Genomic DNA, 144,179 nt, shown 5'->3' on the forward strand with positions numbered 1-144,179 from the left:
ACACGTGCTGTTTTTAAATGCAAGCACGGACGCAATAAGAACCTAACTGGTTTTTCGGAGCGACAATTACTGAGAAGTCTGACACTATCAGACACTGCTGACTGACGTGTATTATACACTAGACTTGTGCGTTATATAATAGTTTGTGCAAAACGCGCACCTGTACCCTGCCACCGACTGCCACACACGTGCTGTTTTTAAATGCAAGCACGGACGCAATAAGAACATAACTGGTTTTTCGGAGCGACAATTACTGAGAAGTCTGACACTATCAGACACTGCTGACTGACGTGTATTATACACTAGACTTGTGCGTTATATAATAGTTTGTGCAAAACGCGCACCTGTACCCTGCCACCGACTGCCACACACGTGCTGTTTTTAAATGCAAGCACGGACGCAATAAGAACCTAACTGGTTTTTAGGAGCGACAATTACTGAGAAGTCTGACACTATCAGACACTGCTGACTGACGTGTATTATACACTAGACTTGTGCGTTATATAATAGTTTGTGCAAAACGCGCACCTGTACCCTGCCACCGACTGCCACACACGTGCTGTTTTTAAATGCAAGCACGGACGCAATAAGAACCTAACTGGTTTTTAGGAGCGACAATTACTGAGAAGTCTGACACTATCAGACACTGCTGACTGACGTGTATTATACACTAGACTTGTGCGTTATATAATAGTTTGTGCAAAACGCGCACCTGTACGCTGCCACTGACTGCCACACACGTGCTGTTTTTAAATGCAAGCACGGACGCAATAAGAACCTAACTGGTTTTTAGGAGCGACAATTACTGAGAAGTCTGACACTATCAGACACTGCTGACTGACGTGTATTATACACTAGACTTGTGCGTTATATAATAGTTTGTGCAAAACGCGCACCTGTACCCTGCCACCGACTGCAACACACGTGCTGTTTTTAAATGCAAGCACGGACGCAATAAGAACCTAACTGGTTTTTAGGAGCGACAATTACTGAGAAGTCTGACACTATCAGACACTGCTGACTGACGTGTATTATACACTAGACTTGTGCGTTATATAATAGTTTGTGCAAAACGCGCACCTGTACCCTGCCACCGACTGCCACACACGTGCTGTTTTTAAATGCAAGCACGGACGCAATAAGAACCTAACTGGTTTTTAGGAGCGACAATTACTGAGAAGTCTGACACTATCAGACACTGCTGACTGACGTGTATTATACACTAGACTTGTGCGTTATATAATAGTTTGTGCAAAACGCGCACCTGTACCCTGCCACCGACTGCCACACACGTGCTGTTTTTAAATGCAAGCACGGACGCAATAAGAACCTAACTGGTTTTTCGGAGCGACAATTACTGAGAAGTCTGACACTATCAGACACTGCTGACTGACGTGTATTATACACTAGACTTGTGCGTTATATAATAGTTTGTGCAAAACGCGCACCTGTACCCTGCCACCGACTGCCACACACGTGCTGTTTTTAAATGCAAGCACGGACGCAATAAGAACCTAACTGGTTTTTAGGAGCGACAATTACTGAGAAGTCTGACACTATCAGACACTGCTGACTGACGTGTATTATACACTAGACTTGTGCGTTATATAATAGTTTGTGCAAAACGCGCACCTGTACCCTGACACCGACTGCCACACACGTGCTGTTTTTAAATGCAAGCACGGACGCAATAAGAACCTAACTGGTTTTTAGGAGCGACAATTACTGAGAAGTCTGACACTATCAGACACTGCTGACTGACGTGTATTATACACTAGACTTGTGCGTTATATAATAGTTTGTGCAAAACGCGCACCTGTACCCTGCCACCGACTGCCACACACGTGCTGTTTTTAAATGCAAGCACGGACGCAATAAGAACCTAACTGGTTTTTAGGAGCGACAATTACTGAGAAGTCTGACACTATCAGACACTGCTGACTGACGTGTATTATACACTAGACTTGTGCATTATATAATAGTTTGTGCAAAACGCGCACCTGTACCCTGCCACCGACTGCCACTCACGTGCTGTTTTTAAATGCAAGCACGGACGCAATAAGAACCTAACTGGTTTTTAGGAGCGACAATTACTGAGAAGTCTGACACTATCAGACACTGCTGACTGACGTGTATTATACACTAGACTTGTGCGTTATATAATAGTTTGTGTAAAACGCGCACCTGTACCCTGCCACCGACTGCCACACACGTGCTGTTTTTAAATGCAAGCACGGACGCAATAAGAACCTAACTGGTTTTTCGGAGCGACAATTACTGAGAAGTCTGACACTATCAGACACTGCTGACTGACGTGTATTATACACTAGACTTGTGCGTTATATAATAGTTTGTGCAAAACGCGCACCTGTACCCTGCCACCGACTGCCACACACGTGCTGTTTTTAAATGCAAGCACGGACGCAATAAGAACCTAACTGGTTTTTCGGAGCGACAATTACTGAGAAGTCTGACACTATCAGACACTGCTGACTGACGTGTATTATACACTAGACTTGTGCGTTATATAATAGTTTGTGCAAAACGCGCACCTGTACCCTGCCACCGACTGCCACACACGTGCTGTTTTTAAATGCAAGCACGGACGCAATAAGAATCTAACTGGTTTTTAGGAGCGACAATTACTGAGAAGTCTGACACTATCAGACACTGCTGACTGACGTGTATTATACACTAGACTTGTGCGTTATATAATAGTTTGTGCAAAACGCGCACCTGTACCCTGCCACCGACTGCCACACACGTGCTGTTTTTAAATGCAAGCACGGATGCAATAAGAACCTAACTGGTTTTTAGGAGCGACAATTACTGAGAAGTCTGACACTATCAGACACTGCTGACTGACGTGTATTATACACTAGACTTGTGCGTTATATAATAGTTTGTGCAAAACGCGCACCTGTACCCTGCCACCGACTGCCACACACGTGCTGTTTTTAAATGCAAGCACGGACGCAATAAGAACCTAACTGGTTTTTAGGAGCGACAATTACTGAGAAGTCTGACACTATCAGACACTGCTGACTGACGTGTATTATACACTAGACTTGTGCGTTATATAATAGTTTGTGCAAAACGCGCACCTGTACCCTGCCACCAACTGCCACACACGTGCTGTTTTTAAATGCAAGCACGGACGCAATAAGAACCTAACTGGTTTTTAGGAGCGACAATTACTGAGAAGTCTGACACTATCAGACACTGCTGACTGACGTGTATTATACACTAGACTTGTGCGTTATATAATAGTTTGTGCAAAACGCGCACCTGTACGCTGCCACTGACTGCCACACACGTGCTGTTTTTAAATGCAAGCACGGACGCAATAAGAACCTAACTGGTTTTTAGGAGCGACAATTACTGAGAAGTCTGACACTATCTGGACTGTTTTACACTGTGTACACCAGCCCCAGATATGATGAAGGCTGGTATACGGTCACCACTACCCTGCCTGCCTGCCTGTATACTGCTACAATAGTCCTGACAAGGACTCTTCTGGTCACTAGCCTGTGTTTTGACCTGGCTATACCCTGCCTGTATATAGCAACAATAGTCCTGAGAAGGACTCTGCTACTGTACTCCGACCTGGCTATACCCTGCCTGCCTGTATACAACTAGAATAGTCTTGAGAAGGACTTCTGGTCACACTGTTTGCAGCCCTGCTCCGGAACTAACTATAAAGGGCCGCAAAGCTTTCCCTGAATCAGCGACACTCTCCCTGCACTGACTGTCTGGATAGTTGTGAGCAGAGCACAGCGCGCCCGCCGGTATAAAGGCTCGGTCACGCTGTGCAGGCCGGCCAATCACTGCAATTCCACAACTAACAGGGCTGTGGCATTGCAGTGGTCTGCCAGCCAATCCCTGCATGAGGGCTGGCTCTCAAAAGAGCGCCAACATGCAGAAATGAAGACCACGAGTACAGCACGAGTATCGCGAGATTACTCGGTCCCCGCCGAGCAGCCCGAGTACAGCGATACTCGTGCGAGTACCGAGTAGTGACAAGCATGCTCGCTCATCACTACTGATGATCAGTTTATAATCTTGATGGTTCAGTCACATCTACATATAAAATGTGCAAGTGCAATGCAAGAAAAAAATCGCATTGCACTTGCACCAATGTTAACCAATAGAGCAGAGCATATCTGCTAGTTTTATCTCTGAAACCTTCGGTGTGCAGGGCAAATTGCAGCATGCTATGAGTGGCTCCATATCTCGGCAATACAAGTCAATGGGTGCAAGAAAAATGCATGGCACACGGACCGCACATGGACAGCACACGGACATGTATTTTTAACATGGAGTTTTACATACTGTCATAAGCTTGAAAGATAGCTAGCTGGATAGATAGATAGATAGATAGATAGATGTGAAAAACATATATAATGTCCCATCCCTATACATATTGTAAGTTTGCACCCTTTAGCGCCTCTAGTACCTTTCATGTAGCACTAAAGGATGTTTAGCCTTGTATTTAGCCCCATATTCAAAATTAAAAAAAAAACAAACAACATTGGGTACCCCTTATTTTTGTTAGCCAGCAAAGGTGAAACAGACAGCTACAGCCTGCAAATAAAAGCTGGCAGCTTGACCTTAGCTGTTAATCCAAAGCAAAGGGCACTCCATGCTTACTTTAAATTATTCATTTAAAAATAAGTAAATAGATTAAAACCAAAAATATGAGTTCGTCATCAGATTGGATCACCAGCCAAGGTAAAGCGGACAGCTGTGGTCTGGTATTCTCAGGCTAGGGAGACAAACGCTCATTGAGGTGCAGAGCAGTGAGGTCTTCTCTCTAACCTTGGCAACCACTGGAGGGTAGTCTGAAATTGTCCGATCATGGTCTAAACAGGATGCTTATGGTCTTTTTCATATGTATTCTTCCTATGTGGTATCTCCCTGCATGAATTATACAAATGTAGCCCTTTACTTAGCTAATCATTTCTAATTATTTTGATATTATTGGATAATGGAAGTTTGAGATACTCTGAAGTATTTACATGTAATGTTACTTCTGGGACATATTTTTTATCCTGTTAAAATTTGTGGATATCTTTCATGTTATTTATGTAAATTATCATGACTATGCCTTGCTTTTTCTTCATGGTTTTATGGTTTTGCACTGTGTTTATAGTTGCACAATAAAATTGTTATTTGGCTGATAATATCCCATTTTAGTATTGAATCTTTGTTATCATGCAGTTCTACAGGTCACTTATAGGTTTAAATATTTAATTGGGACTTGATTAGTACTGTATATTCATATTTGAGTAAAATTAATATGGACCTTTGTATTCAAGTGTAGTTTTAGCTCAGTTCATTGCCTGTGGCAATGAACTCAGCGTAACTTATGATGTCATTGTCACTGACTTCCATGACCGCGGCTGTTTTCATACCAAGTATCGTGAGAGCCTGTGGATGGAACATGCGATAATATTGAGGGCTCTCGCAATACTGCTCCATAGACCTACATCTGACATGTAACTTACATGTATGTGACACTTTTTAAGGGGTTAATCTTACTGTATGAAAGAGGATGCTTCTTTTTTTAAGAATTAAACCATGAATAAGTGTACTACAGGTAGAAACAGACAAAGTATTTCATTCATGGCAAAGCCCTTTAAGAAAATCAATATTACTGCGGACCGAAAATGTACTTGTGTTAAACTATCCTGAGAGTGAGACAGAAATAGAGAAAGTAAAAGGGAGCAGCAAAAAAAATGGAGATCAAATGAAGGGATTCACCATGGAGTTTGCATGAAAATGTTGTTTGTATTTTTTCTGCATTTTGTTTGGTACACTCTGGCCTCTCGGGGGACAGGGACTAATATGAATTTCTTCACTGCACTGTTTTATTGTAGATTTTATTTAATTAGATGTCACTTGTAAAGGGAACATGCAGTGCTCCCTTCTACGTGTGTGTAGAATTTTCTACACTAGATTGGTTAATAATTAATTCTACTTGTATTGACCTACTATGAAGATAAAAATAATATTTACTGAAATCATTATCTCAGTTTCCGGCCCCTGAGGGAAAATCCTCAGGTTGCTGACTACTCATTTATAATTTCTCTATCCAGGTCAATGAGCATATTTTGCAAATGTCTTATTTATTCATCCTAGATTTTACAGTAATATGTAAACTACATATCTTAGGTATATAGTGGGCTAGGTTTATACTTGTGGTTTTGTTCTATTTTTTTTTTTACTTTAAAAACTAATCTACATTGACAGATGAAGCAGATCAGCTATCCTAATTCTGAAATTCTAATAGCACTGTTCAGTAGCGTAACCAGAGTTTGATGGGCCCCGGTGCAAAGTTTGGACCTGGGCTCCATCCCCTCTATGTACACTGACAATCGGGGTATGGGTTAATAATGCTGACACTTAGTTCTTTCCCTCAGCACACAGGTTTCCCATGATCTGAAATCCCTTTTTCTATCAGCACCCAGCTTTCCTATGTTCCGATATTCATCTTGTCTTCGGCACCCAGCTTCCCCATGCTTTGCTACACATCTTTCCTTCAGCACCCAGCTTTTCCATATTAGAGCAAAGGAAAGCTGGGTGCTGAAGGAAAGAACCTTTTTCCCTCAGCATAAAATATTCCCATCCCATGCTTGTATCTTTGTCCCCCCTTGCATATACAGTTAGGTCCAGAAATATTTGGACAGTGACACAATTTTCGCGAGTTGGGCTCTGCATGCCACCACATTGGATTTGAAATGAAACCTCTACAACAGAATTCAAGTGCAGATTGTAACGTTTAATTTGAAGGTTTGAACAAAAATATCTGATAGAAATTGTAGGAATTGTACACATTTCTTTACAAACACTCCACATTTTAGGAGGTCAAAAGTAATTGGACAAATAAACCAAACCCAAACAAAATATTTTTATTTTCAATATTTTGTTGCGAATCCTTTGGAGGCAATCACTGCCTTAAGTTTGGAACCCATGGACATCACCAAACACTGGGTTTCCTCCTTCTTAATGCTTTGCCAGGCCTTTACAGCCGCAGCCTTCAGGTCTTGCTTGTTTGTTGGTCTTTCCGTCTTAAGTCTGGATTTGAGCAAGTGAAATGCATGCTCAATTGGGTTAAGATCTGGTGATTGATTTGGCCATTGCAGAATGTTCCACTTTTTTGCACTCATGAACTCCTGGGTAGCTTTGGCTGTATGCTTGGGGTCATTGTCCATCTGTACTATGAAGCGCCGTCCGATCAACTTTGCGGCATTTGGCTGAATCTGGGCTGAAAGTATATCCCGGTACACTTCAGAATTCATCCGGCTACTCTTGTCTGCTGTTATGTCATCAATAAACACAAGTGACCCAGTGCCATTGAAAGCCATGCATGCCCATGCCATCACGTTGCCTCCACCATGTTCTACAGAGGATGTGGTGTGCCTTGGATCATGTGCCGTTGCCTTTCTTCTCCAAACTTTTTTCTTCCCATCATTATGGTACAGGTTGATCTTTGTCTCATCTGTCCAGAGAATACTTTTCCAGAACTGAGCTGGCTTCATGAGGTGTTTTTCAGCAAATTTAACTCTGGCCTGTCTATTTTTGGAATTGATGAATGGTTTGCATCTAGATGTGAACCCTTTGTATTTACTTTCATGGAGTCTTCTCTTTACTGTTGACTTAGAGACAGATACACCTACTTCACTGAGAGTGTTCTGGACTTCAGTTGATGTTGTGAACGGGTTCTTCTTCACCAAAGAAAGTATGCGGCGATCATCCACCACTGTTGTCATCCGTGGACGCCCAGGCCTTTTTGAGTTCCCAAGCTCACCAGTCAATTCCTTTTTTCTCAGAATGTACCCGACTGTTGATTTTGCTACTCCAAGCATGTCTGCTATCTCTCTGATGGATTTTTTCTTTTTTTTCAGCCTCAGGATGTTCTGCTTCACCTCAATTGAGAGTTCCTTAGACCGCATGTTGTCTGGTCACAGCAACAGCTTCCAAATGCAAAACCACACACCTGTAATCAACCCCAGACCTTTTAACTACTTCATTAATTACAGGTTAACGAGGGAGACGCCTTCAGAGTTAATTGCAGCCCTTAGAGTCCCTTGTCCAATTACTTTTGGTCCCTTGAAAAAGAGGAGGTTATGCATTACAGAGCTATGATTCCTAAACCCTTTCTCCGATTTGGATGTGAAAACTCTCATATTGCAGCTGGGAGTGTGCACTTTCAGCCCATATTATATATATAATTGTATTTCTGAACATGTTTTTGTAAACAGCTAAAATAACAAAACTTGTGTCACTGTCCAAATATTTCTGGACCTAACTGTAGTTCTCCAAATACAATAATGAAGGGTCCCACATAATCCTTCATATATTAGAATGCACCCCCATAGTCCTCTATGTATTATAATTCATTTCCCATAGTCCTCCATGTATAAAGTAGCCTTCATAGCCCTCCAAATATTATACTGCAACTCCCCTAGACCTCCATGTATTATAATTCACCCCATAGTTCTCTATATATTATAATGCACCCCATAGTACTCCATATATTATACTGTACCACATATTCCTCCATATATTATACTGCACCACATAGTCCTTCATATATTATAATGCACCCCCATAGTCCTATATGTATTATAATGCAGCCCCATAGACTGCCTTCATATTGTATTATGCAGCCCAATAGTCCTCCATGTATAATGCACCCCTGCAGTCCATGTATAAAGTGTCCTTCCTATTGCATTATGCAGCCCCGGGATGTATGGGGTGTTCAGGGAGGGGTAGTACCTCTGGTGTAAGGCATGACGTGTCCTTTTGTAGCTACCCATTTCAAGACAGCTTTTAGGGCAGCTCCTTCACCTTTGGTCCTCACCTGTCACTCAGCTCTCACCTGTGGCTCCTAGTAGCTGTAGCTTGCACAGTGGCCACACATAGGCAACAGCTTCAACAGGCTGGCCAAACCAGGTTGAGAGTAGCCATCGGGTCATTGACTTTTGGTGAGATAGGGACCTGTGTATCCTGAGCATGTGTAGACAGACTTCGGCAGACTGAGCAGATGAAACCTACTATATTAAGACAACGGTTATGAAAGTGGTCTCTGCAAGCAATGTGGTACTCTAAGAGCATGGCAGGACACAAAAGCTTCCGTGGTCAACCACTGCGCCAGCCCATCTCCAACTGTCTCGACTCTTGGCCTGCTATTGGTGTAAGGCCTATTTCACATGTTCGTGAAAATAACACAAGTTTTTCACGGACGTGTTAAAGGTGCGTATGGACCTCCATTTGCCATGTTTATGGCACATATGTGTTCTCCGTGTGCTATCCGTGATAACACACGGAAAACAGCAACTTATGCTCACCCGTCCCGGTCGCTGCTGTGCATGGTGCTGATCTACGGTCTCCGGCCCTGTCGACTCCCCGCTGCTACTGCTTCCGGCCCACAGTGCAGCGAATATGTAATGAGCATAATGAGAATGGGCCAGAAGCAAGTGATAGCAGCGACAGAAACAGCAGAGCTGGAGAAGGTGATTACAGAAATTCCTTTTAATTCAGACACGTGTGTTTTCTCCAGTTCATGTCACATGGATCACATCCGTGTGGTCCGTGTGACACCCGTGATGCCGGAGAAAAACGGACATATCTATGTGTGGAGCACACGGGCACACGTATGCTCAACATGGTCCATGGCAAAACACGCACGTGAGTGCAGACCCATTGATTTTAATGGGTCTACGTGTGCCCATGTCTCTGGCATGTGAGGAAATGGATGAAACACATACTGGAGAAACGGACGTCTGAAACCAGCCTAAGATGGCATCTGGGAAAAGAAGGTGATGTTGACCTCCCTCACTTTAATCGAATTGACGCGCAAGTCTTGACACCCCCCCTTAAGGGACAGTCCTGTGGAGATGGGCGAGCAATGAAGCAGTAGGTGTGGATACACTGGGAGCTATTGCCACAGACCTGCACATAGGCGACTCGGGTCCATTGGTCGTCTTCATGCTGATAAGTAACAGCTGAATTTGGTGTTTACCTGAGTGACTGAGAAGCCCTCTTTAGGACCACACTGCTCACCTCCATTGTAAGAGGAAGGGGCTAGAAAAGGTGCCCTAAACATTGTTGCTTTATAGAACCCTGTCCAGCTTGCCGTGGTTGGAGAGGATTCCATTTATGTGGCCAACTAACAAAATTTTAAAGAAAAGTAAGATAACACCACTCACCATTGGCACATGGAACATACGTACACTTCAAGACCCCCTTAGCAAATTGACCAGACAGAAGAACAGCCTTGCTCTCTCAAGAGCTGGCAAGATTTATATCAATATTGCAGTTCTGTGTCAAACTCGTTTAGCCAACGAAGTCCAGCTCACAGAAACTGGAGGTGGATATACAGTTAGGTCCAGAAATATTTGGACAGTGACACAAGTTTTGTTATTTTAGCTGTTTACAAAAACATGTTCAGAAATACAATTATATATATAATATGGGCTGAAAGTGCACACTCACAGCTGCAATATGAGAGTTTTCACATCCAAATCGGAGAAAGGGTTTAGGAATCATAGCTCTGTAATGCATAGCCTCCTCTTTTTCAAGGGACCAAAAGTAATTGGACAAGGGACTCTAAGGGCTGCAATTAACTCTGAAGGCGTCTCCCTCGTTAACCTGTAATCAATGAAGTAGTTAAAAGGTCTGGGGTTGATTACATGTGTGTGGTTTTGCATTTGGAAGCTGTTGCTGTGAACAGACAACATGCGGTCTAAGGAACTCTCAATTGAGGTGAAGCAGAACATCCTGAGGCTGAAAAAAAAGAAAAAATCCATCAGAGAGATAGCAGACATGCTTGGAGTAGCAAAATCAACAGTCGGGTACATTCTGAGAAAAAAGGAATTGACTGGTGAGCTTGGGAACTCAAAAAGACCTGGGCGTCCACGGATGACAACAGTGGTGGATGATCGCCGCAAACTTTCTTTGGTGAAGAAGAACTCGTTCACAACATCAACTGAAGTCCAGAACACTCTCAGTGAAGTAGGTGTATCTGTCTCTAAGTCAACAGTAAAGAGAAGACTCCATGAAAGTAAATACAAAGGGTTCACATCTAGATGCAAACCATTCATCAATTCCAAAAATAGACAGGCCAGAGTTAAATTTGCTGAAAAACACCTCATGAAGCCAGCTCAGTTCTGGAAAAGTATTCTATGGACAGATGAGACAAAGATCAACCTGTACCAGAATGATGGGAAGAAAAAAGTTTGGAGAAGAAAGGGAACGGCACATGATCCAAGACACACCACATCCTCTGTAAAACATGGTGGAGGCAACGTGATGGCATGGGCATGCATGGCTTTCAATGGCACTGGGTCACTTGTGTTTATTGATGACATAACAGCAGACAAGAGCAGCCGGATGAATTCTGAAGTGTACCGGGATATACTTTCAGCTCAGATTCAGCCAAGTGCCGCAAAGTTGATCGGACGGCGCTTCATAGTACAGATGGACAATGACCCCAAGCATACAGCCAAAGCTACCCAGGAGTTCATGAGTGCAAAGAAGTGGAACATTCTGCAATGGCCAAGTCAATCACCAGATCTTAACCCAATTGAGCATGCATTTCACTTGCTCAAATCCAGACTTAAGACGGAAAGACCCACAAACAAGCAAGACCTGAAGGCTGCGGCTGTAAAGGCCTGGAAAAGCATTAAGAAGGAGGAAACCCAGCGTTTGGTTATGTCCATGGGTTCCAGACTTAAGGCAGTGATTGCCTCCAAAGGATTCGCAACAAAATATTGAAAATAAAAATATTTTGTTTGGGTTTGGTTTATTTGTCCAATTACTTTTGACCTCCTAAAATGGGGAGTGTTTGTAAAGAAATGTGTACAATTCCTACAATTTCTATCAGATATTTTTGTTCAAACCTTTAAATTATACGTTACAATCTGCACTTGAATTCTGTTGTAGAGGTTTCATTTCAAATCCAATGTGGTGGCATGCAGAGCCCAACTCGCGAAAATTGTGTCACTGTCCAAATATTTCTGGACCTAACTGTATATTCTTTTGGTGTGGACGCAGCAATAATGAACGCCGTGAATCTGGAGTTGGCCTTGCAGTTTGAAACCATCTTGTCTGCAAACTCGACAGTTTTTCCAAGGGAGTGAATGACCAACTCATGACACTGCATCTCCAACTACCGAGAGTAAATCAATCCACACTGATTAGTGCCTATGCACTCACAATGACGAATCTGAATTTCCTCTTTGAAGTACACCAACAAGCGAATCCTACTCGGCGATTTTAAAGTGAGAGTAGGATCCAATCACTCTGCTTGGGATGGCGTCATTGGAAAAAAATGGAATTGGCAAATGTAACAGCAATGGACTATTTTTACTAAAGACATATGTGGCTCACGATCTGATCATCACCAATACCATCTTTTGCCTTTCCACTCATAAAAAGACATCCTGGATGCACCTACACTCCAAGCACTGGCATCCTATTTATTATGCCATTGTGCGGAGGAAAGACAGACAGGATCTAAGGGTGATGAAGGCCATGCCAAGTGCTGATTGCTGGACTTACCATGGACTCATTATCTCCAAATTAAGCCTTCACATCAAGCCAAAGAGACGTCCACAGGGTAACAAAAGTGCGATGAAATTGAACAATGTCAGTAAACGGAGGAATCCCAACACAGCAGCTTCAATAGCAAATGATCTTGACAACCAAATCTTGGAGCTGCAATTAGAGGACAATGCTTAGAAGGACTGGCAATGCTTTCGGGACACTGTGCATGCTTCTGCACTTAAGGTTCTAGGACCCTCACACAGAAAATACTGGTTTGATGAAAATCATGAAGAGATCAAGGCCCTACTTGTTGCAAAGCACCGCCTTCATTGTGTTTATCAGAACGACCCGTCATCAATAGCAAAGAAAAGTACCTTCAACAATACTCGCAGGATTGTGCAGAGCAAGCTTCGTTAAATGCAAGAATACTTGTTGGGTACCAAAGCAGACGAAATTTAGACGTTTGCTGATAGAAACGATGTTAAACGATTCTATGAAACCCTCAGATCTGCCCTCAGGGAGCTTGCCTTTACTGGACACAGCTGGTTTAACTCTCATCACTGAGAAGATGCTGATTTTACAGTGTTTGGCCGAGTACGTCCAATCTGTATTGAACCGTCCTTCTTCCATCAACAATGAGGCAATAGACAGAATGCCCCAGATGGATATCAACCACAGCTTGGACTCTTAACCATCAAAGACTGAAACCCTACAGGCCATCAACCAGCTGTCCAGTGGCAAGGCCCCAGGATCTTATGCAATACCAGCAGAAATCTATAAGGATGATGGGGCAGAGCTTGTCAACAGACTCACTCAGCTATTCCAGTCTTTCTGGAATCAAGGACCATTCCACAGGAACTGAAAGATGCATCCATCATGCACCTCTACAAGAGGAAAGGGAATCGACAAGTCTGTAATAATCATAGAGGAACATCACTGCTTTCCATTGCAGGCAAGATCCTTACACGAGTGTTGCTGAACCACCTGACTGACCACCTGAAACAGGATCTTTTACCTGAAGCACAGTGTGGTTTCCACAAAATGCGTTGCACTGTGGACATGATCTTTGCAGCTCAAAAAGAGAAGTGTTAAGAGCAGAATTGTGAATTGTACACCACTTTCATGAATCTCACTAAGGCATTTGACACTGTCAGTCGTGAAGGCCTGTGGCGCATCATGTCGAAATTTGATAAATTCATCCTGATGATACGTCAATTTCATGATGGTATGATGGCCCGTGGGCTGGACAATGGAGAAGTTTCAGAGGCTTTTTTCGTCACAAATGTCGTTAAACAAGAGTGCGTGTTGGCACCAACCTTGTTCAGCATAATGTTCTCTGCCATGCTGTGAAATAATTTCCAGAACAGTTCCTTGGGACTTATCCTGACATACAGGACTAATGGGAAACTGTTCAACCTGCAAAGACTCCAAGCTGTGACCAAGATAAGGGAAATTGTGCTACGTGACCTCCTCTTTGCTGATGACTGTGCCCTGAATGCTGGATCAGAGCAGGAAAAGCAAACCAGTGTGGATAATTTTGCAGCGGGTTGTGATAACTTTGGTCTCCCTATCAACATAATGAAAACCAAAGTGATGCACCAGTCAGCTCTGAAAGCTAAATATCAATAACCCACCATCACAGTCTAGGGACAAAAGCCACAAGCAGTGAACAGATTTACATATCATGGCAGCACCCTCTCCCGTGCAGTGACAATTGACATCGAGGTCAACTGCAAAATTGCCAAGGCAAGCTCTGCATTTGGAAGACTAATTATCAACTTGTGGAACTGATGTGGAATAGACCTTGCTACAAAGCTCAAAGTCTACTGAGTAATAGTGCTAACTACCCTGTTGTATGCCTGTGAGACTTGGACTGTATACAGGAGACATGCTAGGCAACTGAACCACTTCCACATGACCTGCCTCTGTAGAATTCTGAGGATCCAGTGAGAGGATAAGGTGCCTGACACTGAAGTCCTCTCCAGAGCATCCCTGTCTTCAATTCCCACCTTGCTGATGGCAGCCCAGACATGCTGGGCAGGCCATGTTGTTAGGATGCCAGACCATTGCGTACCTAAACATCTCCTCTATGGTGAGTTGTCTAAAAGAAAGCGATCACATGGGGGACAAATGAAATTATACAATTACACGCTGAAAGCCTCCTTTAAGTTCCTCAGTGTCGACACAACCTCCTGAGAACCAATGGCACAAGATCGACCAACATGGCGCATGCTGATCCACCAAGGCTGCCAGACATATGAGGCCAGAAGAACATTCAGAGCAGTAAAGAAGCAATCACTCCAAAAAGCCAGGGCTGCAAATTCTGCAACCATGGTGCCCCAATATGGCTGCCCAACATGTGGCAGAACATTTAGTGCCCTCATAAGCTTCATCAGCCACTTGCGAACACATCGTCTACTGCCCACAATCCTTTAGAGGTCAAGGTCTTCTTTGAATACGATGGACGAACATCATAATCCAGACCCATACTCCTCCGTGTATAATGCATCCATCTAGTCAATTTATAAGGTATCATTTATAATATTGTATTATGCAGCCCTATAGTCCTCTATGTATAATGCACCCCTATAGTCCATGTATAAGTTGTCCTTCATATTGAATTATAGAGCCCCATAGACCTCAATGTATAATGGACCCCTATAGTCCATTTATAATGCACCCCTCTAGTCATGTATAAGGTGCCCTTCATATTGCATTATGCAGCCCCATACTCCTCCTTGCATAATGCACCCCAATAGTCCATATAAAAGGTGTCCTTCATGTTGTATTATGCAGCCCCATAGACCTCCATGTGTAATGCAGCCCTTCAGATCTCCATGAATAATGCAGCCCCATAGACCTCCATGTATAATGCAGCCCCATAGACCTCTTTGCATAATGTAGCCCCTAGACCTTCATGTATAATGCAACCCCCAGACCTCCATGTATAATACAGTCCCATAGACCTCCATATACTGTATATATAATGCAGCCCCATAGACCTTCATGTATAATGCAGCCCCATAAACCTCCATGTATAATGCAGCACCATAGACCTCCATGTATAATGCAGCCCTATAGGCCTCTGGCCACAGTGAAATCACTGATTAAAAAAACAAACAACAAGTCCTCACCTCTCCTTGTTCCCCTGCTGCTCTGGTCAGAGCATCTTCCCGTCCTGCCCTCTACAGTGTCGGTTAGCATAGCAGGCGCACAAGAGTGACGTCACTGTGCTTGGTGGAGACGTTGAGCACAGGCACAGGGGGGGATTAATGATGACTCATGGATCGGTGCACGCCTCTTGATGCTTCATCAGTGCTGTGTGAAATGACCGCCCAGTAGGGCCCAGTGCCGCCACCACTGACATTGGGCCCTCCTGAGTCACGGGCCATATTGCGGCTGCGTTGTCTGCCACTGTACAGCGCAGATCCTCTCTCACAGACAGGAGCTGGATGCTGATCTGCAGGGGGCGCCGGGCCCTTAGCCTGCCGGGCTTAGTCGCAACGGCAACCTCTGCCACCGTGGTTGTTACGCCATTGGCACTGTTCTTCAAATTTTAAAAAGTTTCAAGATCCAGTTATGAAATGAGCCATTTTTCTACCTCCTGAATTCAAATCTCACAATGAAAGTTTGTAGTTGGTTGTTGTTTCTTTGATATCAAATAGTTTTCCTTTTACTGCTATATATAATTAATGCATAAAAGTTTCAGTACTTTGAAACATTATTATTTTTCCAAATATAAAGATGCTGAATATCTTATTATGCCAATAATCTCATATTTATTTAGCGGAAACTTTGCAACAATTCAAACAGCTAACATGCCTAAACACTATTGCGAATTATACACAGAGAAATTGCACTCCAAAATTTGGTTCTCCTTTAGTGACAACTCTTTTTGCTTGTCTCTTGTACTCCTGAATCATATCATTTTATGATCCAGTTGAATGCTCCTAAATCACCTGGCCCAAATATCAAGACCTGTGCAGATGTACAGACATAGTAAGTGTTCCAACTTCTGCTATAAGCAGGACAATAGGAAAATAGAACAGGTCCAGCACTTGAAAAAAATCATTCTTTATTCCAACTCAAGGAAAAAACTTCACACATGGAGAAGACAGACGTACAAAAAAACAGGTCTAGTTGGTCTAGTTTACGCGTTTTAAGGAAAACCAGGTTATGACTAAGGTTTTCCTCGAAACACGTAAATTGGACCAACTAAACCTGTTTTTTTTTGTACTCCTGTCTTCTCCATATGTGTAGCTTTTACCCTGAATTGGAATAAAGAATAAGGCTTTTTCAAGTGCTGGACCTGTTCTTCTATTTTCCTGTTCCGCTGAGGGTGTTTGCGGTTTGTGCACTGTGGCAGGTGAGCTGTTTGTTTCCTTATTTATAAGCAGGAAAATGCAGTATCTCGGAGAAGTGACCACTGAAGACCAGCTGTGAAGCATTAGAATGCATTTACACTATAAATAGTGCAGTATTAAGCCAGTTTGTGGTCTTTTAATAGCCTGTATTCTGTCTCTTCCTGTAGCAATGAATCCAACCGCTCTAATTATCAGTTCCTTAGATAACTGTATGGTTTACTCACTCTAGGCTTCCACAGATAGCTCAACTCAGCACAACGATGACTTGTAGAAAGACAAGGAGAAACGCTGTAGTTTTCTTCTAGAATCTTGTATTAAGTACAAAGTAAATGCAGGTGAAAAGGAATAATCTGTACAGGGTTGCAGACATGTCTCATCAGCAATGGTTTCTCTAGACTAACTGAAGGAGAAGGGAGGAGCATTCTATACAGAAGCCAACTAAGGGAGGTACATAGGGACAAACTTCATACAGTCTAATCTACCTAGCAACAATAAAGGAATTTCCTGATAGGAGGAAAAATATGCAATGCAAGAATTATATACAACAGGTTGTTCCCATTCATGGGACACAACACTCCCCGTCTGAAATCATATGATTTCACAAGTCCTTTTACGACGTAAGGAGTCGATCCTGTCCCTCGATGTCACGAAACCTGTAACGAGATAAGAGACAACACAAAAAAATGCAATGTAATGCACTGAATTCAAGTCCATGCTTTGTTGATGACGCATTGTCCTTGCGTAAAAAATGAAAAAGTAGAAAAATGTTAAACATGAATTCAAGTTCAACAAACCCATCTTCAGATTGGGGAAGCCGCAAACATGCCAACTCTTCCTCCAACCCAATAATCCAACGGAAAAGTTTTAATCCAAAGGAAAAGTTCAAGGTTCAATTGGACACGGACAGTTGTGTCTCCGTACAGCAGGGGTAAGGAAAAGTGCGCTCCCCGCCGTGGCAGTGTCCAACGACAAAGTTCATGTAACGTCCTCCTTTGGTAAAAGTAGCACGAGTTCGGTGACTGGACGAATCACACACATGTGCCAGCCGTGGCACGTTGAAGACTTGTAGTTGTTGAAACAGTGAGCGACGTGAATAAGACGAGCTACGGCTCGTACCGCAGATGACCAACTTGTGAAGCGCTTGAAGCGATGAGGTCTCAACTTCTGTTTTGATGGTACTGAAGTGTAGCGAGCGGAGACGACCGGTCTCATTTCCTTGTCAGATTCTGGTTCCACCAGCTCGTACATGTTGCCGGCGTAGTTATCGCAGGTCTCCTCGTATAAGATACTTGGAGGCGTCAGCCACATGTTGTCGCCGAGTTTGGACGCAGCAGTGAGTCTCGTTCCTCGGTCAGCTGGATTTTGTTCGGTGGGAATGTGGTGCCGCTGTTTAGCATGATCTCTGTCGAGGATATTTTGCGTAATCTCGACAAAGCATTTCTCCATCTCTGGTTGTCTTTCCAAAGTGCGTTTTAGAGAGGAGGACCTTGCGGTTGCTTGCTGGGAGTTGTTTGGCAACCTTGACCTTGGAGACCGAAAGGGTAATGGGGCTACCCAACTGTTATAGTCATTTTGAGAGAACTCTTTATCCATAATCTTTATGAATTCCTTGTCTTCTCTCGTCGGTGCCAATTTGTTGTCTTCATTTGTAGACTCAAACACTGTTGACCCGAAGTCGTCATCCCAGAGATAGTATGCGTCCGCGCAGTCGGGAGGCTGCTGTCGCCACCTAGTGTCGCTCAGCCTCTCTTTCACCCCGTAGTGATGCGGACATGATTGAAAGTGAGTGCCGCGACCGTTTGGGAGGATGTGCGTCTTGTAGGAGGAGATCGCGTCGGGACTCTTCACTTTGCCTACGCAGACGTTTCCTATGATGACCCAGCCTAGGTCGTAGCGCTGAGCGAATGGCGCATCGTGTGGCCCGTTGATGTGTTGGCGTACTTTGTGTAGCCGGAGGATGTCCCTTCCAATCAGAATCAGGATTTTTGCACTATGATCAAGAGATGGGATCTTGCTGGCGATAGTTCTCAGGTGAGGGTGGTGAAGAGCTGCCTCTGGTGTTGGAATCTCTTCCCGGTTAGCCGGTATCTGGTTGCACTCGACGAGTGTCGGTAGAGGTATCTCTACGGTATTTTCAAGAGATGTTACCACGAGACCACTGGCTCTTCTTCCGCAGGCTTCTGAGATGCCACTGCAAGTACCTAGTGTATAAGGGTAGGCATTTCCTTTTAAGCCGAACAAGTCGAAGAGTTCAGACCTGGCAAGTGACCTGTTACTCTGGTCGTCCAGGATGCTGTACACCTTCACGGCCCTTTCTGGGTGACCTTTGGGATATACCCTTACTAAGCATATTTTCGCACAAGACTTGTCCCAGAGATCTTCTCCGCAGACTGCGGTGCACGAGGAGGATACTGTGAGGTGGTTCGCAGCTTGGCCTGTACTCTCCCCGCCATGACTTGTGGTAGGAGAAGGTGTAGGTGCAGGATCAGGCTGAGATGGGTGCAGCGCTTGTACGTGATCTGTGCTGTCACACTCCATACACTTAATAGTAACATTACAGTCCTTGGCAAGGTGTTCTGTAGAGGCACAACACCTGAAACATACCCCAAACCCTTTCAAGAGTTCCTTTCGTTCTTGAAGGGGTTTCTTCCTGAAGCCAATGCACTTCTTCAGGGGGTGTGGCAGTTTGTGAATAGGACATTGGCGGTTCGGATTTTCCGCCTTCCCGCCTTCACTGCCATTGTCTGGTGCTGATGGTGTAGGTGGTAGAACGTCGGTCTTCTTGACTGATACTGGGCCCCTACGTTTTCTGTCATTTTGATGAGGGCTCTCATATCCGGGAGCTGGTGAAGTGGCGTCGGTTGGTTCTCCACAGGTGAAGCTGGGGTCTGCCTTACGTTCCGCGATGCCGTTGATGAACTCGCAGAAGTAGGAGAATGGAGGGAAGGAGACTTGGTGCTCTTTTTTATAGTTTGTTCCTACCGTAGTCCACCTTTCCTGCACGTTGTAAGGTAACTTGGCGACTATGGGTTTCACCCCACGAGCGGTGTCCAGGTAGCTGAGGCCAGGTAGGTGTGTGTCTGTTTTGGCCAGCTGGAGCTCGGACAGCAGGTCGCTGAGTTCCTGGTACTTTGAAGCATCCTTGCTAGATATTTTGGGAAGATCGTATAGTTGTTTCAGCAATGCGTCTTCAATTGCTTCAGGACTGCCGAAGCCTTTCTCTAGCCTGTCCCATGCGGTTGCGAGACCAGTTGTTGGGTCGCTGATGTAGACGGATCTGAGTCTCTTGATTCTCTCAGTAGACCGTGGCCCTAGCCACCTGATTAGCAAGTCCAGCTCTTCAGCAGCCGTAATGCCAAGGTCACGCGTTGCGGTTTTGAAGGCACACTTCCACCCTCTGTAGTTTTCAGGCTGGTCGTCATACTTTGTGAGACCGGTGTTGGTGAGTTCTCGGCGGATCATGTACCTCGCAAAGTCGGACATGTCTGATCTTTCCGATAGTTGGGGCACATTTGCTGACTGCGGGATGCTGGTTGCGTGGTTCGTAGCTTCGTTGTTCGGGAACATGGGAAAGTACGGAGTGGCGTAGGCGTTTAGACCAGTGACTGCCGGTTTGGTGTGTACAGTCTCTGTTGTATGCGGGTCTGGAACTACACAGTTGTTGGGAGTGTAGCGCCTTGCCGGCATGTTAGGTTGCATGTAGACATGGGCATACGGAGGTTGCTGATGCGCAGGGTGTGGCTGTGCATTGGAATATGAAGCTGGTTCAGGCTTAAAAGTCTGAGGTGCATTGGACTGACCTGGAAGGCTGGAAGCTGTAGGTGGATCAGTGTCTTGAGGCTCTGGAGTGTTAGCACTGACGGGAATGTTGATGGTAGTTGGCGGTTCGTCGGCTTGGCTCAGCACATAATCTCTTGTACGCTTAAGTGAGTCTTCTGTGTCGAGATCACACAAACTGGCGCTGCCTTCCTGGCTCCCACCCAGAGCTTGCTCGAAGACTTTTAGCCTTGCCATGGCCGCCACATGTTCACATTCCTTCTGAAGGGCTTCAATTTCTGCTTCCCTGCGTGCAGATTCTGCTTTCATCTCTGCTTCTCTGCGTGCAGATTCTGCTTTAATCTCTGCTTCCTTGCGTGCAGATTCTGCTTCCTTGCGTGCAGATTCTGCTTTAATCTCTGCTTCCTTGCGTGCAGATTCTGCTTTAATCTCTGCTTCCTTGCGTGCAGATTCTGTTTTCATCTCTGCTTCTCTCTGGGCGAAGATGGCGTGTACTTTTGTCGTTTCTGCTTCAGCGCGCGCTTTTATGAGCTGCTCGCTGAGGGTTGAGTACCTTGATGAGCCTGATTTGAGTGAGTGCCTTGAGCTCTTAATGGACCTGGATTTGTAAGATGCCGCTCCTGACATTTGCGCAATTTTTGCTTCAGTCTTGCTCACAATGTCGCGCACGGTGCGGTCTCGTTCAGCATTAAGCTGTTGGAAGTCCTGTAGTTCTTTTTCAGACTCAGACGTGTTTGCTCTCAGCAGGGTAGAGGAATATTTTTTACAAATCTCTTTGTAGGACTGGTATGCTGAGTACAGTTGTTCCAGGGCTCCCTCTGATGGTAGCTCATGAGCACCGGGCGCAGATAAAACAGTCACTTGTTTTTGCACTCTTTGCCACAATAATGTTGTGTGGGTAAACAGTTCACTTCTGGCTGTTTCTAGGTTCTCTTTAACCTTCCATGTTGGTTTGGTCAACCGCTTAGATCTTTCACTGTAATGTAAGTGTGAGTCCATGTCTTCCTCTTGTTGCTTTAAAGCAGGTAGTGAGAGGGCTCTCTTTGACTCCATCAGGAATGGTGAATGCTGCCTGCACTGGTTGTCATGGAGATCATACAATGTTGCAATCTCTCTGCAGTCTGTTTTGCAGGATGTATTTACTGAGTCTCTGGCTGCAATTTACAATTAGCTTATGGGGGATTCTTGGTTATAGCTGCACACAGTTCTGATAACAGGTAAATACTTTACAGGGCACTTTCTCTGAAGCTGCTATAAAGTTTTATGCTGTGGCTTGTTATCAGCCCCTTGGGGTAATCCTTTCTCTGGATTGTATGCAGTATAGCACTCCTGGAAACAGGTTATTTACTGATATATGTATACTAATCCCGGTCACAGCTAATCCTTTTCACTATTCTGTCTCTTCCTGTAGCAATGAATCCAACCGCTCTAATTATCAGTTCCTTAGATAACTGTATGGTTTACTCACTCTAGGCTTCCACAGATAGCTCAACTCAGCACAACGATGACTTGTAGAAAGACAAGGAGAAACGCTGTAGTTTTCTTCTAGAATCTTGTATTAAGTACAAAGTAAATGCAGGTGAAAAGGAATAATCTGTACAGGGTTGCAGACATGTCTCATCAGCAATGGTTTCTCTAGACTAACTGAAGGAGAAGGGAGGAGCATTCTATACAGAAGCCAACTAAGGGAGGTACATAGGGACAAACTTCATACAGTCTAATCTACCTAGCAACAATAAAGGAATTTCCTGATAGGAGGAAAAATATGCAATGCAAGAATTATATACAACAGGTTGTTCCCATTCATGGGACACAACAGCCTGTAATACCTGCTTCAGATGTGCACTGAGTAATGTGTAATAGATTGTTTAGTGTGCATAGACTGCCAATGTTCTCAACAGCACAAGTCCTGTTTGACACAGAATAATGTATGAAAATGATGATCTTTAGTGCAGCCCAAATGATTATTTCACTTGACGAATGAGCTACCTCATTTCTCTAGAATACCAGGTATGCAAGCTTTAACCCCTTTACTGATTTAGATAACCAGAAAGGAAGAGAATAATCTTTACTTTGATAGATCGTCATGCTATATGCCTGGGTTATGTGTGGGTCAGTACGCTGATGGACTTAGACAGAATAGAACCCCTGTGCAAGAAAAATATATGGGCCCTTTGCAGCCCAAGAGCTCATCAATATGCATAATTCCACTTACTGTGGAGGTATAAATGGGCCCCTTACCTCATGAACCTCTTTGCAACTGTACAGGCTGAACCAATGATATGTCCTCCAATGCGTCGATACATCTGGATGCCAAAGTATTAAAATTATTAATATACTATACATTGATGCAGTTTGATATTTCCCATCTACAAAGACTTGAGAGGTACAAGGACTCTTTCAGACCTTCATGATCATCAGTGAAATCTTGGATCCCAATACATTGACTGGCCATGCGTCTCCTAACCCAAGTGCATATATAATTATGGGGCTGTCGAGCTTAGTTCAGAAGATGCACAGTAAAGGCCCCGTCACACTAAGCAACATCGCTAGCAACATCGCTGCTAACGAACAACTTTTGTGACGTTGCTAGCGATGTTGCTGTGTGTGACATCCAGCAACAACCTGGCCCCTGCTGTGAGGTCGTTGGTTGTTGCTGAATGTCCTGGGCCATTTTTTAGTTGTTGCTGTCCCGCTGTGAAGCACAGATCGCTGTGTATGACAGCGAGACAGCAACAACTAAATGTGCAGGCAGCAGGAGCCGGCTTCTGCGGAGGCTGGTAACCAATGTAAACATCGGGTAACCAAGAAGCCCTGTCCTTGGTTACCCGATATTTACCTTTGTTACCAGCCTCCGCCGCTCTCACTGTCAGTGCCGGTTCCTGCTCTGTGCACATGTAGCTGCAGGACACATCGGGTTAATTAACCCGATGTGTGCTGTAGCTAGGAGAGCAGGGAGCCAGCGCTAAGCATTGTGCGCTGCTCCCTGCTCTGTGCACATTTAGCTGCAGTACACATCGGGTAATTAACCCGATGTGTGCTGTAACTAGGAGAGCAAGGAGCCAGCGCTAAGCGGTGTGCGCTGCTCCCTGCTCTGTGCACATGTAGCTGCAGCACGCATCGGGTAATTAACCCGATGTGTGCTGTAACTAGGAGAGCAGGGAGCCAGCGCTCAGTGTGCGCTGCTCCTTGCTCTCTGCACGTGTAGCTCCGTGCGCTGGTAACCAAGGTAAATATCGGGTTGGTTACCCGATATTTACCTTAGTTACCAAGCGCAGCATCTTCCACGCGGCGCTGGGGGCTGGTCACTGGTTGCTGGTGAGCTCACCAGCAACTCGTGTAGCGACGCTCCAGCGATCCCTGCCAGGTCAGGTTGCTGGAGGGATCGCTGGAGCGTCGCAGTGTGACATCTCACCAGCAACCTCCTAGCAACTTACCAACGATCCCTATCGTTGTTGGGATCGCTGGTAAGTTGCTTAGTGTGACTGGACCTTTAGTCCAAACATTGTGATTCGAGAACGGACTGATGATCATGGACATCTAAAAGAGTGCTAGTATTCTCTTTACATGGACAAGTGGAATTAAATGACTAATCTGTGAATATTTACCATTCAGTGATCATTTAAAAGCCTGTTTATATAGGTTGGCCATGTTAATAAGCTAATGGATTATTCAGTGTGCATAGGCTGACATGGTTCTCAGCACCATGAGTCCTTTTTAATCAGGATGAAATCAGTTCACCCAATGAGTGTTTTGCTGATTCATCGATTAACTAGCAGCCTGTTTACATTTCAATGTTATTGTGGAACGAGCATTCCCAGGAGCGATAATCTTTCAGTGTATATAAATGTACCTTAAGGATTTTTTTGCATGTTTTTTTTTTTGCATGTCCTTCTTATTCAGGATTAATCTGACTAGTATACAGTTAGCATATGGTTCACAAACCTGTAAAGACAATAATTAGGTAACCTTTATGATTAATGTGTGCTGTTATATGATTAGACTGGCTTTCCAAGTAGTGATTGTCAGTTTAGTCTCACCAAGATTCTACAGTTGATAATAGTAAATCCTAGAGACTAAAGCCCCCGTTACATTTAACGACTTACCAGCGATCCCGAAAATGAGGGGACCTGATATGGATTGCTGGTAAGTCGTTGTGAGGTCACTGGTGAGATGTCACACAGTCAGACCTTACCAACGATGCAGTAACGATGAGCGACCTGTATAGGAGGTCATTGTTAGGTGTCAAACACAGCGATGTGTCCTGCCCAGCAGGACATCACCTTTGAAGAAAATGGTCAGGACCCTTCGGCAACAACTAGCGATCTCACAGCATTGGCCTGATCGCTGGTAGGTGTCACACATAACGAGATCGCTGTTAAGATCATTACTGCGTCACAGAAACGGTGACACAGCAACAATCTCGTTAGCGATCTCGTTGTGTGTGACGGAACCTTAATACCGAACATTAACCGAATTGTAGAATATTTCTGACAATCCGCCACATTATTGTTATGAAAATGTCTGTTCTTATCCTACAACCACCTATAAATCAATCTGTCTATCCAATCAAACACATGGTCCTTGTCTTTTCGTGAGTGTGTGACAACCCGAGATAGTAGTATTCATAAGAACAGACAAGGCTCCTATAGATGAAGGGGAATATTTAATATGGTACAGTGCGCCCAGCATGCCTTAATATAAGGAATTCCGCAGGCAATAGCTAACACATCATATAAGGCATTGTTCAGTTTCAATTTTCCTTTACTGTATTCATGCTACTTGAATTTTTATCCCTTTGCTACTAAAGAGATGAATTCTCTGTAGCTTTCATGATTTTATTCTTCCTCTGGCTCTGCTAGGTACAGTTGTCATATAAGTAGCCATGAATCCAAATACAGTGCTTCATTTTAGTAATAACTCTTTTATTAACTTTCATAGACATTTTCATTTTTTTTTAGAGACAAACCTGCAAAAATTCTTACCATTTAAATTTCATAATGAATACTTTCCATCCTTGTTCTTTCCAGGGAATTGCTTTCACTTGGACCCTGGATTATGGGAAAAGGATAGCTCAAAAATGGCTAACTAAGTCTTGGAGGAACTCATTTTTTTGCTTTCAGTGTTTGCTGCTATTCCAGCTAAAACTAAATAAAAAAATTAAAGTGTTTGGGAGAGATTAAATGATATAATAAATGTTTGTGTATTATATTTTCATATTAATATAAGAGACATCAAAATAGTTATACTTTTTACCTTGCTAAATAATACCTCCTATGCAATTCTGAAATCTGCCATGGTTTGTACTTACAGTGCCTTGAAAAAGTATTCATACCCCTTGACTGTTTAGAATTTTTTTTCACATGAAGCCCAAAAAATTGTGTAAAGGAAACAATGCATGGCTTTCTAAATATTTAAAAAATATAAATCTGAAAATTGAGATGTGCCTTTTTATTCAGTCCCCTGGAGTCTGAATCCCATAAATAAAATCTACAGTGACCAGAGGCCTTCAGAAGTCACCCACATAATGGGTATTCATCAGCATTCGCTGATGGGCCCCACACACACCCACCCCTTCAGTGGCAGCACTTGTGCCCCAGTTGTACACTTCACAGGTAGATTTGCATCAAGCACATTCAAAAATACACCATCCTTAACCGTCCCCAGGATGACACCAGGGTAGGTAGCTAAGTCTTTGCTGAACCATGACTTGTTCATCTTGGCTTCTTTTAAAAAACACAGCAAGCAAGGGTTACTCCGAGCGGAGTCTCCCTTTTTTCCAAAAATTGGGTCCACACACACCCACCCCTTCAGTGGGAGCATTTGTGCCCCAGTTGTACACTTCACAGGTAGATTTGCATCAAGCACATTCAAAAATACGCCATCCTTAACCGTCCCCAGGATGACACCGGGGTAGGTAGCTAAGTCTTTCCTGATCCCAGCTCTGTTCATCTTGGATCATTTTTAAAATCACTGTAAGCAAGGGTTACTCCAAGCGGAGTCTCCCTTTTTTCCAAAAATTGGGCCCCACACACACACCCCTTCAGTGGCAGCACTTTTGCCCCACTTGTACACTTCAGAGGTAGATTTGTATCAAGCACATTCAAAATCCACAAGCATTTACTCTCCCCAGGATGACACAGGGGTAGTAAATTCCTTGTGGATCCATGACTTGTTCATTTTGATGAACGTTAGTCTGTCCACATTGTCACTGGACAGACGCGTGTGCTTATCTGTCAGCACACATCCAGCAGCACTGAAGACACGTTCAGAGACAACGCTGGCAGCTGGACACGACAAAATCTCCAAGGCGAAAGTGGAGAGCTCTGGCCATTTTTTAAGATTTGAAGCCCAAAATGAGCAAGGCTCCATTTGCAAAGTCATGGCATCGATGTTCATTTGGAGATACTCCTGTATCATCCTATCCAGCCGTTGACTATGTGTCAGACTTGATGTCTCTGGTGGCCTTGCAAAGGATGGTCTAAATAAATTGGTGATGTTGTTGTGTCTTGCGCATATGAATCCTCCTGTAGTTCCCCCCCTTCCTGTTGTCCCACCCCCTGACTCCGAATAGTGTTTAGCGTGTGCTCCAGCATGTAAATGACTGGAATGTCATGCTGATAATGGCATTGTCAGCGCTAAACATATTCGTCGCCATGTCGAAACTGTGCAGAAGGGTGCATAGGCCCTTGATCTGAGACCACTCCATCAGGGTGATCTGCCCCACCTCTGCATCTCGTTGGCCCAGGCTATACATCATGACGTATTGCACCAGGGCTCGACAGTGCTGCCACAGTCGCTGTAACATGTGGAGAGTCGAATTCCAGCGTGTCGGCACATCGCATTACAGGCGATGAACCGGCAGGCCGAAAGACTTCTGGAGCGATGCAAGTCGCTCAGCAGCGGTGGTTGAACGGCGGAAGTGAGCACACAGTTTTTGTGCCCTGTTCAGAAGGCCATTTTGGCGGGGATAGTGGGCTAAAAATTGCTGGACAACAAGGTTCAACACCTGAGCCATACAAGGCACGTGTGTCACCTTGCCCAGGCGAAGGGCCGCACCCAGGTTTGCAGCATTGTCGCACACGGCCTTACCAGGCTGCAGGTTGAGTGGAAACAACCATTTATTAAACTCTGTCTCCAGAGCTGCCCACAACTCAGCCGCTGTGTGACTCTTATTTTCAAGACATTTCAAGCTAAAGACCGCCTGATGACGTTGCACTATGCTGCCAGCATAGTAATGAGGGGTGCGTGATTCCTTCTGCGCAGTTAGAATGCTTGTGACCTGTCCAGGCAGGCTTGGGGCGGAGGTGGAGGACCCAGATGAGGTGGAGGAGGCAGAAGCAGTGGCGGAACTTGGACAGACAGAGGATTGACACACAAGTCGTTGGGGACGGCAAGACTTGTGCAGCAGACCCTTCACCATCTATCACCATAGTTACCCAGTGCCCAGTCAGCGACATGTAACGTCCCTGTCCATGCTTACTGGTCCAAGTATCGGTGATAAAATGCACCCGTTCACACACAGAGCTTCTCAAGGAAGCGGTGATGTTGTGTGCGACATGCTGGTGTAGCGCAGGCACACCTTTCTTAGAGAAGTAGTGGCAACTGGGCATCTGGTACTGGGGCACAGCGACAGACATAAGTTCTCTAAAATCCTGTGTTTCCACCAGGTGGAAAGGCAGCATTTCGGTAGCCAAGAGCTTACAGAGGGATAAAGTCAATCTCTTAGCTTTGTCATGGGTCGCAGGAAATGGCCTTTTATTTGTCCACATCTGAGGGACAGAGATCTGGCTGCTATGTTTAGATGGTGGTGAGTAGGGTGTCCCTGTAAAAATGCAGGTTTGTGAGGAAAGTGCAGGCGTAGACATGATGTTGCCTTCATCCAACGTTGGTGCTATCGATGTCTGAGAGAGCTGTACACTCGCACTTGTTTCCCCTTCCAAACCAACTGACGACCTACCAAGAAAACTGCCTGTTGCGTTTACAGTGGTGGAAGTTGTGCGTCGAAAACCAGGTGTGACAGCTGTCCCCACAGTCCTAGAAGATGAAGAGCGCGCGGATGCACTGGAAGGGGCAGCCGGTGGATGGTTCGCTCCGCTAGGCCGCATTGCAGCACGGTGAGCTTCCCAATGGGACGTATGATATTTATTCATGTGACGATTCATGGAAGAAGTTGTCAAACTGCTGAGGTTTTGCCCTCTACTAACAGAATCATGACATATTTTACAGATCACATAATTTGGGCGATCTTTTGCTATGTCAAAAAAGGACCAGGCTAGGCAAGGCTTTGAGGGCATGTGACCTGCTGATCCACCCCGACTAGTGCTCAGAGGCACAGTGGTGGCTGAGGATGCAGTTGTAGACGTGCTACAAGTACTACTCCTCTGTCCAGGAAGACAAAAGGTAACTTCGTCGTCAGTTGCATCCTCCTCCACCGCCTCTGTTGACCTCCTCGAGTGCCTGACTGTGGGTTGACAGTAGGTGGGATCTAGAACTTCCTCATCAATTGTTGTGTTTGCACTCCCCTCACCCTCAGACCGAGCCTCTTCTTGCCCTGAACGAATATTTAAGTTGTCATCCCAATCTGGTATCTGCGTCTCATCATCATCAGTATGTTACTCATTGTCTATTACAACAGATGTTTCAGTTTGTAAAAAAGGGTCAACATTATGCTCAGAAACTTGTTCATCACGGCCTGAATCTGAGTCACAAACGTTCTGGGCATCACTGCAGACCATGTCCTGGTCTGTACTCACTGTAGCTTGGGAGCAGACCTCTGATTCCAGGCTACAGTGTGACTGAACATATCTGCAGACTCAGCCATCTCAGTTCCACCATACTGTGCAGGGTGGATGGAGACTTCAGAGCTGGGAGAAAGCAAGTGTGATTGGGATGACAACTCAGAGGACTGGTGTTTTTTGGATGCGGTAGTTGAGGTGGCGGAGAGGGCACTTGTTGGACCACTTGAGATCCATTCAAGCATTTTCTTTTTTTGGCCATCATCTACCTTTGTTCCAGTTGTTCGTGTCCGTAAAAAAGGGAGCACAATGGATTCTCCACGGTAAGTAGTAGACATCTTACTTTTGCTGGAAGAAGGTCTATCTTCAGCAGATGTTAATGGAGCTTTGCCACCTTCCCCATGGACAAATCCTTTTTTTCCTTTTCCAACACGCCTCTTCCCCTTTCCACCAGCATCTGTCATTTTGCCACTCATTTTGATTGCGACAAGATTGTGCACTTAAAATGTGGTAGTAAAAGTTGAGAGGTGGTGTAGATTGCAGCGGTGGTCTATCTGTTAGGGCCAGATGGACGGGTAGACCCTGGAGGTGGATCCACTGGGCCGAACTCCCGGATGAGGGAAAGGAGTCCGGTAGCCGGAGCACTTTAGGTAGCAGGGCAGTCCGTGCACTGGGAGAAAATGCAGAAGTCCCTGGGACCACGAGGTCACTGATGGTGGTCCGGGTGACGGAGCTCAGGTTCGGAAGCCGTGATGGTGTCAGGCAGGGTCCGGAACCGTTGGAGCGAGATGACGGGTCACCGCAGGGATCCGAGATGGTACGGACTATCAGGATGGCAGATGGGCAGCGTTCGGGGTTCGAGGTACCGCAGGACCGGATGGCGATGCAGGATCGGCTCTAGAAGACAGAGAGGTAAGTATCTCACAGAGTACAAGGAGACCTGACTCCTAGCTTGGGAAAACACGAAGAACAGGCCCCGCTCCCTTGGACATTAACCCCCTATATACCCTGTACCTGTGTGCATCATTTCCTGTTAGTGGACACTGGCCCTTTAAGAAAGGGTCAGTGACCGCGCGCGCGCCCTAATGCGCATGCGCGCGGCCCGGGTGCCAGAAGCCAGGGAAGGAAGCTGAGAGGAGGACGCAGGGGAGCCGGCCAGGACCTGGGAAGCCGTCGGGCGCCGGGAGCGGAGACCAGGGGGCCTGGGAAGGACAAGCACCGGAGGCTGGAGAGCGGGGAGCGTGGCAGGTGAGCCGGGGAGCGGAGCTGAGGACCCGGGGAGCGGAGAAGAGGACCCGGGGAGGGGAGGCGAGGACCCGGGGAGCGTGACACTATCTTTATTAACAGCAGAATTGTCAGGTTTCCAGGTTTTCCAGTTCTCTTTTGAATGAGCTTGCCCTCGGTTAACATGGAGTTTACTGTTCTGTTGCCCTACTTCCTGTCCAGCTGCTTAAAAGGCCGCCTCTAAGCCTAGTCCAGTGCCTGAGTATACTGCTTGCTGTGTGCTCCTGCTTTGCTGCTGCTAATCCTGATTGCCTTTGGATCCTCCTAAAGACTACCGACCGACCGACTCTGGACCTTACCCGGTTTCTCTAAGCTGTGCCTGGATTCCGTCTGCCATCTTCGGTCAGCACTCTGCCCGGTTCTCTCTGGTTCGTAACCACTCTGGACAATCATTCCGTACGGACACTCCTGGACTTTTACCGCTTGCCCCTTGTGTCCCGGCTGCGGCGCATTTAGGCCTTCCGGGGTGATTGCCGGACAGTCCCTGTATAGGGGTTCGCTCTGGTGGTCTCCCTGGGGGAGTCCGGTGCGTGGCCCCGGGAATTCCCTTCGCTCCGTTTCGGAAAGGTATTTTGTGCATTTGTACTGCTGTGTTTTCCGTTGTGTATCTACCGTGGTTACATATTATAAAACATCTTGTACCAGGAACTCGTCTCTGGTTGTCATTGCCCTAACGCTATCGAAATCCTCAGAACATATATAAGTATTACACTATACTCAGGCCATAGGAGGATTTCGCTGGGGCAATGACTGAGACACGAGTAGATCAGCTCTTCTCCATGATTAACTCCCTGCAGCAGGAGATGGAGGCGGTGCAGAATAAACTTAGAGATGTGGAGGCACAGCTGGGCCATGATCACCAGGTACTGGGGCCGGCTATACAGGATTTGCAAGTCAGAGTGGAGGCTCAGGAAGCCGTCCCCACTACGTACGTATCAGCTGCCGGTATGCCTAGGTTACCCCCATTCCGTTTCAATGGTGATCGTAGTCAGTTCCGTGGATTTGTTAACCAATGTATACTGTTTTTCGATGTACATTCTGATTATTACCGTTCTGATCGGTCAAAGGTGTTATGTATCATCATGTTATTAACCTCACGAGCACTGGCTTGGGCTAATCCCATGATAGAGAATCGGGACATCCGTTTGAACCACCTGGATGACTTTCTGACCGCAATGGCGCAAATGTTTGATGATCCGAATCGCCGTGCTACCGCTGAATCGGCTCTCCTTTCCTTGCGTCAGGGAAAGCGTTCTGTCGTTGAATACGCCACTGAGTTCAAGAGGTTAGTGGTAGACACCGACTGGGGAAACAATGCATTATTATCTGTTTTCAGAAAAGGTTTGTCCAGTACCATCAAGGACGAGTTAGCCCGTTCCGAATCTCCAGGGGATTTTGAACTGTTTCTCCAGCACTGTGTGCGCATTGATACTCGTTTGACGGAACGTAGACAGGAAAAATGGGCAGCTGTAAACCGTGTAAACAATATTGCGTTTCCTTCCAGAGAACCCGCTCTCAGGACGCCACGGGAGGCCGAGGACGTACCTATGCAAGTGGACTCTTTGCAAAAACGAGAGACCAACGAACGTCGTGAACACCGGCTCCGTGAGCGTTTGTGTTTCTATTGCGGTCAATCGGACCATTTCTTGATCGACTGCCCGAAACGTCCAAATCGCCCAAATATTGTATTGGCAGCCATGGCAGAGTGTGACAACACGGATGCAGAGTCCGATATCTCTGAGGCAAGTGGACACTTGGATGCGGTATTTCCCTTGACTGTAATGTCTACCTCACCGAAGGACTCAGAGGGGAAATATACCCATTGCTTACTCCCCATTCAGATCCGTTGGGAGGGACAGCTAATTCCTACCTCTGCAATGATAGACTCCGGGGCAGGGGGAAATTTCATGGACTCTTCCTTTGCCAGGAAACACGGTATCCGGACTCAGCAAAGATCCTCACCGGTTACCATGGAGACGGTAGACGGATCTCCGTTAATCTCTGGACCAGTGGATCGGGAAACAGTACCGCTCGAATGCGTGATGAAGCCAGGTCAGCAGGGGACCCTTGTTTTCATGATAATTTCTTCTCCTCATTTTCCGATTATTTTAGGTATTCCGTGGCTACGGTCTACAAATCCGGTCATCGATTGGGAGACTAAGGAAATATCCTTCCCACCGCAGAGTGGTCCGACCATTTGTCCAGCCGTTCCGGTTCCAGTAACACCAAATACGGAGGGCACTGTACAGGTACCTGTTTTACCCCCGGTTTACCGTGACTTCGCTGATATATGCGACAAAAGAAAAGCCGATCAGCTTCCCCCGCATAGACCGTATGATTGCCCCATAGACTTACTCCCAGGGGCGGAGATTCCGTTTGGTCATGTCTACCCGTTGGCGGCACCTGAGCTAGAAGCACTAAAAGAGTATATTGATGAAAGCCTAGCCAAGGGATTTATTCGTCCGTCTACCTCACCCGCAAGGGCACCCATCTTTTTCGTGAAAAAGAAGGAGGGGACTCTAAGACCCTGTATTGACTACCGGGAACTGAATAAGATAACCATCCGGAACCGGTATCCGTTACCGTTGATTCCTGAGCTATTGGAGAGGGTCCAACAGGCAAAAATATTCACCAAATTAGACCTCCGTGGGGCATATAATCTGCTTCGTATACGTCCCGGAGACGAGTGGAAGACCGCGTTCCGATGTCGGTACGGACATTTTGAGTACCTAGTGATGCCTTTTGGACTTTGTAACGCTCCCGCGGCATTTCAACATCTAGTTAACGATATTTTTAGGGATATCATGGACCAATTCATGGTGATCTATCTGGACGATATCCTAATCTTTTCTGATTCTCTACAGGACCACCAGGAGCACGTCAAGACCGTACTTACCCGTCTGAGGGAAAACCGCCTATACGTTAAACTGGAGAAATGCGAGTTCCACTGCTCACAAATACAATTCTTAGGTTATGTCATCTCTCCTCAGGGACTGAACATGGAATCTAGCAAGATACAAGCCATTCTAGACTGGCCGGAACCGGGAAACATCAAAGAGGTACAACGCTTTGTCGGTTTTGCCAACTTTTACCGACGCTTTATCCGTAACTTTTCGGAGATTGTTCGTCCCATCACTCTGTTGACCAAGAAAGGACAGAAGTTTGTGTGGTCCGCCCAGGCCCAGTAAGCATTCCATCGTCTCAAGGTATGTTTTACCTCAGCGCCAATATTAGTACATCCGAATCCCGCACTTCCCTTTATCGTGGAGGTCGACGCTTCCGACTATGCATTAGGGGCCATTCTTTCTCAAAGGACCGGGGACAAGAGTCTCTTGCATCCGTGTGCCTTCTTTTCCCGCCGGTTGTCCCCTGCAGAAAGGAACTATGACATTGCGGACAAGGAATTATTGGCGATTATTTCCGCTTTCAAGGAATGGAGACACCACTTACAGGGAGCCGCGCAGCAAGTGATAGTACTCACAGATCATCGTAATCTGGAATTTCTTAAGTCTGCCAGGTGCCTGTCTCCACGGCAAGCCCGTTGGAGCCTATTTCTTAACCAATTCAATTTTATCGTTACATACCGTCCAGGTTCACGTAATGGGAAAGCCGATGCCTTGTCCCGAATCCACGCCGTGGACTCCGTACCTGGAACCCCGTCTCAGACCGTGTTATCGGATGCCAATTTCGTTGGAGTAATCCAGGACCAGGACTTGTGGAAGGACATCAAGCTGGCCTATGATGGTGACGTATTTCTTGCTGCCCCCCCGAATGATGTAACACTTGTTCTTCGGAATGGTGTGTGGTTGAGAGAGCGACGCATTTATGTCCCGGAGGCCGTAAGACTTCGGGTTCTCAAGTTGGTCCATGACTCCGTGTTGGCTGGTCATAGGGGGGTACAGAAGACGCAGGAATTTCTGAGCCGTTTCTTCTGGTGGCCTACCTGTTTAAAAGATGTGAAGGACTATGTCCACTCATGTGTGGTTTGTGCCCGGTGCAAGGTCCCTCGTGTGGCTCCTACGGGACTCCTCCAACCGTTACCCGTGCCATCTCGCCCTTGGGGGTCTATCTCCATGGATTTCATTGTGGAGTTGCCAGTCTCAGGCGGGCACAATACCATTTTAGTGGTGGTGGATCGATTGACTAAAGCGGCTCACTTCATTCCGTGTACCGGTCTTCCCTCAGTCGCAGAGACAGCGGATTTGGTTATCCAGAACGTATTCCGATTGCATGGGGTACCAGACGAGATCATCTCTGACCGGGGCGTGCAGTTCACGTCTAGATTCTGGAAGGGGTTTTGTACGGCACTCCAGATTGATGTCTGTTTGTCTTCTGCATACCATCCTCAGACAAATGGGCAAACCGAACGGACGAATCAAACCCTGGAACAATACCTTCGATGTTATGTCAGCCATCTCCAAGATGATTGGTTGAAGATGCTTCCGTTGGCGGAGTTCTCATATAACAACACTCAGAGCAGCTCCACTAAGGTAACGCCCTTTTTCGCTAACCTGGGTTACCATCCGACTGTTTTGCCTAGGTCACCGGTTGCGGTTTCGGTGCCAGCGGTGGAGGACAGATTGACAGAACTACGACACAATCTGGAGGTTCTAAAGGACACTGTGGCTATGGCCCAGGAGCGTTACAAGAGGTCGGCAGACACTCACCGGAAACCGGCACCCATGTACAAGGTAGGGGACTCTGTATGGTTATCCACCAAAAACCTGAGATTGGGTGTTCCTTCGCAGAAGCTGGGTCAAAAATTCATCGGTCCGTTCAAGATCACCGGGATCGTGAGCCCTGTGGCCTGTCGGCTACGGTTACCGCACCATCTAAAGGTACACCCGGTCTTTCATGTGTCTCTCCTCAAACCCGTTTCCCCTAATACGTTTCATGGTCGTGTTGTGCCCCCTCCTCCGCCTGTGATGGTCGACGGCGAGGAGCAGTTCGTGGTTGAGGACATTATTGACTCCCGGCTCCATCGTCGTCGGCTCCAGTATCTGGTACGTTGGCAGGGGTACGCCCCCGAGGACGATTCCTGGGAACCGGTGGGTAACATTCGGGCACCCCGGAAGATTGCCCAGTTTCATCGACGTTTCCCGGACAAGCCAGGCCCTGATCCGTCCTGAGGCCATCTCTGGGGGGGGGGAGTAATGTCAGGTTTCCAGGTTTTCCAGTTCTCTTTTGAATGAGCTTGCCCTCGGTTAACATGGAGTTTACTGTTCTGTTGCCCTACTTCCTGTCCAGCTGCTTAAAAGGCCGCCTCTAAGCCTAGTCCAGTGCCTGAGTATACTGCTTGCTGTGTGCTCCTGCTTTGCTGCTGCTAATCCTGATTGCCTTTGGATCCTCCTAAAGACTACCGACCGACCAACTCTGGACCTTACCCGGTTTCTCTAAGCTGTGCCTGGATTCCGTCTGCCATCTTCGGTCAGCACTCTGCCCGGTTCTCTCTGGTTCGTAACCACTCTGGACAATCATTCCGTACGGACACTCCTGGACTTTTACCGCTTGCCCCTTGTGTCCCGGCTGCGGCGCATTTAGGCCTTCCGGGGTGATTGCCGGACAGTCCCTGTATAGGGGTTCGCTCTGGTGGTCTCCCTGGGGGAGTCCGGTGCGTGGCCCCGGGAATTCCCTTCGCTCCGTTTCGGAAAGGTATTTTGTGTATTTGTACTGCTGTGTTTTCCGTTGTGTATCTACCGTGGTTACATATTATAAAACATCTTGTACCAGGAACTCGTCTCTGGTTGTCATTGCCCTAACGCTATCGAAATCCTCAGAACATATATAAGTATTACAAGAATAAACAACAATAACTATACCTGACAATGCAACTACGGACATTAAACTGGCAGCATAGTTTGCTAGTATAATGGCTTAGTAACAATGAGTTTGAGTGTGCAATGCAGTGGTGCTGCAAATAGCTTTGCACCAGTGGGACACTAATGGAAGTCCAACAGCCACTTTTAGGATGACACTAAGTTTACTCAGTGTTTGCTAGTATAATGGCTTAGTAACAATGAGTTTGAGTGTGCAATGCAGAGGAGCTGCAAATAGATTTGTACTAGTGGGACACTAATGGAAGTCCAACAGCCACTTTTAGGATGCCACTAAGTTTACTCAGTATTTGCTAGTATAATGGCTTAGTAAAAATGAGTTTGAGTGTGCAATGCAGAGGTGCTGCAAATAGATTTGCACTAGTGGGACACTAATGGAAGTCCAACAGCCACTTTTAGGATGCCACTAAGTTTACTCAGTGTTTGCTAGTATAATGGCTTAGTAACAATGAGTTTGAGTGTGCAATGCAGTGGTGCTGCAAAAAGCTTTGCCCAGTGGGACACTAATGGAAGTCCAATAGCTTAGGATGCCACTAAGTTTACTCAGTGTTTGCTAGTATAATGGCTTATTAACAATGAGTTTGAGTGTGCAATGCAGAGGTGCTGCAAATACATTTGCACTAGTAGGACACTAATGGAAGTCTAACAGCCACTTTTAGGATGCCACTAAGTTTACTCAGTGTTTGCTAGTATAATGGCTTAGTAACAATGAGTTTGAGTGTGCAATGCAGAGGTGCTGCTAATAGATTTGCACTAGTGGGACACTAATGGAAGTCCAACAGCCACTTGTAGGATGCAACTACGTTTACTCAGTGTTTGCTAGTATAATGGCTTAGTAACAATGAGTTTGAGTGTGCAATGCAGAGGTGCTGCAAAAAGATTTGCACTACTGGGACACTAATGGAAGTCCAACAGCCACTTTTAGGATGCCACTAAGTTTACTCAGTGTTTGCTAGTATAATGGCTTAGTAACAATGAGTTTGAGTGTGCAATGCAGTGGTGCTGCAAATAGCTTTGCACCAGTAGGACACTAATGGAAGTCCAACAGCCACTTTTAGGATGCCACTAAGTTTACTCAGTATTTTCTAGTATAATGGCTTAGTAACAATGAGTTTGAGAGTGCAATGCAGAGGTGCTGCGAATAGATTTGCACTAGTGGGACACTAATGGAAGTCCAACAGCCACTTTTAGGATGCCACTAAGTTTACTCAGTATTTGCTTCTATAATGGCTTAGTAACAATGAGTTTGAGTGTGCAATGCAGTGGTGTTGCAAATAGCTTTGCACCAGTGTGACACTAATGGAAGTCCAATAGCCACTTTTAGGATGCCACTAAGTTTACTCAGTGTTTGCTAGTATAATGGCTTAGTAACAATGAGTTTGAGTGTTCAATGCAGAGGTGCTGCAAATAGATTTTCACTAGTGGGACACTAATGGAAGTCCAACAGCCACTTTTAGGATGCCACTAAGTTTACTCAGTGTTTGCTAGTATAATGGCTTAGTAACAATGAGTTTGAGTGTGCAATGCAGAGGTGCTGCAAAAAGATTTGCACTAGTGGGACGCTAATGGAAGTCCAACAGCCACTTTTAGGATGCCACTAAGTTAACTCAGTGTTTGCTAGTATAATGGCTTAATAACAATGAGTTTGAGTGTTCAATGCAGAGGTGCTGCAAATACATTTGCACTAGTAGGACAATAATGGAAGTCCAACAGCCACTTTTAGGATCCCACTAAGTTTACTCAGTGTTTGCTAGTATAATGGCTTAGTAACAATGAGTTTGAGTGTGCAATGCAGAGGTGGTGCAAATAGATGTGCACCAGTGGGACACTAATGGAAGTCCAACAGCCACTTTTAGGATGCCACTAAGTTTACTCAGTGTTTGCTAGTATAATGGCTTAGTAACAATGAATTTGAGTGTGCAATGCAGTGGTGCTGCAAATAGCTTTGCAGCAGTGGGACACTAATGGAAGTCCAACAGCCACTTTTAGGATGCCACTAAGTTAACTCAGTGTTTGCTAGTATAATGGCTTAGTAACAATGAGTTTGAGTGTACAATGCAGAGGTGCTGCAAATAGATTTGCACTAGTAGGACACTAATGGTAGTCCAACAGCCACTTTTAGGATGCCGCTAAGTTTACTCAGTGTTTGCTAGTATAATGGCTTAGTAACAATGAGTTTGAGTGTGCAATGCAGAGGTGCTTCAAATAGCTTTGCAGCAGTGGGACACTAATGGAAGTCCAACAGCCACTTTTAGGATGCCACTAAGTTTACTCAGTGTTTGCTAGTATAATGGCTTAGTAACAATGAATTTGAGTGTGCAATGCAGTGGTGCTGCAAATAGCTTTGCAGCAGTGGGACACTAATGGAAGTCCAACAGCCACTTTGAGGATTCCAATAAGTTTACTCAGTGTTTGCTAGTATAATGGCTTAGTAACAATGAGTTTGAGTGTGCAATGCAGTGGTGTTGCAAATAGCTTTGCACCAGTGGGACACTAATGGAAGTCCAATAGCCACATTTAGGATGCCACTAAGTTTACTCAGTGTTTGCTAGTATAATGGCTTAGTAACAATGAGTTTGAGTGTTCAATGCAGAGGTGCTGCAAATAGATTTGCACTAGTGGGACACTAATGGAAGTCCAACAGCCACTTTTAGGATGCCACTAAGTTTACTCAGTGTTTGCTAGTATAACGGCTTAGTAACAATGAGTTTGAGTGTGCAATGGAGAGGTGCTGCAAATAGATTTGCATTAGTGGGACGCTAATGGAAGTCCAACAGCCACTTTTAGGATGCCACTAAGTTAACTCAGTGTTTGCTAGTATAATGGCTTAGTAACAATGAGTTTGAGTGTGCAATGCAGAGGTATTGCAAATAGATTTGCACTAGTGGGACACTAATGGAAGTCCAACAGCAACTTTTAGGATGCCATTAAGTTTTCTCAGCGATTGCTAGTATAATGGCTTAGTAACAATGAGTTGGAGTGTGCAATGCAGAGGTGCTGCAAATAGATTTGCATTAGTGGGACACTAATGGAAGTCCAACAGCCACTTTTAGGATGCCACTAAGTTTACTCAGTGTTTGCTAGTATAATGGCTTAATAACAATGAGTTTGAGTGTTCAATGCAGAGGTGCTGCAAATACATTTGCACTAGTAGGACAATAATGGAAGTCCAACAGCCACTTTTAGGATCCCACTAAGTTTACTCAGTGTTTGCTAGTATAATGGCTTAGTAACAATGAGTTTGAGTGTGCAATGCAGAGGTGGTGCAAATAGATGTGCACCAGTGGGACACTAATGGAAGTCCAACAGCCACTTTTAGGATGCCACTAAGTTTACTCAGTGTTTGCTAGTATAATGGCTTAGTAACAATGAATTTGAGTGTGCAATGCAGTGGTGCTGCAAATAGCTTTGCAGCAGTGGGACACTAATGGAAGTCCAACAGCCACTTTTAGGATGCCACTAAGTTAACTCAGTGTTTGCTAGTATAATGGCTTAGTAACAATGAGTTTGAGTGTGCAATGCAGAGGTGCTGCAAATAGATTTGCACTAGTAGGACACTAATGGAAGTCAAACAGCCACTTTTAGGATGCCGCTAAGTTTACTCAGTGTTTGCTAGTATAATGGCTTAGTAACAATGAGTTTGAGTGTGCAATGCAGAGGTGGTGCAAATAGATGTGCACCAGTGGGACACTAATGGAAGTCCAACAGCCACTTTTAGCATCCCACTAAGTTTACTTAGTGTTTGCTAGTATAATGGCTTAGTAACAATGAGTTTGAGTGTGCAATGCAGAGGTGGTGCAAATAGATGTGCACCAGTGGGACACTAATGGAAGTCCAACAGCCACTTTTAGGATGCTACGAAGTTTACTCAGTGTTTGCTAGTATAATGGCTTAGTAACAATGAATTTGAGTGTGCAATGCAGTGGTGCTGCAAATAGCTTTGCAGCAGTGGGACACTAATGGAAGTCCAACAGCCACTTTTAGGATGCCACTAAGTTAACTCAGTGTTTGCTAGTATAATGGCTTAGTAACAATGAGTTTGAGTGTGCAATGCAGAGGTGCTGCAAATAGATTTGCACTAGTAGGACACTAATGGTAGTCCAACAGCCACTTTTAGGATGCCGCTAAGTTTACTCAGTGTTTGCTAGTATAATGGCTTAGTAACAATGAGTTTGAGTGTGCAATGCAGAGGTGCTTCAAATAGCTTTGCAGCAGTGGGACACTAATGGAAGTCCAACAGCCACTTTTAGGATGCCACTAAGTTTACTCAGTGTTTGCTAGTATAATGGCTTAGTAACAATGAATTTGAGTGTGCAATGCAGTGGTGCTGCAAATAGCTTTGCAGCAGTGGGACACTAATGGAAGTCCAACAGCCACTTTGAGGATTCCAATAAGTTTACTCAGTGTTTGCTAGTATAATGGCTTAGTAACAATGAGTTTGAGTGTGCAATGCAGTGGTGTTGCAAATAGCTTTGCACCAGTGGGACACTAATGGAAGTCCAATAGCCACATTTAGGATGCCACTAAGTTTACTCAGTGTTTGCTAGTATAATGGCTTAGTAACAATGAGTTTGAGTGTTCCATGCAGAGGTGCTGCAAATAGATTTGCACTAGTGGGACACTAATGGAAGTCCAACAGCCACTTTTAGGATGCCACTAAGTTTACTCAGTGTTTGCTAGTATAATGGCTTAGTAACAATGAGTTTGAGTGTGCAATGGAGAGGTGCTGCAAATAGATTTGCATTAGTGGGACGCTAATGGAAGTCCAACAGCCACTTTTAGGATGCCACTAAGTTAACTCAGTGTTTGCTAGTATAATGGCTTAGTAACAATGAGTTTGAGTGTGCAATGCAGAGGTATTGCAAATAGATTTGCACTAGTGGGACACTAATGGAAGTCCAACAGCCACTTTTAGGATGCCATTAAGTTTTCTCAGCGATTGCTAGTATAATAACTTAGTAACAATGAGTTGGAGTGTGCAATGCAGAGGTGCTGCAAATAGATTTGCATTAGTGGGACACTAATGGAAGTCCAACAGCCACTTTTAGGATGCCACTAAGTTTACTCAGTGTTTGCTAGTATAATGGCTTAGTAACAATGAGTTTGAGTGTGCAATGCACTGGTGCTGCAAATAGATTTGCATTAGTGGGACACTGATGGAAGTCCAACAGCCACTTTTAGGATGCCATTAAGTTTATTCAGTGTTTGCTAGTATAATGGCTTATTAACAATGAGTTTGAGTGTGCAATGCAGTGGTGCTGCAAATAGCTTTGCACCAGTGGGACACTAATGGAAGTCCAACAGCCACTTTTAGGATGCCACTAAGTTTACTCAGTGTTTTTTAGTATAGTTACTTAGTAACAATGAGTTTAAGTGTGCAATGCAGAGGTGCTGCAAATAGATTTGCATTAGTGGGACAATAATGGAAGTCCAACAGCCGCTTTTAGGATGCCACTAAGTTTACTCTGTGTTTGCTAGTATAATGGCTTAGTAACAATGAGTTTGAGTGTGCAATGCAGAGGTGCTGCAATAGATATGCACTAGTGGGACACTAATGGAAGTCCAACAGTCACTTTTAGGATGCCACCAAGTTTACTCAGTGTTTGCTAGTATAATGGCTTAGTAACAATGATTTTGAGTGTGCAATGCAGAGGTGCTGCAAATAGGTTTGCACTAGTGGGACACTAATGGAAGTCCAACTGCCACTTTTAGGATGCCACTAAGTTAACTCAGTGTTTGCTAGTATAATGGCTTAGTAACAATGCTTTTGAGTGTGCAATGCAGAGGTGCTGCAAATAGATTTGCACTAGTGGGACACTAATGGAAGTCCAATAGCCACTTTTAGAATGCAACTAAGTTTACTCAGTGTTTGCTAGTAAATTGGCTTAGTAACAATGAGTTTGAGTGTGCAATGCAGAGGTGCTGCAAATAGCTTTGCAGCAGTGGGACACTAATGGAAGTCCAACAGCCACTTTTAGGATGCCACTAAGTTTACTCAGTGTTTGCTAGTATAATGGCTTAGTAACAAAGAGTTTGAGTGTGCAATGCAGTGGTGCTGCAAATCGCTGTGCACCAGTGGGACACTAATGGAAGTCCAATAGCCACTTTTAGGATGCCACTAAGTATACTCAGTGTTGGCTAGTATAATGGCTTTTTAACAATGAGTTTGAGTGTGCAATGCTGAGATGCTGCAAATACATTTGCACTAGTAGGACACTAATGTAAGTCCAACAACCACTTTTAGGATCCCACTAAGTTTACTCAGTGTTTGCTAGTATAATGGCTTAGTAACAATGAATTTGAGTGTGCAATGCAGTGGTGCTGCAAATAGCTTTGCAGCATTTGGACACTAATGGAAGTCCAACAGCCACTTTGAGGATTCCACTAAGTTTACTCAGTGTTTGCTAGTATAATGGCTTAGTAACAATGAGTTTGAGTGTGCAATGCAGTGGTGTTGCAAATAGCTTTGCACCAGTGGGACACTAATGGAAGTCCAATAGCCACTTTTAGGATGCCACTAAGTTTACTCAGTGTTTGCTAGTATAATGGCTTAGTAACAATGAGTTTGAGTGTTCAATGCAGAGGTGCTGCAAATAGATTTGCACTAGTGGGACACTAATGGAAGTCCAACAGCCACTTTTAGGATGCCACTAAGTTTACTCAGTGTTTGCTAGTATAATGGCTTAGTAACAATGAGTTTCAGTGTGCAATGGAGAGGTGCTGCAAATAGATTTTCACTAGTGGGACGCTAATGGAAGTCCAATAGCCACTTTTAGGATGCCACTAAGTTAACTCAGTGTTTGCTAGTATAATGGCTTAGTAACAATGAGTTTGAGTGTGCAATGCAGAGGTGCTGCAAATAGATTTGCACTAGTGGGACACTAATGGAAGTCCAACAGCCACTTTTAGGATGCCACTAAGTTTTCTCAGTGATTGCTAGTATAATGGCTTAGTAACAATGAGTTGGATTGTGCAATGCACAGGTGCTGCAAATAGATTTGCATTAGTGGGACACTAATGGAAGTCCAACAGCCACTTTTAGGATGCCACTAAGTTTACTCAGTGTTTGCTAGTATAATGGCTTAGTAACAATGAGTTTGAGTGTGCAATGCAGTGGTGCTGCAAATAGATTTGCATTAGTGGGACACTGATGGAAGTCCAACAGTCACTTTTAGGATGCCACTAAGTTTATTCAGTGTTTGCTAGTATAATGGCTTATTAACAATGAGTTTGAGTGTGCAATGCAGTGGTGCTGCAAATAGCTTTGCACCAGTGGGACACTAATGGAAGTCCAACAGCCACTTTTAGGATGCCACTAAGTTTACTCAGTGTTTGTTAGTATAATTACTTAGTAACAATGAGTTTAAGTGTGCAATGCAGAGGTGCTGCAAATAGATTTGCATTAGTGGGACAATAATGGAAGTCCAACAGTCGCTTTTAGGATGCCACTAAGTTTACTCTGTGTTTGCTAGTATAATGGCTTAGTAACAATGAGTTTGAGTGTGCAATGCAGAGGTGCTGCAAATAGATTTGCACTAGTGGGACACTAATGGAAGTCCAACAGCCACTTTTAGGATGCCACCACATTTACTCAGTGTTTGCTAGTATAATGGCTTAGTAACAATGAGTTTGAGTGTGCAATGCAGAGGTGCTGCAAATAGATTTGCACTAGTGGGGCACTAATGGAAGTCCAACAGCCACTTTTAGGATGCCACTAAGTTTACTCATTGTTTGCTAGTATAATGGCTTAGTAACAATGAGTTTGAGTGTGCAATGCAGAGGTGCTGCAAATAGATTTGCATTAGTGGGACACTAATGGAAGTCCAACAGCCACTTTTAGGATGCCACTAAGTTTACTCAGTGTTTGCTAGTATAATGGCTTAGTAACAATGAGTTTGAGTGTGCAATGCAGTGGTGCTACAAATAGCTTTGCACCAGTGGGACACTAATGGAAGTCCAACAGCCACTTTTAGGATGCCACTAAGTTTTTTCAGTGTTTGCTAGTATAATGGCTTAGTAACAATGAGTTTGAGTGTGCAATGCAGTGGTGCTGCAAATAGCTTTGCAGCAGTGGGACACTAATGGAAGTCCAACAGCCACTTTTAGGATGCTACTAAGTTTATTCAGTGTTTGCTAGTATAATGGCTTATTAACAATGAGTTTGAGTGTGCAATGCAGTGGTTCTGCAAATAGCTTTGCACCAGTGGGACACTAATGGAAGTCCAACAGCCACTTTTAGGATGCCACTAAGTTTACTCAGTGTTTGCTAGTATAATTACTTAGTAACAATGAGTTTAAGTGTGCAATGCAGAGGTGCTGCAAATAGATTTGCATTAGTGGGACAATAATGGAAGTCCAACAGCCGCTTTTAGGATGCCACTAAGTTTACTCAGTGTTTGCTAGTATAATGGCTTAGTAACAATGAGTTTGAGTGTGCAATGCAGAGGTGCTGCAAATAGATTTGCACTAGTGGGACACTAATTGAAGTCCAACAGCCGCTTTTAGGATGCCACTATGTTTACTCAGTGTTTGCTAGTATAATGGCTTAGTAACAATGAGCTTAAGTGTGCAAAGAGCAGGAGGGTACAGTTGCAGGTTTGTGGGTCAGTGTACAGGAAAGGAAGCTTCACTTTCTATCCCTCCTAATGGGGAAATGCAGCGAGGAAGTCCCTGAGCTTAGCTACACAGACGCTGTTATCTGTAGCTGTTAAAATCTGTTTCCACGGATCTGACTGTCACCTATGGCTCTGAGCCTGCTGGTATTAGCCCTTACAAGGGCTAATAGAAATTTCTATCCCTATTCTGTATAGCGCTGTGTGTAGAGCGTACACAGCAGTATCGGAGACAGGAGCTATGCCAGCAGTGACTGACACCCAGATGCAGAAGAGATAATGGCGTCCGGACGGGCAGATACCCGTTTTTATAATGCAGGGACATGTGACATGGACATCCTATCACATATGCCGTTGCTTCTCTGGCTAAAAAGTCCACTTAGCTGTGTGTGTGTCTGGCATTGGCTGACATGCTGACCCTCCACACTACACGCACGCGCTTAGGGAAGGAAGACAAGAGAAAAAAAAAAAAATGGCGATCGCCATTATCCCAGCAGCAGTGATCTGAATGCGCTGTTCCCGTACACTATACGCTGAAATTTCATAATAGTGTGAGTCACAGAGTGACTTACACTATTACAGCGGAAAGCCAGCTAGTAATTATCTTGGCTTTTTGCTGCTAGAACCGTTCTCGAACTTAACTAGAACTATCGAGCTTTAGCAAAAAGCTCGAGTTCTAGTTCGATCTAGAACAGCCCCCAAAATCACTCGAACCACGAACTGGAGAACCACGAACCGCGAACCTCGCTCAACTCTACTCAAGAGGCCACAGTTTTTATTTGTTTTCTCCCTTATCCCATTTTGTTTTTCATATGTTACACCCAATTCTGCTGAAATGCAAAACTCGAAGTGGTGCCCCATTGACACTACCCTTTTCTAATAGTTCTTAAACCTTGCCCCTTGGACTTTATCCCCATCTGAAGCTCCTAGGCTTTCTGGTACAACATTGGACTGGCATCTGCATAGTGGGGAGGCAGGAAAAGGAAATGACTAACCCTAGAGGGTGGGTCCCAGACCACTATGCGCCCTGCCCAGGATGAACAAGTGTGGTAACTGTGCTGCTGATGGCAGAGAAGGCTTGCTGCCTGCAGGTGACTGCTTGTTTTAAAGGTGTGCCATTGTCTGCTACCAGATGATTTAAATGATCACTGGCTGTATTATATGTGGACTTTTAGCATAGTATTTTGTTTATTGTTTTACATATGTACATATTAAAGTTTATGATCTGGGACAACCATATTTAAGTGGGGAGATGTGTAATAGTAGGGCTGCGCCCCTCTGTATACTTTTGCTATGTTTTATAGACTGTTGAATATTATAAGATGCATATGTTTGTATCAATGGCTGCAATCTAGTGGGCAAGTTGCCTTTAGATTAGATGACTTGATAAGATAGGGTTAGGGTAGTGGAAGGGAGGAGTAGTAGATGTCAGAAAAGAAAACAGAAGGGAAGGCTCGATAGTGGACCAGTAGAGAATATTGTTCAAGTGTGAGAAGAAATGGTCTTTGTGCTAGGGGAAATCAGGGAACCTGAAATAACCTTGAGACGTCCGGAACCTATAGCCCACCCCAAAGGGATTAGAGAGTTGTCTTTCTAGAGAGCCATTGGGGCCCAGAATCAGCCGAAGATGAACATAGTTGGGGGAAGGAGACCCAGACCCCGGAGCATGAGGACAAGATCCTAGATAGGTGGGGGAACAAATCAAGGGGCAGTACCCCACAGAGATAGGAAGGAAGGCCGTGTCTATCATAATTGTATGAAGAATAACAATGAACAATTTTTTTTGGCTACACATACCCTGCTGTTGAAATTTATTATTGACTGTCAATGATGGTGACTGCCAGTGGGGTGATTGACATCATCCCGAAGAAGCAGTAAGTGTTATGCACCCCACCTAAAGTCACATCGGCAAAAAGAGTCTCCTTGGCGAAGGAGTGCATCACCTGTGCGGCACCTTTCATCAACATACAAGAATCAATGAACTTTGGGCTCTGATCACTTTGTTGTCAGTTCCCTAGTTCTCACTTTGATTACTATTGATAGTCACTATGCACACCAAAAGCGCCTAAGACGTTGTTCTGTTTTGGAGATGTGCTGACCCAGTTATTCAGCAACCATATTTGTCCCTTGTCACGCTGGTCTCTAGATGCCTATTTTTTCTAATTCCAACACATTAACTTTGGTGGGAGTGATTACTCTCTTGCTGTATAATACAGTATATTGCACAACTTGAAAATTAATGACATAGTCATGACATTATTGATGTTATTTATTTCACATTAGTTTAATGTTATGGATGATTAGTGTATACTGTGCATACTGTAAGCATTAAAGTGTAACTTTCATTTAAGGAGAACTTGCAGAAGATCGTCTTTGTCTGGTTCCCCGCTCCTCAGCCTTCCAATCTCCAAAGGACTTCATGAGAGCTAGTTACCACCTTCTACCTCTGTGATGGGAAAGTTCACTAAACCCAGATTTTGCCTCTGAATTAAGAAAATTGGGAAGGAACCATCCACCCAGGGGGAGAAAGAGCAGATTTCTCTTATAAGATATCCAGTTTGTAAAAATCAGATAACTCAGAATTGGGATGTAACAAGTCAGGAAAGTGTAATCTGGCATCTAACTTGAGATCTGTCAATGGCTTTTGCAGTGTTAATTTATCTTAATCCACTTAAGTAAGATACATTTCTGAGAATAGTTATCAAGATGCCTTGTTATTTGTACACTTAAGCTGGGTTTACACACTGCAACATCGCAAAGGACATCGCTGTAACGTCACCGGTTTGGTGACGCAATAGCGACCTCCCTAAGTCTCTGCTAAGTCTCTGGTGAGCTGTCAAACAGGCAAACCTGGCCAACAACGCAACAGCGATCCGGACCTGCAGAGCGACCTAGCTGGTTGTTGGGGACGTTGATAAGCAGTCTTTTGAAAGGGAAGTTGCTAACAAAGTCTCTGCAAAGTCTTTCACACACTGAAACTTTCCAGCGATGCTTGCTGCACAGCGGGAAACAAAGGACCTAGGAATGGTACTGAACGATTTGTAACGATTACAACTTCACAGCAGGGGCCGGGTCGCTGATAGGTTTCACACACTGCAACATCGCAAACAACATCGCTATTGCGTCACCAAACCGGTGACGTTACAGCGATGTCCTTTGCTATGTTGCAGTGTGTAAACCCAGCTTTAGGGTACCTTCACACTTAGCGATGCAGCAGCGATCCGACCAGCGATCTGACCTGGTCAGGATCGCTGCTGCATCGCTACATGGTCGCTGGTGAGCTGTCAAACAGGCAGATCTCACCAGCGACCAGTGAACAGCCCCCAGCCAGCAGCGACGTGCAAGCGACGCTGCGCTTGCACGGAGCCGCCGTCTGGAAGCTGCGGAGACTGGTAACTAAGGTAAACATCGGGTATGGTTACCCGATGTTTACATTAGTTACCAGCGCACACCGCTTAGCTGTGTGTGCAGGGAGCAGGGAGCCGCGCACACTGAGCGCTGGCTCCTTGCTCTCCTAGCTACAGTACACATCGGGTTAATTAACCCGATGTGTAATGCAGCTACATGTGCAGAGAGCAGGGAGCCGCGCACACTGCTTAGCGCTGGCTCCTTGCTCTCCTAGCTGCTGTACACATCGGGTTAATTAACCCGATGTGTACAGCAGCTACATGTGCAGAGAGCCGGAGCCGGCAGCACAGGCAGCGTGAGAGCTGCAGAGGCTGGTAACTAAGGTAAATATCGGGTAACCACCTTGGTTACCCGACGTTTATCTTGGTTACAAGCTTACCGCAGCTGTCAGACGCCGGCTCCTGCTCCCTGCTCGCTTCATTTGTCACTCTCTCGCTGTCACACACAGCGATCTGTGTGTCACAGTGGGAGAGCGCCTTTGAAGAAAACGAACCAGGGCTGTGTGTAACGAGCAGCGATCTCGCAGCAGGGGCCAGATCGCTGCTCATTGTCACACACAGCGAGATAGCTAATGAGGTCACTGCTGCGTCACAAAAACCGTGACTCAGCAGCGATCTCGGCAGTGAGCTCGCTGTGTGTGAAGCACCCCTTACATTTGGCTGCATCAGTATTACAAGGGTTTCTATTTGTTATTGATTTATGAGAAGAAATGAAAACAACTGTGACAATTTAAGCAATTTTAATCTACCTGAAAGCTAATGTTGTAAATGCGGATGGTATTGTTCTGTGTACTCCACATGAGGTAGCCGGAGAGAGGAATAAATAAATAAACATTGCGGAAGTGCCATTATCACCAAGGCATGAGATGACAGGACATTTCATTCAGGTTATCAGGTGAGAGACAATCAAGATGTCCATTGGTATCTGATAACCAGAGACACTGCTGGACAAAAGCAACAACAGGACATCATGACACATGTTCAACAAATGCCAGTGTCCATGCTGGCAGATGGAGGGATGAGTGATGCCTTTTAGGTTCTCTACTTGGGGAATACAGTTAATCTATTTGACATCAAATTTCTGGTACTTACCTGTGAATAATAACTAATAGCCAATAAAAATAAAGAACTATAATTAGACAAATCTAAGAAAGGAACATAACATGGAAAGTGCACAAAAATTCCAAAACGAAATCTGCAAGGCATTTGTTATTTTTTTTTTTTAGCTTTATTTACTTTCAATGTTAGCCCTTCGTACGTAAAAATGTATATATATATATATATATACAGAGAGAGATGTTCACTTTACATTTCATTTAATATATATATACAGTTAGGTCCAGAAATATTTGGACAGTGACACAATTTTCGCGAGTTGGGCTCTGCATGCCACCACATTGGATTTGAAATGAAATCTCTACAACAGAATTCAAGTGCAGATTGTAACGTTTAATTTGAAGGTTTGAACAAAAATATCTGATAGAAATTGGAGGAATTGTACACATTTCTTTAAAAAACACTCCACATTTTAGGACGTCAAAAGTAATTGGACAAATAAACCAAACCCAAACAAAATATTTTTATTTTCAATATTTTGTTGCGAATCCTTTGGAGGCAATCACTGCCTTAAGTCTAGAACCCATGGACATCACCAAACGCTGGGTTTCCTCCTTCTTAATGCTTTGCCAGGCCTTTACAGCCGCAGCCTTCAGGTCTTGCTTGTTTGTGGGTCTTTCCGTCTTAAGTCTGGATTTGAGCAAGTGAAATGCATGCTCAATTGGGTTAAGATCTGGTGATTGACTTGGCCATTGCAGAATGTTCCACTTTTTTGCACTCATGAACTCCTGGGTAGCTTTGGCTCATTGTCCATCTGTGCTATGAAGCACCGTCCGATCAACTTTGCGGCATTTGGCTGAATCTGGGCTGAAAGTATATCCCGGTACACTTCAGAATTCATCCGGCTACTCTTGCCTGCTGTTATGTCATCAATAAACACAAGTGACCCAGTGCTATTGAAAGCCATGCATGCCCATGCCATCACGTTGCCTCCACCATGTTTTACAGAGGATGTGGTGTGCCTTGGATCATGTGCCGTTCCCTTTCTTCTCCAAACTTTTTTCTTCCCATCATTCTGGTACAGGTTGATCTTTGTCTCATCTGTCCATAGAATACTTTTCCAGAACTGAGCTGGCTTCATGAGGTGTTTTTCAGCAAATTTAACTCTGGCCTGTCTATTTTTGGAATTGATGAATGGTTTGCATCTAGATGTGAACCCTTTGTATTTACTTTCATGGAGTCTTCTCTTTACTGTTGACTTAGAGACAGATACACCTACTTCACTGAGAGTGTTCTGGACTTCAGTTGATGTTGTAAACGGGTTCTTCTTCACCAAAGTATGCGGCGATCATCCACCACTGTTGTCATCCGTGGACGCCCACGCCTTTTTGAGTTCCCAAGCTCACCAGTCAATTCCTTTTTTCTCAAAATGTACCCGACTGTTGATTTTGCTACTCCAAGCATGTCTGCTATCTCTCTGATGGATTTTTTCTTTGTTTTCAGCCTCAGGATGTTCTGCTTAATCTCAATTGAGAGTTCCTTAGACCGCATGTTGTCTGGTCACAGCAACAGCTTCCAAATGCAAAACCACACACCTGTAATCAACCCCAGACCTTTTAACTACTTCATTGGTTACAGGTTAACGAGGGAGACGCCTTCAGAGTTAATTGCAGCCCTTAGAGTCCCTTGTCCAATTACTTTTGGTCCCTTGAAAAAGAGGAGGCTATGCATTACAGAGCTATGATTCCTAAACCCTTTCTCCGATTTGGATGTGAAAACTCTCATATTGCAGCTGGGAGTGTGCACTTTCAGCCCATATTATATATATATAATTGTATTTCTGAACATATTTTTGTAAACAGCTAAAATAACAAAACTTGTGTCACTGTCCAAATATTTCTGGACCTAACTGTATATATATATATATATATATATATATATATATATATATATACTAGCTGTAGTACCCGGGCATTGCCCGGTATAGTAACTGTCTCTCTGTCTCTCTCCCAGTCTCTGTCTGTCTTTCTGTCTCTCTCCCAGTCTCTGTCTGTCTGTCTCTGTCTGTCTCTCTCCCAGTTTCTGTCTCTGTCTGTCTCTCTCCCAGTGTCTTTCTGTCTCTGTCTGTCTGTCTCTGTCTGTCTGTCTCTGTCTGTCTCTGTGTGTCTGTGTCTCTATGTGTGTCTCTGTCTCTATCCATGTCTGTCTGTGTCTATCTCTGTCTCTTTATCTGTCTGTGTCTTTGTCTGTCTCTCTCTATCTCTGTCTCTCTGTCTGTCTCTCTGTGTCTGTCTGTCTATCTGTATCTCTGTGTCTGTCTCTTTCTATTTCTGTGTCTGTCTTTCAGTCTCTTTCACTGTCAGTCTCTTTCCCTGCCTGTCTCTTTCCAGGTCTGTCTCTTTCCCCATCTCTCTCTGCCTGTCTTTCTATGTCTGTCTCTTCCCTTATCTGTCTCTTCCCCTGTCTGTCTCTTCCCCGTCTGTCTTTTTCCCCGTCTGTCTCTTTTACCGTCTGTCTCTTTCCCTGTCTGTCTCTTTTCCTGTCTCTCTCTGTATTTTTTTGTCTTGTCTCGGACTGTCTCTCTCTGTTTATCTCTTTCCCTGTCTGCCTCTTTCCCTGTCTTTCTCTTTCCCTTTCTGTCTACCTTTTTCCCCTGTCTGTCTCTGTCTGTTTGTCTATTTCCCTATCTACCTCTATCTCTCTCTTTCTCTGTTTGTCTGTTTCTGTCTGTCTGCCTTTTTTCCCTTTCTATCTCTGTCTGTCTCTTTCCCTGTCTGCTTCTATCTGTCTGTCTGTCTCTGTCTCTTTCTCCGGGGGTCTTTCTATCTGTCTTTCTGTTTGTCTGGCTTTTTTTTCCTATCTGTTCCTGTCTGTTTGTCTCTGTATCTTTCCCTGTCTGTCTGTGCCTGTCTTTCTGTGTCTGTCTGTTTGTGTCTCAGTCTGTCTCTGTCTGTGTCTGTCTCCCCACTGACATCATATTACCTCACACATAAGCTTCTTATACTATGAATGTCCTTTGTTCTTATAGCAACCAACCACAGCTGCTACAATTTTGTGATTGTAAATGCGACGGTGCGGATTCCTATAGCGGACATACACACACACACATACATACATATACACATACATGCACTCAGCTTTATATAATTATATATATATATATATATATTTTATATATATATATATATAGTTAGGTCCAGAAATATTTGGACAGTGATACAATTTTCGCGAGTTGGGCTCTGCATGCCACCACATTGGATTTGAAATGAAACCTCTACAACAAAATTCAAGTGCAGATTGTAACGTTTAACCCTTTCACGACCGGCCGATTTTTCGCTTTCCGTTTTTTTTTTTCGCCATTCTTTTTCTGAGAGACGTAACTTTTTTATTTTTCAGTCAATATGGTCAATTGAGGGCTCATTTTTTGCGGAACGAGCTGTACTTTTAAATGAAACCATCAGTTTTACCATGTTGTGTACTAGAAAATGGCAAAAAAATTCCAAATGCTGAAAAATTGCAAAAAAAGTTTGATAGCACTATGGTTTTTGAGATATTTTATTCACTGTGTTCACTATATGGTAAAACTGATGTGTGGGTGTGATGCCTCAGGTCAGTGCGAGTTCGTAGACACCAAACATGTATAGGTTTACTTTTATATAAGGGGTTAAAAAAAAATCGGAAGTTTGTCCGAAAAAAGTGGCGCACGTTTTACGCCATATTCCGTGACCCGTAGCGTTCTCATTTTTCGGGATCTTAGGCTCAATGACGGCTTATTTTTTGCGTCTCGAGCTGACGTTTTTAACGGTACCATTTTTGCGCAGATGCTACGTTTTGATCGCCTTTTTGCGCAAAAGTTGTGGCGACAAAAAAACGTCGTTTTGGCGTTTGGAATTTTTTTGCCGCTACGCCGTTTACTGATCAGATTAATTGATTTTATATTTTGATAGATCGGGCGTTTCTGAACGCGGCGATACCAAATGTGTGTATATTTTTTATTTTTTTAACCCTTTAATTTTCAATGGGGCGAATGGGGGGTGATTTAAACTTTTAGGTTTTTTTGTTTTTTTTTAATTTTTTAAAACTTATTTTTTTACTTTTTTTTTTTATTTTACTAGTCCCCCTAGGGGGCTATTGCGATCAGCATTCCGATCGCTCTGCAGTATCTGCTGATCACAGCTGGAAGGCTGTAAACAGCAGATACGCTGTCTTTCTCTTTTGCTGTGCCCCGGGCACAGCGAAAGTGAAACCAATTCATGTGTAGTACAGGAGTCATCACATGACCCTGTACTACCATGACAACTATCGGGAGTCACGTGATCGCGTCACGTGACTTCCGGTTTCGGCGGTAAGTAAAACTTTACCGCGATTGCGCTTATAATGGCGCTGTCATGTATTGACAGCGCCATATAATGGGTTAATCGGCATGAGCAGATAACGATTCTGCTCGTGCCTAGCAGGCACACATCTCAGCTGTGAAAATCAGCTGAGATGTGTGCCGATCGCGGCATGCTGCCGCCGGAGGACCGCGGGCAGTAAGATTATGTCATTTAGGACGTAATTTTACGGCCCGCGGTCGTTAAGGGGTTAATTTGAAGGTTTGAACAAAAATATCTGATAGAAATTGTAGGAATTGTACACATTTCTTTACAAACACTCCACATTTTAGGAGGTCAAAAGTAATTGGACAAATAAACCAAACCCAAACAAAATATTTTTATTTTCAATATTTTGTTGCGAATCCTTTGGAGGCAATCACTGCCTTAAGTCTGGAACCCATGGACATCACCAAACGCTGGGTTTCCTCCTTCTTAATGCTTTGCCAGGCCGCAGCCTTCAGGTCTTGCTTGTTTGTGGGTCTTTCCGTCTTAAGTCTGGATTTGAGCAAGTGAAATGCATGCTCAATTGGGTTAAGATCTGGTGATTGACTTGGCCATTGCAGAATGTTCCACTTTTTTGCACTCATGAACTCCTGGGTAGCTTTGGCTGTATGCTTGAGGTCATTGTCCATCTGTACTATGAAGCGCCGTTCGATCAACTTTGCGGCATTTGGCTGAATCTGGGCTGAAAGTGTATCCCTGTACACTTCAGAATTCATCCGGCTACTCTTGTCTGCTGTTATGTCATCAATAAACACAAGTGACCTAGTGCCATTGAAAGCCATGCATGCCCATGCCATTACGTTGCCTCCACCATGTTTTACAGAGGATGTGGTGTGCCTTGGATCATGTGCCGTTCCCTTTCTTCTCCAAACTTTTTTCTTCCCATCATTCTGGTACAGGTTGATCTTTGTCTCATCTGTCCATAGAATACTTTTCCAGAACTGAGCTGGCTTCATGAGGTGTTTTTTCAGCAAATTTAACTCTGGCCTGTCTATTTTTGGAATTGATGAATGGTTTGCATCTAGATGTGAACCTGTGTCTTTACTTTCATGGAGTCTTCTCTTTACTGTTGACTTAGAGACAGATACATCTACTTCACTGAGAGTGTTCTGGACTTCAGTTGATGTTGTGTACGGGTTCTTCTTCACCAAAGAAAGTATGCAGCAATCATCTACCACTGTTGTCATCCATGGACGCCCAGGCCTTTTTGAGTTCCCAAGCTCACCAGTCAATTCCTTTTTTCTCAGAATGTACCCGACTGTTGATTTTGCTATCCAAGCATGTCTGCTATCTCCCTGATGGATTTTTCTTTTTTTTCAGCCTCAGGATGTTCTGCTTCACCTCAATTGAGAGTTCCTTAGACCGCATGTTGTCTGGTCACAGCGACAACTTCCAAATGCAAAACCACACACCTGTAATCAACCCCAGACCTTTTAACTACTTCATTGATTACAGGTTAACGAGGGAGACGCCTTCAGAGTTAATTGCAGTCCTTAGAGTCCCTTGTCCAATTACTTTTGGTCCCTTGAAAAAGAGGAGGCTATGCATTACAGAGCTATGATTCCTAAACCCTTTCTCCGATTTGGATGTGAAAACTCTCATATTGCAGCTGGGAGTGTGCACTTTCAGCCCATATTATATATATAATTGTATTTCTGAACATGTTTTTGTAAACAGCTAAAATAACAAAACTTGTGTCACTGTCCAAATATTTCTGGACCTAACTGTATATATAAAACATGTAGGAGAATTGGCAAAATAATGAAATTTCACCAGAATTGTAAAAAACTTCTTCATTGATCCATTATGTCATATGAAAGTACAAAGAACTCCAATCAAATAATAGCACTCCAGCAAGAGACTACATGTGTCAGCACTATGTGCCTTCTTCACGGTCCTACTTAAACTGAGCTCCAACCCTGGCAATATATCCTCTATTGTGGAATGGATTCAAATGACCCTTAATTGAAAGCAGTGAAACAGGCCAATTAAAAACATCTGAGTAGATGGTTGAAACTCAGTTCAAGAATATTGCTAGAAATATACATATATTGTACATGTTTTTACATAGACAAATAATGTATACGTTTAATAATAGATAAACGATGATATAGAACAACTGTATCAAGATAGTTGTAAATATGTATATGAAAAATACATCCTGCAACAAGCAAGATCTGTATATCAAAGACAATCACCAATATGGTTCACGGATGGTATAGTATCATAGAATAGGTTCAAGATGAATATACAGTGCCTACAAGTAGTATTCAACCCCCTGCAGATTTAGAAGGTTTACACATTCGTAATTAACTTGGCATTGTGACATTTGGACTGTAGATCAGCCTGGAAGTGTGAAATGCACTGCAGCAAAAAAGAATGTTATTTTTTTTTTTTTTTTTTTTTAAATTGTGAAAAGTTTATTCAGAGGGTCATTTATTATTCAACCCCTCAAACCACCAGAGTTCTATTTGGTTCCCCTAAAGTATTAAGAAGTATTTCAGGCACAAAGAACAATGAGCTTCACATGTTTGGATTAATTATCTCTTTTTCCAGCCTTTTCTGACTAATTAAGACCCTCCCCAAACTTGTGAACAGCACTCATACTTGGTCAACATGGGAAAGACAAAGGAGCATTCCAAGGCCATCAGAGACAAGATCGTGGAGGGTCACAAGGCTGGCAAGGGGTAAAAAACCCTTTCCAAGGAGTTGGGCCTACCTGTCTCCACTGTTAGGAGCATCATCCGGAAGTGGAAGGCTTATGGAACTACTGTTAGCCTTCCACGGCCTGGACAGCCTTTGAAAGTTTCCACCCGTGCCGAGGCCAGGCTTGTCCGAAGAGTCAAGGCTAACCCAAAGACAACAAGGAAGGAGCTCCGAGAAGATCTCATGGAAGTGGGGACATTGGTTTTAGTCAATACCATAAGTAACGTACTCCACCGCAATGGTCTCAGTTCCAGACGAGCCCGTAAGGTACCTTTACTTTCAAAGCTTCATGTCAAGGCTCGTCTACAGTTTGCTCATGATCACTTGGAGGACTCTGAGACAGACTGGTTCAAGGTTCTCTGGTCTGATGAGACCAAGATCGAGATCTTTTGTGCCAACCACACACGTGACGTTTGGAGACTGGATGGCATTGCATACGACCCCAAGAATACCATCCCTACAGTCAAGCATGGTGGTGGCAGCATCATGCTGTGGGGCTGTTTCTCAGCCAAGGGGCCTGGCCATCTGGTCCGCATCCATGGGAAGATGGATAGCACGGCCTACCTGGAGATTTTGGCCAAGAACCTCCGCTCCTCCATCAAGGATCTTAAGATGGGTCATCATTTCATCTTCCAACAAGACAACGACCCAAAGCACACAGCCAAGAAAACCAAGGCCTGGTTCGAGAGGGAAAAAATCTAGGTGTTGCAGTGGCCTAGTCAGTCTCCTGACCTTAACTCAATTGAAAACTTGTAGAAGGAGCTCAAGATTAAAGTCCACATGAGACACCCAAAGAACCTAGATAACTTGGAGAAGATCTGCATGGAGTAGTGGGCCAAGATAACTCCAGAGACCTGTGCCGGCCTGATCAGGTCTTATAAAAGACGATTATTAGCTGTAATTGCAAACAAGGGTTATTCCACAAAATATTAAACCTAGGGGTTGAATAATAATTTACCCACACTTTTATGTTGAAAATGTATTAAAATTTAACTGAGCAACATAACTTGTTGGTTTGTAAGATTTATGCATCTTTAATAAATCCTGCTCTTGTTTGAAGTTTGCAGGCTCTAACTTATTTGCATCTTATCAAACCTGCTAAATCTGCAGGGGGTTGAATACTATTTGTAAGCACTGTATAACCTTTTATAAATAAAAGAGAGGGGATAAGGAGAGGAAAAAACAAAACAAAAAAAAAACCACCTCTCCTATCCTCTCCCCTCCTTTCCTTCTTGTATTAATATTGTGTGATTAAATCCATTCTGCTGTTTAATCCGTCAGGAACTTTAGTCTCCAGTAAAAAGATCCACCTACTTTCTTTGGATAAGATTTTACTTCTATAATCACCACCCCTGTGTGGTGTTGAAACCCGTAAAGGAAAAAAATTTAAATCTCCTTTATGCACAATTTGCAAAGTGTTTAGAGACCGCAGAGGCTCTTGCAATGAGCAAATTCACTGAATCAGACAAATGTTTTCTAATACGTTGTTTTAATAAATTAGTGGTGCAACCAACATATTGAAGTCTGCAAATATTGCAATCGATAAGATATATTACATTTTCTGTATTACAGTTAATAAAAGAAAAAATCTCAAAGTTTTTTCCATTTTTCATAGAAGAAAATGTTTTTGTTTTAACAATGTACTTGCAGCACTTACAAATTTTTGCACCACAACCATAATAGCCTACAGTTTTCATCCAATTTTGTTTCAATTTTTAGTCTGGATCAGTGAATAAGCTTGCCGTCAACATGGATCCTGTAGTATCATAGTATCATAGTTTTTAAGGTTGAAGGGAGACTCTAAGTCCATCTAGTTCAACCCGTAGCCTAACATGTTGATGCAGAGGAAGGCAAAAAAAACAAACCCAATGTGGCAAACAAGCTTCAATAGGGAAAAAAAAATCCTTCCTGACTCCACATACGGCAATCAGACTAGTTTCCTGGATCAACACCCTGTCATAAAATCTAATATACATAACTGGTAATATTACATTTTTCAAGAAAGGCATCCAGGCTCTGCTTAAATGTTAGTAGTGAATCACTCATTACAACATTATGCGGCAGAGAGTTCCATAGTCTCACTGCTCGTACAGTAAAGAATCCTCATCTGTGATTATGATTAAACCTTCTTTGATTATGGTTAAACCTTCTAGTAGGAGCCCTCCTAGCAACAAATCTAATTGAGTATTTCTTAAGTACTGTATTTTTTGCTTAATAAGATGCACCTGATTATAAGATGCACCCCCAAATTTGGTGAACGAAAAGAGAATTTTTTTTTAATGTTAAATGGGGTCCGTCTTATAATGCCAGTGTCCGTCTAACAAATCATATAGGGTATATGTCTCTTATAGCCCCCCCATCCTATAATTAGCCCCCTTAATCTGGATATGGCCCCCTTATATTGAATATAGCCTCCTTGTGCTGGCACACGTCCACTTGTGATGCCACATGTCCCCCCTGTGCTGGCACAAGTCTCCTATAGCTGGCACAAGTCTCCTACAGCTGGCACAAGTCTCCTATTGCTGGCACAAGTTTATAGCTGGCACAAGTCTCCTATAGCTGGCACAAGTCTCCTATAGCTGGCACAAGTCTCCTATAGCTGGCACAAGTTTCCTATAGCTGGCACAAGTCTCCTATAGCTGGCACAGGTCTCATATAGCTGGCACACATCCCATATTGCTGGCACAGGTCTCCTATAGCTGGCACACATCCCATACAACTGGCACAGGTCTTCCTGTGTTTGATATGGCCCCCATGCTGCTGCCCATAGTAAAATAAACACTTTACTTTACCTTCTCCAGTGCTGTCCTCCTTCCGTGCTGCTGAGCTCCTGCACTTCCTGGTTCTTGGTGTTGGTCATGTGATCGGCACAGTAGAATGACATGATCTCTGTGTGCCTGATCACAGCGGCAGCAGTGATATCGGGGAGACACCGGGAGACACGCTAGAGGAGGTAAGTAAAGCTTTTTTATTTTAGGATGGGCAGCAGCATGGGGGCCATATCTAACAAGGGGGGCATGTGCGATCAAAGGGGGGCGCAGGCAGATATAATATGCGCCACTCCCCCAGCCCATCGCCATGGTGCAGTTTCAGCACTATGGTGATGGACAGCGGCAGTGCATATTATATGAGCGGGAGCAGGAGATCTCCTGCTGCCTCCTGAAGCCTCTACCAGCCTCCACCATCCCCCAGCACCACTCCAGAGTTACCCCCACACCCCCTGGACCCGTATATTTGGATTATAAGACACACAAAATTTGGGGGAACAAAAGTGCGTCTTATAAAGCAAAAAATACGGTATTTCTTTCAATTCACCACTTTGTTCCAGAATGGGTAAATGTTTTTTAATGATGGAGACTATTTGTTGATAGTGTGGACTAAATTTAGTACTGAAGACTATATCCAGATCATTGTTTTTTTCTTTGATATTTTTATATTCCAACAAATCCTTTCTATTTAAGTTATCCACTATGCCTTTTGCTCTTTGTAGGGACCAGTTTGGGTAACCCTTAGATTTTAATCTTTTTATCAACTGTTCAGATTCTTTCAAATAAGTATTTTCTTCAGTACTATTTCTTTTAGTTCGAATAAATTCACCAGTAGGTATGTTCCTGATAACATGGCTGGCATGACATGAATTTGCCATCAGTTTACTGTTCACAGCAGTAGGGTTACGATAGGGTTCTACCAACACCTTTTTCTGAATTGTATCTGTATTGAAAGTCAAATCTAAAAAATTAATTGATGACTCGTTCATGTGACATGGGAATTTAAGATTGAAACTATTGTTGTTTAGATATGAAATAAAGGAATACGCAGAATCCTTCTTCCCCTGCAAACAAAGACCAAATCATCAATAAAGCCTCCCAGCCAAAAAATATTGTGTCTAAATGAATTGTTGGAATGAAAAATATATCTCTTCTCCCACACTGACATAGTTAAATTTGCTAAAGATGGTGAAAATTTGGCTCCCATACTCACTCCCTGTATCTGCAAATAATACCTCTCATCAAAAACAAAATAATTATGGGTGAGCAAAAAATTAGTTACAAGTAACAAAAAATGTTGGATTTCAAATGTATACTCACTGTAATTGAATAGATAATATCTGAGGCTTTCCAATGTAACAGAATATGGAATTGACGGATATAAGCCGATAACATCACATGAGAGCAACAGATAATCATTCCCCCATTCAATTTTTTTCTACCATATTAATAGCTGCTTTGCTATCTCTCAGGTGACTAGGAGTTAGAGCCACAAGGGGTTGTAAATAATGATCCACCCACTCCACAAGCATTCACTGAAAGATCCTATCCCTGAAATAATATGTCTCAGTGGGGGGATCCCAATTCTCCTACATTTTTATTTGTTTGGGCATACTCCCTACCTGGATCCCTGCAGAACATAAGGTGAACACCGACCATTGCATTAAGAGGAACTCCTTTGTGGTGAGCTGGCTATATGTTTTTTACATTATCTAACTATATATTTCTCACTATCTGACATGAAATCAGAATAAACCTTTCTTGTTTTAAGTCAATTAGGATTACCAAAATTATTTAAATATGGCAAATGCCAGAGTAATGAGAGAGAGAGAGAGAATGTTATGAGAAACTTTTATTACTTTCTGCAAAGTCAAAAGTTTACATTCACCAAGAGTACTATGCCTGTAAAAAATATGGCACAGCCCATATGATGATGTCACGTCTTTGGAGGCTTCTGATAGGTTTATTGGCAACATCTGAATTAATTAGAGACACACATATCGATGTATTTTATTGCCCACCTGAAAAACACTGCTTCTTTGTGTAGACTCATGGAAAAGTCCAAAGAAATCAGCCAAGATCACAGGAAGAGAATTGTGAACTTGCACAAGTCTGGTTCATCCTTGGGTGCAATTTCTATATACCAGAAGGTGCGTGGTTCATCTGTGTAAACAATTATATGCAAGTACAAACAAGATAGGAATGTCCAGCCATCATACTTTTCAGGAAGGGGAAGGGTTCTGTGTACCAGAGATGAACATGCTTTGGTCAAACTTGTGAATATTAACCCAAGAACAAAAGCAAAAGACCTTGTGAAGATGCTGACAGAAGCTGGTAAGATTGTGTCATTATCCACAGTGAAACGAGTACTGTATCAACATGGGCTGAAAGGCCACTCTGCCAGGAAGATGCCATTACTCCAAAAGAAACATAAAAAAAGCCAGATTAATGTTTGAAAATTCAGACAAGAACAAAGAAATTTTTGGAGACATGTCCTGTGGTATGGGGAGATAAGGTATGCACACCAGTGACTATGTAAGGGGAATACATGAAATAGCAGAAACTGCTGTGTGAATACTGACTTGAAAAATCCAATAGCTATATGCTATAGTGTCTGAATAATTTGCTTCTACACACTCTTTTTCATAAGTACATATAAAGTACATAAAGATACATCACTAATAACAGGAATCAGAAATACATGTAACAAATCAATTTTGTTTTCACACTGATGCTTCTGAAAATCACATTTCACTATGTCTGAATAAAATAGCATCTTTCATCAATTGAGATTTCTGTACCTTTGAAGCACAGGAGTCCTGTGCATAAGACCCATAAGAAAAGGCCATTTTTTGTTTTTATAAGCTTCCATATTTAATTCTTGTCTTTATTTCTGTGTTCAAATATCTTTGCTCACCCTAAGGCTATGTGCCCATGGGAGCTTGCGGATTTTGCCACGGAAAACCTGCGTATTTATCTGGATTTTCCAGATAAATCAGCAGGTTTCAGCATGTACAGACACTCCCCATGTTATCCTATGGGACATGGGGAGTGACTGTGTCCACGTTGCGGAATGTGCGGCTGCGGAATATCCTGCGAATGTCCCGCAGCCACACATAACTGCATGTCAATTATTCCTGCGGATTTACCTGCGGAAATCCAGGTGCTCCACTATGGAGATAGAGGCTTACCTGCTTTGATAGGAGACCCCCGTCACTTTCTTCCGATGCAGAGGATGTTACGGCAGTGGAGCTAGGAGCAGGAAGCAGGAGATGGGCGGGGCCTGCACGAGCTCCGGTCATGTGACAGCCAGAGCTAGTTCAGGCCCGCCCACCTTCTCCTGCACAGTGCAGACGTTGACGGCCAGACAGTGAAGTGCTGCGTGATGGAGGTAAGTATGAACGCCCCGATCACTCCAGCACTTGTTCTGCATTGAGGATGTAGTGCTGAAGCCATGGTACTGTATCCTCAATGCAGAATGTCCGCGCTATAACCGCAAAACATTCCATAATAAAACGCAGCATTGCAACAAAGTTGTGCTGCGGTTTTCTGGGAGATCCTGCGGAATGTCCTGCAGATATAACCGCAGGACACTTTCCCCTGTGGGCACATAGCCTAATAGTCCAGTGGGAGAGTACATTTTTCTTACAATAGATTACTGTTTATTGTCTGGTGTAGACATCAGCTGCCAGATTGCTGAGACATTTGTTCTTTAACATCTGCAGTACTAAGAAATCATCTCTGGACTTAAAGGCTATGTGCCCTTCGGGACTCTGTACCCACGGCAAAATCTGCGGATTTACCTGGATTTTCTAGATAAATCCGCAGCGCAAGTACAGACACTCCCCATGTTATCCTATGGGACATGGGGAGTGCTGTGTCCATGCTGTGGTATGTGTGGCTGCAGAATATGCCACGGATGTCCTGCAGCTGCACATAAGTGCATGTCAATTATTCCTGCGGAAATACCTGCGGAAATCCCGACCCTCCACTATGGAGATAGAGGCCAGGACTTCTGCAGGTAAATCGTCTGAATATCCGCAGGTTAATTGCAGCTATTTCGCTGGAATCCCGCAGCTACGTATAGCTGTGGATTCCGGGAATCAGCTGCGGAAAACCTGCGGACATACCTGCAAATATATCCACGGGTACATAGTGCCATGGGCACATAGCCTAACCCAGATTGCAGCTTTCAGTAAGCCAAAACAAATCAATGAATTTACAAAGTTGTTTACTAAAGATGAGCAAACTTTATAAAAACTAATCTTATTTGCAAACCATTTCCAACAGTTATCAGTCTAGCAAATTTTAGAGGATTCAGTTTGAGAAAATCAAAATGATCAGTTTACCTCAATTTTGTTGGATTCATATTAGTTTGGAAGGAGTTAAAAAACAACCCTGTAAAATATCATACTTACCTTTGCCCCTCACCTGTTGCTGCCACTGCATCTTTCCTTCATTCCTCAACTTGGTCAATCCCTCGCAATTTTGGCTCTGAGTAGGCCTTATAGGCCTTAATGCATGGTAAAACATCTGAACATCATAACATTCATCCCCCATGATTTCTTGTAGAGGGTTGGGACTACATAGGCTGGCACACATAATAAGTGTTGAGGTCTAGTCATGTCACTGAATATACAATAGTGAGCAAAAATTCTAGGCAGATATGGAAATAATACTGCAAAATAACAATGCTTTAAAAAATAGGTAATGATATTTTTAACAGTTAACAAAATGGAAAGAGCTTGATCAAAAGAGAGTTTGAAATCAACTTAGTGTTTGTATACTGTCTTTATTTATAACAGGGAAAAGGGAAACATAAAATGAGTTGTAGCAAGCATGGAAATGTGTGACAACCATTTACCTTTAGAACAGTATTCTATAGCTTCTGGCAGCTTCTGCAAGTCCTGTAGAACTATATAAACCAGCCAGATCAAGCGAGGTGCTGAGCGTGCGAGGTTCTGCAGCAAAGTGTGCAGGGTTTAAAGATAAGTGTGGCATAGTTTCAACACAATTACATAGTTTGACACAAGAACATAGTTTGAATTTATCCTTATACGTTTCCCATTGGGTTTTTTTTTATTTTTTTCTCTTTGTTTTTCTACTTTACTGTTTATCCCCATTTGATAGGTGCTCCATGGACAATGCTACCAGGTGTGTATCTTGTCAGATGTATGCATGCCTTGAGCAGCCGTTTGAGGGTGAATATGTCTGCACTCGATGCAAGCATGTTGCGTGTTTGGAAGCCAAGGTAACTGATCTAAATACGCAGCTTGCAACACTCAGGGGCATTGCAAACCTGGAGAGGAGTTTAGAGCTCACTGAGCTTTCTCTGGCTGGGGCCAGTGATATGGAGGAGGGTGGAGGTGGAGAAGATCAGGACCCAGAGGTAGGTAGTTGGGTATCAGTTAGAAGAAGAGGTAGGGGAAAAAGTGTCAGGGAGCCTAGTCCTGACCTGGCACAACCTAGTAAATATGCCTGTTTGGCTGATATTAGGAATGAAGGGCCAGGACTAGGGTCACTACAGCAGGACGTTGCTCCTAGCAACCAGGAAAACAACTGCTGTAGGAAGGAGGGAAATTGGAGTGCAGCAAAGCCCAGACAGATGTTAGTGGTAGGGGACTCTATAATTAGGCGGACAGACAGGGTCATCTGTCGCCGAGACCGTAAATGCCGAACAGTGTGTTGTCTGCCGGGTGCTCGGGTTTGGCATATTGTGGATCGGATAGACAGATTGCTGGGTGGGGCTGGGGAAAACTCAGCGGTCATGGTGCACATTGGTACTAATGACAAAGTTAGAGGCTGGTGGAAGGTCCTTAAAAATGATTACAGGGAACTAGGAGAGAAGCTGAAGTCCAGGACCTCCAAGGTGGTGTTTTCAGAAATACTACCGGTGCCACGAGCGTCACTAGAAAGACAGCGGGAGCTTAGGGAGATAAACACGTGGCTTAGAAATTGGTGCAGGAAGGAAGGGTTCGGGTTCATGGAGAACTGGGCTGACTTCTCAGTCGGCTACAGGCTCTACGGTAGGGACGGGCTGCACCTCAATGGGGAAGGTGCAGCTGTGCTGGGGGAGAAAATGGTCAGACGGATGGAGGAGCTTTTAAACAAGGAGGGGAGGGAGGGTAGTGGAGCAAAAAAGGGGATAGATAGAGCAGATAGAGACAGTGAGATGGTAGGGGTCAATGAAGGATTAGGGGGGGATGGGACATGCAAGGAACATAGGGAGGCTAGGAGTAATAAAGGTGTTAATAGGATTAAATGTCTACTGGCAAATGCAAGAAGTCTTGCAAACAAAATGAATGAATTGGAGACTCTTATGTCAACCATGGATTATGATGTGGTGGGCATTACGGAAACCTGGCTGGATGAAAGCCATGACTGGGTGACAAACATACAGGGTTATAGTACATTTAGGAGGGACAGGAAAGACAAAAAAGGTGGTGGGGTGTGTATATTTATCAAATCTAACCTAAAACCTGTGTTGAATGATGACATTGGGGGGAACAGCAACAATGTAGAGTCAGTATGGGTAAATGTACATGGGGAGGAGAATAATGGAAAAATGCTAATTGGAGTTTGCTATAAGCCTCCTAACATACTTGAACAAATAGAGGGTGAAATGCTGGAACAAATTGAAAAGGCAGCTAATAATAATAATCGGGTTCTTATTATGGGGGATTTCAACTATCCAGACATACAGTGGGACATAGAATCTTCTGGTTGTGCTAAAAGCTGTAAATTCTTATCTACCATTCAAGACCATTTCCTCTCTCAGATGGTAGATGAACCGACGAGGGGAGATAATTTGCTAGATTTGGTCCTGTCAAATAGACCGGATACAATTTCAGATCTACAGGTCCGGGAGCACTTGGGCACCAGCGATCATAATATGGTAAGCTTCAACGTAATATTCAATAGAACATTTCAAAGGGGAAATGTTAAACCTGGAATTTTAGGAAATCTGATTTCAACAAATTAAGGGAAGAGCTTAAATGTGTAGATTAGGACAAAGTCATGGTAACTGGGGATACTGAACATAAATGGGGAAAGTTTAAGGATATATTGCTAGAGTCCTGTAAAAAACTTATACCCTCTGGTAATAAAACGTCCCGGAATAAAAAGAAACCACTATGTATAAATAAGACTGTACAAAGTATAATAAAAAAAAACAAAGGGCGTTTAAAATCTTGAAGGCTGAGAATACAGAAATAGCATTGCAGGAGTATAAAGATATCAATAGGCAATGCAAAAAAGAAATCAAACAAGCAAAACTAGCTACTGAAACAAAAATCGCCAATGACATTAAAATAAATCCCAAAATCTTTTATAAATACATTAATGCCAAAAGGAAAACAAAGGATAGTATTGGCCCCTTAAAATATAATAACAAGTTAGTTATAGATGACAAACAAAAGACTGAGATATTAAATAGGCATTTCTCATCTGTGTTCACCAAGGAACTGACTGTACCAGGGATCATTCAACAAGTGAAAAATCAAAGTTCACCACCCGATATAATTAATTTAACACAAGAAGAAGTACGCCTATGTCTGAGTAAATTAAACATTGACAAATCCCCAGGGCCAGATGGCATTCATCCACGAATATTGAGGGAATTGAGCTCCGTAATTGACAGATCGCTGTATCTCATCTTTTTAGACTCGCTTGTAACAGGGTTGGTGCCTCAGGATTGGAGGATTGCTGATGTGGTACCGATATTTAAGAAAGGTAAGAGGGTAGATCCAGGCAACTACCGTCCAGTAAGCCTGACATCAGTAGTATGCAAAGTTTTTGAGGGCATTTTAAGGGATGACATGCAAAAATATGTTGCAGAAAATAATATAATAACTGACAGACAGCATGGATTCATGAAAGATAAGTCGTGTTTAACCAACCTGTTGGGGTTCTATGAGGGGGTAAGTGCAAACCTGGATATTGGTAATGCAGCTGATGTGATTTATTTGGACTTTGCAAAGGCATTTGATACTGTACCACATAATAGCCTTATACTAAAGCTCCAGAAGCAAGGACTGGGGGAAACTATATGCAACTGGTAAGGAATTGGCTAAAAGATAGGAAACAAAGAGTAGTCATAAATGGAACATTCTCTAAATGGGCCATAGTCAGCAGTGGGGTGCCGCAGGGATCTGTGCTAGGACCAATTCTTTTTAATCTCTTTATTAATGACCTTGTGGATGGGATTGATAGTAAAGTGTCAGTCTTTGCTGATGACACCAAACTATGTAGGATATTAAAAACTGACCTTGATAGTATAATATTACAAAAAGATCTAGATAAGATGTCAGAATGGGCAGATACTTGGCAAATGAGATTTAATGTTGATAAATGTAAAGTAATGCACCTAGGACGGAGTAATCCTATAACTGCGTATACATTAAATGGAAGTAAACTCGGGACTACAGAACAGGAGAAGGACTTGGGTATTCTCATTACAAATAAGCTGAGCAGCAGCACTCAATGTCAAGCAGCAGCTGCAAAAGCAAACAAGATTCTAGGATGTATAAAAAGAGAGATTAGATCCCGGGATCCCAACGTATTGTTACCTCTCTATAAATCACTTGTAAGGCCACATCTGGAATATGGGGTCCAGTTTTGGACTCCACATTTTAAAACGGACATTCAGAAGTTAGAGTCAGTTCAAAGGCAGGCAACTAGACTACTATAAGGAATGGAAGGCCTCCCATATGATGACAGGCTGAAAAAGTTAGATATGTTTAGCTTAGAAAAAAGACGTCTCAGAGGAGATCTCATTTATATGTATAAATATATGTGTGGTCAATATAAAGGACTGGCACATGACTTATTTCTTCCGAAAACAATACTAAGGACCAGGGGGCACTCACTGCGAGTGGAAGAAAAGAGATTCCGGCAGCTAAATAGGAAAGGGTTCTTTACAGTTAGAGCAGTCAGACTGTGGAATACCCTACCACAAGAGGTAGTAATGGCAGATACTATAACAGCTTTCAAAAAAGGGCTGGATGATTTCCTCAGTGTTAGGTTGACCTAACGGTCACAGCTGTTGCCAGCGATGTCCGAATGCAGAGAGGGTACCGGTGACGTCCCCCTCGGCTATTCCAGCTCTCAATGAAAACAAGCGAACGCCGTTATACACATAAGACTGGAGATGTGCGGCTCCGAATAGCAAGTGTATTGGTATTGTTTACATTACAAAGTTATACAAAGTTGATTAGGGCGTAACTATGCAACATACATATTCATTAATCTACATTCATTAAGGCGTGGATTGCATATTCCCAGCAAGAGAAATTAATATAATGACTTATTCTCTCATAATAGTCTATTCCACCTCTCATTCTCATAACAAGATGTTTGTCAGTCATTTCTAAGTCAAAACATTCTGTGTCCTTGAAGTTGGTCTCATAGTTTATTACGCAAATAAGTCTGTTTCGGTCTTGCCAGGGAGAATGAATTTCTATTGTTTTCTAAGTCAGTGAAAAAGGTTAACTCTTTCCTCACAATCCCCCCTATTGGCGTGATTGATGGACAGGGGGCCATCGAGAAGCTGTGGACTATAGAGAAAGCAGGCTAGCCTCCAGATACTTTCTGAGCCGCGGGTTTGCTCAGGGAGTGTCGTCTCACATCCGTCACCCAGGACTGCCTGCATGCCTCTCGATAGGAGTCTCATCATGATACGCCAAGGTGATTTCTAGAGGAAAGAGTAGAGAAGAGAAAAAAGGCATATTAGTGATTTCATACGGGTGCTGAATAATCATTGCATCTACATTGCTTCAAGCAGCGGGAAAACAAAGCCATTAGCAACTTGAACACTACATAAGCAACTAGTAAACAGAGTAACACTTGGAACACTGATAGTCTGTTGTAACAGCCTCCCCATTGAAACACTTTGTTTATTGGGACTGGTATGGCTAAGTATGGCATGGAAGAGGCTGTCACAAGTGCGTGTGTACATATCCAGCAGTCTGAGATCTCAAGTTTTTCAGCTAACACTTCATGATGGGTCTCAAATGAATTCTGCCGTGGTGTAGAAGGCCCCAAAAAGGGAGTACACATAGAAATACTTATCAGCAGTATTAGGCCTTCTTGCAGTGGCTGGCATGTCCCCATGTCGATCTCCCCTCAAGTTTGACGGAGGTTGGAGTGGTCAGCTGGACAGTCAAAGGCCCTTCGAATCGTGGCTCAAGGGTCTTTCTCACGTGCTTCTTTAGGTAGACCCGGTCACCAGGCTTTAGAGAGTGGGTTCCTGGAACGGCATCAGGATCAGGTAGAGAAGAGTAGACCCTTTGGTGGGTTTCAGTTAGTCTCTTCTGCAGGGAAACAACATAAGACGTTAGGCTATCACATTGCAGGTGTAACTCCTGCGGGAAGTAGCATCCTAATCTGGGTGCACTACCAAAGAGTATTTCAAAGGGTGAGAGCCTGTGCTTTCCCTGCGGGGTAGTCCTTATAGAGTAAAGAGCTATGGGGAGACATTCTGTCCATGGTCTACCAGTCTCCTCCACTGCCTTGGCTAGTTTGAGCTTTAGAGTTCCATTTAACCTTTCCACTTTCTCTGATGACTGTGGGTGGTAAGGTGTGTGTGAGGCTGACTGAATGCCTAACAGGGCACAGGTGTTCTGGAAAACTTGTCCAGTGAAATGAGTACCTCGGTCTGACTCTATGACTTCAGGGAGTCCAAACCGAGGCACCAGCTCACAGGCCAATTTCTTTGCTGTAATTCGGGCTGTGGCTGAACTGACAGGGTAGGCCTCTGGCCATCCTGAGAAGAGGTCTACACAGACAAGTACAAACTCGTAGATGCCATGTTTTGGCAACTGTATATTGTCTATTTGTACTCTTTGAAATGGGGCAAACGTCTTTGGCATGTGTCTTTGCGGGGTTTTAGTTAGCTGGCCTGGATTATGTTGTTGACAGATGTGACAAGCTTTTATTCTCTGGGAGGCGTATTGTGTGAAGCCCTGAAGCCGGGGGCTACCCAATATGGTTGCATCTGGTTCATGATTGAGTTTGTGCTTCCATGTGTGGGGTAGTGGAGTACTTGGAAAATGGCAGGGAACCAACTGCGTGGCAGGACGGGAAGTCCGTTTAGGCGCCAAATCCCCTCCACCTTTTCTGCCCCCTTGGCCAGCCATCCGGCCTTTTCTTCCTCAGAGGCGTTTTCTTGTGTCTCAAAGAGGTTCTGCATTTCTTCCTCCGTCGTTGACACTGTTTCCGTCTCCTTCAAAGGGAGTAAGGCGGCTTGTTTTGCTGTTTGATCGGCCAAGCGATTTCCCCTTGCCTCGGGTGTTTGAGCCTTGGTGTGGGCAGCAACCTTTATGATTGCTAGCTGTTTTGGTATCAAGGCTACTTCCATTAGTTTCTTCATTGAGGCTCCATGCCTGATGGGATTTCCTGTTGCTGTGAGGAATCCTCTTGTCTGCCAGATAGTGCCAAAATCGTGCACAATGCCGTGTGCATAGGCTGAGTCCGTGTAGATGTTCGCTGTTTGTTCTTCCAGAAACTCAATTGCCCAGATGAGGGCAAGAAGTTCTGCTTCTTGAGCAGATATGCGTGGAGGTAGCGGTTGTTTGGCTAAGACTGCATATAGAGTCACATATAGAGTGCAAATCCGGTGTGGAACTTGCCTGCTTCATCAGCATATCTGCTACCATCCACAAAAAGTTCAAAGTCTGGATTTGTAAGCGGTGTTGCCTATATATTGTGCAGGGGCTTTGCCTCATGTTCAATGAGTTCCTGACAATCATGATCAAATGGTGCGCTGGTACGTTTGTCACTCTCTTCTGTCCTCTCTTCTGTCCCCCCTTCTAAACTTGTAAAGATCAGCAGATCAGCAAGGTTTAGACTTGTAACTCGAGCAAATGAGATGTTTGGGGGTAGCAACAGCGTGCACTGGAGTCTGACTTGTCTTGCCATGGAGAGGTGTTTCAACTGCACTTGATTGAGAACAGCATAAATGTCATGGCTGGTAAGGATGGTAGTCGGGAAATCGAGTGAGATTTCAGATGCTTTCTGCAGTATGTTTGAAACTGCTGTAACAGCACGGACACAGGTTGGTGCTGCTTTTGTGACGTTGTCAAGTTGAGAGGAGTAGTACCCGATTATTTGATGTTTGTCCGTCTTCTGGGTGAGTACTCCTACGGCAAATCCTTGAAGCTCTTCTACAAACAGATTAAAGGTGAGATCATAGTTTGGTAGTGCCAGAGCAGGTGCATCAATCACTAGTTCCTTGAGCTTTTGAAAGTTTTGTCGAGCTTCTTCTGTAAGGGAAAAAGGAACATTCTTTGTGCAATCATACAGCGGTTGCATGAGTAGTGACGCATTGGGAATCCACCGTCTGCATTTATCTCTGCTTGCTTTGCATCCTACTTCTGCCAGAAAGGTAAGCATTCCTCTTCACTAGGGCAGCACAGTAGTAAATCATCCACGTACTGAAGAAGGACACAGTGCTCAGGGGGTTCCCAGCCCCGAAGTACATTGCTCATTGCCTGAGTATATAGCGTAGGAGAATGTTGCATACCTTGGGGCAGGCGTGTCCATGTATATTGATTTTGCTTGTGCGTGAATGCAAAGAAATCTTGGCATGCTGCCAGTGGTACTGAGAAAAAAGCATTAGCAAGGTCTATGACTGTGTAATGGGTGGATGTAGCCAGCACCTGTGTAAGCAGCGTATGTGGATTTGGTACAACAGGGGTGAGGGGCTCCAGTATTGAGTTCACTGCCCTCAGATCGTGTACCATCCGGTACGTAACTGGATCACCTTTTTTTACTTGTCTCTTCTTAACAGGAAACAGCGGAGTGTTGTAAGGAGACTTAGTAATTCTGAGGGCTCCCGACTTCAACAATTCTTTTATCTGGTAATCTAGGGCAGCTTCCTATTGAACATTAAGAGGGTATTGTCTCAGCTGCGGTGGTGTAATTCCAGGCTTGACTGAAACCTTTACGGGGGGCACGGGTAGTGTGCCGAGGTCAGTTTTTGATGTGGACCAGAGTTTTGCAGGAACTTGTAGAAGTATTGGATCCGTGTTTACTTTACGTGTAACATCAGATTCAGGTTGATCTCCTATCATCTGGAGAGTGCACAGGATTTCTTCTGGGATATCTTCTGGAATTTGCAGGATAGCAGATCCATCTTCATTGTAGACAATCTGAGCTTGTAGTCTTGATAGTAGATCTTCTCCCACTAGGGCATCTCCACCCAGGGGGGACACTAAGACTTTAGACACGAACATGTGTGGTCCCAGTTTCACCTTCAGTGGATGTGTTATTGGGATTATCTGGGCTTGTCCATCAAATCCGGATACTACAGTAGCTTCAGATGAGATGGATCCTGGGGAGCACAGAGCGTGAGGCTCCTGAGTCCACCAAAGCGCTTATTTCCTTGTTGCCAATGTGAAGGGGGACGTGTATAAATGGACCTCTGGCATCCCTATCCCGTGCTGCCGCAAGTCAGGCAGTCTTCTCCTGACTCTCAGGTTGGTTTTGAGTGTCCCTCTTCTTCTTTCTACAGTCTCTGATCACATGTCCTCTGACTCCCACAATAGTAGCAGGTCGGTGCCTTCCTTCTTGTACCTTCTGGCTGACCGTCCACTGCTGCTATGACAACTTTCTTGTTGCTCCTTTTATCCTTTGCGTCGGTTTCTAAGCCACTTGCTTTGTTGACTAGAAGATCTATGTCTTCCATGTTTCTCCAATCTGGGCAGCACGCTTTCAATCTGTCTGCCAGAGGTGCATGTATTCCATCCATGAAGGATCTTACCATCAGGCGACGTATTGCACCCGCTTGTAAGTCCAGCCCTTCATCTGTGAATGACTGCATCAATCTGTAGTAAAATGAGCTGACATTCTCCACAGGACCTTGATGCACTGGTCCCATTGTGCCCTTAGTTCTTTGCTCCTGGGCGCAGAAGAGATTGAGTCTTATCATGAAGTCTTGGCCCGATTCCACATTACGGGTATTGTCCGGAACATGTCCTGTCAGGTGGGCAGTGAGTTTGGCATACAGTTCGGGAGACATTTTAACTCTACACAAACCTTCCATGTCCAACCAAGTGCTTCTGTAGGAGACTTGTATTTGGTTCAGGTAACGTGAAAAACTGACTGGGTTTCTAGTCGGATCTGGAGCATTTTGCAGAAAAGCCATCTGCTCGGCTGGAGTCCAGGGTATGTAGTCTTCATACGTACGGGGAACTGCATCTCTGGGAGCATCTGGGTTTTGTGGATTAACAGTTGGTCTTATCAGGACTCTTCTTTCCACTATGGGATAAAGAGGCACTGGTGCTGTGGCTTGTAGCTTGTGCTGTGGGGCTCCACAGGCTAGGCATTTTTCACTCCAATCCGGATTTTGTTGGCCACAGTTTATGCAGGTCCATTCCGGGGATCCTGCTATTTTTGGAGTCGTTCCAGGAGTAGCTGACAGGTACGGAGGGGGCTGCGGATCCTTATTAGCGTGCTTCCCAGCTTCCTCCCATGTGTCTGATTCTTCATGGTATATCCAACCTTGATCGTAGGCTGTTTTTGCCATGTCAGAAAGAGTTCTGACTAGTTTAGTCCATGATTTATCTGCTATCACTCCTGCTCTAGTAGCTCTTATTGTGTCACATTTGTTGGGGTCCAATTGATCCTTCCCCTTCAATCCAAATGTCTTAAAAACTTCCTTGGACTGACTGGCTGTTCTTTTGCCATGATAACACGTAATGAGATGTTGCAGGGTGCATCCAGCTCTTCTATCTTTTGATATTCCTTGCCCCATTCTTCTTCTTCTATCTTCTTCAGCTTTTAGACCCTTGAACGTCCTTTGGACTAAACCTACCTATCCTGGAGATACTCAGAGACTAACTCCTTTTGTATTCCCACCTAAGGTGAGGTCTAGAACCACCTTTCCTGGAAGTACCCAAAGACTGATTCTTGATCTGTATTCCTACTGAAAGGTGGTGTCCTAACTTCAGAGGGGGCTGAGAATGTTGAATGGCGCTGGGTTGCCCTTCTTGTAACAGAGATACACTCTATATCCGATAACAATGGCAAACAGGGCTATTCCCACTAACACTAGGGCAGTGAATATCACATCCATTGGACAGAGCAGGTACACTATTCCCTTTCAACACTCACTGATGTATGGGATCTATGACAACCAACAAGGACAACAGCACAGAAGCAAAGCGCAGGAGAGCAGACCCGCGACACATGGAGAGGCAGAGAAACACAGAGAAACAAACAAGCAAACAACCAAACAAGGCACAGAAAACATCAGCTGGCAAGGCTCTCTCAGAGTTCAGTAGAAACCCGCCAATAACCCAGTATCTACTCACAGTGTACCATTTTGCGCGTTGATGAGAGGGGAGATCAGATGTGGGGAGCATAAAGAGAAGAATAAGGTTCAACTCTTACCTGGCCAGGTGTTTCTGGTCCCCACGTCTGGTCACCTCCCCCTCGGCTTGGCAAGACAGTCCACTGCGTCCTGGGATTAGAAACACGGGTCCCTGCTTTTCGGGCGCCAGATAATGTTAGGTTGCTTGCCAGGGAGAATGAATTTCTATTATTTTCTAAGTCAGTGAAAAAGGATGTAACTATATGCAACTGGGTAAGGAATTGGCTAAAAGATAGGAAACAAAGAATTTCTAGGAAAGAAGAAGAAGAAGAAGAAGTACGCCTACGTCTGAGTAAATTAAACATTGACAAATCCCCAGGGCCAGATGGCATTCATCCATGAATATTGAGGGAATTGAGCTCCGTAATTGACAGACCGCTGTATCTCATCTTTTTAGACTCGCTTGTAACAGGGTTGGTGCCTCAGGATTGGAGGATTGCTGATGTGGTACCGATATTTAAGAAAGGTAAGAGGGTAGATCCAGGCAACTACCGTCCAGTAAGCCTGACATCAGTAGTATGCAAAGTTTTTGAGGGCATTTTAAGGGATGACATGCAAAAATATGTTGCAGAAAATAAGATAATAACTGACAGACAGCATGGATTCATGAAAGATAAGTCGTGTCTAACCAACCTGTTGGGGTTCTATGAGGGGGTATGTGCAAACCTGGATATTGGTAATGCAGCTGATGTGATTTATTTGGACTTTGCAAAGGCATTTGATACTGTACCACATAATAGCCTTATACTAAAGCTCCAGAAGCAAGGACTGGGGGAAACTATATGCAACTGGGTAAGGAATTGGCTAAAAGATAGGAAACAAAGAGTAGTCATAAATGGAACATTCTCTAAATGGGCCATAGTCAGCAGTGGGGTGCCGCAGGGATCTGTGCTAGGACCAATTCTTTTTAATCTCTTTATTAATGACCTTGTGGATGGGATTGATAGTAAAGTGTCAGTCTTTGCTGATGACACCAAACTATGTAGGATATTAAAAACTGACCTTGATAGTATAATATTACAAAAAGATCTAGATAAGATGTCAAAATGGGCAGATACTTGGCAAATGAGATTTAATGTTGATAAATGTAAAGTAATGCACCTAGGACGGAGTAATCCTATAACTGCGTATACATTAAATGGAAGTAAACTCGGACTACAGAACAGGAGAAGGACTTGGGTATTCTCATTACAAATAAGCTGAGCAGCAGCACTCAATGTCAAGCAGCAGCTGCTAAAGCAAACAAGATTCTAGGGTGTATAAAAAGAGAGATTAGATCCCGGGATCCCAACGTATTGTTACCTCTCTATAAATCCCTTGTAAGGCCACATCTGGAATATGGGGTCCAGTTTTGGACTCCACATTTTAAAAAGGACATTCAGAAGTTAGAGTCAGTTCAAAGGCAGGCAACTAGACTACTACAAGGAATGGAAGGCCTCCCATATGATGACAGGCTGAAAAAGTTAGATATGTTTAGCTTAGAAAAAAGACGTCTCAGAGGAGATCTCATTTATATGTATAAATATATGTGTGGTCAATATAAAGGACTGGCACATGACTTATTTCTTCCGAAAACAATACTAAGGACCAGGGGGCACTCACTGCGAGTGGAAGAAAAGAGATTCCGGCAGCTAAATAGGAAAGGGTTCTTTACAGTTAGAGCAGTCAGACTGTGGAATACCCTACCACAAGAGGTAGTAATGGCAGATACTATAACAGCTTTCAAAAAAGGGCTGGATGATTTCCTCAGTACACACAACATTGTTGGTTATAAATGACTAAGTGACCAAATGTAGAACTGGTGGAGGAAGGTTGAACTAGATGGACCTAGGTCTTTTTTCAACCTTAGTAACTATATAACTATGTAAGTATTAATTTGTCTGGATGCATTTGCCCACAGGCATTGAAATAACTTGGCAGGAAGGTTGTTCCAAACATCTTGGAGAACCAGCTACAGATCATAAACGGATGTAGGCTTACACAATCCTTTCTGTCTTTTTAAGTCATCCAAGGCATAATTGATTATGTTGATTGCTCTAAGAGCTCTGTAGGGGCATTATCATGAACACTCTTTGTTCTTCTTTATGCTGAAGATAGTTCTTAATGTAATTGACTTTGTGTTTGGAGTCATTGTTCTGCTACAGATGAAATTTGCAGTGTCTTTATAGTATTGCATGATGTATTTCTCAGTATTAAGGTACCGTCACACTAAGCAACGCTCCAGCGATCCCACCAGCAACCTGACCTGGCAGGGATCGCTGGATCGTCGCTACATGGGTTGCTGGTGAGCTGTCAAACAGGCAGATCTCACCAGCAACCAGTGACCAGCCCCCAGCCAGCAGCGACACATGGAAGCGGTGCTGCGCTTGGTAACCAACCCGATATTTAACTTGGTTACTAGCGCACACCGCTTAGCGCTGGCTCCCTGCACTCCTAGCCAGAGTACACATCGTGTTAATTACCCGATGTGTAGTCTGGCTATGTGCTTCCCTCAGCAGGCGCCTCACATCTGTTCACTCTTACCACTCTATGTCGCAGTAAGCGGTTTTTTTCCCACGGTCTGACCCGGGGTTACCTCCGCTGAGTTAAACCTTCTCCATGCGCTTGCGCACTCCACTATTTTCCCACGGCCACGGTCTGAACTCTTTTCACCCTGACAGTTCAGTACCCGCTCCATTCCCTCACGCATGCGCTCTTTTCTCTATGGGCTGATCTCTTTTCACCCTGACAGCCAATACCCGTCTCATCCCCTCATGCATACGCTCCTCTTCTTCTTTTTAACCTAGGCTATGGGTACACCGGTTCCTCATATTTAGGAACTATCTCACTATTTTCTTTATAATTTCTAAAAACTCCATATTTATTTTCCATACATGCTCACTATTCCCCCCAAATAAATAACCGGTCACAATAATTTGCACTGATCTGAAATAACATCTATGCACCTGCACGGTTTATATATCAAATAATGTTTTTTTCATCATGAATTAAAACAATCCCACTACCCACGGTCCCTTTCATATACCAGCCCGTTGTCAATCAGGATTGCCTGATGTCTTTAGAGCAATGGGTTGGTGTCTAACCCCTCTCCCCACCAGCATATTCTCCACAGGTTCGTACCTCCCTATTCCCTTTTTCTACACGTTTTTTGTTCAAGCCTTCCAACACTTTTTATTTTCTTTCACACAAATAATCACATGTACATTTTTACAATTTTTCTTAACTTTTACAATTTATTGTTTTTACTATAAATGCTTGTTCTTTTGTGATAATTTAATAATGGATCATAATGTAAACTTTTTTTCTTCTCCTTCTTTCACGTGTCTGTTTCTCCAAGTGTTTGTGAGTCATCACCCTGCAATCCTGTGGGCGGATGACATCATACCTGTTAACGTGGCAGTATGGATCCTTTGTAAGACACCAGCTTGTGAATGCCTGTATGATTTCTTTTTCCCTGAAGAAGGAGACAGTCCTTGTCTCTGAAACGCGTTGGAATGCTGTAATAAAAAAGAAAATTTTATATCAGTTCTGCCTCAGTGGTTTTTAAGCGCGGCATATACCCGTTTTTTCTTTGCTTGTATATTTTTCCCTTAGAAAGGAGGCGGTTCGCCAGTCACAGCGACGTCGCTATGCAGGTAAGTATGTGTGATGGGTCCGCGCAATTTTGTGTGCCACGGGCAGCGATATGCTCGTGACGCACAAACGATGGGTGCGGGTACGCACGCTAGCAATCTCGCTAGCGAGATCGCAGCGTGTAAAGCGGCCTTTAGTTTTTGTAAATGCCAAAAAAACTGAAATCAACAGTATTACCTCTATACTGACTAACGAAATGATGGGAGTTGCAATTAATGAATTCACTTATTTTGCGGCCTCCATCATTCTGTGGAGAAAAACATAGTTTTTATTCACTGCAAATTCACAGACACTGCACAAACTTCCAGCAGATTTTAAAAAATCCCTCTTTCAGAAAGTGAAGTGGTCACATAAGCAGTCTCCCCAAAAAGGCTTAAGGGGGTGTTACACGCAGCGATATCGCTAGCAATATCGCTGGTGAAAGCACCCACCCCCGTCGTTTGTGCGTCACGCACAAATCGCTGCCCGTGGTGCACAAAATCGTTCGGAGCCGTCACACGGACTTACCTGCTTAGCAACGTCACTTTTGCTGGCAAACCGCCTCCTTTCTAAGGGGGCGGTTCGTGCGGCATCACAGCAGCATCACTAAGCAGCCGCCCAATAGAAGCGGAGGGGCGGAGATGAGTGGGACATAACATCCCGCCCACCTCCTTCCTTTCTCATTGCCGGCAGCTGCAAGTAAGCTGCAGTTCGTCGTTCCCAGGGTGTCACACGTAGCGATGTGTGCTCGGGAACGATGAACAACCTCCGTCCTGCACAATCAACGATTTTTTAAAAAGGGACGACGTATCAACGATGGACGATAAGGTGAGTATTGTCCATCATAAACGGTCGTTCCTTGTTGTCACACGCAATGACGTCGCTAACGATGCTGGATGTGTGTCACAGAATCCGTGAACCCGGCGATATATCGTTAGATAAGTCAATGCGTGTAACGGGGCCTTTAGTGACAGCATATTGCTTAGGGACAAACCTTTTCTCCAAATGTACCAACATCTTTTCTCCAAGCTTTCCCTTAATACACAATTCTGATTAGTGACAGGTAAGCACAAGGGGCTGCTGATAAGTCTTTGGCTTTGTGATCTTTTTTTGTTTCTATGGTAACAAATGTTACATCACATGAAAGCCTTATGTGTCTAATATATGTTTTCAAAATGTTGTGATTGTTGCTTATGGCAACAGTGTTCTACGTATGCAGGAAAACAAAATGGCGGAGTCTAATGCAATATTCACAGCAACTGAGAGCAGAGGAGTTATAAAAGTCTTGTTTCCTCAAGGAAAGTCTGCGAAGGATATTCATGGTGATATTTTGCAGACATTGGGGGATGAATGCCCTTCATATTCCACAGTTAAGAACTGGGTTGCCAAATTTAAAATGGGCCACTTTAGCACCAATGATGAGGAACATCCTGGACTACTGAGAGTGGTAGTTGTCCCAGAAGTCATCGATGCTGTGCACAACCTCATACTGGAGAATCGATGAATTTTAGCTAAAGCATTAGCAGATATCATGGGGAATTCCCATGAATGTGTTTGTGTCATTATCCATGAACATTTGGACATGAGGAAGCTATCTGCAAAGTGGGTCACCCGAGGCTGGCTGGTTTCACCTGGTTTCACTCTTAGTCCCAGTGCTGGTTTAGCAATCTGGTGGCTTCCTCCCCTGCACCTGTCTTTTGGTTGGTAGTTCCCCGTGGCATAGAGCATCTGGGGTCCCCTCCTGTTGATCTTCCACTGCAGTCCGTTTGACAGTAGCGTGAACCCTGTGGGGTTGGAGTCTCTGGTCTTGTCCCCGGTTCTCCCTTTTGCTACTGAGTCCCAAACTTCCAGGTCAGTGAGGTACTTTATGGTCCTCTCACTTTACAGGTGTTATTAGGTCTGCCTGGTGCTTTTGACTGACCTAGGGTCCTGTACCCCATTGGTGCGTAGTTCCGGGAGTACTGCACTGTACTCCACTGGCAACTAACCACCTGGGCCATGAGGTTGCTGTTCACTCCTGTCCGCACGTCTGCTCACTTTCACTGTCAGACTCTTTCTCTCACTCCTCACTCTCCACTGTCTGACTGTCCACTGTCTCCCGCTCCCACCTGGTTGTCTAGTGGACTGGATTGGCTCCAACCCTAGCCTTGTACCATTCTATGGGGATATTGGGGTCTTCTGGGTCCCTAGAGAATAGGCCCTGCATCCTGGTGGGGATACAGTACCTTGTAACTCCCTGATGGCTTCAGGAGCGCTACATTCCCCCTTGGGTAATTCCAGCACATCCTCGGGCTGCAAGTGAAACTGGTTACACTTTTTATTTTACACACATGAAAACATAAAACAGTCTTCCCACTAAGGGGAGGTTCAGGCTTTAACATTACTTTAACTGGAGTACCCATCCCTGCACCCACCACCCAAAGGTCCTGGTCCCAGAACCCTCTAAAGAGGCAGCTCACCGGTTGCATTGGTGACCAGGTCTCGGCCTACTCCCCCGCAGACCTTTCTTCCAATCTTCCTCTCCTTGGTGGCGGTGTTTAAACGGGTCCACTTGTTAGGTTGTACTCTGGTGAGGCACAACTGGTGCAACAATTTTAAAAGTTTTTGGCTGCTGCCAGTCCTGCAGCCTGGGTCCATTTTTATCAAATCAAAGTGGTAAAATGCAACATTTTAAACTTTTTCTGCTATTGTCCATTTTTTTCAAAACATTCAAAATAACCAGGTTATATCAACATTTTCAGCACACAACATTAACTGTACAGTTAAACAAACAGCTGGTAGCACAACAGGTCATAGCTACAAGGGTGTTGGTTCACTTGGCCCCCTGGGATCAGCACACACAGTCTGGGTACACTAGTCCCGTGTACCTGCACTGCCTCCTGGTGGCAGCTGTGGGACTGGTGCTGAAGTGAGAGCGGGGGCTGGCTTCCCTGCAAGGACCTCCACATCAAGGGTGTGCCAGCCTTGCTCTCCATAGTGCTGGGTGTAAGCAACTTTGTTGCCCACATGCAGATCCTGGTCGAGGTGCCCTCTGGTGAGATGGGGTCTAACATCCTGGCGGGAGATGAAAACTCCCTCCTTCAGGCCGGGCTCCACAATGAAACCCCATCCCCTTTTGATGCTGAAGTACTCCACCACTCCCTGGTACAGCAGGCCTCGGGCTCGGTAGCTGGCAAGCCGCAGGAGCTGCTTCTTCTTGAGGTTCCTGTCTTCTTGAGGTCCCTGGCCTTCGTCTGCACCTGCCTGGCTTCCCGCTGCTCCTGCTCCCAGGCCAGATTGGTGATGATGGCCTGATACCCCCCACGGGTGTCCTCTTCAACACGGGCCTGCTCCAAGGTAACAATCACTGACTTTCCACTACCTGGTTCAGGGAGCTCACTGCCAGGTCCCCGACAGCGACTGGGCACAGTACCTGGATGGTCGTCAGCACCCCGCACCCAGCTCATCCCGAATTGCAATGGTGCGGTGGCAATCGGGATAATAATGAGTTAATCATGCCAGGCGTCTCCCCGAGATACCTTCCATGATTAAACTGTTAGTGAAAGTAAATAAACAGAGACAACGAAAAATCCTTTATTTCGAATAAAAGACAAAAAACACCTCATTTACCTCTTTATTAATCCCAAAACAACAATCCAGGTCCAAAGTAATCCACACAACACTGTCAGCTCTGCTACATGAAGATGCAGGGAGCGATCTGTGCCCTCTCCACGTACCACCTGAACTGAACCGCGCTGTAATCTGAGACTTCAGTCTTACCAAATCTGCTGATGTTTTTCATTAGAGCCAGTAGCTTAATGGTTAGAGCGCTTGACTCACAAGCATTAGTTCACAAGTTCTAGTCCTGGTGAAATACTTGATTTATTTTAAATTAGAATTATTTATTTATAATTATAATTTAATTTAATTTAATTATGCACAGGGCAGGAGCCGGACATCAGCTGTGAGCCACACCTCTAAAATCTGAGCAGTTCACAGAATGAGGCTGCATTTCTGTCTTTCTCTATCTCTCTTTGTCTCTCTCAGTCTCTCAGTCTCTCTCTCTCTTTTTCTCAGTCTCTCTTTGTCTCTTTTTCCCCCTCTCTCTCTCTCCTCTCTCCTCTCTCTCTTCTCTCTCTCCTCTCTCTCCGTCTCTCTCAGTCTCTCAGTCTCGCTCTCTGTCTCTCTCTCTCTGTCTCTCTGTCTTTCTTTTTCTCTCTCTCTTTTTCTCTCTCTTTTTTTCAGTCTCTCTTTTTCCCTCTCTCCTCTCTTCTCTCTCTTCTCTCTCTTTTCTCTCTCTCTCTCCTCTCTCTCTTCTCTCTCTCAGTCTCTCTGTCTCTCAGTCTCTCTCTCTCACAGTATCTCTCTCTCTTTATGTCTCTCTCTCTTTCTCTCTCTCTTTCTCTCTCTCAGTCTAAAGGCTGCTTTACACCAGACAATCTATCGTGCGATAGATCGTCGGGGTCACGGTTTTTGTGACGCACATCCGGCATCGCTGGCGATGCCGGCCTGTGTGACACCTCCTAGCGACGCAGTATCGCTCACAAATCGTGAGTCGGGTAATGCTCGCTAGGTTCCATAATATCGTTTGATTTAGTTGACCATCATTTCCATGGTAGCACACGCCGCTCCGTGTGACACCACGGGAACGATGAGCAGCTCACCTGCCTCCCGCGTACGCCGCCGGCTCTATGTGGAAGGAAGGAGGTAGGCGGGATGTTTACATCCCGCTCATCTCCGCCCCTCCACTTCTATTGGTCGGCGGCCGTGTGACGTCGCTGTGACGCCGAACGTCCCTCCCACTCCAGGAAGTGGACGTTCGCCGCCCACAGCGAGGTCGCACGAGAGGTAAGTATGTGTGACGGGGGTTACTAACTTTGTGCGACACGGGCAGCGATTTGCCCGTGACGCAAAAATAACGGGGGCGGGTACGATCGATTGTGAAATCGCACAATCGGTCGTACCGTGTAAAGCAGGCATAAGTCTCTCTCTCTTCTTCTCCCTCTTTCTCAGTCTCTCTTTTTCCTTTTCCCTCTCTCTCTCTCCTCTCTCCTCTCTCTCTTCTCTCTCTTCTCTCTCTCTCTACTCTCTCTTTTCTCTCTCTCCTCTATCTCTTCTCTCTCTCAGTCTCTCTCTCAGTCTCTCTCTCTCAGTCTCAGTCTCTCTCAGTCTCTCTCTCTCTCTCTTTCTCTCTCAGTCTCTCTCTCTCTTTCAGTCTCAGTCTCTCTCTCTCTCTTTTTCTCTCTTTTTTCTCAGTCTCTCTTTTTCCCTCTCACTCTCCTCTCTCTCTTTTCTCTTTCTTTACTCTCTCTCCTCTCTCTCTCTTTTCTCTCTCTCAGTCTCTCTCTCTCTCAGTCTCTCTCAATCTCTCTCTCTCTCTTTCTCTCTCTTTTTCTCTCTTTTTCTCAGTCTCTCTTTTTCTCCTTTTCCCCCTCTCTCTCCTCTCTACTCTCTCTCTCTTCTCTCTCTCTCTCTTCTCTCTCTCTCTCTTTTCTCTCTTTCTCCTCTCTCTTCTCTCTCCTCTCTCTTCTCTCTCTTCTCTTTCCCTCTCTCTCTTTTCTCTCTCATTTCTCTCTATTTTCCCTCTCTTTTTTCTCTCTGTCTTCTCTCTCTTTTTTCTCTCTCTTTGTTCTCTCTCTTCTTTCTCTCTCTCTCTTCTTTCTCTCTCTCTTCCTTCTTTTTCACTCTCTCTCTTTTTTATCTCTCTCTCTTCTTTCTCTCTCTCTCTTTCTCAGACCTGGTGATGATCAGCTGATGCGGTCACCTGACGGAATCAGCTGACACTATAAGTCGAGCGGTGAGGCCAGCTTTTTACCGCCCGGCCGGCTAAACTATCAGCTGATGCTGTCGGACAAGAGTCTGCACTGAAGTGTGTAGTTTGTTTTTTTTTGCACTGATGCATCATCTGATTGTATAAAAGCTGCTGTGTCATGTGATTCAGGCCCTTGAACCTGACACATCATCTGATCGCTTTGCCTTCCAGCAAACCGATCAGATAATATTGGATCCGGATTGGACGGCGCGGGACCCTTGACCCAGGATTACTGCGGAGGGGGGTTCTTTATATTTCAATAAAGATGGAGTCACTAATTGTGTTGTGTTTTATTTCTAATAAAAATATTTTTCTGTATGTTGTGTTTTTTTTTATCTGTACTAGAAATTCATGGTGGCCATGTATAATATTGGCGTGACACCATGAATTTCGGGCTTAGGGCCAGTTGATAATATACAGCTAGCCCTAACCCCATTATTATCCATCAAGCCACCCGTCACCAGGGCAGCTGGAAGAGTTGGATACAGCGCCAGAAGATGGCACTTCTATGAAAGCGCCCATTTCTGGGGCGGCTGCGGACTGCAATTCGCAGCAGGGATGCCAGAAAGCTTGGGCATCCCTGAGCTACAGATTCCAATCCCCAGCTGCCTAGTTGTACCTGGCTGGACGAAAAAATTGGGCGAAGCCCACGTCATTTTTTTTTTAATTACTTCATGAAATTCATGAAATAATTTAAAAAAAAGGGCTTCCCTATATTTTTGGTTCCCAGATGGGTACAAATAGGCAGCTGGGGCTTTGGGGCAGCCAGTAGCTGTTTGCTGTACCTGGCTAGCATACAAAAACATGGTGAAGCCCACATAATTTTTTTGTTTTTTTGGGGGGGCAAAAAACTCCTGCATACAGTCCTGGATGGAGTATGCTGAGCTGTTACGAGGGGGACCCGGGGAAGCGTGCCAAGATGGGAAATGGACTGCTTCCACCGGTCAAGGTCCACTGTGTGGTGTAAGGGACCGCCGCTATGGTGGGTGAAGAGTGAGCGGGTTGCTGCTAGCGATCGTCTGGAATGTCACAGACGATCTATGTACACCGATCTGCCCTAACCCGTGAGGGTTGTATGGCACAGATCTCACGGCTCGGTGTACCTGTTGCACGGGGAAGCACAGAGGTGCCCACGCACGTGTGCCAGTGGAAGTCACGAGAATATGGCACGAGGGTAGCACAGAGGTGCCCACGCACGTGTGCTTTCAATAACCAGGTGAGTCCAATGGAGACTTGAGGAGCTCACCTGGGACAGGAACACGGCCTGTTGACGGGGGTACTGCCGGAGCAGCAAGGCAGGAACACAGCCTGCAAACGAGGTACTGCCGGAGCAGCAAGGGCCAAGCCCATAAGAGACAGTAATGCCTGAGCAGTGGCGTGGCAGCACGCTGCCAGACATCCAAACATAGAAGGACGGTCGCGCGCCGCCATGATGGCAGGGGGAGCTTTTAAGGAGGTGCAGCTCCACCCGAGGGCGGGCGCGAGGCGGAGATGACGGACTTGACCCAATCAGGGTCCACGACGTCCCAACCTGGCCAGTCAGGATTCACCACGTCACCAGCCTTGTCATCAAGCCGTGTGACGTCAGTGAGCGAATCAGGACCCACCATGCATTGCACATGCTCACCCTCCTGCCTCTGGGAAATAGAGGCGGGATCCTCGGTCTCACAATGTGCAGAGATAACGGGAATCTCACTGCTTCCCTGAGCAGTAAACCTCTGCACATTGCGCAGCCTCGCAGACCTTCGGGGCCGCTGAGCAGGAGAGTCTGCGGCAGGCCAGGAATGGGAGACCGCTTCACTCCTTGTAACAGGAGAACCACTAGGTGTCACCCTTCTGCTGCCTCTCTGAGAAGGCATCTCCTGCACACTGCGCAGTCTGGCAGACCTTCGGCGCTGCTGAGCAGGAGTGCTCGTGGCAGGCAAGGAATGGGAGACTGCCTCAGTCCTTGCCTCAGGAGAGCCACGAGATGTAACATTACCCCCCTGTCTAGCCCCCCCCTGTCCGTGCTTGAAGGCCGCTATCAAACCCGGGGCGCGGATATGATCCTCCAACTTCCAGGATTTATGCTCCGGCCCACTCCACGAGGTAGTACCTCTTGCCCTGTATGACTTTTGTCTCCACAAGTTTTGCCACCTCAGGGTCGTCGGACGGGGAGTCGGTTTGAGCCGGCAGGGACCCCGAGAATTTATTAAGTCGTACTGGTTTCAGGAGGGACACGTGAAAGGTGTTGGCTATAGCCCAGCGTGGAGGGAGCTGGAGTCGATATGCCACTGGGTTTACCTGCTGTAGTACTTTAAACGGACCCAGATACCTAGGGGCGAATTTGGCTGCCTGTACCCGTAGGTTAACATTCTTAGAGGACAGCCATACTAGGTCACCAGGGGCGAAGGATGGTGCAGGGCGGCGGCGAACATCAGCCGTTGTCACCATCCGATCTTTAGCCCTTTTAAGGGCCTCTTGGGTGTCATCCCAGATCTCCCGGGCCTTGGTCGCCCAATCCTCCACTCTAGTATCGGGTGACGTAATGGGCATCGGAACCGGGATTCTGGGATGTTGTCCGTTATTGAGTAGGAACGGAGTCTGGCCAGAGGATTCATGGACCGAATTGTTAATGGCAAATTCGGCCCAAGGAAGGAGGTTAGCCCAGTTGTCGTGGTGTGCGGATATAAAATGGCGGAGGTAAGTTACCAAGGTCTGATTAGTCCTCTCCACTAGTCCATTGGTCTCGGGATGGTATGCGGAGGAGATGTTCAGCTCTATCTGCAGGAGCTTACAGAGCTCTCTCCAGAAGCGAGACGCGAACTGGGGACCCCGGTCGCTCACCACCTTGTCAGGCATGCCATGCAACCTAAATACATGCCGAATGAACAAGGTGGCGAGAGCACGTGACGTCGGGAGTCGTGGGAGAGGCACCAAGTGGACCATTTTAGAGAAGTGGTCCGTGATGACCCATACGACCCTGTGCCCTGCTGACTTGGGCAGATCTCCCAGGAAGTCCATCCCTACCACTTCCCAGGGACGATCCGGCACTGGCAGTGGGTGAAGAAGACCTGCCGGTCTCTGCCGGGACGGCTTATTCCGAGCACACGACATACAGGCTCCCACATATTCCTGTATGTCCTGGGGTAGTCTCGGCCACCAATAATGCCTGGTCACCAGGTCTCTGGTCCTTTTGACCCCGAAGTGACCCCCGACCTTGGAGGCATGGGCCCACGATAGCACCTCATTCCGTAGTTCAGGGGGAACGAGGGTTTTGCCAGGTGGCACCTGGTCCAAAGAAGTGGGAGTGACCATCCTCAAGCTGTCCGGGGGTAGTATAAGACGAGGCTCCTCCTCGTCCTCCTCCAACACAACCATACAACGTGACAATGCATCGGCCCGTACGTTCTTCTCACCGGCCAGGTGGCGGATAATAAAGCGGAACCGGGAGAAGAATAAAGACCAACGGGCCTGCCTTGGGTTCAGGCGTTGTGCTGTCTGGAGGTATGTGAGGTTTTTGTGGTCAGAAAAAACCTCAAATGGATGCTTCGCACCCTCCAGGAGATGCCGCCATTCCTGGAATGCTAGTTTCATCGCCAGTAACTCCCTATCCCCTATGGAGTAGTTCCTCTCGGCCGGAGAAAAGGTCTTGGAGAAAAAGAAACACGGATGTTTCCTTCCTCGTTCGTTTTTCTGGTACAGGACTGCACCTGCACCGACCGAAGAGGCATCTACCTCCAGTAGGAAGGGTTTGGAGATGTCTGGACTATGAAGGATGGGAGCTCTGGAGAAGTGAGTTTTGAGAGTGTGAAATGCCTCTACCGTTTCCCGTGTCCATGCTTTGGGATTAGCGCCCTTGCGGGTAAGGGCAATGATGGGTGCTGCCACCGTCGAGAAGTTGGGAATGAACTGGCGATAATAATTGATAAACCCCAAGAATCGCTGGATCGCCTTCAGCGAGCGGGGCTCAGGCCAGTTCATCACTGTCTCCAACTTCCCCGGATCCATTGCTAACCCCTGACTGGACACTATGTACCCCAGGAACGGCAAGGATTCCTGTTCAAAAACGCACTTTTCCAGCTTAGCATATAACGAATGGGTGCGGAGCCTCTTAAGTACTCGGATGACATCCCTCCGATGGGTGGTAAGATCGGGGGAGAAGATAAGAATGTCATCCAGGTATGCAACCACGGAAAGATACAAATCCCGGAAAATGTCATTCACAAAGTCTTAAAATACGGCGGGGGCATTGCAGAGTCCGAAAGGCATTACTAGATACTCGTAGTGACCGTCCCTGGTGTTAAAGGCGGTCTTCCACTCATCGCCCTTTCGGACTCGCACTAGATTATACGCCCCGCGTAGATCCAGCTTTGTGAAGACCTTTGCCCCGCGGAATCAATCAAATAGCTCAGTAATGAGGGGCAAAGGGTATTTGTTCTTGATTGTGATTGCATTTAATCCCCTGTAATCGATACAGGGGCGCAGATCCCCTTCCTTCTTCTGCACAAAAAAGAACCCTGCACCAGCCGGTGAAATAGACTTGCGAATGAACCCCTTCGCCAGGCTGTCCTGAATATATTTGGACATTGCCTCCGTCTCTGGAGCAGAGAGTGGATACACTCTGCCCCTGGGGGGCTTGGAGCCTGGCTTCAGGTCTATTCGGCAATCATATGGCCGGTGGGGAGGAAGAGTATCTGCGGCCCTTTTGGAAAAGACATCCCTGTAGGCCTCATAAGGTGTCGGTAAACCCGGCCCCTCAGTATTCCCTGAGGACCCAACCGACCTAATGGTAGCGGGTGGTTCGGTAGTCACGAGGTGCTCTCTACAGGATCCTGCCCAGGATGAGATCTCCCCTGTTGCCCAGTTGAGTATAGGAGCATGCTGTCTCAACCAGGGAAGGCCCAGTAGGATCTCATCCGTCCCCCCTGGAAGCACCAGGAAGGACACCTGCTCATGGTGTCCCGGTGGTACATCCATCCTGAGAGGGATGGTGATCTGGGTGATAGGATCGAGTAGTATGGACCCGTCGACTACCCGGACCCTGAGTGGCTTGGGCAACAGAACCAGGGGAACTGAGTATCGGGTTGCCAGGGAGGTCGAGATGAAATTGCCTTCAGCGCCTGAGTCCAAGCAAGCCAGGGCAGAGAAGAGAGTAGTGCCGAACTGCAACTGGGCGCTGATAGTCAACCTAGAGGGAGAATTAGCGTCTAGAGTCCCCCCTCTGATAGAAACTAGACGCTGTCTTTTCCCGATGGTTTGGGACATCGGGTAGCTATGTGTCCCCTCTGCCCACAGGAAAAGCAGATGACACAAGACCGAGAACCTGGGGCAGAGGAGACCACCTTGGACACCTCCATTGACTCCACGGAGTCGCCTACAGGACTGGCTGGGGGACCTGTCTGATGGAAGACGGGAGTCAGACGCTTTTTAGGCCGAGAAGACGTGGGTGCTGAAGAGACCTCGAGCCTTCGCTCCGCCTGGCGGATGTCTATGCGAGAGGCAACCTGAATCAAGGACTCTAAAGTGGCAGGCACCTCACGTGTGGCCAGTGCGTCTTTGACAAACCCTGCCAGGCCCTCCCAAAACACAGGGACAAGGACCTTATCCGGCTAGTCCAGCTCTGCGGCCAGTGTCCTAAAGTGTACAGCAAAGTCCCCGACTGAAGCAGACCCTTGCCGAAGTCGTAGGAGGCGCAGCGCGGAATCGTGGGTGACTTGAGGCCCGAGGAACACCATTCTCATGGCCCCAAGATAAGCTGCTAAGTTATTCACCACACGATCTCCGCGCTCCCACAACGGCGTGGACCACTTCAGCGCTCTCCCTGTGAGCAGGGACTGGACGAAGGCTACCTTCGCCTTCTCGGTAGCGTAAAGAGTCGCGGACAGCTCTAAGTAGGTGGTAACCTGGTTTATAAAACCACGGCACTCAGAGCTGTTGCCGCTAAAGCGCTCTGGAAGCGCAAGGCGAGGAGACCTTCCGCCCAATAGCACAGCCTGGGTAGCCACCTGGGTGGCGACTGTCGTCAGAGTAGTCTTATCGGAGGAAGACTGCTCCACTGCTGCCAATCGTAACTCCAACTGCTGCACATAACGCAGCAAATGCTGCTGCTCTTCAGCCATAGCCAGACCTTTGGCGCGACCATAATGTTACGAGGGGGACCCGGGGAAGCGTGCCAAGATGGGAAATGGACTGCTTCCGCCGGTCAAAGTCCACTGTGCGGTGTAAGGGACCGCCGCTATGGTGGGTGAAGAGTGAGCGGGTTGCTGCTAGCGATCGTCTGGAATGTCACAGACGATCTATGTACACCGATCTGCCCTAACCCGTGAGGGTTGTATGGCACAGATCTCACGGCTCGGTGTACCTGTTGCACGGGGAAGCACAGAGGTGCCCACGCACGTGTGCCAGTGGAAGTCACGAGAATATGGCACGAGGGTAGCACAGAGGTGCCCACGCACGTGTGCTTTCAATAACCAGGTGAGTCCAATGGAGACTTGAGGAGCTCACCTGGGACAGGAACACGGCCTGTTGACGAGGGTACTGCCGGAGCAGCAAGGCAGGAACACGGCCTGCAAACGAGGTACTGCCGGAGCAGCAAGGGCCAAGCCCATAAGAGACAGTAATGCCTGAGCAGTGGCGTGGCAGCACGCTGCCAGACATCCAAACATAGAAGGACGGTCGCGCGCCGCCATGATGGCAGGGGGAGCTTTTAAGGAGGTGCAGCTCCACCCGAGGGCGGGCGCGAGGCGGAGATGACGGACTTGACCCAATCAGGGTCCACGACGTCCCAGCCTGGCCAGTCAGGATTCACCACGTCACCAGCCTTGTCATCAAGCCGTGTGACGTCAGTGAGCGAATCAGGACCCACCATGCATTGCACATGCTCACCCTCCGGCCTCTGGGAAATAGAGGCGGGATCCTCGGTCTCACAATGTGCAGAGATAACGGGAATCTCACTGCTTCCCTGAGCAGTAAACCTCTGCACATTGCGCAGCCTCGCAGACCTTCGGGGCCGCTGAGCAGGAGAGTCTGCGGCAGGCCAGGAATGGGAGACCGCTTCACTCCTTGTAACAGGAGAACCACTAGGTGTCACCCTTCTGCTGCCTCTCTGAGAAGGCATCTCCTGCACACTGCGCAGTCTGGCAGACCTTCGGCGCTGCTGAGCAGGAGTGCTCGTGGCAGGCAAGGAATGGGAGACTGCCTCAGTCCTTGCCTCAGGAGAGCCACGAGATGTAACACTGAGCCTTGTAGTTCTGCAGCTGCTGTCTGTATGTATGGAGGAGAACAGACAGCAGCTGCAGAACTACAAGGCTCAGCATGCTCCATTCACTAGTTTATGCAGGAGAGCAGACAGCAGCTACAGAACTACAAGACTCAGCATATGCCATCCAGGACTGTATGCAGGAGTTTCTTGCCCACCAAAAAAATAATGTGGGCTTCGCCATATTTTTGTATGCTAGCCAGGTACAGCAGGCAGGTACGGCTGCCCCCAACTCCCAGCTGCCTATTTGTACCCGGCTGGGAACTAAAAAAATAGGGAAGCCCTTTTTTTAATTATTTCATGAATTTTATTAAATAATTTAAAAAAAATCGACATGAGCTTCGCCCCATTTTTGTGTCCAGCCAGGTACAACTAGGCAGCTGGGGATTTGAATCCACAGCACAGGTTAGCCCAAGCTTTCTAGGCACCTCTTCTGCAAATTGCACTCTGCAGCCGCCCCAGAAAATGGCGCTTTCATAGAAGCGCCATCATCTGGCGCTGTATCCAACTCTTCCAGCTGCCCTGAAGCCGGGTGGCTCACTGGGTAATAATGAATTAATACTAGCTTTGTTTTACTAGCTAGTATTAAGCCAGAGATTCTTAATGTCAGGCAAATTTGACCCGGCCTTTAAGAATCTCCAATAAAGGGTTAAAAAAAAGACACCACACAGAGAAAAAATACTTTAATGGAAATAAATACACAGACACACTTAGAGGCTCCATGTTTATTACTCCCTGTCAGCCCTCCACGATCCATGGTCTTCTGTCTTCTTTCTCCTTCAACTCTGCTACATCAGACAGCGCTGCATGGGAGGAAGACGCTGCTGCTCCCCTTGCAGTCTATTCACTCATTGAGATTGAGCAGAGGCTGCAGGCTGTAAGCGGTGATGTCACCGCTGACAGGCGAGTTTCTATAGCAACGGTGAGCTCCGTTATTGACCGGCTGTGGCAGCCGGTGAATAACGGAACGGGGAAGCAGAACGGGGAAGCCGACCATGTGCCAGAGCATTTTGCCGGTATACGGAGATGCTGGAACGATCATCGCGTACCGGAAGGATGCAATGACAGGACCTAGCATGACGTCAAAGCCATATGACCAGTCTGTAGCCAATGAGATAATAGACACGTGACTGGTCACATGCTTTTTCTGACGTCACGGAAGGTCCTATTATCAGTGCTGGTTACCGGGAGGACGCAGCGATTATCGGAAGTAAAAGCGGCAGGAGACTGAGTGCAGGACGCGTCGCGGGGACCTGTAAGTGTAATGGCAATGTTTATTAACTGTATGTGTACATTTATAATGTGTTTGAGTTTGCCTCCCATTGTTTTCAATGGGGTTCGAGAGGTTCGTCGAATGGTTCGTCGAACCGAACTCGAACGGGGCCTCTGTTCGACGAACCGAACTTGAGCCTTCAGATGCTCGCTCATCTCTATATATTACCCTTGAGGATTTTCTGCTCATTCTGTTATTAAGTATTTCTCAATATCTCCGTGATGCCTTATATGTACATATCATTGTTAATAAACTTGTCATGATAGGATCTGTTTTTTAGTTTATTGTCGTCCTCTAAATTTTGTCATGAATATCTGTCATGCAGTGACTATTGGGGTTCCACCAGGTAAACAGGATCCCTCGGCACAGGGTACAATGGTGGTCCCTGGCACTAGGGGTAGGGAAGCAGGGGCACCTCCAATGCTCACCTGAGGCTAATTACTTCACTCCCTATTTTCCCTATAGGGTTTTTTTCACTCCATCACTGATCATGTGCCTATCTCTCTCTGTCCCTGGACTTAGCCCTGTATAGTGTGCAGGACAGTGGGAATGCTAGTCCAGCTCTAGATTAAAGACACAGAGAGAATTAAACAGACAGAGATACAATAAACAGACATTATACACAGCCCTCCAAAGGACAATAGGTAATAATTAGTGATGAGCGAGTACTAAAAAGCTCGGGTGCTCGAAGCTCGGGCCGAGCCTCCCAAGATACTCGTGTACTCGGCCCGAGCAACGAGCCCAATGTTATCCTATGGGAGACCCGAGTATTTTTGTGAAATGACCCCCCGGCAGCATGGAGAAACCCTAAAAATGTCACAAAAGTCTCAGAAGAGTGCTCAAATGACATGGCAACAGCATGGGGAAGACCCCTTGAAGCATTTATCACTGAAAAGTCACAGCTGTGAACAATTTTGTCCGCGTTTTACGCCATTTTTACGGACTCACCAGAAAACCTTCCAAAATGACCCCAAAATGATTTTTCATGGCGGAAATGTTAAGGGCACATACCCAATAGTGAGATAGAGCTGGTGTATGTTACTTTTTGAGATTAATACATGAAAGATTTTACGTGAAAACATTGTGTGGCACTCCGATGTCCCTGAGAAGAGACGTACATAAAGGCCTCTGAGTCTAATGTGCCCATTTTGAGGAAGTGAGTCTTTGTAGTATTTTCCTTTGCCAGGGCAGTCCAAAATTGTGAGGTTCACCAATGCCCCTGCATACAGACGTGCATGAGGGCCTGTAAACCTGAAGTGCCCATTGTAAGGAAGTGGGTCTATTGTAGTATAGCCCTTAGGCAGGGCAGCCAAAAATTGGGAGGCTCCACATTGTCCCTGGATAGAGACGTGCATGATGGCCTGTAAACCTGAAGTGCCCATTGTAAGGAAGTGGGTCTATTGTAGTATAGCCCTTAGGCAGGGCAGCCAAAAATTGGGAGGCTCCACGTTGTCCCTGGATAGAGACGTGCATGAGGGCCTGTAAACCTGAAGTGCCCATTGGAAGGAAGTGGGTCTATTGTAGTATAGCCCTTAGGCAGGGCAGCCAAAAATTGGGAGGCTCCACGTTGTCCCTGGATAGAGACGTGCATGAGGGCCTGTAAACCTGAAGTGCCCATTGGAAGGAAGTGGGTCTATTGTAGTATAGCCCTTAGGCAGGGCAGCCAAAAATTGGGAGGCTCCACGTTGTCCCTGGGTAGAGACGTGCATGAGGGCCTCAAAACATTAAGTGTCCATTGTCAGGAAGTGGGTGTATTATAGTATAGCCCTTAGGCAGGGCAGCCAAAAATTGGGAGGCTCCACGTTGTCCCTGGGTAGAGACGTGTATGAGGGCCTCAAAACATTAAGTGTCCATTGTCAGGAAGTGGGTGTATTATAGTATAGCCCTTAGGCAGGGCAGCCAAAAATTGGGAGGCTCCACGTTGTCCCTGGGTAGAGACGTGCATGAGGGCCTCAAAACATTAAGTGTCCATTGTCAGGAAGTGGGTGTATTATAGTATAGCCCTTAGGCAGGGCAGCCAAAAATTGGGAGGCTCCACGTTGTCCCTGGGTAGAGACGTGCATGAGGGCCTCAAAACATTAAGTGTCCATTGTCAGGAAGTGGGTGTATTATAGTATAGCCCTTAGGCAGGGCAGCCAAAAATTGGGAGGCTCCACGTTGTCCCTGGGTAGAGACGTGCATGAGGGCCTCAAAACATTAAGTGTCCATTGTCAGGAAGTGGGTGTATTATAGTATAGCCCTTAGGCAGGGCAGCCAAAAATTGGGAGGCTCCACGTTGTCCCTGGGTAGAGACGTGCATGAGGGCCTCAAAACATTATGTGTCCATTGTCAGGAAGTTGGTGTATTATAGTATAGCCCTTAGGCAGGGCAGCCAAAAATTGGGAGGCTCCACGTTGTCCCTGGGTAGAGACGTGCATGAGGGCCTCAAAACATTGTTCCCATTGCAAAGGAGCGGGTCTCCTGTCGTTGTAATGTCCATTCTGCAAAGAATGGGCGAAAAAATTTACCACTGGGGGTATACCTGAAACAAAGGCCTAAGTATTGCAATTTGTAACGGTCATCATCATGGTGGCGCATGAGGAGAAGGAGGAGCAGTCCAGCGATTATCCAAAGTCCAGAAGTGTGTACCCATGGGTGAGTGGAGGTACATGGCAAACTTTAAATTCCGCTCTCATTTGCTGGTGGTGTGGTGAAGTCTGGCCCAATCCAACCCTTGTTCATCTTGATCAGAGTCAGCCTGTCAGCATTTTCAGTTGACAGGCGGGTGCGTTTATCTGTAATGATTCCACCTGTGGCACTAAAAACACGCTCTGACAAAACGCTAGCAGCAGGGCAGGCCAGGACTTCCAAGGCGTAGAGAGCCAATTCATGCCACGTGTCCAGCTTGGATACCCAATAATTGTAAGGCACAGAGGAATGTCGGAGTACAGTTGTTCGATCTGCAAGGTACTCCTTCAGCATCTGGGCAAATTTAGGATTTCTTGTGGCACTACCCCGCACCTCAGGGGCTGTGGTACGTGAGGGGCTGAGAAAACTGTCCCACATCTTAAAGACTGTTCCCCTACCTCTGGCGGATTGGACTTGTGCCTCTCTCGGCTGTATGCCTCGGTTGTCCACTGATTCATGACCTATGCCGCTAGCGTTTTGTGAGGGGAATGCTTTGCCTACTTCCGTGACTATGGCCTTCCGGAACTGCTGCATTTTGGTTGACCTCTCCTCCACGGGAATAAGAGACAAAAAGTTCTCCTTGTAGCGTGGGTCTAACAGTGTTACCAACCAGTAATGATTGTCGGCCAAGATGTTCTTAACGCGAGGGTCACGAGACAGGCAGCTTACCATAAAGTCAGCCATGTGCGCCAGACTCTTAACAGCCAGGACTTCAGTAGCCTGACCAACAAGATGACTGAACATGCTGTCCTCCTCCTCCTCCTCCTCCTCCTCCTCATCTACCCTGTCCTCTGGCCAGCCACGCTGAACCGAGGATATGACTGGTGTGCATGTCATATCCTCAATTTGGCCGGAGAGTTGCTCCATGTCTTCATCCTCCTCCTCGTCATAGTCCTCCACTGCACGTTGTGATGAGACGAGGCTGGGCTGTGTGTTATCATCACCCACACCCACTACTGTTGCTTGCTGCAACTCATCGCGCTCCGCCTGCAATGCATCATGTTTGTTTTTCAGCAGAGACCATTTTAGAAGGCAGAGTAGCGGTATGGTGACGCTAATAATGGCGTCATCACCACTCACCATCTTGGTGGAGTCCTCAAAGTTTTGGAGGATGGTACATAGGTCTGACATCCATCTCCACTCCTCAGGTGTTATGTGTGGAGTTTGACCCATTTCCCGACGGCTTAGGTGATGCAGGTACTCAACAACTGCCCTCTTCTGCTCACATATCCTGACCAACATGTGCAGAGTTGAATTCCAAATAGTGGCGGCTGGGGACCGAGTAACGTGGGACAGCTGCCGCCATCAGGTCACGGAATGCTTCTGTCTCCACCAGCCTAAAAGGCAACATTTCCAGCGCAAGCAGTCGCGAAATGTTAGCATTTAGAACTGTGGCATGTGGGGTGTTGGCAGTGTATTTGCGCCTGCGTTCAAAGGTTTGCTGAATGGATAACTGAACGCTGCGCTGGGACAAGGACGTGCTTGATGATGGTGTTCTTTCTGCGTAGGCAACTGCAGGTGCAGGAGTGGAGGAGGCTTGTTCGCAGGCAGCATGGACAGGGGATTGGCTCGCATGCACAACCAGCGAAGACGTAGCAGTGACATCAGCAAGCACTGCTCCTCGACTCTGTTGTACTTCCCACAAAGTCAGGTGCTTGGCTGACATGTGCCTGATCATGCTGGTGGTGGTCAGGCTGCTAGTTTTGGTACCCCTGCTGATGCTGGCACGGCAGGTGTTGCAAATGGCCTTTTTTGAATCATCTGGATCCAACTTAAAAAACTGCCAGACTCGGGAAGACCTAACATTTGTACAGGCACCTTGTGTCGTCGTGTTGTTCCGGGGAACGGTTGCCTGACTTCTGCCTGGGGCCACCACCCTGCTTCTTACTGCCTGTTGTGATGCTACGCCTCCCTCCCCCTGTGCTCTGCTGTCCTCGCTCTGCATATCCTCCTGCCAGGTTGGGTCAGTTACTGGATCATCCACCACGTCTTCTTCCTCTTCCGCACCCTGCTCCTCCTCCTGACTTCCTGACAATTGTGTCTCATCATCGTCCACCACTTGTTGAGACACGTTGCCAACTTCGTGAGAACGTGGCTGCTCAAATATTTGGCCATCTGTACAGACGATCTCCTCATGACCCACTTCAATATGAGCTGGCGAGAGGCCAGAATGTGTGAATGGAAACGTGAACAGCTCTTCCGAGTGTCCAAGTGTGGGATCATTAATGTCCGAGGAGGACGTGTACTCAGCCTGGTGGTAGGAAGGAGGATCAGGTTCAGAAATGTGCGGTGCAGTATCACGGCTACTGACACTTGACCGTGTGGAAGACAGAGTGTTTGTGGTGGTGCCAATCTGACTGGAAGCATTATCTGCTATCCAACTAACAACCTGTTGACACTGGTCTTGGTTCAAGAGCGGTGTACTGCTGCGGTCCCCAAGAATTTGGGACAGGACGTGCGAGCGACTAGATGTGGCCCTTTGTTGTGGCGAAATTAGAGCTTGCCCTTGACCTCGGCCTCTGCCTGCACCACCATCACGTCCACTTCCTTGTTCCTTGCCGATGCCCTTGCGCATTTTGCAATGCTGTGCACTGCTGACGTGTATATTCACTACTTGTGCGTTATATCAAAGTTTGTGGAAATTGCACACAAGTGCACCTGTACGCTGCCACCAACAGGCACACACGTGCGGTTTTAAAAACCAAGCACGGACGCAATAAGAACCTAACAGGTTTTTTTGGGGAGCGACAATTACAGACAAGTCAGACACTATCTGGACTGTTTTACACTGTGTACACCAGCCCCAGATATGATGAAGGCTGGTATACGGTCACCACTACCCTGCCTGCCTGCCTGTATACTGGTACAATAGTCCTGACAAGGACTCTTCTGGTCACTAGCCTGTATTCAGACCTGGCTATACCCTGCCTGTATATAGCAACAATAGTCCTGAGAAGGACTCTGCTACTGTACTCCGACCTGGCTATACCCTGCCTGCCTGTATACAACTAGAATAGTCCTGAGAAGGACTTTTGGTCACACTGTTTGCAGCCCTGCAACTGAAAAAGCTATAAAGGGCCGCAAAGCTTTCCCTGAATCAGCGACACTCTCCCTGCACTGACTGTCTGGATAGCTGTGAGCAGAGCACAGCGCGCCGGCCGGTATAAAGGCTCGGTCACGCTGTGCAGGCCGGCCAATCACTGCAATTCCACAACTAACAGGGCTGTGGCATTGCAGTGGTCTGCCAGCCAATCCCTGCATGAGGGCTGGCTCTCAAAAGAGCGCCAACATGCAGAAATGAAGACCACGAGTACAGCACGAGTATCGCGAGATTACTCGGTCCCCGCCGAGCAGCCCGAGTACAGCGATACTCGTGCAAGTACCGAGTAGTTACAAGCATGCTCGCTCATCACTAGTAATAATGAGTAATGGACCAGAGGGGAAAAAGCAAAAAAATCACTAAGGAAGGGAAAAACTCAACACAGCTTTCACACAGCAAATGTTCTCTGAATTACTTCCTGGTCCACAGCTCACAGGTTCCTTCTAGAAGCAAGCTAAGCAGAAACTCTCACCAGCAATTACCGGGGCTAGGAGAGAGGTCTTTATAGTAGAGGTAATTAGCAATAGAGAACAGCTGGCTATAGCTTTCATTCAGAGTTCAGGAGACCAGAGGATCTACTTAACTCTAGCAGTGCTGGATAATGGATAATCTGCACAGCCAGCAGAATTTGTGTATGAAGACCTACACTGTGATCACATGACACTAGAAATAGGATGGACCACTTTCCAACATGGTAACCTTGGGACAATATCTTTATTTTTATTTATACATTTTCATTTATTTCTTTGCTGGTAATTTATTTATTGTCTTGTTTTTGTCATATTATTGTCTTTACAGTGCATGTTTGATAAAGGTGAATATCATCTGTAACATTAAAAGTCAAGTTTATACACACTGTTTTGTCAACCACACAATTAAAATTAACTTTCCATTATACTTGCGGTACCTCTGAGATTCAGCTTTATTTTGCTATTTGATTTTGTCAGATTGGGATCCTATCTGTGCATCTGTATCAGTCAAGAACTGTTATTGCAAATTATTATATTATAATATATATTTAATATATACACACGCAGTATCTCTGTGTATATATATATATATATAGGGAATGAGGGTGCTGCGAGGGAGTGGGTTGTCGGCGGCATGAGCAGGCTGTAGCATCGCCTACCGTGACCTAGTGGGCCCGCTTATTTCATATGCACTGCATCCTCCCGCCGATCATCTCTCAGCGCTGAAGCCAGCGCTGAGAGGTGGGTGGGATGATGGGCGAGGGATGCGCGCATAATTACCAGACGGCCAATGTGATCATCCCTGGCTCCTACAGCCTGGAGTGATCAGGTGTGGCTATATTCACTGCCCCTGGCACATCGTCATCAGCGCGGGGGGCAGTGAGTAAGTACAGTATACTCACTGGCCATCGATCCCTGCAGCATCGCAATGTCCTCCTGTTTGCCGGCCCGCTGATGTGTGTGGAGAGCGGGGCGCACAGTGATGACGTCATCGCTGTTCTCACGGCTTCACACAGGTCAGCGGTGCTACTACTGGCACAGAAAGGAAGACGAGCGATGCTGTGTGGAGTGAGGAAAGGTGAGTATAAAAGTTTATTTTTTTGTGTGCCACAGGATGCGGGCCATGTACCAGGACTGGGGTATATAGCAGGATGGGGGCTATACCCGATGAGGGACATATATATACACAAGGATGGGGATCATATACAAGGCAGGAGGATCATTACCAGGATGGGGTAGCTTAGTACCTTAATAGAGAATTTGGGGACATTGCCCCCATAACAGTGTCAGCAGCAGATCCTCGCCCCATAACAGTGTGTCATGACCACACTCTTTGCTTAAAATTTTATTTTCCTATTATCTTCCTCTAAAACCAGGGTGTATCTTATCATCCGGTGCATCATAATAGTCCAAAAAATAAGGTATACATAACTATACATAAAATATAACTAATATATAAGCACTGGGTAATGAATGGTACTATGAGGGACTGCTGATAAGTCTTTGGCTTTGTGATTTCTTTTTGTTTCTAGGGTAACGAATGTTACATCAGATGAAAGCCTTATATGTCTAATATATGGTTTCAAAATTTTGTGTTTGTTGCTTATGGCAACAGTGTTCTAAGCACGTGAGAAAACAAAATGGCGGAGTCTAATTCAATATTCACAGCAACTGAGAGTAGAGGAGTGATAAAATTCTTGTTTCTGCAAGGAAAGTCCACGATGGATATTCATGGTGATAGTCCCAGACATTGGGGGATGAATGCCCTTCATATTCCACAGTTAAGAACTGGGTTGCCAAATTTAAAACGGGTTACTTCAGCATTAATGATGAGAAACGTCCTGGACAACTGAGAGTGGTTGTTGTTCCGGACATCAACGAATTTCAGCTAAAGCAATAGCAGACATCATGGAGATTTCCCATAAACGTGTTTGCGTCATTATCCATGAACATTTGGACATGAGGAAGCTATCTGCAAAGTGGGTTCCCAAATGTTTGACAACAGATCAGAGAAGCATGCGAGTGAAAACTTCCCGGTCCATTTGTCAGCATTTCCGGACTGATAAGAACTTCCTGGATCAACTGGTCACTATGGTTAAGACCTGGATTTATTTGTATGACCCTGCCAAAAAGAACAGTCAAAAGAGTGGAGACACTGTGATTTTACTCGTCCGAAGAAGTTCAGAGTTTCAAAAATCAGCCACTAAGGTGATGGCATCTGTGTTCTGGGATAAGGAGGGTGTGCTGCTAGTGTACTACCTGCAAAATATTTCCACCATCAATGCAAGGTATTACATTGAACTTTTGGACCAATTGAAGGCAGCTCTGAAGGCCAAATGGCGCGGCAAGCTGTCCAAAGGAATCTTGTTCCTGCAAGACAATGCCTCTGCTCACAATGCACAAGCGACCATGGCAAAACTGGCAGAGCTGGGCTTCCAGCTGGTTGACCACCCACCACATTCAATAGATCTAGCTCCCTCCGACTAACATTTGTTTCCAAACCTGATGAAACACCTCAAGGGTACCACATTTCACACCATTTCTGATGCCATGGCTGCTATAGATGCCTGGTTTGAGGCATAACTGAAATCTTCGCTTCTTTCTGGGTAAAGCCAAAGACTTATCAGCAGCCTCCCGCATATAAATGTGATTAATAATAATAATAATAATAACTATACATATATTTGTGAAGAATAACTATAATCTTGACAGCATTGCAGTTTGGGTGTTAGTAACTGGAAAGTGATTGTAAAGGGAACTAATATGTAAGTATGCCTCTTCATAAACTGTACAATTCTAAATATATATTTTTGTTAATATGACAAAAGTAATGAAGTGAATATTTGTATCATCAAATACTGAAATGAAGGCTAAGCTTTAAACACATACTCATGTTCAATATGTATTTTTTTTTAAACATGTCCAGACAGCCACAAGGTGGTTGATAAGATGCAGATGTGAGCAAGATTCGTACAGAGCCGCGTGTGCCAAGCAAAGTTAGGTTAGTCAGTGTTCCCTGTCTTCATATCATGTCTTCACATTCGGAGCTCTTGATGTCATATGATAAAGGAATAGGAGGGAATGTTTAAATAAACACAGGCTGTTAAATGCTGGAAGAATGGATAGGTAGTATAATTAGGACATGAGTCAGTGTCACATATTTTAGACAAGTGCAAATAAAGTGTTGGGTGCAAAGTTCAGGACAGAAAAAAAGGCTTTTATCTTCACCAGATGAATTACCAAAAATACATGTTGTAACAATCCAGCATTACAAAAAGTGAGTGATGAAGGAAACTATTCAGTACCTAAAACAAGGGAAATTCCATAGTTCTGCTTTATGAGGTAATACTAATAAGATAAGAGTTGAAGGAGCCTCTGCTTGTTTATTTATACTCTTTCTATTTATCTATCTATCATCTATCTATCTATCTATCTAACATCTATCTATCTACCATATCTATTTATCTATCTATCTATCTATTATCTATCTATCTATCATCTATCTATCTAACATCTATCAATCTATCTATCTACCGTATCTATTTATCTATCTATCTATTATCTATCTATCTATCATCTATCTATCTATCAATCTATCTACCGTATCTATCTATCTATTATCTATCTATCTATCTATCTATCCATTATCTATCTATCTATTATTTATCTATCTATCATCTATCTTTCTACCGTATCTATTTATCTATCTATCTATCTATCTATCTATCTATCTATCTATCTATCCATTATCTATCTATCTATCTATCCATTATCTATATATCTATCTATCCATTATCTATCATCTATCTATCTATCATCTATCCCTCTATCTATCAATCTATCTATCTATTATCTATCTATCCATTATCTATATATCTATCTATCCATTATTTATCATCTATCTATCTATCATCTATCCCTCTATCTATCTATCTATCTATCTATTATCTATCTATCAGCTGGCAAACACCAATATTATTGGGAACTAGTGATGAGCGAGTACTAAAAAGCTCGGGTGCTCGAAGCTCGGGCCGAGCCTCCCAAGATACTCGTGTACTCGGCCCGAGCACCGAGCCCAATGTTATCCTATGGGAGACCCGAGTATTTTTGTGAAATGACCCCCCGGCAGCATGTAGAAACCCTAAAAATGTCACAAAAGTCTCAGAAGAGTGCTCAAATGACATGGCAACAGCATGGGGAAGACCCCTTGAAGCATTTATCACTCAAAAGTCACAGATGTGAACAATTTTGTCCGAGTTTTACGCCATTTTTACGGACTCACCAGAAAACCTTCCAAAATGACACCAAAATGAATTTTCATGGCGGAAATGTTAAGGGCACATACCCAATAGTGAGATAGAGCTGGTGTATGTTACTTTTTGAGATTAATACATGAAAGATTTTACATGAAAACCTTGTGTGGCACTCCGATGTCCAAAACGCACGTTTTGTGCTTTTTACTAGCGATGTCGGTCATTTTTTTTTTTTTATTCTATCTCCCTCAGTCCGTCGGTCTGTCTCTCTCTGTCTTGTCTGTCCCCCTCTCACAGTCTGTCGGTCAGTTCCCCCCCTCTCTCTTACTTACCGTTCCCCGATCACTGCCGCGGCGCTGCAGAGCTGTTCAAACTCCGGTGGCTTTTCCTCTTTTGAAAAAGCCGGCCGCTCATTAAACAATCTCCTATTCCCTGCTTTCCTGCTTTTCGGCGCCTATGATTGGTTGCAGTGAGACACGCTCCCACACTGAGTGACAGCTGTCTCACTGCAACCAATCACAGCAGCCGGTGTGTGTATACTGTGCAGTGAAATAAATAATTAAATAATTAAAAAAAACGGCGTGCGGTCCCCCCAATTTTAATACCAGCCAGATAAAGCCATACGGCTGAAGGCTGGTATTCTCAGGATGGGGAGCTCCACGTTATGGGGAGCCCCCCACCCTAACAATATCAGTCAGCAGCCGCCCAGAATTGCCGCATACATTAGATGCGACAGTTCTGGGGCTGTACCCGGCTCTTCCCGATTTACCCTGGTGCGTTGGCAAATCGGGGTAATAAGGAGTTAATGGCAGCCCATAGCTGCCACTAAATCCTAGATTAATCATGTCAGGTGTCTCCCCGAGATTCCTTCCATGATTAATCTGTAAATTACAGTTAAAAAACACACACACCCGAAAAATCCTTTATTAGAAATAAAAAACACTAACAAAGTCCCTCATTACCAATTTATTAACCCCGACAAACCCTCCATGTCCGGCGTACTCCACAGTCCTCCAGCGTCGCGTCCAGCTCTGCTGCATGGAAGTGACAGGAGCTTCAGAATACACCGCCGCTCCGGTCACCTCCACGCAGCTAATGAGATGAGTATAGCGATCAGCTGAGCTGTCACTGAGGTTATCTGGATCCAGCGGTGGATGCAGCGGTGGCCGCGGGTAACCTCAGTGACAGCTCAGCTGATCGCGCTACTCACCGCCGCTCCAGTCAGCTCCATGCACCAACTGAGGTGAGTATAGCGATCAGCTGAGCTGTCACTGAGGTTACCCGCCGTCACTGGATCCAGTGACAGCGGGTAACCTCAGTGACAGCTCAGCTGATCGCACGGCTGTCTTCATTAGCTGCGTGGAGGTGACCGGAGCGGCGGTGTCTTCTGCAGCTCCTGTCACTTCCATGCAGCAGAGCTGGACGCGACGCCGTAGTCCGTGGAGTACGCCGGACATGGAGGGTTTGTCGGGGTTAATAAATTGGTAATGAGGGACTTTGTTAGTGTTTTTTATTTCTAATAAAGGATTTTTCGGGTGTGTGTGTTTTTTAACTGTAATTTACAGATTAATCATGGAAGGAATCTCGGGGAGACACCTGACATGATTAATCTAGGATTTAGTGGCAGCTATGGGCTGCCATTAACTCCTTATTACCCCGATTTGCCAACGCACTAGGGTAAATCGGGAAGAGCCGGGTACAGCCCCAGAACTGTTGCATATAATGTATGCGGCAATTCTGGGCAGCTGCTGACTGATATTGTTAGGGTGGGGGGCTCCCCATAACGTGGAGCTCCCCATCCTGAGAATACCAGCCTTCAGCTGTATGGCTTTATCTGGCTGGTATTAAAATTGGGGGGACCGCACGCCGTTTTTTTTAATTATTTATTTATTTATTTTACTGCACAGTATAGACCCTCCCACCGGCTGCTGTGATTGGGTGCAGTGTGACACCTGTCACTCAGCGTGGGGGCGTGTCTCACTGCAACCAATCATAGGCGCCTGTGGGCGTGGAAAGCAGGGAATATGAGATGGCTGTGTACAGAGCACAGCGCGCCGGCCGGTATAAAGGCTCGGTCACGCTGTGCAGGCCGGCCAATCACTGCAATTCCACAACTAACAGGGCTGTGGCATTGCAGTGGTCTGCCAGCCAATCCCTGCATGAGGGCTGGCTCTCAAAAGAGCGCCAACATGCAGGGATGAAGACCACGAGTAAAGCACGAGTATTGCAAAATTACTCGGTACCCGCCGAGTAGCCCGAGTACAGTGATACTCGTGCGAGTACCGAGTAGTAACAAGCATACTCGCTCATCACTATTGGGAACGTCAAAAAAATCCAAATTTACGTAAAAACACAAATCCCTATAAAAAAAAAATCACTTTTATTAGTCAATTATTAAAACTGCCACCCACACACATAAATAGCAAAGGGAAGTTCCATATTATACAGAGGGGTCATCCAAAGCACAGTATTTTGTGATATATATTTTTTTTAAAATATATATCAGAAAATATACTACTTGTTCCTGTTTCTGAAAGGAAACTTCAAGTCCCAGAGAGATAGGAGACTATGGGAGTACAAACTTATGATGACCTTTGACACATTCAGAGAAGGAATGAATGTGTCTCATGGATTCATGTCTTTTTACATCAGTTAAAAGATGTGCTCCTCTGACCATCCGAGCGTGTCACAGCACGGACCAGACCCTTATCAAAGGACAATAAAACTTTCACACTGACCTGCAGCAGTATTTATGGCCCCACAACAGTTTGCCCCCCCCTGCCATAGTGATAGTTCTGTTTCATATAACTTGTTGTTTTTTTTTGTTTTTTTTTTACTGCACTATTCTAAGTCCTGTTGTGTATAAATATGTGACTCTTCAGATTTTGTGTTATACCATGCCTGATGAAGAGACCTGAGTAGTCTCGAAAGCTTGCTATTATACCATCTTTTCAGTTAGCCATTAAAAGGTATCAACCACTGAGGACTTTCTGTTCTTTTAAACAATTTTTTTATCTCTACTGGCTAACACAGTACAAAGATATATTTTACTTGTACTTGTTCCTGATAATTCATGGCAGAGGTCAGACTATGATAGAAAAAATCGGAGAAATCTCCTTTCTCCCAAGCCTCCTGATCATCCGAAATTTAGGGCGAGGAAACGAGGCGATGCAGACTGCACTAACTTAAGGGAAGTCATTTATTATTTTTTTAATGGCATCTATAATTATCCATTGGGACAAGGATGTGGAACTGGAATTGTACCAGCATGTAATATGCACCTAATGAGTGATGCTCGTGTATAAAATAGATTGGTAATGGCTAGCAAGGTTATGATCTGTATCCCCAACTAAGTTTAAAACATTGAGGGTGATTTTTCTGATACATTTGGTCAGGTGCCTTGCACTATTTATTTAGGGTGCATTGATCCGGCACTAGCGTGAAAACAGAGCCGATAGACCACGAGTTAACAATTATTGTAAATAATATATATGCATTGGGTGCATATCTTTGTTCTCCTATGGTAGATTGGTAGGTTAAGTGAAGGGTGAGGGTTAGCCGACGAGGAACGGGGGCACCCAGACAAGTTACGATGTCATACCCTCCGTTGGCAGGTAGGGGTCAGTGTCAGGTATTTATTAGGGTCATTTCAGTAACGTATTGAGTATAATTTTTCCATTATTTGACTCATATTGTTATGAAAGGAGATTTCTCCGATTTTTTCTATTGTAGTCTAACCTCTGCCTTGAATTATCAGGAACAAGTAGTATATTTTCTGAGATTTATTTAAAAAAAAATATATCACAAAATACTGTTCTTTGGATGATCCCTTTGTATAATATGGAACTTCCCTTTGCTATTTATGTGTGTGGGTGAATCACCTGGGCAGTTTTAATTATTGACTAATAAAAGTGATTTTTTTTTATAGGGATTTGTGTTTTCAAGTAAATTTTGATTTATCTATCTATCTATCTATCTATCTCTATTATCTATCTATCTCTATATCTATCTATCTATTATCTATCTATCTATGTATCTATTATTTATTTAGCAATCTATTATTTATCTATCTATGTCTATTATCGATCTATCTATATATGTCTATTATCTATCTATATATTATCTATCTATCTATCTATCTATCTATCTATCTATTTATCATCTATCTATTTATCATCTATCTATCTAGCTATCTATCTATCTGTCTGGAGTGCTGCTTGCTATTTTTTTTTAATATATGTATGGGCCAATAAAGGTCTGATTATTTATCACTAGTTTGGAGTGCTGCATTCATTATTTTTGTTTTATCTATCTATCTATCTATCTATCTATCTATCTATCTATCTATCTATCCCTTTATCTATCCTATCTATCTGTCTATCCCTCTATCTATGTATCTATCCCTCTATCTATTATCTATCTATCTATCCCTCTATTATCTATCCCTCTACCTATTATCTATCTATCTATCTATCTATCCCTCTTTTATCTATCCCTCTACCAATTATCTATCTATCTATCCCTCTATCTATCCCTCTATCTATGTATCTATCCCTCTATCTATCTATTATCTATCTATCTATCTATAAATCTATCCCTCTATCTATCTATTATCTATCTTTCTATCTATGTATCTATCCCTCTATCTATTATCTATCCCTCTATCTATTATCTATCTATCTATTATCTATCCCTCTATCTATTATCTATCTATTATCTATCCCTCTATCTATTTATCTATCTATTATCTATCTATTATCTATCTATCTAGCTAGCTATCTGTCTATGAGAGATGAGCACATTTTTTGGAAATTTGAATGTGCCAGCTTTTTCAAGTTTTTCCTCCCAAATTTGATTCTTAGCAATTCAATTTGCTGGATATTGAAAGTGCTGAAAAGCTTTCCAATTACACTGAAAACACAAGTATGACGTTCTGAGGTCTCTTGTACTGCATGCAACCCCTTTCAAGGTCTTTAACATAATCATAGCTGTAGCAATGTCACATTGATATGAACATATATGACTGTGGCTTTTAAGATGGTAACTGTCCTCCACTGGTGTACTGATATGCACAATCTGCACTGTTTATTCAGTGTCTCTTGACTTTCTTTCTGTATCCCTATAGATTTCCTGCCTATGCTTTTATAAAGCATTTAAAAGTCCCTCCTGATTGGCCGTGCCACAACATGTGATGTGAAAGCTGAAAGGCATTAGAGGGAAGTCCACATGCCGTGCCCGATGTCATCTGACGCTCTTCTGGCTTTTACAATCTTCTGCAATGTATAAAATGCCAGTGACCATCTTAGTTGATATTAGTTTGAGTTTGACAGGCTCAGTGATTTCGTAAAATTTTTACTTGAGTTTAATTTACATCCAATCAATTAATTCATCACTAATGTCTGTCTGTCTGTCTGTCTGTCATCTTCAGTAGACCAATGTCTCCCAATCAGGAACTTCCATGGATTTAGCATTTCCCTTAAGATGGAAACTTTTTTCAGTGCCCATCCTGCAGTAAAATAGTATAAAATGATAATCAGGGACTACATCAACTTTTAGACAAATCCTTTGACCACCTTTATACATTCTTGGACAGCTTTTCCTTGCATCTCCTCCCAAATGCAGCAGTAGCCAATAACCAATTTCTACTGCATATCAGAAGTCAGCAGGCTCTTGCTCTATTTTAAGGGTTAAATACTATTATTTAGAAGCTTATCACTTGAAAGATGCTAGAGTTCTCAAAACTGCCAACACGCAAGGGTAGTCATAGCTAACATTTCGTTCTGAGAAGTGCAAAGAGTAAGATGTAACAATGTACAAGGGATTTAATCAATTTGCAAATCCATTAGCCAATCTGTGGAGAACTCTATAGGTTCCCCTAAACATTGGATAATTGTCAACTGACAGTTTTTTCTCCTAATTCATATATAGGGACAATTCAGCGTGGCCAAGGACTCATGTTCTATGTGAGAGAGAAGAAGCCAAACTTTTCTGGCAGTAATCTTCAGGGAGAACAAAAGGATTGGTGGTTGTAAATGTTGTAAATCAAATGTGCCGCTTTTCTCTCTAATGACACCATCTGTCAATATTGAGTCTGGAGACCCATATAGAAATTAGATAGTCCGCTGATACCCCCAATATTGGCAGGTTCAGCCAACTGTAGTCTAACAAATATGAAATGTCTTAAACAAGACCTGTCACCAGTTCAAAAGTGGCCAGTTTTTCCTCTTAGTCCATTCCCACATTTGAGTATTTTACTTTGTTTTTTAATTCGCCATACATTCCAGAGATATTGGCATTTTTATCTATTGTTCATGTTTATGGTATTTAAAAGGGGTCATTGCTTACAGGTTAACAATGCAGGGAAGCCTAGAGATATGCCACCAAAGAATTCTGTGAGTAATACTCGTTCAGTAAAGACAATACAAGTTAGCGCTAAATAAAAAGGTCCATATTTCATGAACCGCGAGGTAGATTAATATGAAATAAAAAAATAAAAGTTAAGCAGCAGGAATAAAATAAAAACTAAAACTGTCTACTTTTAGCTTTTTGATAGGTCTTCTTTAAAAGGAATCTGTCAGCAGGTTTTTGCTACCTCATTTGATAGCAGCACAATGTAGAAAAAGAGGCCCTGATTCCAGCAATATATCACTTAGTGTACTGCATGCAGCCATTCTGACACAGAGTTTTTAGATTCAGAATGGAGCAGAGCTCAGAAAGCTGCCCCGCCCACCCCGGCTCTCAATATACAGTGAGCTGCTTATTAGAAGAGTGGTCGTGCCGGATTACCAAGCATGAAGCAATGTAGTCTGAGTAATGATAAAGTCATGGTGCCAAAACAATTATTTCAAGTAAAACACAGCATGTAACTTGATAAGAAACAAATAGCTGAATTCTGTCTTCAACTCTTATATATTGTTTTCAGAAAACATGGCAAAAACCTGATGACAGATACTCTTTAAATTTCAAATACAAATTTCTTTTGTGGAATGTCTACAAATCCACAGCAGATTTACCTGTGGTAAATCTCTACTGTGTAACACAAACAAAGGCATTGAACTAATCTGCAAGTGCACTAATACTGTGTAGCCAATAAACAAATATATCTACATACATTGTGATTAACGAATATATACAGTGGGTGAAGATTGAACATGTCACCAATTTTCCAAGTAAAAATATTTCTAAAGGTGCTATTGATATGAATTTTTCACCAGGTATCAGTAACAACCCATCCGGTGCACACAGGCAAAGAAATCTAACTATAGATGGCACCCACTGTAAATTCCTCTATTGCTATATACATATAAATGTGGGGTAAAACATTTTTATCAAAAAAATTTTACCAACATTTTTTTATCAGAAATATAAAAGCCATCCAGACACATCAATGAGTACTGCATATGGATGTTCCCTAACTAATGACTCACTTTTCCATGTGCCTAAGCAAACCTCATATGAACTGGGGAAGAGATGAGACCCATGCTTAGCTTCTAATTTATACCTTTCTAGGAAAGATGCTTGAATAAGGGTACACAGCAAAGTAGGGGTTGCCTCCAACGAATGCGCAACACATATAAACATTATGAAAGGGCCTGCACACCTAAAGTATGAAATAATTATGCAGGTGCAACAATGCACACTGTGACCAATATGTAAACATATATATGCATCCCACACTGTGATTAATAAATTCCTCTTCTGCTATATATGCAAAATATGTAAGATACTTAGTACATTTTTGACTAAAAAGTGGAAAAGCTATCCAATCATGTTGTATGCTGGGCAGCAAGTGAAACCAGATGTGGAGAACAGAAAAGGGCGGTAGCCATAGGAGAAAGGTGCAGAACCCTGCCCCGGAGCTGAGGCATGTAGACCTTGAGTCTGATCTTATACAGCTAAGACTGGCTTTGGCAAAAGATAAGTGGATTGCTTAGTGGAGGAACAACTTTAAGTAAAATTTTCTCAAATTTCCAGGTCCCCATGAGTAAGAACATTTTGTGATTCGATTCTTGAGGATCATACATACTGCTTGAAGACTTAAGGCCCTGTGACACACATAGATAAATCTGCGGCAGATCTGTGGTTGCAGTGAAATTGTGGACAATCCGTGCCAGGTTTGTGGCTGTGTACAAATGGAACAATATGTCCATGATTTCACTGCAACCACCGATCTGCCAAAGATTTATCTCTGTGTGTGACAGGGCCTTTAGAGTGGGCTAATAACACCACACATAACTGTGGACCTTCATGTAATGCCCTGTAGCCATCATATTACATGGTTTATTGCAGCCAGGGGGTTATCACATAATGGAAGGCCAGTATGCAGGATGAGGGCTCACCAAGAAGCACGAGTTTCAGCTATTACAGTATAGGGATAGGATGTCAGAGTACACATAAAGATAGAAAACTACCTAATCTGATTGTGGTGTACTTGTACTACTGCAGTGCAAAAACACATTGAAAACTGGAGTAAAGCCTAAGCCACACGGCATGAAAATCAGTGCGAGTGGAGTGCGATAAAAAAATTGTATTCCACTCGGATCAATATTAGCCTATGTGTCAGCACCCATGAGCGATTATTTTCTCAGCCCTAATCGGACCGAGAAAACAATCGGAGCATGCTGCTATTAGAAGCTATTAGAAGGTTTTGTACCTGCATAGTGTAGTCCTAGGAGACCTACAGTACATGTGTTGCACAACTCTGTTCCAGACAATAGGAGGCTTTGCATTGTTGGGATTAATGTCAAATTTGGGACAAATAAAATTTGTGCGGAGAAATCAGTACAATGAGTGAATTTCAATTTGAAAGCTTCCATTCATCTCTAATTTTAGCAGTAAGTACACACTCATTTTTTTCATCATAATGTAGTCATGATTGATTTTCTTTCCTAATCCTTTTCTAGGATTGGACACTGAAGTGTAAAAAGTGCAAACAGATTCAATATTCTAACTAAATTGTAATCTAAAGCTTGTAAATAAATTTCTACAATAGTTTGTGCTCAACTCTAAATTGCAAAGAGCTTTACACTATAAGAGGTTTATGATGATATGCCGGTATTCATGAACGTGAGCCTGGAGAGGGCAAAGGGTTAGATGTGACAGAAGAATGAGTTTTCCCAATTAAGCACTATTTATTTTTGTAAGAAAATTTACATTTTAAACACCAAAACTTTGATCATTCCTTTACATGTTGACAGAAACGTTTATAAATTCTTGAGTGCCTGGGGAATTATAAGGTTATGCATTAAAAATTACATTACAAGTGTCAAAGCTTGCCAAAATTCAGATTAGAAACATGGTGAAACTATGCATTGAATCTGCAAAACGACTGTCTGAAACAGATAATAGTAGTTTTTTCCAACTCCGCTGGCTTTAAACCACATGACTCTAAAACCCAGAACTATCTGGGGACTCTGTATATCTTACAAGGTATTGCTATAGTCAGAAAACTAAACAAGCACAGGAAATATCTAAGCTAATATTCTCTTAAAAGAACCTAGTTCTAGAATTCCTGCCACAAAGGAATATAGTTTCTTAATGGTAATCTTCCGACTGCTTGTCTCCATCCACATATGCTACTAGTTTCTAGCTAATTCAGTAGGATTACTTACTTCAGAGTATAAAGTCTGTTTCGAATTATGTTACAACATGAGGAGTTCAAGATTCACTTGAAATTGTGTATACCGAGCAGCATTTTTATTCAGTGAAAGAGATGAAGGTGACAACTCGTGGCCTGAGTGTGAATGGTTGAACATAAGTCATTATAGTTCTCGGAAATGAGATGTGAAATGCTATAATGCTCTAGAACTGAAACAAATGGAATTTATTGATTCGATATCTCCAAGACTTATTACACTTTGCAAATACTAAAGCAGTGAGTAAAAAAAAATACACATTTCTATGTATTACCTGAGGAGTGTAAATATATAATTTCACAGCATTCTAGCACATTACAGCCTTATCCATTTACCATGTAGTCAAACCTAATTTAGAATTGCGCTAAACATATCTAGGATTTCAAACTCATGACACAAAAAAAAACAATCAGGGAAAATAAGAGGAACATGGACAAAGAACATCTGTGTTTCAATATCCACTCTCATATCATTATATCATGACAGCTCTAAGTGACGGAGCGAATATTGTACACCCCGTCGTGGGTGTGATGCTTGTAGAGCAGATGAAATTTACATTCAATACTGGAGTGTGGAGCCATTACCCACTTTTTTCATGTCTAATGTTTTTCATTATGAATTTTAAGACCATCTCCACCTGTGAATAGTCCGTTTCGATTACTGTTATATGTCATATACTTTCTTTATAGAATGAAAATGATTACATTTTGCTAACTTGTGCATTATTTTACAAAGGTAATGGACCAGAGTTAATAAAATAGCGACCTTTTCAGGGTGATTTTTCTGCCTCATTTATACAGTATAAAGAGATATATGTGGGATGGCCGTTTCAGATGTGAGAAAAATATACAAACAAGTAAGCACATCGCAAAACTTATAGGAGGTACAAAGTAAAATATAAGGACTTAAAATAGTTAATTCATGCATACATTTAAATATAGAAAATGTAAGTGCTATATCTGTGTGTATTTGAGATATATATATGTATATGTGTATATATATATATATATAAATATATATACACATATGTAAACAGAGTTGTATTATTAACACAAATCTGTAAGACTATACTAAGGAACCATTCAGATGCCTAAAACGAGTCCACAAAAGTGATACAACTAATACAATGGTCAGAAGTAATAATGTGAAGTCATATAAATGAATGGTAGTACACAGGAATTGGGCCACACATGGCAATCAGGAGCTAGCCAGGTGTTCCATTAAAATATAGCAGGTGTGCATAAAAATACATCCACAGGTGTGTCTCTAATTAACTCAAATGTTATAAGCCTATCAGAAGCTTTCAAAGACATGACATCATATGGGCTGTCCTATACTGTTTAACGACATAGTACTTTTAGTGTATGTAAACATTTGACTTTGCTGAAAGTAATACAAATGCCTTTAAACCTTCTCTCTCTCATTCTGGTATTTGGCAAATATGAATAATGTTGGTTCCTAATTTGACCATAAACGGGAAAAACATGAGATGTATGTCTTTTTAGATAGTGTATATAAACTTCTGGTTTGAACTGTATATAGAGAGACAATACAAATATAATTTCAAGATATGATATGCATATTTTCTAGAGACGCACAGGTAAATAATATACCAGCACTATAACATCACAAATACATGATGTAGTGTGCAGAGCATGAGTAATGAAAGAAAATAAATATAAAGTGCTGCTGCCATTAAATTATACTACTAAAAAATTACCAATACAAATTGATAGAGTCTACCATAAAAATGTTCTACCTTATCTATAGGCTAAAGTGTCTGCAGCTTAGCAGGTATAAGTTGAGCAGATACTTCCATACATAAAGCCTAATGAATACCGTATCGCCATTAAAAGTAGTTGCAATATACCATGTTCATGTGCTGCCTCAATACATGTAAACCTCTTCATGACACATGACGTACTGGGTACATCATGGATCACGTGAGGTTAATCCCTGTGGGCTGCTATGGGCAGTCTGTGTCGATCCGTGCACATCTCAGCTGATTTTAACAGCTGAGATGTGTGCTTGTCAGGTGCGAGTGGAATTGCATTCCACCTGTGCCTATTAACCCCTTACAACTCGCTGCCAAAATCTGACAGCGAGATGTATTAGCACGCTGCCATTAGCATAACTTACACACCCCATCGGAAGTCATGTGATGAGATCATGTGACGTTCGGTTGTTGCCATGGTAGCAAAGGGTCATGTAAAGACTACAGTAGCGATCATGAGTCACTAGCCGGCATACTGCTATGTGTGAGAGTAAAGCAGCTTTTCTCTTGATCTCAGCTGTGTAGCCGTGATCTGGAGAAATGGAAGAGCGATCAGACAGCTGATCGTTATAGTCCCCTAGGGGGACTAGTAAAATAAAAAAAAGTAAAAAAAAAGTTTTTTTAAAAAATAAAAAAACCTAAAAGTTTAAATCACCCCCCCATTCAGCCCATTGAAAATTAAAGAATTAAAAAAAATAAAAAAATATGCACATATTTTGAATTGCCACTTTCAGAAATGCCCGATCTATCAAAATATAAAATCAATTAATCTGATTGGTAAACGGCGTAGTGGCAAAAAAATTCCAAATGCCAAAATTACGTTTTTTTGGTCGCCGCAAATTTTGCGCAAAATGCAATAACAGGCATAGACGTAGCATCTGCACAAAAATGGTACCACTAAAAACGTCAGCTCGAGATGCAAAATATAAGCCATCACTAAGCCACAGATCCTGAAAAATGAGAATGCTAGGGGTTTCGGAATATGACGCTAAAAGTGTGCCACTTTGTCTGGACAAATTTTTAACCCCTTATATAAAAGTAAACCTATACAATTTTGGTGTCTACAAACTCATACCAACCTGAGGCATCACAGCAACACATCAGTTTTATCGTATAGTGAAAATGGTAAATAAAATATCCACTAAGAAAAGGGTTTAAAGGTAGTATATCAATTAGTTACACCCAAGGCTACCTCAATTAGTATATCTAAAAACAATTTTTAATGAAATAGATTAAAACAATTTAGAATTCCACCTGTGAAAATGTGACACACACAAAACATCCCAGGACCATGATACAGCCTCAATAGTATTCACCTATGGAACACAACAGTTGTTCCAATTTTACATCACTCTCATGGGATTCAACAGTTAGAAAGATCTCTAAATGACCCTCCTCTCTTTCCTCTACCTGCCAATGGAGATATAACCAAGGTTACACGCACCCTAACGGTAAAAAGGTGCCCCCATTCCTCGGCGGCTTTCCCTCCTATGATATCCCTATACTCCCTTCTTATCGGGTAGTCTAAGGGGCTATACCATCAAATAGTGAGGAGATATAGAAAATAGTATACACTTATCTGAGATAATTCAGGTCAAAAAATTCGTTAGCGTTTGTTTCTCCCTTGAGGTGAAGGTGTCCCGGCTTTCATGGTCCTCAACCCAATACTATAAAATCAAAAAGTCTCGACGCGTTTCTCCCCATTACATCCACTGGGGTTCATCAGGAGACGATATTTAATAAGGGGCCCAATCGCCAGAGAGTTTTCAGAGGGCTACTTGTTCTGCAGCACGCACCTCTCCATGCAGATGTATCGCATCCTGGGATGTTTTGTGTGTGTCACATTTTCACAGGTGGAATTCTAAATTGTTTTAATCTATTTCATTAAAAATTGTTTTTAGATATACTAATTGAGGTAGCCTTGGGTGTAACTAAATAAAATATCCCAAAAACTATTGTGCGGTCACACTTTTTTTGCAGTTTTTTCGCACTTGAAACTTTTTTTCTGTTTTCCAGTACACTATATGGTAAAACTTATAGTTTCATTTAAAAGTACAGCTCATCCCACAAAAAACAAGCCCTTATACGGAAAGATTGATGGAAAAATAAAAAAGTTACAGCTCTAAGAAGAAGGGGAGCAAAAACAAAAAAAAAAACGGAAAAACGGACAATTGCCCGAGGGGGAAAGGTTTAAAGTGTCAGTAGAGCAATAAATATAACTCTATTTCATATAATAGGTATTACTTAATCAGTTGTTCAATGATGTAAACAGATCCATCTGATACTAAGATAAAGTGGGTTGAATATCAGAGCAATAAAGGAGCTACTGTATAGTAAATACCTGGGAGACCTGAGGATCATGTGTAAGGCCCACCCCTAGTAGAAAATGTATATGTTCTCACACAAGTACAGTATTTACTAAACCTATGCAGTAAAATATAGCATTGCCATTCCATAGGATAAAATTGAAAGTGTTATGTTGAAGATCAAGGAAACTCTAAACATGTCCATAATAAGGAGCACTTCTATTTGAGTCCACCCTAGAGTCAAGGTCGGTGAGTGGGTTTTCTATATACATATAACAATAGTGTTAGAAATATCAAATTATTCTACATTGATTAGACAAACTGTCACTTATGGGGTCAGGAAAGGAATGTATAAGACCAAACTCCTAGTATTATAATTCCTTGCAGTGACTTATCATTTATCTATCTGGGAGGTTGCAATCACTTAAGTTGGTCATTGAGATGTCTTCAGTCTTGTGACATCATCAGTTTGTCTATGTTTTGGTACCAGGTTTAGCTTAGTTTAAAAAAAAAATCAGTAAATGACTTCCACCAGACCGCATACCTGTGACATCATTGCTCTCCCTGTATTGTCAATGGCAATTATGAATCCTTCTTAACAAGACAAAAGAGCTGCAGGCAGAGCCAACACAATGTGATGTCTTTATTCATGACTAGGGCCAGGTCAGGACTTTCCATATTGCAGAGCAATTCTCTATGTTTTTCCCTCAAAGGAACAAGTTATAGACAAAGGTTTTCTGTAAATGTTTGATGCACTTTAGAAAAATGTTCCCATTCTTCTCAATTGTATAATTACCTGTTCATTAGAGATTAGCAAATCAGGCAAAATTTGTATACGACTGTTCATTTTTCCCAGGAAAATCCCTTATGCTCTTAGGACTCTCCAGACACCAGCCCATAATAAACATAATATGTAAAAATTAATACAATTCTTTATCCCCTACTCACCACCACTCATCTGGTCCTTGTCCCGTCCTCATTATTATTGGTATTATTGGCACTGAAGTCAGCAGGGCCTTGGTCACTAGGCCAAGTCTTCTGGATTTGCTATGCCTGGGATGGTTTTGAACATGGGGATCCCGCTGTGATATTATGGGCCCCAACCTTTGTAGACATATGCGCAGGATCCTACTGGGCCTGGCAAATCCGAAAGCTTCGGTTTAATGACCAAGGCCCCTGAGATTTCAACGCTGCCAACACTGATCCAAAGATGCAACAAGGACAAAATGTGGTGGTGAGAAGCAGAAGGCCTTGAAAAGTCTCAGTTTAAAAACAAACATTTTGATGGCCTTTTATGGTTCAGAAAAATGGCTTTCGTCATTTCACTGAATCTTTGTGGAAGAGATTTACAAAAAAAAATCATCTTTTTTACGCATGTACTAATGGATATAGTTTAGATATAAAATGTAATAAATTTACATATAATTCATGAAAACAGTTTATGCCTGTCTTTATTTATGAGAATGAATTGGGTGTTTGCCTGCATAATCAGTTTTCACAAGATTTTATTTATGCATTTAATACTCTATATGTATGTGTGACTGGTTGGTAGCAATGCTTCATTAGCGATCAGATCACTCAGTCTTATGATAGCTAAGCTATAATTTTGGATTATAAAGACATAGGCCTTAATTAATGATGGGTGTACCTACAATCTGATAGCAGGTTGGAATTTCAAGTGATACCTTATTATTTCTCTGATGGCTTTATTCCATATAACTGTCATCAGTGAATCTTTGATTATAGCATTTCCTAACAATTCATTAAAGGTTTTGTAATGTTTACCTGGCAGATGATCTTCTATAAATAATAAATTATATACCAAAACTTAGACATAACATTACTTTATAAGTTCGTGAAGACAACTTTATGCTAAGGGAACAAACAAAACATGATGTAATTGGGGATATGGTTGATCCTTTCTCCTTCCACAATAAGTGTGTGTATCCCCTAATATATTACAGCATTAACCAGGGTAGCTGAATGGGCACACTGGATCTTAACCATAGTCTGGTACCATGAAAAAAAAATCACTAGTTGTACCAATCTCTATGAGATCACATTGTAGATTAACAAAAACTAAATAGAGTCAGGCAGAGCATTGGATGTGGTTACTAAAAAATAAAACCCTCAAAAACAATAAAATTACTTTATTCATATTTGTTAAAATACCAATAAGGTACACCCAGGTGCAAAAAAACAAAAGCACAAAATATAAAAGATCTGCATAAATATAGGATAAAAAATAAGTCCAGAGTAGATAAGACTGGGCTAAGGGGTACCCTAGAAAAATCCTAGTGGACTCAATCCTACCTGACTATGGAGGGTGCCAATCTTATCTGCTCTGGACTTAGTTTTTGTCCTATATCTATGCTGATTTTTTATATTTTGTGTTTTTGTTTTTTTGCACCTGGGTGTACCTTTTTAGTATTTTAAGCACATATTAATAAGTCATTTTATTGGGGGTTTTGAGGTTTTTTTGGGTGGGTCACATTGTACCACTTTCTGGTAACATGAAAAAAAAATCACTAGCTGTACCAATCTGCATGGGGTTACATTGACCCTCTGGCACCAGACAAGGGTTAAAGCTGTGGTGCAATGGCATGATACAGCTTTATGGTACTATATAGAATCATACCTTTTCATTCTGAGGCTTTATCAGACCAAATTGGTGCCTGTTCCTCCCTATTATTGGTGCAAGCTTAACCTAAAAGAGAAAGGCTACGTTCACACTGGGCAGTTTTGCAGTGTTTTTGTAGCGTTTTTTAGCTACAGATTTGCCTTGGTTTTATGCAAACCCATGCTAATAAAATGCTCCTTTTTACAGTCCCAGCAAAGCCTATGAGATTTATGAAATGTCATGCACACACACACAAAACACCTCCAGGATTTTCCTTACAGTTTTGTGAAACACCTCCGGTTTTGCTGTGTTATGAAAAGAATGAACATGCCAATTCTTTTCAGCGCTTTTGCCACGGTTCTTCAACCTAGTTACAGGTGGACTTGCAGATACCCTGGATCGGCGGGTCTACCCGGATTAATAAAAATAGTGATGGGGATAGGGAGATCGGAGCAGGTGCACTATATTTACTGAATCACCAGATTGGCTGTATGCTCCCACAGCTCATCCACTTCCCCGTCTCATTACCTTCATTACATATTCATTGCTTTTATCTGTGATTGGTTGCAGTCAGGCATGCCCCCAGCCTGTGTCGCGCCTGACTGCAACCAATCACATACCCGGTCTGCGGGTCTATTGAACAGAGAATGAATGTTCAGCAGTGACCTAACGTATGCTTTTTACGGTCACATGTGTCACTAGCTGTGACCGGAAATCATCTGTGTGAAGTGACTGCTGATCGCTGCTGCTCATTCATTCTCTGGAGTTCACAGCGGGCAGACCTGTTCTCTGTCGCTCACTGTGATCTTCAGATATAGCAGAGCTAAATCGCCGTGGGACCTTGTGTGGATTACCTCTGACCTGCAGGGGTGATTATGGGGTTAATAAAGTGGAGAATGAGGGGGCTTTTTGTATTTTTTTTCAAATAAAGAATTTTTTCGGCGTTTGTGTTTATTTCTTTTCATTTATTACAGATTGGTGATGGGGGTCTAATAGATACTTGCCATTACCAATCTAGGGTTTATTTGCAGCTGTGGACTGTGATTAACCCCTGATATTACTCCAAATGCCACCACACTAGGGCAATTCACGAAGAGCCGGGTAAAGTGCTGGGATTGTCGCATCTAATAAATGCAACTATCCTGGGTGGCTACAGGCTGATATTTTTAGGCTGGGTCTTTTATTTTGGTACAAAGCCAAGATAACCACACAGCTGGGGCTGCAGCCTGTAGCCATGGGCTTTATCTGTGCTGGATATCATAATATGGAGGAACCCCACTTCATTTTTTTTATTTATTTATTTTTTACTGTATGATAGATCCACAGACCAGGTATGTGATTGGTTGCAGTCATATGCTGTCACACAGTCTGACTGCAACCAATCACAGACGCTGGTGCACTGGGAAAGCAGTGAATATGCATGAGGCTAATGAGCAACTCTGGCAGTAGGAGGGGCCGTGGGAGCAGGTACAGTTGAGCCTAGAATGTATGGGCTCCTACCAGGATAGTAGGCGTGACCAGCTGGGTTAGTGAGCTTGCCAATGTTTTCTCCCTTCCACTATATCATGCTTTGCCCCCCTACCACCCATGTGAAAGGGGTATGTTGAAATGACATCATACCTGGAAGGAGCCCATACACTCTAGCATCTACCAGAGACTGGTAAGTATAGCACGCTTGCTTTACTTTTTTTTTCTTTCTACCTTATTTTTTTACTACCCGAGCGCTGGATCCAGGTCAATCCCAACCCGATTCAGCACTTGGGTACTTTTGAACCCCTCCTGGCAGGTAAGGAGATGTTCCTCGCTCCTGCGGTGTCACACACAGCGATGTGTGGTGCCGCAGGAACGAGGAACAACATCGCTAATGAGAGGAAAATGATTTTTTGTTTTAGGACGACCTCTCCACGGAAAACGCTTTTGGATGCTTTTGCGATCGTTTAAGGTTGCACATAAGTGTTACACGCTGCGATATCGTTAATGATGCCGGATGTGCGTCACAAACACCGTGACCCCGGCGATAATTCATTAAAGATATCGTAGCGTGTAAAGCTCGCTTAAACGCTGTAAAAAATGCCACAAAAACTACACCAAAAAACGACAGATGACTCCCAGGAGCCATCCTGCCACAACATTAGGTTTTGGTCAGATTTTGGTCAGGAAAAAAACGCTGCAAAAATTTCCTGTGTGAACATAGCCAAATACTGCTCAACTTACTCTTTTTGTTTCCTGAACTCTGTTTTACATTACAAAAAAGAACAAAATGAGCAAATTATGTTAATAAGCTAAAATTTTTGGCAGCCAGAAAATTCAATATGCAGCATCACTTCTGTGATACTTGACTCAAGAGCTGACCTTCACCAACAATTAAAGGGCAGCTTACTGTTAAAGACAGCCTCATAATTTAAGAATCACTGATGCAGGATCATGCATAACCAGATCTTTTCCTAAATTTTAGTAACCAGTACATTATTAAATTCATGACTCACTAATTATACATGAGTACTATGACTAACAAACACATTTATTTTACAGTATATAAATAGGAGACACAATTAGAACGCCATAATGTGAAAAGTTTCAAACTGCATGCAAACTTCTGAAAGAATTTTGGATAGTAATGTTTGATTTTTCTGTTAACTTTCAGCCACCATGCCATGCAGGTGAAGATGAAATAACACAGCTGACAATCCTAAATATTTTTCTGTTTAAAAGGAAAAGCTATAAGGAAAATGTGTTCATAATAAACATGTTCGGACAGATGTTTGCTAACCTCATATCCACGGCACACCAGGGTATTTAGTAGAGTTAGATTTACTAAATCAATAGTAATACTAGGCGCACACATTTCATCCAGAGGCACATTGTACTTCATGATAGTGGAAACTTTAAATAGGAAAGATTGCATTTACTTATTAAGAAATATGGCTAAAAATGTAGAAAAATGTGCAATTTTCAAACTATATATTGATGACATTTTAATAAATAGTCACAACACACAAAATAATTAATAAATAACATTCCCCTTTGTATAGGTAACGTCAGCACTAATTTTAAAATGCTATTTTATTTTTTTTAAGGATGTTAAAAGTTTTGTAGTAATTTTTCTTTTTTGCAACAAAATACACAAAATGTACTTGTTTTCAGAACTATTATACTGTAAACTGAGTTTGAGTGGCCTATGTCAGAAACACCCCAAAAGTGATACCATTAAAAAAACTGCACCCCCAAAGTATTTAAAACTGCATTTGATAGCTTTGTTAACCCTTCAGTTGCTTCACAAGAATTAATGCAAAGTGGAATGAAATAGGAAAAAAAAAATAACTAGTTAGGTGGTATAACTCAATGTTTCACAAAAGTTCCAAACCTTATTCAATATAAGAAAATTCACAAAAAAATGATAAAAAGAAGAATAGCCCAATGGAGGGCTATGTAAACAAAATCAGGGCTATAAACAGTATATAAGCAGTATATCCACATTTCCTTAAAAGTATGCTCCTCAGTGGTGTATCCTATACATGTGTTGACATGCCCCCTGATGAAGTTGGATGAAATACGCATTGGGGCGCAGGCAGGGGCGGACATATCATTGGGCACAAGGGGGCCCCTTTCTATTTCCAAATTGGAAATGGAATTAGGCATTTTGATGAGTTATTGGACTGCCCATAATACTGTTTTTGCACAGAAGCCCTTTTCTGTTTGTGTCCACTAGTGGGTGCAAGACTGCAGATCAAACAGGGCTCCATACCACTGTTACGTAATTCTGCATATTATACTACTACAACTGATGATTATGCAACACCACTGGGGAGTGTACTTTTATGGACATAAGGCAAAAAAAGCTGCGGGAAGATAAGGTGCAATAGGGTCTTACCCGGTATGACAATGGGGGGTGAATGTTAACAGGAACACTCACCTGGTGTGGTTGTTCCAGTCACAACCCCTTTAACAGCATATAAGTAGCGTGGAAGGCAGCGGTCCCGCGGCAAGGAGTAATTTCAGACAGCAGGAGAAAAGCAGGTTTGAATACCGCGCCAAACCACAGGAGTCCAGATGATGTAAGTAAATCTCTTTTCTTTATTTACACAGGTCTAGGCGTTTCAAGGACATATCTGTCCTCTTCCTCAGGACAATGCACAGAGAGTACTATAGCAAAATGGAGGCCACAGGCTCTCATATATATGTTGAAAGAGTACCACGTATTCACTAATTACGTCATTATCCTCGTGACTCATGGGCACGTGGGGAAGTGAATAAAGTTCTAAGTGTTGACAACAGAAAGAAAAAAGGGGAAAAAAAGAATAAGAAAAAAGAGGGAAAAAAAGAGGAAAAAAGAGAGAAAAAAGAGAAAAAGGAAGATGAATTTGAGGAAAGAGGGAAAAAAAAGAGAGAAGGGAGAAAAAGGAAAGAGAAAAAACGCTGTTATCAGATGGACAAAACACGAAAAATAGAAAAATTGTGCCTATGTTGAGCAGCCATAGTGAAAAGATCAGTAATGAACACCCTATATAAGGTGTGCTTAATTATTAGGCAACTTCCTTTCCTTTGGCAAAATGGGTCAGAAGAGAGATTTGACGGGCTCTGAAAAGTCCAAAATTGTAAGTTGTTTTGCAGAGGCATGCAGCAGTCTTGAAATTGCCAAATTTTTGAAGCATGATCACCAAACAATCAAGCGTTTCATGGCAAATAGCCAATAGAGTCGCAAAAAGGCGCAAAATAACTGCTCACGAATTGAGGAAAATCAAGCGTGAAGCTGCCAAGATGCCATTTGCCACTAGTTTGGACATATTTCAGAGCTTCAACGTTACTGAAGTATCAAAAAGCACAAGGTGTGCCATACTCAGAGACATGGCCAAGGTAATAAAGGCTGAAAAACGACCACCTTTGAACAAGAAACATAAGATAAAATGTCAAGACTGGACCAAGAAATATCTTATGACTGATTTTTCAAAGGTTTTATGGACTTATGGAATTAGAGTGACTCTTGATGGGCCAGATGGATGGGCCAGAGGCTGGATCAGTAAAGGGCAGAGAGCTCTACTCTGACTCAGATGCCAGCAAGGTGGAGGTGGGGTACTGGTATTTGCTGGTATTATCAAAGATGAACTTGTGGGACCTTTTCGGGTTTTGGATGCAGTGAAGCTCAACTCCCAAACCTACTGCCAGTTTCTGGAAGACAACTTCTTCAAGCAGTGGTACAGGAAGAAGTCGGTATCGTTCAAGAACAACATGATTTTCATGCAGGACAATGCTACATCACATGCATGCAACTACTCCCCAGCGTGGCTGGCCAGTAAAGGTCTAAAAGATGGAAAAATAATGACATGGCCCCCTTGTTCACCTGATCTGAACCCCATAGAGAAGCTGTGGTCCCATATAAAATGTGAGATCTACATGGAGGAAATACAGTTCATCTCTCGAAACAGTGTCTGGGAGGCTGTGGTGGCTGCTGCATGCAATGTTGATCGTAAACAGATCAAGCAATTGACAGAATCTATAGATTGTAGGCTGTTGAGTGTCATCATAAAGAAAGGTGGCTATATTGGTCAAAAATGTTTTTGGGTTTTGTATTTGCATGTCAGAAATGTTTATTTCTAAATTTTTTGCAGTTATATTGGTTTACCTGGTGAAAATAAACAAGTGAGATTGAAATATATTTGTTTTTTATTAAGTTGCCTAATAATTCTGCACAGTAATAGTTACCTGCACAAACATATATCCTCCAAAGATAGCCAAGTCTAAAAAAAAACACTCTAACTTCCAAAAATATTAAGCTTTCATAGTTGATGAGTTGATGAGTCTTTTGGGTTGATTGAGAACATTAATCCACTAGAAGGTGGCCCGATTCTAACGTTTCGAGTAGTCTAAAATGTGTATGTAGGTTAGCAGATTGAATAATAATATAATCAGCAAGTCTTGAATAATGATGGTTCATTTTTTGCTTGTTGGTCTCCCGCTGTGCAGCACGCATCGGCGTGTTTGACAGTTTGAGATCATCGATCTGAATGGGCAGGGAGCCGGCGTACACTGGTAACCATGTTACACAATCGGGTAACTATGCAAAGCACTTTGCTTAGTTACCCGATGTGTACCATGGTTACCAGCGTACGCCGGCTAAAGCACACATGTGCCGGGAGCCGGGGGTAAGGTGGTAACCATGGTACACATTGGGTAACTAACGAAAGCACTTTCCATAGTTACAGGATTGTTTACCATTTGTAACCAGCGTACGTTGGTAAGCTGATAACCATGGTACACATTGGGTAACTATGCAAAGTGACAGTGCTCATTTATTTTTTGCTTGTTGGTCTCCTGCTGTGCAGTACGCATCGGCGTGTTTGACAGTGGGAGACCAATGATCTGAATGGGCAGGGAGCCGAGGTAAGCTAGTAACCATGGTGCATATCGGGTAATTATGGAAACCGCTTTGCATAGTACACTGGTTAACAGCATACGCCAGCTCCGGCACACGTGTGCCGAGAGCCGGGGTAAGCTAGTAACCATGTTACACATTGGGTAACTAAGCAAAGCGGTTTCTATAGTTACCCGATGTGTACCATGGTTACGAGCCTACGCCGGCTCCGGCACATGTGTGCCGGGAGCCTGGGTAAGCTAGTGGTTTCACACATCCGGCTTTTGTCCACTTTGTCGGATCCGGCGCGCTGCCGTAGGCTGGTTTCAGATGTCCGTGTTTTAGGTACGAGTGACATGCGTTTTGTAACACGGATGTCACACATACCCATGTTATTCTATGATGTGCCTCACACGTCCATCTTTGCACACGGACCGTGTGACTTTTCATGACCCCGCACGCACACACGCAGACATCTTCGGCAGCATGGATGTCACACGGATCGCACACTGATGTGATCCGTGCGACATCAGTATAAAACATGCCAGAGAAAATATGGGTCTTTTTAATAAAAATATTTTCTACATTTACTTCTCTCCAGAGATGCTGTCTCCGGCTCTGCTGCCTCCCGCTCCTTATCGCCGCTCATTATACTCACTGAATATTCAGTGCCCTGAGGAGCTGGAAGCAGGAACAGCGCTGGGGACTTCAGTGCCGGGGACCGCATCGCTCGGTGAGTGTACAGCAGAGTATGTGTGTGTGTATACATGCATGTGCGCTATGTGTGTATGCACTCGGTGTATCCATGTGTGTCTGCTGTGTGTGTGTATATACATGCATGTGCGCTATGTGTGTATGCGCTCGGTGTAACCATGTGTGTCTGCTGTGTGTGTGTATACATGCATGTGCGCTATGTGTATATGCGCTCGGTGTATCCATGTGTGTCTGCTATGTGTGTATATGTGCTCAGTGTGTGTGTATACATGCATGTGCGCTATGTGTGTATGCGCGCGGTGAATCCATGTGTGTCTGCTATGTGTGTATATACATGCATGTGTGCTATATGTGTATGCGCTCGGTGTATCCATGTGTGTCTTCTATGTGTGTATATGTGCTCAGTGTGTGTGTATATATGCATGTGCGCTATGTGTGTATGCACCTGGTGTATCCATGTGTGTCTGCTGTGTGTGTGTGTGTATACATGCATGTGCGCTATGTGTGTATGCGCTCGGTGTACCCATGTGTGTCTGCTATGTGTGTGTGTATACATGCATGTGCGCTATGTGTGTATGTGCTCGGTGTATCCATGTGTGTCTGCTATGTGTGTATATGTGCTCAGTGTGTGTGTATACATGCATGTGCGCTATGTGTGTATGCGCTCGGTGTATCCATGTGTGTCTGCTATGTGTGTATATGTGCTCAGTGTGTGTGTATACATGCATCTGTGCTATGTGTGTATGCGCTCGGTGTATCCATGTGTGTCTGCTATGTGTGTGTGTGTATATACATGCATGTGTGCTATGTGTGACACAGACGTCTGAAGGCAGCCGTACACTGTGTACAGGACAGTGGCTGCGCCGCAACTTCCTGGTCACATGACAACACGTGATCGGAGCTTGTCGCGCGGCAACTATAGTGTACACAGTGCACGGGAGCACGCCGGATCCGACAAGGTGGAGAAAAGGTAAGCGACAGTGCTGATGTGTGCCGGGAGCCGGGGTAAGCTAGTAATCATGTTACACATTGGGTAACTAAGGAAAGCGGTTTCTATAGTTACCCGATGTGTACCATGGATACCAGCCTATGCCGGCTCCGGCACACGTGTGCCAGGAGGCGGGGTAAGCTAGTGGCTTTTCTCCACTTTGTCTTGCCAGTGTGGGCTTCCGGGGCTGCAGCAGTCACCTGGGAGTCGGGCGTCTCCGTGTGGTTTCGGGGAATGCGTGCGGGGGGCCAGGGCGAGCATCCAATGCGTGAGGTGGCGGGGCCTGGCCGAGCGGCCAATGCGTGCAGGGGGCCGGGGCGAGCGGCCAATCCATGCAGGGGGCGGGGCCAGGCCGAGCTGAGCGGCCAATCTGTGCGGGGGGCGGGGCAATGCCGAGCCCAGCGGCCAATCTGCTGGTTGTCACTGTAACGACACAATTGTCACTGTAACGACACAATTTTGGAGCAAGACAGACAGACAGACAGACAGACAGAATAAGGCAATTATATATATAGATAATAAAAAAATCATCTAAAATACAACTTGTCTAATAATTCTGCATACTGTGTAGACTGATACTGATAAGGTTAATAGTGCTTATATGTTACATAGCAGGGCTCTGAAGAGAGAGAACTCTATTTGACTTTTGAAACACAATTTTGGGTGAAGTGCAATGTAGGCCCCAATGCAGAATCCTCAAGGTACCAGAACAGCTAAAAACCTTTAAATTACCCAATTTCAGAAATTGAAGTTTATATTAGTGCCAATTGGGGCTGCATAACATTTTTGAATCAATTCTTATTTACATTTTTGGGAAATAGATTGAACAAATAAACAGCATTTCAAAAACGTTTTATTTTTTTAGCTTCTTATGTTGAATTAAAGTGGATTTTTTTTACTATTTTTTCACACTTTCTTTTATAAAAATATATTTGGTTTTGCATTTGCATCACCATATTCTAGGAGATGTAAGAACAACAATACAGTATTGCAGTATTTAATATAGACTATAAGGAAATATACAACATGGCTTTCTAATATCACCTGGAGATGATCATTTCTAGTTCATGACAGATGTACAGTATATAAAGTTTGAAAATGGAGAAATCGTCATTCATGCCTTTCTATATAGTCTGTTGGTTTGATTTAATAAAAAAAATTAAATTAGCAACTTGACTGTAAAGAGCGTCGACGCTGTAAAAACCCATCTACCCCATTAGAAGACAATAGTATTATAAATGACACATAAAAGGTTGGGGGCTTTGTTGAAAATTTTGCACTGCAATTTAGGAGTTTGAATAGTAATATAAAATGATGGGTTAGGTGACAAAAGAAAATCTGTTTTAAAAAAGCATATTATTTTATGAAGATTCCATTAACTTGTTTTTTTATTTATGTGCTCAATTCCCTTACTTTCTCAGAAGTAATGACATACTACACATTTTTTTTTTATAATACAAAGACATGGTGAATACTAAAAGAAAGCAATTCTCTGCCTTGCTGCTCTGTGGCTAAAATGTGATGGTTCTAAATGTGGTATCCTTCTTTATTAATTCCGAATAATACACAGAGCATTTACTAGTTCTCTAAACCAAACAACCCATATAGCTATAAAGCGATCTCGTTGGGGTCACGGCATTTGTGACGCACATCCGGCTGCTTCAGCGATGTCGTTGTGTGTGACACCTCTGAGCAATTTTGAATCGTCGCAAAAACATTCAAAATCGCTCATTGTGACATGCCCCCCTCTTCCCAATTATCGTTGCTGCTGCAGTAACGATGTTGTTTGTCGTTCCTGCTGCAGCACACATCGCTATGTGTGACGCCTCTGGATCAACAAACATCTCCTTACCTGCGTCCACTGGAAAGGAGGAAGGAAGGAGGTGGGCGGGATGTTCCGGCCGCTCATCTCCTCCCTTCCTTTTCTATTGGTTGGCGGTTCAGTGACGCTGCTGTGACGTCGCTGTGACACTGAACGAACCACCCCCTTAGAAAGGAGGCGGTTCGCCGGTCACAGCGACGTCGCAGAGCAGGTATGTGCATGTGACGCTTGCCATAGCGATAATGTTTGCTACGGCAGCGATCACCATACATCGTGCCCCCGACAGGGCGGGTGCTATCGCACGCGACATCGCTAGCCGATGATAGCGATGTCGCAGCATGTAAAGCGGCCTTTAGGATAAGTCATCAATTTATGATTGGCTGAGGTCTGATACCCCGCAACACCACAAATCAACTGATTTAGGTGCCGGTGGTGGCAGCCGGAAATGCTCAGTTCTGAAGCTGCCTCATCTTCTGATTGTGGCTGCAGTTGGGTACTGCACACCCGCCTGCTATTGATTTGAATGGAAGGTAGATATGCAGTACCCGGCTGTGGCCGTTATCAGTTGACGGGGCAATTCCGCATCTGATCATTTCTGGTCACATGCTTGCAGTGCCAACACGAAGAACAGCTGATCGGGACGGTGCCAGGTCTCAGACACCGGCAATCAGACATTGATGACCTATTGATCTAGAAGGGATAATAGTGTCTATATTTCTATATTTTAAATACTTTATTATTATATTTAGTCCTCGTCACACATACTTACCTGCTTAGCAACGTTGCTGTTGCCGGCGAACTGCCTAATTTCTAAGGGGGCAGTTTGTTCGGCGTCACAGCAGCGTCACTAAGCGGCCGCCCAATAGAAGCAGAGGGGCGGAGATGAGCGGCCCGAACATCCCGCCCACCTCCTTCCTTCCTCATTGCGGGTGTCCGCAGGTATGGTGTTGTTCCTCGTTCCTGCGGTGTCACACGTAGCGATGTGTGCTGCCGCAGGAACGACAAACAACCTGCGTCCTGCAACAGCAACGATAATTGGGAAAGGAACGACGAGTCAACGATCAACGATTAGGTAAGTAATTTTGATTGTTAACGGTCGTTCGTGTGTTTCACACGCAACGACGTCGCTAACGAGGCCGGATGTGCGTCATAAATTCCGTGACCCCAACGACATCTCATTAGCGATGTTATTGCGTGTAAAGCGGCCTTAAGTCTCTGTATTTCTGAGACGTAGAGGTCATGCATGATGCAGGTGGGGGGGCAACTGGTAAATTTCTACTGAAGTATTTATGCAATATTACATTGGTCTGTAAATGGTATAAATTATCCGTGCACTGGTAAACAAACAGAAACTAATTTTGCTCACAACAAGGGTGCATTTTCTTTCTCCAAGTGCTTGATATCTAAGAGGTCTAATTCAACTTGGACCTCACTGGTTACCCTGTAAGGCCCATCTCACACTTCAGTTTTTTGGCATCAATTACAATCCATCTTGTGACTGATGAGACAGATGAATCGCAGAATTTGGTAAAACTGATGCGACGGATCCTGTAAAAAAAACTGATCCATCGTAGCACTTTTTATTTCTTTTTCCTTTGCATTTGAAAGGTGACACCCATCTCGGATGAGAAAGAGAGAGAGAGATGTATGACCAGAAATTAATTTACACTTCATATAAGCATACTCGGTTCAAAAAAATTGATCCATCACCGGAATCCATCATTTAACGGATGACGACGGATCCTGCACCCATAGGCTTCCATTTCAACAAACGACGGATGCTGACGGATCCGTCGCTGTTCATTTTTTCGACGCTGACAAAAAATGTTCATGTGAACGTCGGCTGTACAAACATTTTTCGACGGATCCGTCGCATGACGGATACAACGTGAGGCCATCTATCGCTAATACAATTCAATGAGAATAAAATGGATCCAGCGCTGGATCAGTTTTTTTCACAAAACGACGGATTGTGACTGATGGCAAAAAACTGATGTGTGAAAGAGGCCTAAGCTGACCTTTGAGTCAGAGCAGAACAGCCAAAACACCTATCATAAGGACAGGTGATATAAGGTTGTTTTCTTCTATAGATTGAACCATTCCTGATTTCACATAGATGTTATCAATATAAATATAACTGATCTCTTTTGAGAATGCCATAACCGAAGCTCCCAGTTTTGGTTTTTTGTGGACTGAGTGAATTAAATCTCATTATAATTATTTCTTTCAGTCATAATGCTTACGTTTATTAAAAACATAACTTTAAAAATGACAATGGCCAAAGACCACATGATCACATGTAGTTTCTTTCATTCATGTTTGATATAAATATTTTTATTGAAATATATAGATCGCTTTTAATTATATAAATATCAATTCTGAATATTGTTTTAACATTATTATATTTTTAAGAATAAACGTAAACCAATTGAATAAGAATGAAGAATTCTTTTTATTAAAGCAGGTAAGTTCTGCGGACATATGTTTAGCTACTTAAAGGTAAAAGACTCATTGAAGATTAATGTCTCCGGTAACCTTATGATTGCTAATGTGAATACCAGTGTGAGTGCGTCTGATCACTGTCATTTAGAAGGTCCTGACCGGCTGACATGCTGCATCATGATGTTTAAGTGCTACATGAATCTTAACCTAAAGCAGACATTTATGTGGTTCTCATTTATCGGGTAGCTTTGGTAAAGATTATTTGTTATTTTTATCTATTAAATATAATCCTCTTTGACAAAATTTTGTCAGAAATTAAATTCTTGCCTGCCCACAAAGCAGACACGATATTTTATTCTACTGAGTATCAGCAATACAAAACACAGTAAGACTGCGATGATTGAACTTCTGTAGAATAATATGCTCAGGACTGAAACTACAATGATGAGCACTGCTGTAATATTTTACAATTCTGTCTGAAACAGAGGGCAGAACAGGACAAGTGGGTGAGGTGTGAGAAAGCACAGAACGCATAGAGGAATTCAGACTACTGAAATTAGAGGCACACACCCAAAGTAATACACCCATGATACTCATGACATATTTTTATCAGTCAGTTAACTCAAATCAGGTGTTTATACAGCGTGGTGAATATTTCCTGAATGACCTATATGAAAACGGACTACCTATTTGCCTTTGTTGCTCATGCTATTCCTGCTGTCGTCACAGGTAGAGAACGACACCTGCCATAACACAGAAGGTATGATACCACACAATACCATTCACATTCTTCTCTAACCTGTTCTGCTAGCTTTAGAAACTGATTACTCCACAGATCCCTAGAGTTTTCTCTATATTTATTATCTGGGTGCATTCGTTTGTATGATAAAGTTTATTCCCCAATGTTTTAAGGCCTGATTCATCAAAGTTTTTATTAAAAAAAGCTTTGTAAAGTGGAAAAATTATGGTGCTGAGCTAAAATTTTTAAATTTAGACATCTTCAGGCCATTCAGACCGAGCTTGCACAAAGTGGGGGCAGCTGAGGCATGGTGACTACCTCTCTTAGGCTGGTTTCACATCAGCATTTTCCTGCCTCACTGCCAGATCCAGCACAAGGGCAGAACAGTACAATACAGTTCACTGGCAAGCTTTGGGCACATGCGGTCATGTGACCGGAGCATGTGACAGCATGTGACCGGGGCTTGCCGCACTGTCTGTGAACTGTATTGTACTGTACTGCCCTTATGCCATATCCGGCAGTGCGGCAGAATACCGCTGATGTGTTTGTGCCCTAAGGGACTCGAGTAAGATTTGTGGCAAGGCACAGAAAGGAGTTAACACCACATGCCAAACAATTCTGATTCATGAAGAAGTACACATTTTAGAAGGATAACTCGGTCCACTTGGGTGTGACAAAGCCATTGGCTGCTCTGAATAACCTCACAAACAATATATTGGAGGCTGGATATGAAAGTAGTAAATTTAGCAAGTTCTTGCCACTGGTCCAATCTGCTGGGCCAGAAGTCCATTGAATAGGTATACAGGGCATCTGCTGCTGAAGGGACAAAGAGCTGGTATGAGTGAACCTGGCTGTTAAGGCTGTTAGACTCTGCTGTAGTCAATCAGGTTGGTGCAGCACCAGATAAAACATCTGGTCCTTAATTTCAAATCTACAGTAATTATTGTTGCCTTTTTTAGTTTTTGATGCTGTAATGCTGGGGAGTGCTTTCTCTACATGGAGCAGTGATGGGTCTCCTGGTAAGGTATGCGGTTAGCAATAGAGCTGGTCAAACTTACAAAAAAATCGGAACTGGCAGGTCCCTGGTAATTTAAAAAAAAAACGCATCCGTTCCAGAATTTGGTACCCATATAAATCTATAGGGACCAGAATCTGGAGATTAAAAACATTGGTGGAAGGGAAAGGGGGTAGGAGCACACGCAGTGTACTCACCAAGGTTGTGTCATGGCAGCACACTCCTTCTGGGTCACGCTTTCCCTTTCGGAGCCAACAACTGAATATTCACTGCTTTCCCCACCCACCAATATGTGTAATTGGTTGCAGTTAGACGTGCCCTCACCCTGAGTGGCAGCGTGTAAGCTGACTGCAACCAATCACAGGCACCAGGACAGCCAGCGGGCAAGAAAAGCAGTGCAAGTGTCTGTGGGTGAATATTGGTATAAAAATAAATGAATAAATAAAGCAATCGGCACAGGGTCCCCCATATTCTTGTGCCAGCACAGATAAAGCTTGCGGCTGCAGCCCCCAGCTGTCGGGCCTTATCTGTACTGTGTATCAAAATAAGTCCAGAGTCACACGTGCAAGAGACTCGCATCACATTACCCAGTATGACCTGCCTCTCTCTGAACATGAGCGTGCAGGTACATAGAAACATAATGGCAAAACAGCTCCTGTTAGGAGAGTGTGTGGCAGTGCCAGGTGATACGATGCGAGAGTCCCTCGCAAGTTTGACTCCAGCCTAAGAATTAACACATGTGTTTTTTTTTTTATTATTATTACTATTTAAAAGAATAATTAAAAATAAAACGATGTGCAGTCCCCCCAATTTTGATACCCAGCCAAGATAAAGCCAGCTGGAGCTGGTATTCTCAACTTGCAGCCGCCTGGTATTGCCGCATCCATTAGGTGTGACAATCCTGGTGCTTTACAGGCTCTTTCCATTGCCCTGGTGTGGTGTCAATTGGGGTAATTATGGGGGTTAATAAAAGCGCACACAGCTGCTACTAAACCCTAGGTTAGGGATGGCACAGGCGTCTATGAGATACCTGCATCAATAACCTGTAGATGAAAGTAAATAAGTACATACACAGGGAAAAAAGCCTTTATTTGGAATAAAATACAGAAACACACCCTTTTTCACCTCTTTATTAACCTCAAACACCCCTCCAGGTCCGGCGCAATCCACACGAGGTTCCACGCTGCTTACGGCTCTGCTACATCTCACAGCAAATGGCCATACAACAAGACCGCCAGCTGTGAGTGCAGACAATGAGTGAGCCGCGATGAGCGATGACTGCTGGCAGACACTGTCACAGGCTGGGGGCGCATCTGACTGCAAACAATCACAGATCACAGGACAATCAGTGGGCGGGGAAAGCATAGAAAGCTGTATTTATGTGATAAACCTACTGCGCAGTAAAGGAAGGGAATGCGTGACCCGGAAGCAGTTTGCCGCCATGACACCGAGTCTCCGTAAGTATGAAGCGCTCTCTTAATTCTTGTATTCTTTATTTTTCCTTTAATTTCCCCAGCACCAAATTCAAATCATACACCTGGAATCCATAGCCTGGGTCCGGCACCCGGGCCCCTTTGAAATCGCGCGGATCTGGACTTTTACAGTCCTGGTCCACTGAACCCTAGTTAGCAGGCATTCCCTCTGTGAAAGCCTCACTGAGCCAGAAATAATGGGGCAGAGATCGGGTGTATGCCACGCCATCACCAGAAAATATTTTGATTATTAAACTCTTTATTTTTTATTTAGGTCAACGCATTTCAGAGAACACTGTCTCCTTCATCAGGACAAGAAAAAAAATCAACAGTCACTGGTAATTTTTCCTTGATGTCCTGATGAAGGAGACAGTTTTCTCTGAAATGCATTGACCTGAATAAAAAAATAAAGAAATTAAATAATCAACATCTTTTCTGGTGATAGCACGGCATACACCCGATAACTCCCCTGTTTCGTCTGAATTTGCTGCGGCTGTAGCCATCTTTTATGTACAGTACAGAACAAAAGTTTGGACACACTTCATCTCTAGAACAACTATTAAGAGGAGACTTTGTGCAGCAGGCCTTCATGGTACAATAGCTGCTAGGAAGCTACTGTTAAGGACAGGCAACAAGCAGAAGAGACTTGTTTGGGCTAAAGAACACAAGAAATGGACATTAGACCAGTTGAAATCTGTGCTTTGGTCTGATGAGTCCAAATTTGAGATCTTTGGATCCAACCACCGTGTCTTTGTAGAAAAGGTGAACGGATGGACTCTACATGCCTGGTTCCCACCGTGAAGCATGGAGAAGGAGGTGTGACGGTGTGGGGGTGCTTTGCTGGTGACACTATTGGGGATTTATTCAAAATTGAAGGCATACGGAACCAGTATGCCTACCACAGCATCTTTCAGCGGCATGCTATTCCCTCCGGTTTGTGTTTAGTTGGACCATCATTTATTTTTCAACAGGACAATGACCCCAAACACACCTCCAGGCTGCTATTTAAGTAAGAAGGAGAGTGGTGAGGTGCTACACCAGATGACCTGGCCTGGCCTCCACAGTCACCAGACCTGAACCCAATCGAGATGGTTTGGGGTGAGCTAGACAGCAGATTGAAGGCAAAAGGGCCAACAAGTGCTAAGCATTTCTGGAAACTCCTTCAAAACTGTTGGAAAACCATTTCCGGTGACTACCTCTTGAAGCTCATCAAGAGAATGCCAAGAGTGTGCAAAGCAGTAATCAAAGCAAAAGGTGGCTACTTTGAAGAACCTAGAATATAAGACATATTTTCAGTTGTTTCACACTTTTTTATGTATTTCATTCCACATGTTTTCATTCATAGTTTTGATGTCTTCAATGTGAATCTACAATTTTTACAGTCATGAAAATAAAGAAAACTCTTTGAATGAGAATGTGTGTCCAAACTTTTGGCCTGCACTGTATGTTTAGGAGTTGTGACTGGCACTACCCCTATAGGTGAGTGAGATTACCTCGATTTATCTGTTACCTTACCTTGTAAGACCCTATCTTGCGCTTCTATCCACAGTATTTGCTACGTGAGCCAGAAATAAAGCTTATTCTGGTTATATGCTAATTTTGCTCCCTCTGAGAAGCTAAAATAATTTTTCCCATTTTGCTTTTAGAGTAAGGGTCTAAACCTCCGCTATTCAATAGTCATCCCTTAGCCCGATGATGATAAAAATATTCATGTCATCACATAAAGCACACAGCTTACTATGTTGGGCAGCATGCATTAGTTCATTTTCTACACCACACAGTGATGATTGATTGTAAGAGCTAACATTGTCAATGTATCAAATTCACTTTGGCTATCAGTCTTGTCTCCTGCCTGTGTCAATTCAGTGAACACCTCCATATCAAATTTCATGCTGCTCCTCCTGCTCCACGACCTGCTGCATGTAACATGGACAATGAGTGTCTGCACAGGGGGGCAATTTCTCTCAGTATTCTACCAGGGAACATATAAAATTTTGTTTTTGGAAAAAATTCACACATTGTGCCCAAAACTGGGAGATACGGCTTTTCTCAATAAATAGTATAGACTAGGTACAGTATCTTCCACTCAGGCAGAGTACATGCAATTCTTTTGTAAAAAGAAGTACAATAAAGGTGGTTTGGAATCGATTTTAGTGAATTTACTGAATATATGTGGGAGTTCAATTGCAGCAATGTATATTCGCATTCTGATGTTCATCATACACATCTTTGTCTTTTCCCCTTCCCTCCACTTGAGTGCAACCTTCTATATTTTACGACATGCACACATTGAAAGTAAATTAGCTGTGCTTCAATTTCTGGAATGTGGAGATTTTTCTTTTATATATATATATATATATATATATATATATATATATATATATATATATATATATATATATATATATAAATATATATACTGTGTGCAGAATAATTAGTTATATTTTAGAGGATTTTTGTTTATTATTGATCAACAACTGTGTTCTCAATCAACCCAAAAATCGTAAATGTCAAAGATTAATATTTTTGGAAGTTGGAGTGGTTTTTTTTTAGATTTGGCTATCTTAGGAGGATATCTGTGCAGGTAACTGTTACTGTGCAGAATTATTATCAACTTAATAAAAAACAATTGTATTCCCATCTCACTTGTTTGTTTTCACCAGGTAAACCAATATAACTGTATAACTGCACAAAATTTAGAAATAAACATTTCTGACATGCAAAAACAAAGCCCCAAAAAATTAGTGACTAATATAGCCACCTTTCTTTATGATGACACCCAACAGCCTACCATCAATAGATTCTGTCAGTTGCTTGATCTGTTTACAATAAACATTGCGTGCAGCAGCCACCACAGCCTCACAGACACTGTTCCTAGAGGTGTATTGTTTTCCCTCCCTGTAGATCTTACATTTTATGAAGGACCACAGGCTCTCTATGGGTTTCAGATCAGGTGAACAAGGGGGCAATGTCATTATTTTTTCCATCTTTTAGACCTTTACTGGCCAGCCACACTGTGGAGTAGTTGGATGTATGTGATGGAGCATTGTCCTGCATGAAAAACATGGGTTTTTTTAACAATACCGACTTCTTCCTGTACCACTGCTTGAAGAATTTGTTTTCCAGAAACTGGCAGTAGGTCTGGGAGTTGAGCTTCACTCCATCCTCAACCCAAAAAGGTCCCACAAGTTCACCTTTGATGATACCAGCCCATACCAGTAACCCACTTCCACCTTGCTGGCATCTGAGTTGGAGTGGAGCTCTCTGACGTTTACTGATCCAGCCTCTGGCCCATCCATCTGGACCATCAAGAGTCCCTCTCATTTGATAAGTCCTTAAACCTTTGAAAAATCAGTCTTAAGATATTTCTTTGCCCAGTCTTGACGTTTTATCTTATGTTTCTTGTTCAAAGGTGGTTGTTTTTCAGCCATCCTTACCTTGACCATGTCCCTGAGTATGGCACACCTTGTGCTTTTTTATACTCCAGTAACGTTACAGCTCTGAAATATGTAACTGGTGGTAAATGGCATCTTGGCAGCTTCATGCTTGATTTTCCTCAATTTATGGGCAGTTATTTTGCGCCTTTCTTGCCCAACACGCTCCTTTTGACCCTGTTGGCTATTTGCCATGAAATGCTTGATTGTTCGGTGATCACGCTTCAAAAGATTGGCAATTTCAAGACTGCTGCATCCCTCTGCAAGACATCTCACAATATTGGACTTTTCAGAGCCCATCAAATCTCTCTTCTGACCCATTTTGCCAAAGAAACGAAGTTGCCTAATAATTAAGCACACCTCATATAGGGTGTTGATGTCATCACACCACACCCCTCCTCATTACAGAGGTGCACATCACTTGATTTACTGATTGGTAGTTGGGTCTGAAGCCTATACAGCTTGGAGTAGGACAACATGTATAGAAATTATCATATGATCAAAATACTCATTTGCCTAATAATTCTGTACACAGTGTATGTATATACTGTATATATATATATATATATATATATATATATATATATATATCCGTCTTACAAGCTAGAAAGCATAAAAGTTTTGGTTTCAGAAATTTTCTTCCGCAGGTAGATTAGGACTTACAAGAAGAACTTACACTGTCGTCATCTGTCGTGTGTGTAAAGCATGAATATGTTGTTATTAAGGTGCTGTTAATGCAGCTTATTACAGATCCATCAATTCACAGTTGCACTGACTGCAGGTATCGCACCATTCTAGCACTTGAATATTTAGATTATTATTCACAGACTGAGACTTCCACTCGTATTTTCAATATGCTTCAGCACTGCAGTAGTACACCACATTCAGATTCTTGACTTTTCTATACCTATGTGTAATGAGCAGTGCTCTTTACCCTCCTTTTCTACGAGGGTAAAATTCCTAAAGTGCCTCTTCTTGGCCGGCCCTCATCTTTTATAGTTGCTGTGATAGTCCCCACTGATTGGCTGTCCTAGACCTTGTGATATAATTACTGCAAGGTCCTACGGAGCCACTCCTGACGTCATGATTTTCCTCTCTTCCTCACCCTAAGCAGAGTGACACTACATGGGTCATTATTTTTGTTTCTTTACCTCACAAAAATTGAATTGTAATTTATTCACATTTGTAGAATCTTCAAATTTCAGGAAATTTTTGTCATAGTTGAAGTCAATGCCTTATTAAGTGAACACGCGACAAAATGGATGTATGTTATGAATTATGACTAGTGCAGAGATACATTTCGTGACACAAAAATTCTCTCTTTGAAGCTCTGTGTCATTTACACCCACTCCCCCTTCAAAGTCCTGTTCTAAGCCGTTCACAATGCATACTAAATGTTCTTATATACAATGAAAACAAGGTAAATAAGCTATAAAGGTATCAAATCAATTAAGCTTAAATGAAATGCCATGTTATGAGAAGTAAATGTCAGCATGGTATGAAATAATAAACCTTCAATTCACAGTATGGAATGAATCAGTTAATATTAATGTATAAAGATTCCCCTCTAAATTCATAGGAAATAAAAGAATTATGCTAAGAGATCTATAATATCTTTTGGTCTTAAATTTTCTCTCTGACATTCTAATGCCAATGGAATAAATCATTTTCCTTTCTTTTATTGCCCTGTCATCACAGTGTTAAAATTATCACATTCCTCTTTAGGAACCTTTTCAGAACCTGTTGCTAAAAGCTGGCTAAAAGAGGTGTATCATCAAAAAATGATTTGCTGCTTAAATCAACTTTTAGAGTTAAGGATACTAAAATAAAACTAAAATTTTATATATGTTATGTAAGAGGGTAAGAGGGCAGTGGGACAAGTCCTTGAGGGAGTATATGTGTCACCGAGGTGCATAGCCTCAGTGATCTGAAACCTGGATAGTATGCTCCAGCACTAATAGTGCTGAGAAGTTTAGTTAATTGGGCCAGATTTTGGATCCATGTTTTAGGACTGACTTGAAGAGCTGGGTGGGGCTGCCCATTCCCATTCCAGGCTGACTGTACAGCTCATTTAAAAGGCAACTGAGCGGCCTCAAAAGTGTCTGGTTCCCAAGATGTAAAAACACCTCTGCTAATTGTGTATATGTGTGGGCAGTGAAAAACCCTCCCTTGAGCCAGTCTCTGCTAGAAACTGACTCTTGGACTAAAATCTGTGATACAAACTGTTTATCTTCCCCTCATGTTTATGTTGTACCTTTTGTGCCGAAGAAAAGCTGTTTTGTTTTTTTGTTAAGCTACGACAGTGCATGGACTGTTAGCCACTCACTACAAGAATCAGATCTCTGAGTGTGCGCTAGCATTTACCAGAGAGCAACACCCCTAATATATATATATATATATATATATATATATACACAACGTATACACAATATACGGACAACTGAACATTCACTGGAGTGCTTACTATGACTTTATTGTAAAGATCACTTTTCAGCTTGCTCCACAGTAGGTGCACATAGGCAGCAATCATTTTTTGATCATAGGCAGAACTACAATGACAGGTATTTTACTAGCAGTAAAAGAAAATCGGCACACATGATAACTAAGTGGCTTGGTGAACAAAACATTAGAAATTTAATTCACGGCCAGGAAATTTCTCAATGCACAATCTCAATGAGAGCGTCAGGTCAATCCTCCAAAAGTGGGTGGACGAACAAAACCATGAAATTGTGATGAACATGCAAAAATTGTCATCAATCAGGATTTGGACCAGAACCTGATTTCCAGCATGGCAGGGTGAATCGCAAAATCTTTGAAAAATAAGTGAACGCTGTAAATGCATTAACTTGAGTAACCCTTAATTCGTATCAGCCTGCAACAAGCCCTTAACCACCATACAGTGTATATATATATATATATATATATATCTATATATATATATATATATATATAGATAGATATGTTTATATACACACACACACATATATTCATAAATATATATATATATATATATATATATATATATATATACACACACACATATATATATATATATATCTTTAGGCAGGCCTATCACTTCAACTCTTTAACCTAGCTCTCTACTGTTCCCTCCTTCTAAATATTAATCAAAATCTGCGTCCCTCTGTTCATCTTTCTCCACATCCTCCATGCACACAATAACTGCACTTGACACATTCTGACTGACGACCGGATCATGCAGCTTTAGATGAAAACGCTTTAAAAGAATGGTTCTAAGAACGTTCCCAAAAAATTCCTAGACGTTTCAAAGGCTGTTCATCCTTTGCCTATTATGGTTAAACTTTTATAGCCATTTTAAAGATTGCTTCATACAACAGTTTTTCAATCATTAACCAGCTTATGTCTAATATGTATCGCCACTAAAGATTTGCAAATTAACAAGATTCCGATTTGAGAAATAGTGCAGATTGTACTGTGAAATATGAGTCACAGGGAAGTTATACTTTGACAGTTGGAACCTCCCTATAAAGAACTGGGATCACCCTAGAACATGAAGCATAATAAATGTACGAATAAGAAAGAAAAGCAAAAGAAAAAAACATCATCTACACCTCAGCAATTATCTTTCTGGCCACCTCCGCTTCTCAGTGTCCATTGTATGGTCCTCAGCATCTCTAATGCACCACATCCCCTACCCAATATTCATTCTAAGACCGAGCAGTAACCTCCAAGGTCTTCATGGCTGGAAACCCCAGCTTAGAGTCAACACTGGGCTGAAGATGTGGTGTAAAATACTTTACCACAGTGAAGGCGTAGAGAGAGCGGCCAAAGAAATGAGCAGCTGGCAAAAGGTTAAAGGGAACCGGTCAGGTCAAAAAAGCGTTATAACCTACATGCAGGAGCCTGTGTGAGCTATTAACCCCTTCCTTCCTATCCCTTTCTTGTATTATTGTGTTGTGTGAAAGCAATGAAATACATTTTATTACTTACATATTCCCTATGTAAATAGCATAGGTCTCTATCCCCATGGGCATCGCTTCGCCCTGTGAGCATGTGCATGCTTTCCATGGTTTCATACCCAGTGGGCGTGATACCATGGATTTACATGAGCAACGTTCATGTCAGCTCCTTCAGAATCTCGTGTTCGCGTGCTTACCATTCTTGCCGCCACCTCATCCTGGTGTTTACATGTCGGCTTCTGACGCGCACTGCGCCTGCTCAGAAGACTTGTGAGGTTCCTGTCATATCATACCTCACTAATGATCTGTCCAGCCACCCTTGCTACTCCGTGCCTGCTGTAAGGTCCTCTGCTCATCAGTCTACTGTTTACTCTAGGCTACAATTTAAATCCTCTCTAATAAATTCACCAATCTCTAACATCCACCTTATATATGTTGATTGTACTACCATTGAACTAGATGCCATTCACATGCCACAGTAGCAGCACATGTAAAATATCTGGACCAAGAATATTGTGCTATATGTGTAATAAGTACAAACATATAAATTGTTCAAGAATATAACTATTTTGCATTATATTGAATGAAACTGCACGACTTCATACAGAATATGCTTTGAGCAATCCACTACATTTATACAAATTTCTGTTGGCTTTATTATTCTTAGGTACATGTAATTTTGATTGAGTTTTTTATTTTATCAAAGCACCTATTTATACATGTAAATCTTTTGTGCTTTAACCCACATTTCCGACTTTGATCTTTACAAAGAGCTGCACTTAATTGTTGAATTTTTGAATGTTATCTAACTACATAATTCATAAAATAGTTCAATACTACAGTAGATATGCAATGAAAATCACTTTTATAGCAAGATTTAACGATTTAGCCACTCCAAACACAAGCACCTGGATTGCGTCTTTTCCTCCCTTCGGTTTAGAGCTCCTAAATCCTTTTTATGAATGTCTGTTTGGAGAATTGTAAATTGAGAATTAAGACACAAGGTGAACAGGAAGTGGTGTCAGCAGGAATTCTTATTTTCACAGGAAATACTTGTTAGCTAAAATAATCTCCATAGTACAGTTTGTTTTTAAGGTCAGAGTACACGATTATAAGGATGTAAAGATGGAGAACATTAAACTCAAAGTGAAAGGCTAGATAGATATTTTCATGGAAAAATGTTTCACTTCCACAATGTTTAACTATTTCTTATAATACTCATTTAACACCTGAGAAAAAAAAGATAAAATGATTAAAGAAAGTGTAATAAATAGTTCTAAAGGGGAAATGATATTACTGCTTTCTAGTTTGGTGACCACACACACAAGTCACCAGCAGAAGGAATTTGTTAAGCATATTAATAAAAATTTCTAAAAAGGGTTTTCATGTTAATCCAATGGATTTTAGACCTTTTCTGGAGCAAATATGTCCCTTAGGCTTTATTTAAAGAAACTGTATGATTCTGTCCAAAATCTGTAGGGAACTGTAATATAGCAAAGATTAACACTATATGATTTTATATAGAAGCATGCTCCACTGAATGCCTTACGGTGTTATGATTAGTGTTTAGCGAGTAGTTAGCTATTAGCACTTGCTATGCTGTTAGCGAGTGCTGTCCGCTAATCGCATCTTTATGAGTAACGGGTACAATGTAAATCAATAGGAAATACTCGCTAAG

This window comes from Anomaloglossus baeobatrachus, chromosome 2 (genome assembly GCF_048569485.1).
Source record: "Anomaloglossus baeobatrachus isolate aAnoBae1 chromosome 2, aAnoBae1.hap1, whole genome shotgun sequence".
Lineage (NCBI taxonomy): Eukaryota > Metazoa > Chordata > Amphibia > Anura > Aromobatidae > Anomaloglossus > Anomaloglossus baeobatrachus.